General features: G+C 40.6%; 5 protein-coding genes, 1 non-coding gene and 1 pseudogene across 7 annotated transcripts in view; 5 read left to right on the forward strand and 2 right to left on the reverse strand.

The window, feature by feature from the left end:
• The window catches only part of LOC104587980 (putative aldo-keto reductase 2), a 3363-nt gene extending 2400 nt beyond the window's left edge, over nt 1-963 (reverse strand). The window contains exons 1-2 of the mRNA XM_010245766.3: nt 645-963; nt 363-563 (exon numbers count right to left, since the gene is read on the reverse strand). Of these exons, the coding sequence (XP_010244068.1) occupies nt 363-563; nt 645-857 (414 nt within the window). The 5' untranslated portion in view covers nt 858-963. The remainder of the gene's footprint in view (nt 1-362; nt 564-644) is intronic.
• A 31334-nt stretch (nt 964-32297) lies between these two features.
• LOC104587981 (embryonic stem cell-specific 5-hydroxymethylcytosine-binding protein) lies at nt 32298-81255 on the forward strand. Of its 2 annotated transcripts, none has more exons than XM_088896771.1 (8): nt 32298-32511; nt 32641-32803; nt 39334-39425; nt 63897-64009; nt 64286-64351; nt 77685-77791; nt 77972-78037; nt 80613-81255. In XM_088896771.1, the coding sequence occupies exons 1-8, from the start codon at nt 32417-32419 to the stop codon at nt 81018-81020; spliced, it is 1110 nt and encodes a 369-aa protein (XP_088752897.1). In that variant the 5' UTR covers nt 32298-32416; the 3' UTR covers nt 81021-81255. The 2 variants fall into 2 exon arrangements, with proteins under 2 accessions (XP_088752897.1, XP_010244070.1); XM_010245768.2 differs by having other exon boundaries at nt 32302-32511; nt 39340-39425.
• A 985-nt stretch (nt 81256-82240) lies between these two features.
• On the forward strand, nt 82241-83442 carry LOC104587982 (voltage-gated hydrogen channel-like protein). The gene is made up of 2 exons (XM_088896772.1): nt 82241-82422; nt 82552-83442. Exons 1-2 carry the CDS (start codon nt 82380-82382, stop codon nt 83307-83309), a joined length of 801 nt encoding a protein of 266 aa, XP_088752898.1. The 5' UTR covers nt 82241-82379; the 3' UTR covers nt 83310-83442.
• A 7137-nt stretch (nt 83443-90579) lies between these two features.
• LOC148803188 (U-box domain-containing protein 16-like) lies at nt 90580-92488 on the forward strand (annotated as a pseudogene).
• LOC148803189 (small nucleolar RNA snoR14) lies at nt 91179-91265 on the forward strand. Its single transcript, XR_016081790.1, has one exon. It is a non-coding gene; the product is annotated as a small nucleolar RNA snoR14 (small nucleolar RNA).
• A 14863-nt stretch (nt 92489-107351) lies between the features above and the next one.
• On the reverse strand, nt 107352-110396 carry LOC104587983 (disease resistance protein RPP8-like). The gene has a single exon (XM_088896642.1). It carries the CDS (start codon nt 110223-110225, stop codon nt 107448-107450), a length of 2778 nt encoding a protein of 925 aa, XP_088752768.1. The 5' UTR covers nt 110226-110396; the 3' UTR covers nt 107352-107447.
• A 24857-nt stretch (nt 110397-135253) lies between these two features.
• On the forward strand, nt 135254-138919 carry LOC104587985 (putative aldo-keto reductase 2). The gene is made up of 5 exons (XM_010245771.3): nt 135254-135558; nt 135702-135902; nt 137468-137640; nt 137762-137864; nt 138263-138919. The coding sequence occupies exons 1-5, from the start codon at nt 135346-135348 to the stop codon at nt 138596-138598; spliced, it is 1026 nt and encodes a 341-aa protein (XP_010244073.1). The 5' UTR covers nt 135254-135345; the 3' UTR covers nt 138599-138919.
• The last annotated feature ends 5260 nt before the right edge of the window (nt 138920-144179 follow it).

Consider the following 144179-nt stretch of genomic DNA (forward strand, 5'->3'; position numbering starts at 1 on the left):
GTGGGTGGGTATATCCATTTACTTTAGTTGAATGCCACGTGTAAATGTATGTGCAGGAAAGAAGAAATATTAAAAGATTTAAGAAGTAGAAAATAAGTACATGTTTGCAATCCAAACGGATTGGCCAAACCGTCTTTGAAGACGGTACCCTCCTCGAACACCGTCATCTTGTGTGTGCATCCTGTATTCGTGTGGATAGAAATCGTTTCTTTTCATTTTTCCATGGAGTTTGACCTATCTCTCTCCCTCTCTCTCTCTCTCTTCTCTGAAATCTCAATTCCCAAATCACGACTATGCGTGCTCTCTGTTAGCCATCAAAATTCTAGCTATTCGTGGCAGTAGGAATTAGAAAACTGACTCACCGTGACTTCAATGGGAACTTGGGCATCGATCCGGTGCTGATAATAGAGATCGATACAATCGACTTGAAGCCTCTTCAAGCTGTCCTCACAGGCTGCCCTCACATACGCCGGATCCCCTCGAATATCTACCTTCCAGTCGCCGATGAAGTTTATCCCGAACTTCGTTGCTAACTCAACCTTCTCTCTCATCCCTTTCAGAGCCTGTCCATATTCCAGAATAATCAACAACAACAACAACCAAAAAAAAAAAAAAATCAAAACAATTAGAAGCAGAAAGCATACCTTCCCAAGTAGAATTTCGTTGGTGAAGGGGCCGTAGACGTTGGCGGTGTCAAGGAAGGTGATGCCATTGTTGATGGCATGGTGGATGAGAGCGATCATGTCTGCTTCTGGCTTCGGAACGCCGTACGAGGCGGACATGCCCATGCAGCCCAATCCCTGGGCCGACACCTCTAGTCCTTGAGAACCCAACTTCATTCTTCCAACACTTCCCATTCCGACGACTCAATCCGACAACTTCCTCTAGCTGGGTGGGCACTGAGACTCTGCTCTGAGTCTGTGAGTCTGATCTCACTTATTTCCGTGGTTTTAATTTTCTATCCCAATATATATGCCGAACTCCTCTATTCCCATATTGTTCCATATAATTTGGGTATGGGCCTGATTCCAATCTGACGTTAAAAGAGAGTCCTTACTTGAATCATATCCCGTGGGCCATAGAAAATGACAAAAGATTAAGAGATAAAAGTTTAACGTAAGCGCCAACGTCTGCGCTTGGAAATTCATGTGTTCCAACTAAAATTTTGACCGTAAATTTAACATAGTGGAAAAGGATTTCAGGAAGTTTTATTTATAAATAAAATTGAAGATGTAGCTTTATCACATTTCCAATTAAGTGGTGTTCATTTAATTTCAACTCAAGTATTACGACTGCGCTTGGAATTTCATGTGTTCCAACTAAAATTTTGACCGTAAATTTAACATTTAAAATTGGAGATGGAGTTTTATGAAATTTCCAATTAAGTGGTGTTTATTTTAGTTAATTCAAGTATTCTTTTTTGGGATTATGTCTAGTTTATCCAATCACAATTTAAGTTGTATTTTAGTGAGATTGTCTAATTTTCTATTATCTAGATAAATTTGAAAAAGAACTTTTTTTTATTAATTTTTATTGGTTTATTACTATTTTTGTATTATTTTTAGGTAAAATTATAGAAAAGCATATGCTTAAAACAATTTTGTAAACCACCTTTGTGTTTTGACCCTAACAAAGGCCTCTTTTATAGTTTTGAGAAAAAAGTGCAAATACCTCCTTTCTCTTAGCTTTTCGATAACAAAGACATTGAAGTATTATCATTGCTAATACATTATCATACATAATTTAAAGTTTCTACCTTACTCTTACTAATTTATTTTTTCAACTAAATTTCAAAGAACAATTCTCCTTACTCTTCTTGGACAAAATAAGATAAAAAGGCTGAAGTGAAGTAGAATTAATGCATTACATCAACATTTTTTTATTTGGAATGCTAACGAAAGAAAGGCATTTGCATCTTTTCTCAAAACAATAGGGGAGGTTTTGTTAAGATCAAAACACCAGGGAGCTTTATACGATTGCTAGAAAACCCAAAGAGGTTTTTATACTTTTCTGTATTTTTAAATGAATTTAAATTGATTTTAAAATAATTAAACTATATTTAAAATTAATAATTTTTAAAATTAGTAAAAATTGAATTTATTTAAGTGTATTAAGTTTTTATTAAATTTAAATTCCTTATGAAATTCATATAAATTTTTATTTTCAGTGGAACTTAAGTTAATAAAATTTAATTATAAAACTAATAATTGTTTGATAATTTTGTATTTGTTTTATATTAATTTTAAATTGATATTAGTTTTTTATTTATGTTATTCATTTAATTAATTAAATTCTTTTTATTATATTTGTAGGTACATAGTGATTGCACAAACCATCAAAGTACAAAAGATACCAAATTGATACCACATGGACGCCTGCTATGAGTTCATAACTCAACAGTTACTTGTGATGAGCTTATAACTCATCGAACGTCAGCGATGAACATATGACATAGCGCACATTCGTGATAAACTTTTACCCAACACAACTCAAGATAAACCTTAGCTAATATAAACCCATGACGAAGTTCAGATGCACACGGTTTTGTAATAAACTTTGAATGTGTGCAGCTTTGTGATAAACCTCGAATACACACGGTTCTGTAAAGAACTTCAGATACGTGCGGTCTTGTGATGAACCCAAAATCATTACAGAACCACGGGTCACTATGAACCGAAGTTAAATATCGGCTACACATGCAACTTTTAAGTTACGCATGTGATAAGGCACCACGTAGGTTAAGTAAAAATGCGTCCGCTAAGCAATGATGTCACTAGCGCTATGTTGGTTAAGTAGGTCATGAAAGGAAGTAGCACACACGGGTTATGAAAAGCCTCAGACGAAAGGAAAGTTCATCCTTGAGAGATCTCATAAGACGTGTGGCAAAACCCTAGTAGTGCTCTTTAATGACCGACAACAAATCTAATATTCCTTTTCCTAATGGGAATACACTTTTGACTCCTTCCTTTCGAGTATTTGGGATCCCTTCTTATAAATGAGGGTCCTTCTCATAGCGGATTCATTCATTCAATCATAGGATCATCCACTCACTCTACTCGGCCGTCTCATCACTCCCATTTCCCCCAGCTTCCCAATTGACTCCTTGCGTCCAGTCTTCCTTTGCCTTTCAAGGTTACCACTCCCACGTAGCTTGACCCCCTTACTTACATTAGAATATTTGGTTTATCCTTGATCACGAAGGATGGCCACCCGTAGAATCAACCTTTCACCCATCCCTGAAGATCACAACAACATCCCGGAGAATACCATTCCAGAGGATGGAAATCAATATGAAACAGAGATGGTAGACCAGGTCGACATTGAGATCTTGTTAAACAATGTCTATGAGTTTGAAGCTCGATTCGACCGAATAGAGCAGATGTAGAATGAAACAAGGGCTTCCCTACAGATCCTCCTCCAACAATCGACCTAGATCGAACAATCCCCCTTCACCCGGACCGCCGCTCCTGCAACCGTCCCCACCAGCCATCACCCCTCCAACCCTAACCCCACCATACCGAAGCAGCCTACCAGGACTAACCCGGTACCCATGCAGGCCAGCCAACCCACCATAGGGCAGTCTAGAATCCCCCCTCAGGTGGACCCAATGGCAAAAGTCCCGCTTAGCTGGGATGAACTAAGAGAGTATGTTCAGGGACTGGTGGTGGAGAGCCGAAACCAAGCTCAAGCTTCAGTCATTTTGCAAAAACCCTACTCTGACCGGATCTTACATAAGCCTTGCCCTACTGGCTACACTCCTCCCCAATAGTGGTCGTAGTACGACAAACAGAAAGGGAGCCCGCAGGAACACGTGAATAAGTTCAAGAATGTCCGCCCTGGGATCCTTCGCTCTCGATGGGGATGTGAAGATCTGCAAGTTCTCCAAGTCTCTGATGGGGCCGGCGTACACTTGCTTTGTTAACCTTACTGCCGAAAGCATTGACTCATGGGCCGAATTGGCCAAGAGATTCCTATCAAAATGGTTCACCTTAGAGAGGAAGTTGACGATGGCCAACCTATGTAACACAGAGCAGTGCGCAATGGAAGAGCTCCTGACCTACGTCATGAGGTTTTAGAAGTTGACACATTCTGTCTTCGACGAGCACGCCACTAAGAAAAACTTCATCGAGCAATGCGTATAAGGGGTGCAGCCTGCCTACTGGATAGGCATTGAAAATGTAGAAGTCAACACACTCAGTCAGTTGTGGAGATGCGTGGAGAGAACGATGCGCATGGTTAGGAATACTTCATCCCAGTCTATGCCAGTTTTGGGACAATATGGAAGGAACGAGGCCTATGTAGTTGATCGGAAGCCTCGTAACAATGGAGGGCCCAGGCAGGGGTCCTATTACTGTAACAACCCCAGGGCAACAGGAGTAACTTGTTGATCCCTCCTCCTTTTCCCTACACCAAGGAGGAGGTAGCGAAGATCATGAACAAGTTGGTCGAGGACAGGGTGATCAACCTACCACCACCACCACCACCGGGACTTGACCCGAAGAAGGAGAGGCGCGGAGGAAGATGGTGCAACTTCCACCAGTCGCCACATCACAATTTAATGGATTGTTTTTCCCTAAGGAGACTATTCTTACAGAAGGTAAAATTAGATGACTTTATAAAAGGGAACCCAACGCAGGTAGAAACCAACTCCCTCCCAACTCACACTCAAGGGGGAAGTATTAATGTAGTTGGAGCACCGGGCCAGTATTAGCCTGATAAGCTGATAGAAAGATTCGAACAGAGTCCGAAGCTCGAACAGTTTTTCAACAGACAGGGAGCTAGTACCAAAACGAGGAGGTTGGCCATCAGAACATTGGCAGAAGCATTCAAAAGGTCACTAGAGCTGCACCGACCTTACCGAACTAGCATAGAGTTCACGGAAGATGACATGCTAGCTACTGACCCCCCACCACAATCGGCCTTTGTACGTCATAGCAAGGGTGGAGGTCTTCAAGATGAGAATGTCTATGATTGACCCTAGGAGCTCTATGAACCTGATTTCCGTTCAAACATTAAAACTGATGAACATATAGAAGGAGACTGTTAAATGTTTGCCCATGGAGGTCAAGGTAACGCGTCTATCACGGAGGGGTCCATCGAGATACAAGTTGCAATCGGGTCATTCTCCATCATGTAAGAGTTTCAAGTGATCTCAGGGAAGACCACCAATCATACCCTGCTGGGGTGACTATTGATACAAGGTCTGGCCCTGGTCTCGTTAATGTACCATCAATGCATAAAGGTCAAGCACAAAGGACGTGTAATAAGGATTCCGATGACCAAAGTCCCTTTTGACAGGTTAGAGACTCACTTGCAAGATGTGATCTACTGTACAGAGCTAGCCAACGAAGGTGAAACAAGAATAGCCATAGTGGAGGGACTGCAATTATCGAGCCTTACGCAGAGCAAACCTTCAGCGATGCTGGAAAAGAAGAAGAGGACTAGATGTGTGCAGATGACGGTGACGATGGAAAGAGCTATTGCACCATCGTTGCGAACTACGAGGATGAAGAATTGTCGGCGACCAAAAAGGCCATCCCTAAGGTATGATTTTATTATTAACTTCAAGGTATGATTCATCCTATGATATTCATGTTGTGTCTACTAGAATTTTTTGCGAGATGTAACTGTTAAGCGGCTTTGCCAAAAACTTATATATGTTCTAGCCATATGAGTATATCATCTGCAAAACATGAGCTCTGAGTGGAACAATCGTAACTTTATCTTAATCATGATTGCAAACAATGTTTCAACCATAACTATTTCATTGGACCTTTTTCACAAAAGAACATCATGGTGGTCACATCACAGAAAGACACATCGCAACTCAAACAAGAACCACATACATCAAAGGTATAATGCTAAAATATGTTACACACATAAATAATGATCAATTTGAAATATTAAAACCTACTCACGATAATAGGAACAGAAGGGAGAAACTATAGAGTTTTGCGATGAAATCTAAGCACCTCTTAAATGCAAGCGAGACTCCATCGATGCAATGAAAGAACCACTAGAAGAGATCAACATGGCCGTAGAGGGGACAGAGAAAAGGCCAATGTATATATTAACCAAACTAGGACTAGAAGATAGGGAAAAGCTAATCGCATTGCTGAAGGGTAAGGACTTCTCCTTATCGAAAAATATTAGGACCCGTTTAAAAGAAAATGGACTAATCTGTGTGCATTTTCACAGAAACCCAAGATATTTTCGCTATCCTATTTTATTCTCTATAGTGACAAATGAAATGGTCACTATAACCCTAACATTAGTAATGGATTTTATAGGCTATAGTGACGCCACTTGTAGTGACGGATGAAATTTCATCATTTGTTCATCACTATAGATCCTATATTTATGAATTTTAAGTCCATAGTGACAGATTTGGTCAATCACTAAAACCCTTTTTTTCTTGCATTGTATTGAATAAGGACTGTTAATGAATGTTCACATAAAGGACCAAGTCTTGGTCGAGGTATACGTGGATCAAGCCTAGACCTAACACATTGATATCCTCCCTACTTTCATGCAGGAAGAATGGCTCTTGGCAAAAGCCAAAATTTCACAGGAATCCATAATGATAAATTGGCTTTTGGCTAAAGACAAATTTTCATAGGGATCCTTATTGAAATACCAAATTTTCATAGTGTTGTTCACCATTTGAATCTTCTGTGGAGCAACATACAAATACCCAATTGTTGCTCAATCCCCTCTCTAACCCACTTATCAAACTCCAAATACCCGATCAGATCTCATCAATCTCTTTAGAATGTGCCAACACACTATGAAACCAAATTTCAACTCAAATACCCTTAAATCTTTGTTAAGTCTACAAGATTCACTTTCGATGGACCCAATTGCACTACATCACCACACCCGTTGCCCGATCAAACTCCATCACATGAGACAAAACCTATAAACAACCAATCACACCAAATTTCAGGCCGAAATTGTTTGATTTCACCATTTATCCATCAGAGGTTTCACTTCAATGCATTTGACACTACGACACTTCTCGACCCTAAAACCTACGATCCACATGTCCCCAGCATGATTAAACCCTCCCAACAGTCCCGTAATCCAAATCCATGTCACTCAACAAAGTCCAATTTAAAATTCCCTTATTTACCAATCCATTAAACCAAGATTCCATTTTAAGACCCCTCATTGGACAAAATACTCACAACCTAGATCCTCACAATTCCCATACCCCTAAAGCCATCAGACACTTCCATTAGACTGTAAGGACCCCATGATACCCATCCAACAAATTTTAGAACCAAAAAAATTCCAAATTTGTCCCTCATTTAGAAAGATTCCAAATCAACTACACCCATCACCAACTACTCTGAATTATAAATTTTCATCACGACACCACTCCCAATGCACCCAAACCTCACCAAAACTTTCATCAACCACCTGATTGAACCCGACAAATTTCAGGCCCAAAATATCAATCTTGCCCCTCATCCAAAAATATTCCAAATCAACCACTCTCGTTACCTGACACTCTCCAAATCATAGATGCCCATCATGACACCACTCCCAATACACCTAAACCTCACCATAACCTCCATCATTATCCCAATCAACCACCCGTCGAATTTCAAATCCAAAAAATACCCATTTAGTTCATCGTTTCAAAAGATTCCATATCAATCACTCTCATTGCTTACTACTCTCCAAATCCAAGATCTTCATCGAGATACATCATCCAAGACCCCCAAAACCAACCAAAACCTCCATAAAATTCCTGATCAACCACCTATCCAACTTTAGACCTCAAAATGTCCATTTTTCACTTCATCCAAAAAGAATTCAAGCAAATGATCCTCATTGGCCGACACTCTCCAAACCAAAGATCTTCATCGAGACACATCATCTAGGAACTTTAAAACCTACCAAAACCTCCATCAACATCCTGATCAACCATCCATCCAACTTCAAACCTTAAAATACCCATTTTGTCATTCATCCAAAAAGATTCCAAACCGATGATCTTCATTGGCTACCACTTTCTAAATCCAAGATCTTTATCAAGACACACCATCTGTCCAATTTCAGATCTCAAAATGACAATTTTACCCTCTATTTAAAAAGATACCAAATAAACCATCCTTATTGACTAAATTCAAGAACTACGTCGTAAATCACCAAACCAAATCAAAATCCCCATTAACCTCCCGATTGATGATCCATCACATTCTAGACCCTAAAATGACCATTTTACCATTTGTTTAAAAAGATTCCAAATAGATAATCATCGTTGCCCGATACGTCCGATCTTCAAGTTATTCGCCATCATACATCATTTAACACCTCCAAACCCCATAAAAACCTTCCAATTGATGATCCATCACATTCCAAAACCTAAAACGACCATTTTACCCTCTGTAAATAAAGATTCCAAATAGACAGTCCTCATCTCCTGCTATGTCCAATCTTTATGTTATCTACCATCCTGCATCATTCAAGACCTCCAAACCCCATCAACCTCCTGATCGATTATCCATCACATTTTGAACCCTAAAATGACCACTTTACCCTTTACTTTAAAGGATCCCAAATTGACCATCATTACCGCTCGATACTCTCCAAATTCAAGATATCCATCATCACACATCATCTAACACCTCTAAACCATATCAAAACCCCTCGATTGTCAATCCGTTCAACTTCAGACCTTAAAATAACCATTTTACCCTTCGTTTATAAAGATTCCAAATCAAGGGCTCTCATTAGCTACTACTTTCCTATTTCAAGATTTGTATTGCATTACACCCTCAGACACACCTAGGCCATGCCAGCACCTTCTTAAACACCCGGACAAACCCTCCTCAATTTTTTTAAACCCAAAATGACTATTTTAACCTTTCATCGAAAAAATCCCGATTTGACAACACACATTGCTCGATACACTACAAATCACGATTTCTCACTTTGACACACCCCTTGAGGCCATCAAACCCCATCATTACCCTTTTCGGACACCTTAGAACCCCCTTGGAATTTTTTATTACAAAATTCCCCATTTTACCCCTCCATCTACAAAGATTCTAATTCGTGCGATTTCGTTATTCGAGATAAACCGTAACATTTTGAGTTTTAATCTCAGCCCTTGAATCTTGCACATCACACCCCTTAGATTTTCCCTTTCATTACAAACCCCCATCTTTTTTTCACTTAAGTCCCTGCACATTTCTAAAAATCACCCAGAACCCCCATCTACCCTAGATGCAATCTTAGCTTATCTAAATCCCCTTGGCTTCTCCACCCTAGGATTGTCCTAATCATCATTTAGCACTCCCAAAACCCTATCCACTCCTCTTTCCAGTCCCTCTCAACGATTTCAATCAAGCAATTTTGATTTCAAATTTTGAATTTTAAATTTAAAATCCCCTCTTTTAAACATTAAAGGAAAGGAGCCAAGGGATTGGAAATCATGGGGAGCTGTCCCTAAGACCACAAATTCGGTCAAAGTTGGAGGCCTAATGAGGAAAAAGAAAAAAAAGGAAAAAATGATGAAACTCTAGGAAAGCCCCACCTGTTAGACTAGAACTAAAGCATCCCAACCTTCCATCCTTGTTAAGCCTTACACCTAAACCCTAAAAAACCCTAACCAAGACCAAACTAAACCCTAACCAAACTCCCCCCATTTGGTTCTAACCTAACCAAGTCATCCCAAACCAACCTAAATCGAACCAAACTAGCCTAACCCCATTCGGTTTAAACAAAAACACAACAAAAAAAGGGAAAAAGAACCTTGACTAAAACCCCAAAAGCCAAACTAACCCAAGGGGGACTCTCTCCCACACTCTCTTCTCTCCAAGACTAATTCCCCTCAAGCTCTCACCACCGAACCACCTTCCCCATCCATTTCCTTCCTCCTCTCTTCTTCCTCTCCCAAGGGCCAAGACCTCCATAGACGAACAAGCTCTCCGACTTGACTAACTTTTCATCCTCTCCCTCTTACTATTCTCCCATCTTCTCTTCTCTCCCAAGAACATAGCCATCGAATCCTAGCCTCTCTCCCATCTCCAACACCAACGAACTCCTGCTTCCTCCATTAATGAACCAGCTAAGGTCCACCTCCACTAGTCACCTCCCTCTCCATCACTCATTCCCATCCACTTTCTTCTCTCAACCAAGAAAAAGGAACTGAAGAAGGGATCCCCATTTGGATAAAGAAAGCAAGGAAAAAGAAAGAAGGAAGTGAAGGGATCAGCCCTTGGCCATTCATCCAAGATAACTCACCCTTCAGTTAGAAGAAAAGGGAGGAAGAAAGAAGAAGAAGAAGAATAAAGAAAAGAAAAAGAAGGGCATCGATGCCCAAGGAAGAAGAAGAAGAAACCCCATAAGGTTTCCTCCATTTCGGCCAAGGTACAAACCCCTCAACAGCTCCATCCCCTTCCTCCTCTCTTATCCTTCACATACTTGAACCAAAACTGGATAAACCTACTGAACCTCTCTATAGAACCAAACCTAGGACCCTCTCCTCTCCATTATTTTCTTCCTCTCTTCCTTTCATTCCCTCTTCACTCTCTTCCTTCTCGTCTAAAAACCGAACCAGCCATCACCCCTACCTCTATCTCTCCCCATCCATACATTAACATAACCAAACTCCTTTAATCTCCCTCCATCCATTCCCTCATTCCACTTTATTCAAAGAGAAAGAGGAAATCCAGCTCAATAACACTGGGGTCAAATTTGCCCAAGAAAGAAGAAGAAAGAAAATCAAGAAAAATGGATGAAAAAGTAAGAAGAACATAGGAGGAAATCGAGCCAATCTCCCCATCTACCCGATCCAAGTAAGACAAGAGGATTAGAAAAATTTCAGCAAAATCTTCTTCAATCTAGCTCATCCCCATGTATTTGACAAAAGGCCACAAAGAGGTGAGCTTCCTCACCACATTTTCCTTTTATTGTTGTTGTTTATTTTTTGTTTGAATATGTTAATCTTCAAGTTAGTTTCCTGTTTTTAGCATTGTTTATGTTGTTTATTCAATGATATTACACTTTGTTTGACAATTAATGTCATGGTAGTAAAATATAGGGAACATTAGTATGAATTATTTGAAGATTTGAATGGGCATTACATGTCTTTGTGAATGTATTTTTTTCAGCACAATGTAAATAACTTGATGTTGAAATCTCTGTCTTCTTAGTTTGCAGGTTAGGTTCTACTTGATATAGAGATAATGTGTATGCTTCTTACAATATGTTATAAGTAGTTGAATATCTATATTGTTTAATGTTTTTTTAATTCCTTAGTTTTTAGATTTAATTTCACATGATTTAGGATTGATATGCATGCTTTTTTATTTTATTTGGTTTGTCTACTTAAGTGAAATATTAGGTTGAGAATTGCCTTAGATGAGATTGCTTGTAGAGGATTAACTCCCTTGGGGTTTGGCTCATTCCATCTGCTTAGTAGGAATGAAAGGAGCCTTGGGTAAAGAGGGAGCATGACATGTAGTTGTCAACTCCTTTGCTCCTCTAAGGGTTTCTCTTACCCAAACGGGGAATGAGAAGTTTGAATCACTTGGAAAACTACCCCACAATGACCATCATCTTTGGTAGACAAATTCACTAGCACTCTTGTTGGCTTAATCCCTTCTATCTTTTTTTCACTAATTTAGGGGAGTGGTACTACATATTGAATATGGAAGAGGGGTGTCTAACACCTTTAATCTCTCTCCCTAAAAGTACCTAGAATAGCCTTACTTTGGGAAAATGAGTCACTACATGCACTCTTGAACATGGGAGACCCATCACTTCCATATTCTTTGCATTGATGGGTGGAGGCTCCTCTCATAGCCATGAAGTGGCACCCAATTTCAATGGAATGTTCACAATTAAAGAAAAAAATAATGTTTGTCAAAAAAAAACAAATGGTGTAGGTGGGTGAAGGGATGAGAGATCCATCATATGGTTAGCCGAACCCTGCAGGAAGGTAGGGCGAAATTTCAAAAATTTCTCTCTCCCATGTGGGAATCATATTCCCTGTTTTAGAAAAACTCCATTTTTCAATGATCAATCTTGATCCAAGAACCGAACTAGATCTGAACCAAAACATTAGGAGAGGAATATACCTGATACGAAGAAACAATATCTTCCAATGACACAGTGCATGATGGAGCAGAATCAACATTGTTCTTCCAAAGAACCAAATCCTTCACCAAGAATTCGTTGGAGGGTAGGTGAGCACGACTCCCAATCAGTTTTTCACCAAAAACTGATATCAAAATGCTTCTTGATCGCTCCTACAACAATGGTGGTCGAACTGGCTATGGCGACAACTGGAGGAGAACGCAGGGAGAAAATGGCGCATTCACACTGGAGCTGTCTTCTCTGTGTAAACTGAGACCTGATCTCTGGAATTTGGAATGGGATGAATGGTTCGCCCCCTCCTCCTTTTATAGCCTTAAAGATAGCTCCTAATCTCATTAGGAGTTTCCTAATCCAAATCTGTATTTGGATAAGGAGTTCTCTTTAAGAGATAAGAATAAAACATTATCTTATCTGCATATTAGATTAGCTCTCTACTAATCTCATTAGGAGGTTTCTAGATCCAAATTTGTATTCAGATCTAGACTCTCTGAGTGGATAGGGTAAGACCCTATCCTATCTGCTGATCCAATCACAGATCCTCCCCTCTCTTTAATTAGTCTAACTAAACCAGTTCGAAATGGGCTTTAGGCCCAATAGGTCTGTGTGCTCATTAACCTTCCAAATTGCTGCCTAGTTGGGCTTCCTTGTATGGCTTGGGACACAAACATTGATCTACACGTCAGTTACATGGGTTCAGCCTAGCCTCTGTTACAAGGCCTGGCCGAATTCACTGAAAAGACAGTGAACCCCCTGAAGCCCATGACATGGGCTCCAAATGGGCCCAACACATACACTAAGTGGTCCCTGGGCCAAGCCACCTTATAAAAACTCAAGGACTGTGGGCAAATGCAAGATTAGCCCATCAGGTATTACCCTCAATGGTCTTACACTTAACCTCTCAGTCCATAATGCTCAAACACAGCACGACAAGAGAGGACCAATCCCTCGGCTGCAAGGAACAGTGCTGCACTCTCTACTCACATGGATCCCGGGAATTAAAACATTTTGCAAACATATTGAAACCATAATATATATATATATATATATATATATATATATATATATATATATGTATATCCGTATATAAATATATTTTGCAAAACAAATTTCAACGATTGATATCGGATGCCGGCAGTCTTGGTTTCCATCAAAGAGTGCATCCCCAATCATTACCTTTATTCGACAAAGGGGTTGATCCTGTCACTATGATCACCCATTCAGATGAATTCTCAGACTGTCCCAACATATCCAGGTTTTGACCCTCACTAAGGATCTCACTGATTGGCATATCAAAGACAGCCCAATCCGACACCAAGTGCAGTTTCATAATCGAGTCTAGGGGTCAGGTGTAACTTTCCAGTTTTGCCCCCTAATCACCAAGGTCCAGGGCAATACTGAAAATCTGGTTTGGTTCAGGGTTTCAAGTAAACCTACACCGCATGTACCTCGGGTCTCACCCTGGAAACTGAGACAGCCCACCCCAACACTTGGTGGCACATCGGTGTCAGCCTTAGTAGGATAAATCTCCCCAGACTTATCCAACGGTTGTGAACATTCTAAATTAACACGAGTCTCATAAGTGTCCAGTTTAAGGGTATTACACAGAAACACACCACTATAACATGAATCAAATATGTACTTTATTCATTTACAATAAATGTCATAATGTACATCAATCTTATTGGAGTTAAGGGCATACACTGTCTAATAGTGGGATAGTAAGGCAACGAAAGTTGGTCTCCCTAAAAGACAAAGGATGATTAGGAGTGTGTGGGAAGAAGGACAGGCCCTGATGAGAAGGGAGGAAGTTGGCAAGGGAAGTTGGAAGGCAAGGATTCTCTTAGTGCTCTCTAGACAATCTCTCACGTGGAGGCCCTCAGTCGTCCTCCCTTTTTGATGGTGATAGGGCGAGACTATAAAGCGAGACAAGAAAATGATAGGAAAGAAACTTCCCTATTTTAGAGAGGCAGCCTTGATTCTTCAATTATTTATAGTGGGTAAGTGTTTTAGGGTTTCACCATGTGTCCCATGAGAATCTCTTGGGATTAGGATTTCCTGTTTCCAATGACTCTCATGTGGGCTTGCTTATGGCTACAGCCCTTTACTATCACTCATAATCACGTGTTGGGTACAAGGTCCTTTGGACAATCGCACGACTTGTAGGCTACAAAGTGTCATCGTGGCTGCCTATACAACGTATTCTACTATCAGGCTCATATGGAAAATAAATGAAATCAAGAGCATTATAAGTGGCATTGTAATTCTTGCATGTTCCTAGATCATTGTAGAGTCCTATGATTAAACTTTGTAATATCTATGGCAATGGATATAGTGTTCCTCGCAGATTATATTCTGGTCACTTTTGCATTGCTATGTAGCTTATCACAGTCCTTGTGACACTAGTATAAATCTACTTACACATGGGATTGAAAAACTCATTTTACCTAAAGCCATGGAGCTATTCTTGCACATGTGAATGAGAGAGAACATAGAGAGCCATTGGGAAAAGAGAAAGAAGAATGTAAAAGACCCTTTAAACCTTTTGGAGAAAGAAAGGCATGAATATGGAAGCGAAAAAAGAATGTTTGTAAGAAAAATCAGGGGATTGAAAAGCTCGTTTTACCTAAAACTTAAAGTTGTTCTTGTGCTTGTGAAACAAGAGAGAGCAAAGAGAGCAATTGGGGAAGGATAAAGAATTACAAAAATGATGATCTAGGGCTTTTCTTCAATTCCAAAATCTATTTTACTGTGAAATTAAGTAATTGCCCATGCTTACACATGTAAAATGGGCGTATGTGTTCATAATTTTAAGGCCACCATAGAAAGAATCATGATTCTCAAAAGTGAAAATTTTCACTTCTAAGAATCCTGCCTTCGGAGTGAAAAATTCCAACTAGAATTGGATGAAAAATATAGATCGATTGGCCCTAAACGGAATTCCCATTTGGAGAATTATCAGAATTTGCTAGAATCGATTCTCCAAATGGATGCCAAATGAGGCCTTTCTATATGTTATTTTTCCTTATATGTTTGTTATTTACAACAAAAAAAACACTTTTGTGATTCTCCAAATCGATGGCTATTCATAAAATTTTATGAGCTGACCAAACTGGGCCAACTCGACTCAAGATGGTTGGTTCTGAAAAGAGGTTAGTCGGTTTAAGGGCATGTTCACTTCCTCTTAGCTCTTATCTCTTAAGAGGAATCTTCCCTTGAATATAAGCATCTCTTCCCCCCCCCCCTCTCTCTCTCTCTCATACTTCCCTTCTTTATACTAATTACATTATGGAGTTCATCTTTAATCCTAAAAAAATGATCTTTACTATTTGCCATGCACAATATGTCAAGTAACGTTATTATCTAAAATTAAATTATTACATTTTAGCATAAATTAATTTTTAAGAGGCTTAAAAAACTTAAAGTAACATAATAATTTAGTTGGCTTTAAAAAAATAAAGTAACATAACTATCCCATAATTAACTTAAAGTAACTTAATTATTATCTAATGATGACTAGATAACTAAATTATCACAATTTTATATTATCATATCATATAATTAAATTATCAAAAACTAAATTTCATTTAACTAAATTAATTAATTAACCTTTACTAACCTAATAATATAGTTAACATTAATTTATTATTAACTTAATTCCTTTATTTAATAAATTATTAACCCATTTACTAACCAAATAAAGCACTAGGGGTGCAACTCGGGTGGGTTGGATTGTAAGTCAACCTAAGCCAACATAAGTTTAAGCCCAAATTTATCAACAGGCGCAACCCGAGCTTAACCCAACACAACTCAAATTAGGCTCAAGTTGAACTGGGTTAATTGGGCTTGGTTGGATTGGTTGAGTTTAAAAACATTAGGCTTATGTTTTTATATACTCATCTTTTATTATCTTTTTTTGAGCTTTATGACTCAAATTAAGAGTAAAAATCATTGAGAATATGTATAAATTCTCCTTTAGAAATATACATATACATTGAAAAGATATTTTTTACATAAACATAATAGACATATTTATGTATTTGTTTAGACAAGCTTGGATTGGATCAAGCCTAAAAACTATCGAAGTCCTCAACCCAAACCCATCCGAAATTTAGGTTGGACCCGATTTTTTTACCCAACCCCAAATCATATTTAATAAAATCGAACCAAATTCAACCAAATGTGAATAACCCTAGTTGAATCTAATCATTTGATGCAATTCGACACCATCACACTTCCTTGGCACCAATATCGTATCGTTAGATGGATGGATTGATGGACCCCAGTTGGATAGGGCTGTCAATGGGTCAGGTCAACCTAATAGAACCGAACAGACTGAACTAATTATGTCAATTCTAGTTCAGAATTATATCCCATTCGGTCAGTTTCTAGTTCTTTTGTGTGTCCCGATTATTATCAGTTCACGACCGGTTTTGGCTGTCCTAAACGTACTCAAACCCGAATTGATTAAGTATTCAATAATAAGACAAGTACCTTCTACTATCTTCATAGTTTTTATGGTGATATAGGAATGTTTGGCAGGCTCACCAGATGCAAACGCATAGCACCACCCAAGGGTAATTCCACCACTTCACTCTAGTTTAAAGGCAATAGTCTTCCCACAAGTCATTACTGTGGAGCATTTAATATAGGCACCATGTTCTTAGCATAACTACTCCTAGCACACTTATGGGGGTAGTTATCGGCTGACGTCTCTCTAGCTACCATCTTCGTGACCGCAATTCATAGGACAATTACTAACTGCTCATGACTCCACTCCCGGGCAACTCCAATTATCAAAAGGGACACCACAACTTAAATGTAGAGTTACACATACTTGATCTAATATTCACTTTTTTGTTGTAACTTTTGCTTTCCTTAATCCCTCGACTAACTTGACCGTTGGGGCCCTGGCCCCTGGGAACACTCCCAAGGCCTCTAATCTCTTTTCACTCTTAGCAGGTGGAGCCCTCGGCCTTTGGACCTCAGAAGTTAGAAAGATGCCCTTAGCTCCAGATTTGGTAGCATCAATTGGCGTCGTTTGTGGGAATGATTGGCTAATATCTTCCCTATAGCATCTTAGCTCCTTATTTGTCTTACTTTCAACAATGATTGATCGTCAGGACAATGTCCCAACTACTCAAGACCTGGGCTTAATTTACATGATAGCCTCTGAATTAATATGGGCCACCATGGGCTCAAGGCCCAAGTCTACATAAATATGTCTTGGTGGCCTAAAGATCCAAGTGTATTAAGTCTGATCTGACCCATCTCCTATTGTAATAGGGTGGCCCTATTGGCAAGACCACTAGCTCCTACATAATGGTGCATATATAGGACTTAATGCTAACTCAACACCCCACTCACATGGGATTGGCTAACTAAGTGGGCTGAGGTGGCAATCCTAATCCTTGGCTATAAATAGCCTTGCCTATGAAGAAAAGAGCCTTCCTTTTAGAGAATCACATTGCAAGAAGCTCACACACCAACACTTGAGGATTGCAAAGAACCACAAGCTCCTGCAACTATAAGATCAAGAGGGAAGAAAGAAGTGAAAATGTTCTTCATTCTCAACAACACACTTGGATTCAAGCTCTCTCAAGAATATCAAGCCACCGAAAAAAGGCCCTTCTTAGATAAGAATCCTTCACAGTTGATCAAGTGCAAAGCCTGGAGTGAAGAAATCTACATCAAATCTCCCAAAGCACCAAAATCAAGGAAATCTACATTAACACTTCAAAAAGTACAAGAAACACAACAACGACCCTTGTCTACACCGAATTCAACCATTTATCAGAGGTTGCGCATGTCACCGAGCATAAATCAAAGAGAGTTCATTCCCTTGTTTATTTTTCTTTATTACAAATTTATTTTTGTAATTTGTCTCATTATTTTGTGTTAATTGAAATACACGAAATTTGTGTCGATAAATTTGTGGCACACCCGGTGCGACACTCTCTTCCTCTCATCTTTCAAGTCGACAACTACAACAGTCATCCAATGGTTACCAAGAAGGTTGCAACTTCCTTCCATAAGTCGTTTGGCGCTTTTGGTTCTTCCAACAACCGTCCTATCACATGTGCCATGGCAAAATCTAACAAAGCACAGCTACCGTCTCTAGTGGAGCTTTTAACACAGAAAATCACTAAGGCAGCTACTTTGTAGAAGTAAAGCCTCTTCAACTCTTCGCACTTTGATTTGAAGGGAAAAAAGCATTTTCTCTCAAATGACCAATCCAACACTACTTCGAGGACAAAGTCATACTCCTCTTCATCATACAACTCTTACTCTGCTTCTAGTGGCGTTGTACCGATGATGATGACAAAAGTCACGACAATGGAATAACGACTCCAGAAGATGGTTGAAGCTATTGACAACCTCAAGAGATCCAACGTTGAGAAGGATCTCTAGATTGCCTTCATGATGAACAAACTGGAGATACAAAACAACCAAGTAGAGTCCAGTCAAGGACCTTCTCACCCTCCAGGATTCACTCCTCTAATGACTCTAACCTCTTAGAGCAGTAGAAGCAGCAACAAGAAGAGCATGATCGTGTCACCGTGCAAAATATGATGCAAGACAACACCCAAGTCTCTATTGCTTCTTTGACGGTGCAACAACTCCAATAAATGATCACTGACACCATAAGGGCTCAATATGGAGAAATTCCACAGACCTCTCTAGTGTATGCCAAACCATACACTCGCCGCATTGATGAAATTCTCATGCAAGTCGGCTACCAACCTCCTAAGTTCCAACAGTTAGACAGGAAGGGAAATCCAAAGCAGCACATAGCCCATTTCATCGAGACATGCAACAATGCGGGAACTTATGGTGATCAGATGGTGAAGCAGTTTGTTCACCCCCTCAAGTCTACAACATTTGATTGGTACACCGACCTCCAGCCAGGCTCCATTGATAGTTGGGACCAGATTTAGAGGGAATTCCTCACTTGCTTCAGTGTAAGGGAGGAATTCCTCACAGCGAACTATTGGACTTCTAGAACTATCTACCACAAGGCAATGAAAGGATGTGTCCATCACTGACTACATTGAGCGGTAGAGAAAACTCGCCCTTCAGTGCAATGAACAAATTAGTCAATCTTCTGCTATAGACACATGCATCCAAGGGATGCATTGGGGACTACTCTACAGCCTCAAAGGGAATCCCCAACTAAGTGATCCTCATGAAAAGAAGGAAGGTAAGAAGGAAGTCAATATGGACATTAAGACCTCCTCCTCCTCTAAAGGAAAGGAAGTCATGAATACTACCACTGCACTAGTTAAGACCTCTGGCAAGTAGAAGAATATGGAGATCAAAGTGAAATCCTTGGCAAATAAAGGCCAAGAAAAGTCTAAGCCTACTTTCAAGGAACTAGAAGAAAGGGAGTATCCATTCCCTAACTCTGACGTTCCAGAAATGCTCAACCAGCTACTCCAATCGAAGTTGATTGAGCTTCCACCGCCCAAGCGACCTGAAGAACAAGGACGTGTGGTAGACCCTTAGTATTTCCAGTGCCATCGGATGATAAGTCATCTAAAAGAAAAGTGTTTTGTCTTGAAGGACAAAATACTCCTTTTTGCAGAACAAGGAAAGATCGATCTAGATCTTAGTGATAATTTCGCTGCAACTAACGTCACTATGGTGACTTTTAGGTCTTTTGACCCAGTACCACTACAACCCTCTACGGGTTCTTCCTCCTCTACTCAAGCTACAGTGAATGTCCAGGCCTTAAGGATATGCACCCGCAAAAAGGAAGTCAACACCACAACACAATTCAGTGGATTCTCGTCATATTATGGAGACTGGGGGCAAGGTAGTTAGATGCCCAACAATGGCGTTTCCTACAGCATCCCTCCTAGAGGGGGCAATTCCGGTCCAATTTATTGGTGATTAAGAGGTGATCACGGTTTATGCCTATCTTGCCATGCCAAGGTTCGGGAATCCCAACATCCCAACTCTCTATGAGCTGATGACTGATGACTTGGACTACTGGGAAGAGTCGTCTGTTTCGAAAGATGACATAGAAGATGGGTGGTCCACCTTCCCCAACAAGAAACCCAATGAGAAGGTACAACACCAACAAGAAGGAATCATTTCGAATGGGGGCAAAACTATCTCCATCTACTCTAGTGACTTAGAAACATCTCATCAAGATGAGTTCAGATGGACCATTGTCTCTCGGTATGGACCATCATCTCTCGATATAAGAACAAGGCTCCTCGTCTCGTCGTCCCGGCGTCAACCAGACCAAAGTGGACTAGAAGATGGTTAGTACACAATGCCTCCAAGAAGAAGAAAGTGCCAAAGAAGAAAGCACCTCAAGTACCACCAGCTAGTGAGGAGGAAGTGCTTCAACAGCCTCATCCGACTCCAGTAACCCTTTGGCAGTTCATGCCAAGAGAACTTTTTCCAGAGAAGTGTGTAGCAACATACATGGTGACAGTTTACGAAGAGGAAACATCATCATCAATAGAAGAAGATTCATCCGACGAGGACGAAGACATAACAAGGCTTCTTCAAGAGTACAACATGTGTGATGAAGAAGTAATAAAGCAATTGAGGGAAGTGCCATCCCACTTAAGCCTTACCCAAGCACTACAACTAAAGGTTCGCTTTGCAATGGCGAAGACCCTGATTCTCCTTAACAAGTTCCAAAGCAAAGTACCAAAAGGAGATGCATGCACGGATTGCATGGCAACAATTACCTTCACAGATGAGGATTTACAACTTAGGTCATGTCCAGACAACATACCCATGTATGTTACTGGATATGTTCGTGAACAGAAGATGTCATGCATCCTCATTAATTGTGGATCTGCCGTCAACTTCATGCCAGTCTCTACTATGAAACAACTTGGGATTGACAATGATGAATTTCTAAAGAGTAAATTAACAATCCAAGGCTTCAATCAAAAGGAACAACATGTTGTGGTCATGGTGTGTATCGATATAGAAATAGGGGACTTGACATCTTTGATCCTTCTACATGTAATCGATATCAAGACATCCTACCAACTACTTTTGGGACGTCCTTGATTGCATGAGACAGGGGTGGTTCTTTCAACATGGCACCAATGCTTTAAATACTACCGTAATGGAACATAGAGGAAAATAGTCATTGAGCCAGAGCCTTTCAACAAAACCAAAACACATTCTATTGATGCAAAGTGCTATATTGATAAGGTCATCTCAGAAGCTCTTCCTGTCTCTGTGCTGAAACCTTCCACAATGAAGGTCTGGAAGGAAAAGGAAAACACAACGCATGAAGAAGAAAATGCATCTTCAAGTGGTGACAAAAAGCCTCTGCAAACCAACATGCATTTGCTACCTTGCCAACAACTCCACCAGTGACTTTTCTTCTTGTAACCAATCATCCACCGTGCTTCGTTACACCCCAAAGTCGAGGAGAAGGGAAGGGCAACTACCTTTTGAGGTAATGGTTGCACCAAGCAGTACACCAATATCAAAGAGTGACATTGATGCTCTAGAGAAGGATCTTGTGCTTCTAATCTCCACAACATCGAAATCACTAGTTTCTGTACCTTCACTAAAGGGATTTGTTAGAGCTTCATAAACTACTAAAGTAGTGCAACATCAAGAAGGGTGGTTTGACCCCAACGTTGAGAAACTACTAAAAAATGTAGGCTATAAAGAAGGTGAAAATCATCGGTTAGGGGACGTTGAGCTAGTCCTTACAAGTGGACAAGCCTTTGGCCTAACAAAGACGCAATGAACTTTACAATATGGAGGCTCCCACAACCCTCAACAAAATGTTGGCTTAGGATACCATTGAAATCTACCAACTCAAATTTCATGGAGGAAGGTGTCATCTAACCGCATCATTGTAGAAGTGGTGGACAAGAAGGAAAAGAAGCATACACAATGAAGTTCAGTCTTTGACCGGCTAGGAGAACCGAGAGAAAGACAAGCAATGTTCAACAGGCTCGGAGGACAAGATGCTACTCCAACTAGGGGTGGGCAAAAAGAACCAAACCGATCGAAACCGAACTGAAAAATCTATTAACCGAACCGACCGATATAAATATAGTAATATATATTTATATAATATTGTATATATTATATTATATTTTTTAATATTTTTTAAAACCGAATAAACAATTTCAGTAGTCTTAGAGACCTTCAAACTTTCTCTTTGAAAGTTTCATTTTGAAAATTGAAAGTTCGGCAGTCTACCTCTGCTAGAGTGCTAGATTGGACACTGTTAGTCTTGAAAATAAAAAGTTTTAAAGTTTTTCTTCTCTTTTGTCTCTTCAAAAATTTTTAAGCATTTATTTTCTTTTGTCTCTTTTTCAATTTAGACTAGATTTTTACCTTTAGTTAGAAGCATTGAACGATCTCTTGCAATGAAGAATAACGCTACCTTTAGAAGAATTGAATGATCTCTTGCAATGAAGAATAACACTACCTTTAAAAGCATTGAATGATCTCTTGCAATGAAGAATAGCGCTCTGGATCCCGTCCTGCTGTTGTAACAGTGAATCATCACGTCTCCTTGACAGAAACGCCATTGGCTTTATGGCGGTGACTGCTGAAGACGCTGACTGGCTTTTTCTAGGTGCTTATGAATCACTCGCAAGCTTGCCGGTATATTCCCCTATTTATGAAGTAGGGGCTTGGCATTATTACTCGTGGGTGTCTCGGTCTCCTCTACTTCTCCCTCCGTGGTTGTTGCTTGTGGTTCGGGGAGACGACACCGATCTTTCCAGCTTCGTTTCTGTCGCAGTTGCCGACGTTGCTGCCTTTCCCAAGCCCAAGCTTAGATGTCCAAAAAATCTAATCTTCTCTCTGTACCTCCTCAATCTCCCTCTTTTATTTCTCTCACTCTTAGTCTCAATTCTGTTCATGTTCACTCTCTCTAGACCATCGGTAGGGAAGGTTTTTCCCTTTTTTTTAATATGGAGGGCAAAAAAAACCAAAAACCGAACCACAGTTAACCGGTCCATCGGTTAACCGGTTACCTAGGTTCGATTTTGGTTTGGTTAAATTGAAAAACTAAACAGCTTGGTTTGGTCCAAAAAATTACCCCACACCGAACCGTCGGCACCCCTAACTCCAACGGCATCTGCTCAACCACAAAGGACTTCAGTACTCTCTTGCATAGGGCCCAAGGGTCAAAGCCTATAGTGCGCCATTGCTACAAAGGAGAAGTTGGAGACTCAAAGTGTTGTTCCTTCACGTATGAAGATGGTGGTGAACTTGGAAGTTTCCTCTAATGGGACCTTGACAGTTAGACAATAGGCTATTGTCATTACATCTCAATCAAAGTTCAACTTTCAACCGAGACAAGGCATGAATAAACAGAGTGAAGAGATAACTAAGGATGAAGACATTGTCTCAATTAATCACATCACCATTGAGGACAAGGATGAAAATCCGTCAAACACTTATTCAAAAGAAGAACTTGAAACTGCCCTACCTACCTTTGAAGAAGGAGGCCAAGCAACAGTGGATGACCCGAAGGAATTGAACCTTGGTACTGAAGAGGAACCTAGACCAATCTACATCAGTGCACTCCTCAGCCTATAAGAAGAAGCCAAATACTTCAAACTACTTCATGAGCACAAGGATTTCTTTTCTTGGACATACAAGGAAATGCCCAGGTTAGACCAAAGGTTGTTGTCCACCACCTCTCTATTAGGCATGGGGTACAACCAATCAAGGAAGCACAACATTGATACTGCCCCGAGTTGATCCCGCAAACTGAAGCAGAAATCAATAAGCTCATTGAAACTGGTTTCATTCGGAAGGTGAAGTATTCAACTTGGATTGAAAACATTGTTCTTGTGAGAATGAAGAATGGCCAAATTCGGGTCTATGTTAACTTTTGATACCTAAATCAAACTTGCCCAAAAGATAACTTTTCTTTGCTTGTCTTTAAACTCATGGTAGATGCAACTACAAGCTACGAGGCATTATCCTTCATGAATGGTTCATCTGGATACAATCAAATTTGCATGGCGCCTAAGGATGAAGAACTCACGGCCTTTCGAACACCAAAGGGGATCTATTGTTACAAGGTGATGCCTTTTGGGCTTAAGAATGCCGGTGCTACGTACCAACATGTGATACAGTGGATCTTCGATGATATTATGCACAAGAAGGTTGAGTGTTGTGTCAATGACTTGGTTGTCAAGTCTAAGAAGAGAGAAGACCATCTCAATGACTTGCATAGCATCTTCAATAGGCTAAGAAGATATCAACTAAAGATGAACCCTCTCAAGTGTGTATTTGGAGTCACCTCAGGCAAGTTCATCGGGTTCATTATTTGCCATCAAGGGATTGAAATTGATCTGTTAAAGATCGATATCATCCAAAACATGCCAGAGCCACGGATCCTACAAGAGTTGAAGAGTCTCCAAGGATGACTAGCTTACATTCGACAGTTCATCTCCGACCTAGCAGGACATTGTCAACCATTCCACAAGCTGATGAAAAAGGATATATTGTTTCAATGGGATGAGGCCTGCAAAAATGCTTTGGAGAGCATAAAGCATTACCTCCTCAAACCCCTAATACTTGTTGCACCAATTCCGGAGAAGTCGTTCATCCTATACACCGCAGCACAAGATCAGTCATTGGGAGCTTTGTTGGCACAAGTCAATGAGGAAGGGAAAGAGAATGCACTCTACTACCTCAGTCAGACACTAATAGGAGCCGAGTTGAACTATTCACCCATAGAGTAGACTTGTCTTGCTCTCATCTTTGCCATGAAGAAGTTACGACATTATATGTTGACACATATTGTCCACCTTATCTCAAGACCAGACCCCCTCAAGTACATCATGACACGACCTGTACTTTCAAGGAGACCGGTTAAATGGGCTATCCTTTTGTCTGAATTTGACATCACCTATGTCCCACAGAAGGTCATGAAAGGACAAGCATTGACAAACTCCCTTGCAAATCACCCTATTCTAGCAGATTGGGAACTCTCCAAAGACCCTCCTAACAAAGAGGTTTCTACATAGACATCTTACCAGCATGGATGATGTTTTTCGATGGAGCAACACACAAAGATGGTGCAGGTGCCGGTGTTGTATTTGTTTTGCCACAAAGTGAAGTCCTCACCTACTCATTTGTCTTAACTAAGTTTTATTCCAACAACATGGTAGAGTACCAAGCTTTAATCATTGGCTTGAATATGGCCATTGACTTGGAAATTCACCACCTCCTAGTATATGGGGACTCGAATTAGTAATCAACCAATTGAAGATAGAGTATGAGGTGCGCAAGGATGACCTAGTTCCCTACCACCATTATGCAATCCAATTACTGAAAGAGTTCGAGCATACTATCATTGAGCATGTACCCAAAAGCGAAAACAAGCAAGAAGATGCCCTTGCTAATCTAGCGGAAAGCTTAACACTCATGAGTGATGAAGCAACAATAGTACCCAATTGAGCAAAATGGGTTCTTCCCCCTAAGCCACCTCAAGAAGAGAGAGAACAAAAAATAATGTGGTTTTTGTATTTACTATAGAGGTTGAGGACCGGAGGCGACCCTTCATTGACTACTTGCAGCTCGGGAAGTTGCTTGAAGATCCCAAGCGTAGAGCTGAGATACGGTGTCGAGCATTCCGTTTCCTATACTACAATAACTGCCTTTACAAATGCTCCTTCAATGATGTCAACATGAGGTGTATCCACGGAGACGAATTCCAAAGCGCACTCAACCAAGCACACTCTGGAGTTTGTGGTGTTCATCAATCAGGACCTAAGCTCCATGATGCCTTAAGTAGATGGGCTTTTGTTGGCCAACAATGGTACAAGACTCAATTGAATATGCCAGAAGATGTCAAGCATGTCAATTTCATGGGGATTTTATTTGCCGACCACTAGAACCTCTACATCCTACAGTTGCATCATGGACATTTGATGCATGGGAACTTGATGTGGTTGGTCATCTACCTAAATCTTCTCACCAATACCTCTTCATCCTAACAGTAATAGATTACTTTTTCAAATGGGCTGAAGCAATTTCTCTTTGAGAAGTAAAGAAAGAAGATGTTGTTAATTTCGTCTGGACTCACATTGTCTACCGCTATGGTGTTCCACATTTCAAAATCACAGATATGGGAAGCCATTCACAGCAGCATTGGTGGACACAGTTTTGTGACAAGTTTGGCATTACGCAAAAGTTTTCAACCATGTACAATGCAAAAACCAATGGACTTGCAAAGGCCTTTAACAAAACTCTGTAAATTACTTGAGAAGATTGTGTCCAAGTCCAAGAGAGATTGGCATGAACGCTTGGATGAGGCCTTATGGGCTTATCGGACTTCTTTCGACACCGCTACAAATGCAACTCCTTTTGCTTTTGCTTTAGTATATGGTGTAGAAGTTGTATTTTCCCTAGAGAGACAAATGAACTCCCTAAGGACGACTATCTAAGAGGGAATTATAGAATATGAGAATGCAAAGCTACGACTAGTTGAGCTCGAAGCGCTAGACGAGAAGAGGTTAGAAGCTCAACAAAGAATAGAGTGCTACCAAGCTCATTTGGCTCGTGCATTCAATAAGAATGTTCATCTTCACACCTTTCAGAAAGGAGATCTTGTCCTTGTTGTTCGACGACCTATTGTTCTCTCACACCGTTCAGGAAGGAAATTTGACCCTAAATGGGATGGGCCTCACGTGGTTGAGGAAGTCTACACTAATGGTGCTTATTTCCTTGTCATACTAAAGGGCCTACGTCTTGGGCCCATTAATGGAAAATACTTTAAGAAATGCTACCCCAAGTCTTTTGCATTGTAATGTTCCTAGCTCGCATGAGCCTAAACTGTGAACGACAAAAACAAAAAAGGTCTTTCACATTGAAATGCTCCTGGCCCGCATGAACCTAAGCTGTGAACGACAAAAAAGGTCTTTTGCATTGTAACACTCCTGGTTCGCATGAGCCTAAACCATAAACGGCAAAAAAAAAAGTCTTTTGCATTGTAACGCTCCTAGCCCACATGAGCATAAATTGTGAACAATAAAACAAATGCCAAATATGAGAATTTCTTTCTTATAAGAAAAAAAAAGGAAATATCAAGTCCATTTCCAACATCATTTGACTACAATGTAGAAGTTGTTTCATTTACAAGAGAAATACCACTTTTTGGAGTTTTATGTAATTAAATACACTCTTACAAAGAGCAATGGATGCTCCTACAAATTGTGTTGTCACTTAACATTGACTTGCATCTCCTGCTTGTTGGCTGCCTTCAATTGTTTCAACTCATCATGCTAAGCTTTTCTGCTACAAGTGCGTCACTATCTTCTTATTGCTTCTTGCTAGAGTATTGTCTTTAAAGGTTAAGGAAAAGTGTTGTTCCACCTACTTTTATTATTGCTCATCTTTTCCTTGCTATTCCTCCTCAAGGGTACAAGACATTACATCATTGTGGGGTTCCTTGTTATTATTAGAAGACATGTCAGCTGATCTTCACCCATTCGTTCGTGTGGGTAAAGATCTTCACATAAAACTTCCTTAGAAAGGGTACGAAGAATCTTCTCCCTCCCATGTTAAAGGAATGCGCTCATCCCATATGATCTCATAGAAGTCAAACAAACTCTCTAGAAGCAACATAGGACTCTAGCACTATGTGAACCATGACAACTCCTCTATGTTGGAGAGGTAGAGATGAATCTAGAGAAATTAAAAAGTCGATACTATGAGATTAGCAGACGATTGTTCCTCAGCATGAAACATGCCCAAGTATCACATCATCAAGGAGAAAAATCATCATCGTTGTCTTTCAACACATCTCTTTTGCTTTCATCAGGTTCAAAGAGCTATTCTTACTCAACTTTGTGTTGACAACAAGCACTTGTCAAAAGTTCATCAATAACAACCATAAGTGTGTTCTGCAAGGAAAGTAGAGATATCGCCCTTCATAGTTAGGTCTTTAGGCTTTTCTAATCTTCTTTCTTGAGGCAATTTCTTCTTTGGTGGAGGTTGTATCAAAGATGGCGATGAAGCTTCAAAACCAAATGAACCAGAAGAAGACATCACCTGCATATGCAAAAGAGAAGTGTTAATATAATAACAATAAATAAAAGTACATTACCTCGAAGAAGAGAAGACTTCGTGCATCAAGTCCTTTGGTGAAGAAGCTCTTTGCAAGATACTCCCTAGATCCAAGAGACCCCAGACTCAAAAATCTACGAAGCTCTGCACCTAGGGACTGTGGACATTGACAGCTTGCGAGTGCCTGTTGTCGATGAAGTTCTACATGTTGTGACTCTCTAGTGAAGAAGGAAGTTGTGTGCATCATGCTTTCCAATGAAGAAGTGCCATGCAAGTTAATCCCTAAATCCAAGAGACCTCAGACCCAAAAGTCTATGAAGCTCTAGACCTAGGGACCCCGGACCATTGAATGTTTGCAAGAGCCTGCTGCTGATGAACCTCTGTATGTTGTGGCTCTTTAGTGAAGAAGCTCTATGCAAGCTAATCCTTAAATCCAAGAGACCTCCAACCTGAAAGTCTACGAAGCTCTGGGCCTAGGGACCCCAGACCATTGAAGGTCTGCGAGGTCCTACTGCTAAAGAAGTCATACAAGTGTGCCAACTGAGTTGATGTTCCAAACCTATAGTCTTGCATGAACAAAATTATAGTCATGAGATTCCCTCTTGCTAAGAGAAGAAAAATAACAAGTGTAAATAATGCAAATATCATCAATGCAAGTCCCTAACTAATTTTAAATGAAGGGAATGAATGAGAAATTCCAAAATCTTCATACAACAAGAAGTCATTCACGACACGACTCTTGTTTGGGTTCAAAATCAGCTTCAATACAAATTTTCTACCGCTAAGAAGTCCATAAACAAAAAGAGGGAATTGACACCTTGCATCAAGTGACAACAAGATGAAGTGGATGAAATCTTGATGAAGCATATCCCAGGAGAAGGAAATGCATGTCATTTGAGCACAAGAACACCATGTGTGACGAAAGCAGCCGGTCTCTTTATTTTCATTGACACAAAGTGATTACCTCGAAGGTTAACTCCCGTATTACATTCGGTTTCAATGGCTGAAAGGGAGCACCATGCCGAGAGAGTCCAGGCTTTGTCTATACTAACGATAGTATCAAGTGGGAGCTTTAGTATGGTGATACAATGACTATCTACCATTTTGTTGGATAAAACACCTAAGATGTCCATAGGAGCTTCATGTTTAGTGTTATTCCAAAGCTCTAATTTCAAAAAAAAAGAGAAAAAAATCATAGAAACAAACATAATTTGGTAAAATACAAGAAGAGTCATGCCTCATTCAAACATCGTTGAGTCTCAGTTCGTTGGATGTGCAAGGTCAACTGGTTGATCTAGAAGGAATCAAGGGTAGAGATAACTACATCACTTCTCAAGTTACTCTTGCTTATTGTCTCAAACACCATATAGGTCATTCTCATTATCTCAACGGCATTAGCAGCTCGATTTCTTGCGGTATAATGGGAGAGCATCTGTAAGGCCGCCGGTTACTAATCCAAACCATGTATTTGAGAAGAGTACTTATTTATTGGATGGTTGTCGTATGATTTTGTGATCGTATTGCACTTATTTTAATTAATTAATTTGGTAATATCATAATCACATTATTCATTCTTTTGGCTATAGAAGAAGGAAACAAAAATAACCAAGACAATATAAAGAAAAGGAAGAGGACAAGGAGTGCATGTAAACCACGTGGTTAATTAGCTATATGTTTGAATGGAGATCAAAATCAAAAATGGGGGAAGAAAGTCAAATACCTGATTTCGATGGTGGGCTGCCAGATTTGCAACGGGAGCGCCCACTATGAGTACTACCCAATGGCCCAAACCTTATTTCAATAGGAAGCAATAGTTGAAGGCACTAGTGTAAGATTCAATGGTTTTGATGAACTTGCAACCTTCACAGCATGAGACGATTATCCAGGAAGACTTTTGCGGATCAAAATGAAAAAGTTTGCTTCAAGACTTGTAACCAAAAGAAAAGAAACAAAGAATTACCCTAACGATGTCAAAATCCTGCATCCATGGAAGATTGGGTATTTATTTATAAAGGAGGAGATTCGTGTTGTACTAAGAGTCTAGCAACCTATGGGACACCTTCAAGAACAACTCCCATGAGACTCCGATGTGGATAGTAGTGAATTTGAACTAATGGATTGATTGGTTGAGCTACTAAAGATATTTGTGATAACCACTTCTTCAAGCAAAGTTTTGGAGGTGGATTAGTTGCATGTCATGCAAGCCATACATCTCCTCAAAGAGCACCAGTTTAAACAAGATCTCTACAAATACCCAAGTCATTTACCATCCAACATGGAAATCAAATTCATCGAGGACATCGACATCGTACAGAGTTCTGTCACCTCATCCTGAATGGGGCATTTGTAGACATGTGAATTTTTAAGCCAAATAAATGAACTTAATTTACATGACATCCTCTAAATTAATATGGGCCTCCATGGGCTCAAGGCCCAAGTCTACATAAATATGTCTTAGTGGCCTAAAGATTCAAATGTATTAAGTCCAATCTGGCCCATCTCCTATTGTAATAGGGTGGCCCTATTGGCAAGACCACTAACTCCTACATAATGGTGCATGTATATGACTTAATGCTAACTCAACACTCCACTCACATGGGATTGGCTAACTAAGTGGGCTGAGTTGGCAGTCCTAATCCTTGGCTATAAACAGCCTTGCCTAGGAAGAAAAGAGCCTTCCTTTTAGAGAATCACATTGCTAGAAGCTCTTACACACCAACACTTGAGGATTGTAAGCAACCACAAGCTCCTACAACTGTAAGATCAAGAGGGAAGAAAGAAGGGAAAAACTTATTCATTCTCAACAACACACTTGGATTCAAGCTCTCTCAAGAAGATCAAGCCACCACAAAAAGGCCCTTCTTAGATAAGCATCCTTCACAGTCGATCAAGCGTAAAGCCTGGAGTGAAGAAATCTACATCAAACCTCCCAAAGCACCAAAATCAAGAAAATCTACATTAACACTTCAAAAAGTACGAGAAACACGCCAACGACCCTCGTCCTCACCGAATTTGACCGTTAATAAGAGGTTGCTCATGTCATCAAGTAGAAATCAAAGTGAGTTCATTCCCTTGTTTATTTTTCTTTATTACAAATTTATTTTTGTAATTTGTCTCCATATTTTGTGTTAATTGAAATACACGAAATTTGTGTCGACATTTGGCCGGTTCACTAGATGCTGATGCATGGCACCACCCAATGGTAATTCCCCCACTTCACCCTCGTCCAAGGGCAACAATGTAACTCCCACAAGTCGTTATCGTGGGGCATTTAATATAGGCACCACATTCTCGGCATAAATACTCCCAATACACTTATGAGGGGTAGTAATGAGTCGATGTCTCTCTAGCTGCCCTCTTTGTGACGACAATTCACCGAACAGTTATTCATTACACATCACTCCACTCCTAGGCAACTTCGACTATAAAAGGGACACCACAACTTAAAGGTAAAGCTATGCATACTTGAGCTAATCTTCACTCTCTTGTTGTAATATTAGCTTTTGTCCAGCCCTTGGCTAACTTGATCGTCGGAGTCTTAGCCACTAGGAACACTCTCTCGGCCTCTAACATCTTTTTACTCTTAGTAGGCAGGACTCTTGGCCTTTGGACCTCGAAAGTTACAAAGCTTCCCTCGACTCCAGATTTGGCAGCAGCACATGTCATTCTTGAAATTTGTATTATAGTGATGTCTATAATAGTAACAATTTTTACAAAAAAATTATAGATTTTAACAAAATTTTAAATGTTCTTTATTTACATTCTTTGTTTACAAAAAACTACAGATTTTAACCGTTTTTAAATTTAATTAGTTCTTACCGGGTCAGATCCAATTATTCAATAACCGATGGGATTGATAGTAATTCTAATTTTAGGGTTTGGTTCAGTTCTGAATCTATTAATTTGACAATCGGTTTGGAATGATTCTATTTGTCCCGAACCCAACCCAGACCGTTGACAACGTATTTGCGTTTCTTTTTAACTTGTTTTTATTCAAAAGTGGGAATCAGGATCTATTGAAAAATTAACTGACCGTCGGATCTGAAGGCTTCGTTGGTCCTCAGCCTTTCAACATCTTGCCAGTGGGACCGGAATATTAGTTACCAAATGTTATTTATGCTTGCCACGTGTTTAGGGAAACTTGTCAACTTCAAATCTGTAGGAACTTCGTATGTTAGAACTGAATCACCGTTTCGTTTCCCGCGCTCACTCTCATCGAAGAAGAGTGTAAGAGCGAAGAGGGGAGACGGAAAGAACTGTGAGAGAGAGGATGTGCGGAAGAACTCGGTGCACTTTAAGAGCAGAGGATATCCCTCGGGCTTGCTGTGTCGATGGTGCTTCTGTGAGAACCGTGGATGTGAACAGGTTAGCAAACCTCTATATTCTTTATTACTTAGGGGATGAATGGTATACTGTGTGAAATCGATGGAGTGTTGGTTTTCGGTCTTTATCTCTGTACATGGAAAAGAGTTTAGTTGGTTTTGTCTTATTCAGGTATCGTCCGTCTTTTAATGTTTCGCCTGGGTCCGATCTGCCGGTTGTTAGGAGAGATGAAGCATGTGGTGGAGAAAGCGAAGGTGCTGTTCTTCACTGCATGAAGTGGGGGCTTGTTCCTAGTTTTACCAAGAAAACTGAGAAGCCCGATCACTACAGGATGGTACGGATTATGTCATTTCTTTCCTCTCTCTCTGTTTTTTCCCCTCTCGTTTTTTTGTACTTTATCCATTGACTTTTACAAAGATTAAATGTGAATCTGTTTGTGTTCAAAAGCATAAATATTGTAAATGTTAGACAGTTTATTCCCTTAGTTCAAATTAAAATGATCTATATTATAACATTTATTGTAAATGAATAAAGTACATATTGTTATTGTGGTGTATTTCTGTATAATACCCTTAAACTGAACACATATGATATTCGTGTTAGTTTAGAATGTTCATAGCCGTTGGATAAATCTAACTATCCTGCCAAGGCTGACATTGATGTGCCGCTAAGTTGGTTGGGGTGACTTGTCTCAGTTGTCAGGGTGAGACTTGAGGTACATGCATTGTGGGTTTTCTTGAAACCTTGAAGCAGACCAGAATTCCAGTATTGCCCAGGACCTTGGAGATTGATGGACAAAACTGAAATGTTACACCTGACCCCTAGACTCGATTATGATACTACACTATGTGTCGGATTGGGCTGTCTTTGATATGCCAATCAGTGAGATCCTTAGAGGGGGTCAAAACCTAGGTATGTTGGGACAGTTCGAGAATTCATCTGAGTGGGTGATCATAGTGACAGAATCAGCCCCTTTGTTGGACAAAGGTAATGATCGGGGATGCATTATCTCTGATGGAAATCAAAGCTTTCTACAGCCGATTTTAACTATTGAAATTTGTTTTGCAAAAATATATATATATATATATATATATATATATATATATTTTGTTTGCAAAATGTTTTAATTCCCGGGATTCATGTGAGTAGAGAGTGCAACATTGTTCATTGCAGCCGAGGGAGAGATCCTCTCTTGTCGGGCAGTGTTTGATCATTATGGGCTGAGAGGTTAAGTGTAAGACCATTGAGGGTAATACCTGATAGGCTAATTTTGCATCTGCTCATAGTCCTTGGGTTTTTATAAGGTGGCTTGACCCAAGGACCACTTAGTGTAAGTGTTGGGCCCATTAAGATCCCATGGTGATGGGATCAGGGGTTCACTGCCTCTTATAGTGAATTCGGCCAGGCCTTGTAACAGAGGCTAGGCTGAACCCATGTGGTTGATGTGTAGATCAATGTTTGGATTCCATGCCATACAATGAAGTCCAACTGGGCATGGTGATGGGCTCAGGGGTTCACTGCCCCTTACAGCGAATTCGGCTAGGCTGAACCCATGTGGTTGATGTGTAGATCAATGTTTGGATTTCACGACATACAATGAAGTCCAACTGGGCAGCAGTTTGGAGGCCGAATGAGCACATGGACTTAATGAGCTTAAAGCCCAATTCGAACTGGTTTAATTTGATTAACTAAAGAGGGGCGGTTCTGAGATTTAGATCTGCAGATAGGATATGGAGTTATCCCTATCCACTTAGAGAGTCCAGATCCAAATAGAGATTTGGATCAGGAAACTCTTAATGAGGTTAGGAGGGTTGATCTTGATCTGCAGATAAGATAAGGGATTATCCTTATATTTTAAAGAGAGTCTAGATTCAAATAAAGATTTGGATTAGGAAACTCCTAATAAGATTATGAACTCTCTTTAAGGCTATAAAAGGAGGAGGAGGGCGAACCCCAACTCACTCAATCTGATATCAGATACAAGAGAGAAGACAGCTCCAGTAAGACTGACGCCATCTTCTGTTCTTGCCTCCTATTGCTTCCGCCATTGTCAGTTCGTTCTCCACCTGTAGGAGAGATCAAGAAAGGTTCTTGATATCAGTTTTTGGTGAAAAACTGATCTGAAGTCGTGTTCACATACCCTCCATCGAATTCTTGCTGAATGATTCGATTCTTGTGAATAACCACCTGCTGATTCTGCTCCACCCTACGCTGTGTTATCTTCAGCAGGAGCAGTCTTTGGAGTTTTCCTTGGGCGTGAACACCTTCGTTGGGAGTTACTGCTACTCCGTATAAGGTATATCCCTCTCTTACCTTTTGGTTTCAGATTTGGTCTGGTTTAGGTTTAAGATTGATCATTGAAAATGCAAATTTTCTAAAACAGGGAATGTGATTCCCACATGGGAGAGAAATTTTTGAAATTTCACCCTACCTATTTGCAGGATTCGGCTATCCATATGATGGATATCTCATCCCTTCAGTAAACGGAGAAGAAAGGAAAAATCTATGCCCTTGAATGTGAATCTATGTGAATGCACTAGATGTTTTTATATGCCCTCTACGTGGAATGGAATGAGTGAAAGGAAAAATCTTTGTGACATATTGATGGTAATATTTGTTAGATAGTGTATACTTTAACTCCAATTAAATTGATGTACATAAACATTTATCAGTAAATGAATAAAGAACATTATTGTTTTATGTCATTATTGGTGTGTTTATGTGAATTACTCCTTAAACCAGATATTTATTAGACTTGTGGTAGTTTATAATGTTTTCAGCTATTCGATAGATTGACGAGTTTATCCTATCATGGTTAATGCTAGTGTGCTACTACACTGGTGGAGCAACTTGTCTCGGTTGATAGGGTTAAACACTAAGCACAACTAGTGGGTGTTTAGAAGAAGCACTAAACGTGGATCAATTTTCAGTTTTGTCCTGGACTTTGAAAATAGAGGCAGAACTGGAAAGTTACACTTAATCCTAAACTTGGTTGTGATATTGCATTACGTTTTGGATTGAGTTGTCTTTGATATGCCAAATAGTGAGATCCATTAAGGGTCAAATACCTAGGCATGTTGGGGTAGTTTGGGAGATTACCTTTGTGGGTCCCATACCATACAATATTTAGGCCCAAAGTGGCCATGCAACACCTTGGTACGTGAACCATTAAAGAAAGAGATCACATGACAGTTTTGGCTATCATGTGATTTGAGTTTAAAATGGGCATGGATTTGGCTATGGAGCATTTATTTTCTTTAGAAAATAATGCTTATCAATTAAAGATAAAGTCCTGATTTGGGTAAGCTCCTAATTAGATTAGGAGAGTGCTCTATATAAGGGACAAAGAGGGAAGGGGCGAACACACCAATTCTCTCCACTTTCTTGCTCTCTTCTCTTCTCCTTTGCCTCCTAAAAATCCTAATTCGACCTAGCTGTGATAGGAACTAATTTTCCTCGGTTCTCTATTGTGTTTTTGTAAGAAAAACATATGGGGATATCAGGTTTACATACCCACATCGATCCAAGCAAGTTGGGAATTGGTGTTTGCTTAAACGGTGTTACTGAATTGGCTTCACGTACACACTGTGCCATGTTCAGTTGGAGGTCGATTTTGAGATTGATTTTGGGCGTGAACTATTACTTTGGGAGATGCACACTGTGGTCTCTGTATCAGGTATGATCAGCTTTAATCTGGGTTTCAAATCTAGCTTGGTTTAGTGCAAAATCGATCTTGAAATTTCATATTTCAAAATCACCAAGAAATTGGTTCCTGAATTGGGCTAGAAAATTTTTAAAATTCGGTTAGCCACCAAACTTGGTTCAGCCATGTCAAACCTGATTTCTAACCCTTCCAACAATACCGAGTTTTATTTACATGTGCTTTATGCTTGTAATAAGGAAAGATATTTAACATTTGTTTTAGAAATTATTGAATGTAATGATCTATTATTATCGTGAGATTCAATCAAGGAACACTATCTGTTGTTTCTACCATAAGACTTCTTATTTATTTATTTGTAATGACATGGAGATAACCATCTACACTGATTTAGACGAAATATAGTTGGTTTTCCCAAGTTCAACTATGAGGTGAAAACTTGAAAGATAAGTTTCTGTTTAGTATTTAGGGCATAGTAACTCCTTCCCAAAGGTTTATTGTATCATCCCTTTTGGATTTGATGTCCCTTCTAGCCTTTTAATAAGGCTCAATTGATTGATATAAAAGGTATTATATGTAATACTAAATGCTAAAAATAAAATGAAAAGTTAATAGTTTGGAACATGATGTTATGGCCATACTGGTCCTTGATTCTATTGTTGGTCCATGTCCAATACAAGAGATACCATCTTTAGGTGTGTAGCACCTTGGACTAAAGAGCTCTAGGGTGCTTGAGCTCCTCGATAACGTAGAATCACCTATTAGATCCATATCATTTGGGATAAGTCATCTAACATCTTGGACTTTAGGCTTGAGTTTCACTATTGATCCCCATAAAATTGCCTTTCCAAGTTTCTTTGTGAAAAATCTAGGCTCCGTTTGGTTCGTGGGATGGGGATAAGAAAAATGGAATATTCCAAAAATATTCCCTTTTCTCTTATTTGGTTTGAGGGAAATAGAGGGATGGGATGAGAAAAATGTGGGATGTCAGATCCCAAAATTGTGGATTTGGGGTTGCACCAAAACTATGTGACCCCGATGGAAAAAGTTGAGAAAGCACTATTACCATTGAACAGAGGAGAGAGAGAACTGAGAAAGAGAGGGAGAAAATCTGAGAGAGAGAGAGAGAGCGTATCGAGAGACTGAGATAGAAAGGGAGAAAGTCCAAAGAGAGAGCATAAGAGGGGGAGGGCTCTGGTGGTTTCCCTTTGAAAGGTTGTGCTGGGAGCAGAGAGAGACTCTTAGGTAGAGGCTAGGGTCTCTTAGTTCAGGTGAGAGAAGAGACAATTAGAGAGAGAAAGAGGGATTGTGCTAAAGGGAGGTTTTCATTGTCTTCAGCTTGGCAGCAAACACAGAGTTCGACGGAGGGTGGTGAGATCGAATTTCCCAGGTCGCACTTCAAGCCTCTCTCTCGCTGCTGTAGCTAGTTGTAGCGGCAAGGACGTTTGACAGAGGACTAACGAACTGCTGTAGCTAGTTCAAGCCTCTCTCTCTCGCTGTTTCACCAATGGCTTTGGTACTCTGGTGTACTTCTTCCCTCGCTGCCGACAGAGAAGTTCGATAGGGGACTAACGAACGGAGAAGAGGATGGAGGGAGATGATGAACAGTGCTACCTGTTAGTCTGAACTACTGTCTCTGGCAGCACTGTCCGAAGGTAGAAGAAGATGAACAATGCTTTTCCCATTGTTTTCCCATATATAAAACCAAACAATGGAAGTGTAAATTTTTACACTTTTCCATCCCATCCCATCCCATCTTTTCCCATCCCACCCAAATCTTCCTACAAACCAAATGGAGCCCTAGGGAAATTACATATAGGTACTTTGTACTTTTGGGGTGGAGATACTTAAGGGTCTGAACTTTCAATTGCGAAATTTCAGTACCTTGATCTTTTAGAAATATACACTGGCATTACAGTGGGGGTAAAAATTACGAAAATGTCTGTTCAGATTATCCTTTATTACTATTGATATTCTGCTACATTTGGATGCAATCGAGTGGCAACACAAAATAAATGGCAATTCTCAAAGCAGCTAAAGTCTGTATCTAAATAAAAACATTCAGAAACAAATGAGAACAAATTGAATTCTCTAGTGAATCCTCTGAATGATGCGGATGGATGAATACTGAATAATGCATACATGTTGGTTTCTGTTCCCTTACAAATGCACTGCCCACCAAAATTTTTTTGCTGCCACTGTTTGCATCCGAAGGTAGAAGTAGATGAAACAAAGAATCTGAACATGGGCATATTTGTAATTTTATTCTTATCTTAATGCCAGTTTTAATGGAATTGGACTTATGTGTATATTTCTTAAAGTTTAAGGTATTAAACTGTCACAGTTGAAAGTTTAGGCTCTCAAGTGTCACTACCCCCAAAGTAAAGGGTGCCTATCTATAATTTACCCAAAAATCTATCACCATAGGAATTTTGGAGTTTTTCTACAATTAATGGATTGCCCTTTTTATGTGATAAATGTTTAGCAATCATGTTTTACTTCTATGTTAAATACTAGGATTATGGTTGCATACAAAAGCCTCCTAGGTGTTGTAATCTGATCCTTGTGGTAAGTTGTCTTTAAATGGATCTTGGGTGCTATTGGTGGTCTGATTGACTTGACATTGTATTTTTTGTGTCCTACATTCTTCATCTTTAATTGAAGGATAATAAACAGTGAGAAAAGGAAAATGAAGGAATTGTCAACTGTCTATGGACCTTGCTTACATCTCTGGAACCACTAGAGCTAGGAACCTTGTGGGAACAAAGAAATTTTCTCCACATAGCAGCTAATATGTTATTGTTCTATGTGGCACTTTGAAATCTCTTCCATTGTATACAACAAATTCTGTGGGGAAACTGAAAGTATACTTTAAATTGGAAAAGTTGAACCGTCAAAATGAACAAATTTAAAATGTTGAAGAGGGACAAGAAATATCTCAATGTAAAACAAATAATGAACTTCTGTTGTTAGAAATTTTCAACCACTGAAGCAGTTCTGGCATGTGATTTATGATGGCTTATAGTTTGTTCTTCAATTTGATTTTACTAAGTTCTTATACTTTAATATGGCTATATCCATTTACATGGAAATTAATTAATGTTCATTTTGAATTTATGAATTTGACCTCTTTTACCTTTGGATGAAATATAAGCTTGCAATTTCTTTCATAAAAAAATTTATGATCTGAAGTTTGTGGCAAGCTACAGTTCAATGCTCGATCAGAATCAATATGTGAAAAAGCTTCTTTTCGCCGTCTAGTTCCTAATAATCGGTGCCTTGTGGTTGTTGAAGGGTATGAAAGTTCTAAATTTTTGTGCATTAAGTTATGAATTTATTTTCCTGTTTAGAAATTATCCACATGTTTTAATATTTTTTGAATATCTTTTGCATCTTCGCCCAAATTGTTTTTTTGATATGTTCTGTGATGGCATAAACTTTATTTGGTGTTGTTTGATTTCTATCACCATCGTAGTGTCAATACAATTTTTTTTTTTTTTGAAAAGGTAAGGTAAATTTATTAGATTAAAACTTTAAGAGTACAAAACATGAACCTGCCAACAACAAGGCAAGCCTGAGAACCCCCCATTACAAGCACCAAATTGACTGATTTCTCAGTAACTGAGCTACATTTACATGTTTGAATTCTGGGGTGACTGAAATCCAGGATATCAGTTTACAAACAGCCACCTGACATATTTCCTCTGGCCCTTTCACTCTTTGATTAAAAATTCTGTTGCTTCTCTTTGATCAAATAGCCCAGAGCACTGCTGCTGGGATGGAAGTCCAGACCAGCTTCCCTCTTTTCTTCATATTACTGATCTTCCAGCTACAGAACAATATCCTTAACAGATTTCGGCATGACCCAACATATCCCCACAGCCTTCAAGAAGTGGTACCACACTTGGGCAGCAAACGGGCAGTGAATGCAGAGATGATCCGTAGACTCAGGATGTGCATCACAAAGGGCACAAGACTTATCTAGGATCTGCAAGCCTCTTCTTTTCTAGATTAGTTCTGGACAGTCATTTATTTAAGGCCATTGACCGGACAAGGAAATTTACTTTTGATGGACTAATTGAATTCCAAACTTGCTTAGAAGGAAAGCCCCCCACTGCCACTCTACTACTGAGTCTACTAGCCATAGATTTTACGGAGAAATTACCCTCTTTGGACCAGGTCAAAGTCCACTGATCATCCTAATTAAAGTCAATGTTCTGAACCTGTAAAGTTTCTAGCAAACTCAGCTTCTTGAACTTCCCAATCGAAAAGACCTCTTCTGAACTGGGGAACCCATGTCACCTCATTGCCAGAGAATATGTATAAATCAGCCATCGAGGCATTCTGATAGATAAGAGGAAACTCTTCAGCCAAGGGATGATCCAAGCACCAATGATCTTTCCAGAATCTAACCCTGTCCCCTTTACCAACTTTGAGACTGATTCCCCCATCAAACAAGGGGAAGAGCTTTATGATGCTTTTTCATAAAGAGTAGCCCCAGTTAGGAGGAGGATCTCTTGTTCTCCAGTTTCCCCACTTAACCCCAAATTCAGAAGCTATCAGGCTTCTCCACCAGGCTTCCCTTTCAGTGGAAAATCTCCAGATCCATTTATAAAGCAGAGCCAAATTAGTCACCTTAAGCCTTCTTAAGCCTAGCCCCCCTTCCTCCCTAGGGAGACAAATTTGATTCCAATTCACAAGGTGGATCTTCTTTTCTTCCTCCCAACCCCTCCACAAGAAATTCTTTTGGAGAGTCTCTATTCTTTTTGCCACTTTTGATGGGATAGGGAAAAGGGAGAGAAAATAAGTAGGAAGGTTGGAGAGAGTACTTTTTAGAATGGTCATTCTACCTCCAAAGGAAAGGTATTTTGCCTTCCATGAAGACAGTTTCTTTTCCAATCTTTCAATTATTGGATCCCAAATGGCTGAAGAAGAGCATTTCGCCCCCAATGGAAGGCCTAGATATTTCACAGGAAGCTATTCCACTTGACAAGCCATAATATTGGCACACTCTCCCAGGTTAGGAACTTGACCCACTGGGATGATTTGGATTTTATTGAGGTTAACTTTCAATCCTGTCACTACTTCAAACCAGCTAAGAATCCCAAGAAGATTTTCCAGTTGTTCCTGAGAAGCATCAATGAAGCATAAGGTATCATTTGCAAACTGAAGGATATTAACTTTTCCTCCCTGGGGAGATTGCAAACCTTTTCCACAAGCCCGAGTCAGCTGCCTTCTGACTAAGGAGAGTTAGAATTTCAAGAATACAGATAAAGAGAAGGGGAGAGAGGGCGTCTCCCTATCTGAGCCCTCTAGAAGTCTCAAAGAAACCTGTTGATTGGCCATTTATCAGAATGGAAAATTTGGGAGAGGACACACAAACTTTCGTCCAGTTTCTCCACTTTTGCCCAAAATTCATTTTTTTTCCAAAACTCTATCTAAGCATCTCCAATTGACATGATCATAAGCTTTTTCTATATCTAGCTTATACACCAGACCGGGAATCCCCTCTCTCTTCCTAGAGTCTATCAACTCATTTACAATTAGAACCGAGTCAATCGTTTTCCTACCCGGTACAAAGGCACTTCGATTGTTTGAGATCACACAATCTAACACCCCCTTCATCCTCTCAGCTAAGACCTTGGCCAAAATCTTGTAGAAGCTGTTTAGAAGGCTTATTGGCCTAAAATCTTTTAAATGTACTGCTCCTTCAATCTTGGGAATGAGAGTGATAAATTGTTCAAGCTCCTTTGTAGAGAAGCACTTAAATGGAAGGTCTAAAAAGCATCTAGAATATCTTGCTTCACGAAATCCCAGCACTTAACATAGAACATGTTGGAGAATCCATCAGGCCGAGGGGATTTCTCATTGTCAAAGTTCATCTTAATCTCTTCCTTAGAAAAAGGTTTTTCAAGGAAACATCTTTGATCTTCACTCAATCTTTTAAAAGGAAGGTTTATGGGGAGAGGTCTGCATTTCCAATTTTCCTTATAAAGGTTTTTATAGAAAGAAGTTGCAATTGCTTTGATTTCTGCAACCGATTCATGCACCTTATCATCCCAAATATGCTTGCTAATTGTAAAAATTCTGTTTTTTGCATTTGCCAACTTATGGAAATAGTGAGTGTTCCTATCCCTTGCTTTCAACCATTCTAATTTGGCCCCCTGTATCCACTTTAATTCCTCCTTGACTGCCAATTTGTCAAAAACTGCCTTTGCTTGAATTCTTTTCAATTTTACCTCTCTTCTGAAACTGGGCCTGTTTTCTCTACTCTGTCAATTTCATCAATTAGGCTAAGAGAATCTCTCTTTTCTGTTTTTGAGTTCAAATTATTTTCCATTTTCTAGATTTTCAATTTTTCCTTAACTGCCCCCAACATTTTTGCTAAAACAAATGAACTAGACCCTTCCACCTGCACTTCACACCAAAATGATCTTAATAACGTCAGGAAGCCTACCGTGCATTCTCGAACTTAAAAGGAGCTTTGATTGTGTTCCTACTACCACAGATCAGCTGGATTGGAGTGTAGTCTGAGACAGGTCTTGGAAGTATCACTTGCTTGAAATTAGGGAAGAGCTCATCCCAGTTTTCAGAAACCAAAAATCTATCTAGTCTGACAAGAATTGGATTATCCTGATTATTTGTCCAAGTAAAACTTCATCCCACTAGAGGTAGGTTAATGAGCTCCAAATAGTTTACAAAATCAGCAACTAAACTCATCCCCCTTGATCTCCTACCTGTAACATTTTTTTCTTCAACTGATAGAGTGATATTGAATCCCCTCCAATTACCCACGGGTGAGAAATAAAGCTTCTCATCACTTCTAATTCTTCCAAAAAAGAGTGCCTAAGATTTGCTTCAGTAGGACCATACACATTAATCACTTGACAAAGGCTTCCATTAGCAAGTTTCATTATAAGAGAGATGGAAAAAGAACCCACCCTACATGAATTCTACACACAGTTGGGTCCCTAAGGATGGCCAAGCCCCCAGCACTGCCCCTTGCCGACCTAGCTCTCCATCTCACTTGACCCTCCCCCCAAATACTCCGGACAATTCCTGCATCCATAGATTCCAGCTTAGTCTCCTAAAGGATAAGAATCTGAATTTTGGCTTTTTTAACAACATTATTTTCAAATCCATTAACAACTTGAGAGAGGAAAACCAACCAACCACCTCCCTTTCTACTTCTTGCTTCCTCTCACCCCCCTTTGTAGCTCCCCGCCCTGTCGTTCAGACCCCAGTTTAATCTCATCATTTCCCTGTTCTTTTTTGAAGTAGTGCCCCCCTCTTTTTGCTGCTAATTTTCCCCTTTCCACAAGTACTATGCTTAACTCCCTCCAAAAATTTAGTTGTTTCTTCCTCCAGCCCTTCTAACGAAACTCCTAGAAATTTCCCTAACCCCAATGATTTTGAAGAAACCCAAGAGGAAGAAGAAGTTTTAGAGAACTTATCTTCCTGTGCCGCCAAAACTGCACCTTTTCTTTTGTTGACGATGGGTGGGGTATTTCCATTCACTTGCAAAGTTTTTTCATGGTTAAATACCAGATTAGCTGTCAACTTTTCCCTCTCTTGCGCAGCAGGTTGGTTCATCTTCTGGATTGATGATTCGACCACTGCTATTGGCTGCACCTCCATTGGTTCCTTTTCCACATGAATAACAAAGAGTTGATTTGGGGTTGACCTTGAATCCTTTGAGTCTTTTCACAGCAGTTGGTTAGGAGTATAGGCTAAACCAACGTCTTCATCTGTGTTCTCCAAAGTGAAGGAGAGAGGGCTGGACCTTTGCTCAATTGGAGAAGAGTGAAAGCCCGACCTTCTCTGGGGTTGGCTAAGCCACTAGGGCCCGAGATGAACCTGGTCGTTATTGACTTGCTCCCGCCGAGGTGGTCTGGGCTCACTTATAGCTTCCCAACTTGAATTTCTTCGTTAACCCGTTTTGGCTGAGCATTTGGACCGTTTTGATGTGGGTTTCAAGTTTGGGACTGCTCCAATGGAACCGAGTGAACTCGGAGGTTCTCTACCGACACCTGTCTCCTCTCTCCTGGTGCTGTCAGACTGTCCCCCACTACCTTCCCTCTTTGAATCTTCTCTATGCATTCCTTAATTAAATTTTTCAATTGGTCTACCGCCAATACTCCCCTCTCATGTGAAAAGTTTAAAAATTGAATCACCCCCTCGTTTGGACTTCTCTCGAAGCACCATCTCTACCGTCCATATGCTTACAGATCTGACGGTTTGTACTCCCCACCTCTTCGTCTTCTTCCTCCTCCCTTTCATTGGTCTCCGACAGCCGAGACCTCAGCCTCTTCCTCTATTGTGGTGTGGGAAGGTTGGTCACCGCTTCTCTTTCATTTTCTTTTGAAGACAAGCTCTCCTCCACGTCTTCCATAATAAGTGTTTTCAAATCCTCTCTTTCCCTCCCTGATTTCAGAGTGCTCCATCTTCTAGCCAATGGGAGGATCTTAGGCTAGATTCTGACCGTGAAGAGAACCTCACCTGCAACAACTTCAACTTTGTCTGGGATATTTTCACGTCCTTGCACCTTCATCCTGACCCACTCACATGTATCTAGCTCCGTTGGAGAGTCATCTGTTTCCAGAAATCCCCTGCATCTATCTCCAATAGCCTTGATCACACTCGGGCACCAGAGGACTAGGGGAAGGCCAAAGATCCTTACCCAAATTGGATTGTTATGGACGGAGTTGGAATCCGATTCCGGGTAGAAACATCCGACACTTGCCCCCCACTAGTCAAGAAGAAGCTGATTTCTTCTCATCTGCCATGGGCCGTTTCTAAGAATCCAGCCTGCTTCGTCCTTCGACAGAAAAATAAAGAGGAAGAGGTCGTCCGCCATTTTCTTTACCTTTACACCTCCCACCTCCCTCCATATTCTCTTCGCCCAGACCCCTACTCCCCACCGGAATCTTCCCACAAGGCAGCCTCTTAGAAACTCTCTTCTTGCCTCTACCCCCCCCGTTGATCTGTGAGCACGACCAGGCTGTTGTCACACTGTTTCAGTTCTGCTGTGCCATACTCCGGCCAAGCTCCTGCTGCTGCTTTGCTATAGGTAAAGTTTTTTCTCGTTCTTGCATTAGACCCTCCCCGACTATACCAGTTCTCTGACTCCCATCTCCTTCTCCCTGCAGGAGTTTTCTTTGGAATTTCTCTTCGAAACATTTGGGTTCTCCTCCTTTGCAGCCTCCACTTTCTCCGGCCTCAAACCACTGTCTTCGTTCTCCAATCACCTTCCCTCACCGTCTCCGGCCTTCCCTCACTTGCAACATCCCTCCAATCACCTAATTGTTCCTTCCTTTTCAATTTTGTTTTTGACTTATTGCACTAGTTTATCCTCCCGGTCAAGCATCCTTCCTTTTCTTACATCATTTTCTTTTAAGACCTCATTCGGGGATGACAGTCTATACCTTGATCAAATTTCGGCCTATGTTAGCTTCTGGTGACGATAATCAGGATGTACACCAGATTTGAGTGCATGTGATGATGCATCAATTGCCCACAAGAAAAACAGAAAGAACAGGTGAAGAAGTAGCAGATGCAAGATTAAGTGTTCATATGTTCCATGCATATTCTTGTTCTATGCAACCCCTGTTTTGTCCCTAGGTTTGACATTTATGGTCTCAAGGGTACAGATGGTTATTATGTCAACATGAACCTTTTAGTGAATGTTAGTTAGGCTTGTGTATGGTCCCATTTCCAATTTGGGGGTGTTTGGGATGGTATGGCAGTACCCACCCACTTTCTCTTAGTATATTGATCCATAAGAGGACTTGAATCACATGGATACTTTGGGGTACATGATATCATCAACAAAGAGTGGGGCCAAGATTGGAGGTCGTATGTGCTATAGGGCCCACTTTTCGTACTTGAGCAAAAATTGGAGGTCATCAGCTGCAATTTGCTTGCTTTGTTCGCTCGTAGAAGCTCTGAAAACCCCATATTTGCTAATGTTGTTTATTCATTCATCCTATAAAAGAAATTTTTAAAAGACACTTAAAAGTTATAAAACCATTTTTATAGGGATTAAGAATTTAAGACCTTGATATGGACTTAAGGTTAAAGACATGGTGGGAGGAATCCAATTCTCTGGGGAGAAAGAAAATTAGGAGATTTTGCAGGAAGTTAAAGAACTTAAAGGAGAAAATAAAGGTTTGGAACAATATGCATTTTGGAAGGGTCGAAGAAATCAAAGAAAAAATCTCTTCAAGGGTTAACGAGTTAGATAAGAAAGAGGCTCTTACCATTTTATTGGAGGAGGGGGAGGAGAGATGGAAACAGAAAGTGGAATTAGAGGAGATCTTAAGGAGAGGAGATATGTTGGAGACAAAAATCAAGATGCAAATGGATTGTAGGAGATGGTGACACCAAGTATTTCACTCGCAAATGGCAGAAGAAAGAAGAACACCATTCATAGTGTGGAAGTGAAAGGCTAGGAGGTAAGAGAGAATCGAGAGATTATAAAGGTATTTGTGAATCATTTCAAAAATCTTTTCTCAGCTCCAATCGGGGATAGATCAGGTCTATCATAATTGGAGTGGAATAAAATATTAAAGGCACGGTCCTAGGTGTTGGAAAGAAGATTCTCTTTAGAAGAGATTAACAAAATAGTTTTTTCAATGGATAGGTTTAAAGCTTTGGGATTGGATGGTTTTTCTATGGTTTTTTACCAGGAGCATTGGGATCTTTTAAAATTAGAGCTTCTAGAAGTCTTTGATGAATTTTTTCTAAAAGGGGAAATTCCCTTTGGAGTTAATGCTACCTTCATCTCGCTAGTGCCTAAAAAGGAGGCTAGGTCCCCAAAGGACTTTAGACTTATAAGTTTGATCTGGAGACTTTATAAGATCATCTCAAAGGTTCTATTTGAGAGGCTTAAACAAGTTTTACCTTAAATAATTTCACCTTTCCATGGGGCTTTTGTGGAAGGTAGGCTGATTGTGGACCAAATCCTAGTGGCTAATGAATGCGTTTTCGAGAAGAGAAAGAATAGAGAGAAGGGTTTGGTGTGTAATTGGTCTAGAAAAGGCCTATGATCTAGTGGATTAGGGATGCCTGAGAGAAATTCTAGAGAAGCTTGGTTTTGGAGCTAGGTGGAACTTGTGGATCAAAAGTTGTGCCAGCTTAGTTCACTACTCAATTCTTATTAATGGGCTAGCAAAAGATTTCTTCCCAACTAAGTGACCCTTTATCCCCCTTTTTGTTCACCTTAGTTGCAAAGGTATTAAGTAGAATGATTATGATTGTTGATGTACAAGCATTGCGAGGATGTAGGCAGTGATTTAAAAGGCGTGCCTAGGCGCACAGGCGAGGCGCATTTTGGGGTATGCACCTTGCCCAGGTCCTAGGCGCACCCTTTCAAAAGGCGCATGACTTTTTAAAATTTTATGCTTTTTGCTTTTTTTTTTGAGTCTAACGGCTGGGCTAGGGGCTCCGCCCTCAGACCCCCAACCACGCCCCTTGAGGCATGCCCGAATTTATCTATGTTAGGGTCTTAAATTCTTATTTCTCACATAAAAAATAATGATTTTATAACTTTCATTGCCTTTTAAGAAGACATTTTATTGCAATTAATGAATGCACAACATTAGCAAATAGGGTGTTTCGGGCTTGCCTCGAGGGGCGTGGTACAAAGGCGACTCATAGAATGAAGAATGCAATATGTTTTACATCACATTAGCTACTTGAAGCAATGCATTTAAGGAAAAAAAGAGATTGTGGGTTTTACATGTTTGAAAATGCTTTATATGTATGCTTTTATTTTTAAATTTTCATTTGAATACGCTTTACATGTTATGTTTATGTATTTTAATTTTAGATAATAGTTTTTTAAAGCATTTATTTTAAAATTTAAGTTTATATTTTTTTATTAATAGTATGTTTAATATTTTTTGATTTTTTTAATTTTTGGCATTTTTTTGAATTTTCTGATTTTTTTTTGATTTTTTAGCTTTTTTTTTTGTAATTTTGCGCCTTGCTTAAAAAGGCATGTGCCTCGCATTGCGCCTTGCGCTTTTAAAACACTGGATGTAGATTTAGAAATGGTAAGAAATCTGATGTTGATGATTGATAGCCTTGTGGGCATCTCAAATTTGAGGATCAATTGGACTAACAGTGGAATTATTGGAATTAACTTGGAAGATGGGGAACTTTTGAGTTTTGAGGAAGAGTTGGGGTGTGATATAAGGAATTGGCCTGCAACCAACCTTTGGCGGAACCCAAGATCTGATGGGTTTTGGAAGCTAGTGGTAGAAAGGTTTGCAAAGAAACTAGTCCTCTGGAAAAGGAATTATATTTTGTTAGGAGGTAGAATCACCTTGATTAGAGCCACTTTAGCAAACCTTCCTATTTACTTTCTCTTCACTTTCTGCATCTCGACTAGGATAGCATGACAATTAGAGAAATATATGAGGGACTTTATGTGGGAACTAGGAGAGGGAAAAAAGGACCACTTGGTTAAATGGGAACAATTGTGCAAACCAAAAGAGAAGGGGGGCTTAGGATTAGGAAACATTTCTCTTAGAAACACCACATTATTGGGAAAATGGCTATGAGATTTTTCTTTGAAAGAGACAGGCTGTGGCACAAGGTAATTGCAAGCATTCATGGTTGGGATGCTAAAGTTAATCCTCACTTGTCTTAAGCTTCACCTTGGAAAGCAATTCATGATGTATGTCCATCTTTCCTTAATTGGATCCAGCTTGATGTGGGAAGGGGTGATAAAATCTAGTTACGGGAAGACCTTTGGATAGGAGAGACACCGATAAAAGATCAGGTTCTTGAACTTTTTGCCCTATCTAACCTAAAGGGTGAACTTGTGTCTTAGTTTGGGAACACCCTCTCCTTCAGGCTTCAATTGGAACCTTGGTTTCAAAAGAGGCCTAAGGTAAATCGAGCATTTGTCTTCAATTGACCTACTTGACATTTTGGAGACAACATAACATTCTAAGAGCCAAAAATTCAAGTCTTTTTCTTGGAAATTTTCCTTGGAAAGGTAAATGCTTGTGATATGCTGTAGAAAAGAAGACCCTCCCCATGCCTTCTCCTCATATGTGTTTCTTATGTAGGGGTAGTGGAGAGACCCTTTCCCATTTACTGATCTTCTGTTCCTTTGTACAACGTATTTGGGAGTTTTTTCTCATAGCTTTCAAGGCACGAAGGCGAGGCTAGGCGACAGGGGGTACCTTGTTGCCTAGTCGCCTAGGTGATGACATTTTTTAAGTAAAAAACATATATCCTAAGGTAGTTCCCTAGGTTCGATAACCATATTTACTTAATTATTCATAATTTTCATAAGAAAAGTAGAAAGTTCATCTTAAAGTATAGAAAATCAACATATTCATGAGAAGAAAAAGAAGGAAGAAAAGAAAATTCAAAAAATATAAGGGCTGAAACCCTATTTTTGTTATAAGAAAAGAAGAAAAGAAAAGGTGGAAGAAGAAATGTGTTGATTGGACGAGACTTTAAGTTCTTCCTTACTTATTGGTTCAGGTTTTGAAGTCTTTTAGGGTTCAATACAGCATTTAGCAAGGTTTGTGTTGATTAAACCCTAACAAATAAGAAAACAAAAAAAATGAAATTAGTATATAAAAACACAAAATGAATATTTTAGTTTAATAATGTCTATTTTATAATTATAATCTTAAAAAAGTAAGAACATAAAAGTAATTTATAATACAATATACAAAGCTGCGTGGCAATTAGGCGAGATGAGTTTCCAAGGGCACCTTGTCGCCTAGGCATCGCCTTGACAACTATGTTTTTTCTGTTCTCTTTTTTGGCTGCAGGTTGGATCCCCCTCAAGAGGTGGTGGACATCTTCAAACCAAGCTTCCTGAGGCAATCAAAGAAAAGAGGGAGAATAATGTCGAGAGCTACTAAGGCGGCAATTCCATGGGTGGTGTGGGAAGAGTGGAATAACAGCCTAACTGAATATTCATTGGAAAGAGTAAGACTTGGGGGATTATGGGTTAAGACATTGGATTGCTTTCAGAATTACTCAGTTGCTGGCATTCTAAGAGCATGGAAGGAGGTAGCACAACCTACTAGAGAAAAAGAAAAAATACGAGTGGAATGGAAATCCCTAGAAGAACAAAGTGAACCTAAGCTTTGATGGAAGCTCCTTGGGTAACCCAGGCATGGCAGGAATAGGTGGAACAATTAGAGATTCAGAGAGCAAGATTTTGGCATTATATTTAGGGCCAATTGGGGTTGCAAATTCTTTGAAGGCTGAAATGTTGGCATTGCTGCAGGGTCTTTGGCTGGCAAAGCAATTGGGCTATAGACAGGTGGAGGTGGAAGAGGATTCCAAAGTTACTATATCATGGATGAGGTGTAGCAGACATATACCTTGGATTCTTAAGCATGCCTTGAAAGAAATTGAAAGGATTGTATTGGATTTAAATGCGGAATTCAAATGGATAAGGAGTGCAAATGGTTAGCTGATTCTCTACCTAAGCTAGGGGTTATGAGGCAACAACTATACTAGGCTTCTTTGTAATCAAGCTATTGTTAATTGGGATGACATTCTTGTCATCAAAGTGTACTGATTTCATATATCTAAATTAATAAAACATCTCTTTCGCTGATCCAAAAAAGTACTTTCATATTTTGGCAAATGGAAGGAAAAAGAATTTTGTGGCCAAATTAGAGGTCAATGGGGGAAGAACTTACCACTCAAGATGCATAGCCAGGGCCTTTGTGGATCATTTTAAATCAATATTTAGAGGGCCTCTTAATAATAGATAAGGGCCTGCTTGTTTGCTTTGATGTCTGATGTCTGAAAGTGCAATAATTACATTAAGAGGTATATTGGTATTGATGAACTTTTCTTTCCTTTGAACTTTGAATGCAGAGAATGTTGTTATGATTTCTGAATTTTGAATTCTAAAAATTGTGAAATATCCATTTCCCATATATGAGAATTTTTGCTTGTGTTTTGGGGGTATCATTGGAAAACAAAAAGTTGTAAGATTCCTCTTTAAGAGATAAGAGATAAGAGGAAAAGAACACCCATTTTCCTCTTAAAATTGTGAGATTCCTCTTAAGAGATAGGAGTTAAGAGGAAACGAACAGGCCCTAAGTATGAAAGGATTGGTATGGCCAAATCTGAATAAGGAAAGTGTTGGTTAGAGAGGAATTTTGAGGAGATAAGACAAGAGGTGTTCTCAATGAATAGATCAAAGGCCTTGGGTTTAGATAGGTTTATTGTGGCTTTTTATCAGGATTGCTGGGATGAGGTAAAAGAAGATGTGCTTGAGGGTTTTGGAGAGTTTGCAAAACAGAACAAAGTTAGCCTAGAAGTAAATACCACTTTTTTAGCTTTACTTTCTGATGGTGTGCGATCTGGAAGCTCCTAGCTAGAAGATAATTTGGACGCTGATCGCTTCACGAGCTGGTTTGAGCTGCAAGAGGATGGATCGGAGAACCCGGGGTGGCTAACCCGGTGAGGTCGCTCCGATGCTTAAGTTAATATCGTACTATGGTAGTGAGCTGAAAGCTTGAATGCAATAGCTAGTGAGCAAGTAATCGCGCGTACCTTGTGCTATGGGGGCCAATGCCCTTATACAGTTGGGCTGCCGTGAGCCTCACAAAGCCTCTCCGAGATCCTCGGGCCGAGCAATAGGAGTCCGTTCCGCTCCAGAAGGTGGATAATGTTCTAGCCGATAAACCTCAACGTGTCCACCCGAATCGGATGGGATGTGGATAAGACCTACGGATGCGCGGCGTGATCTTGAAAGGCTTCTAGAACCTGCCACGTGTCACCTCGGCAAATACGGGCATCCGGGACACCCTGTCCTCAGGGCGATCTGAAGTGACCGGGACACCCAAGGTGACCGATCTACCGAGGTGGTCGGAAGCGCTGAGTCATCACCTAGCTGGCAAATTTTGTCCACATGATCTTTGTTCATCAGGTCGGGCCAAATCACTTCTCATCACTTTCTAAGAAGCTAGTGGCTAGACATCCCAAGGATATTAGACCTATTAGCTTGGTGACTATTATCTATAAGATCTTGGCTAAGGTTTTATTTTTGAGGATTGATGCTGTCCTTCCCTCGATTATTAATCAAGCTCAAGGGGCCTTTGTATAAGGAAGACAAATAAATGACCAAATTTTAATAGCTAATGACCAAGAGGATTTGGTCCCCCCATCCAAACGGCTCCTCTTGTGCCTCCTTTTTGGAGGCCCAGTGGTCTTCCTCCCCTCAGTTGGTATTTCTAGTTATGGATCTTTGGGCTAAGCTTGTTCCCCCTAAAATTATTTTGTTTTGCTGGGAAGTGTTTTATGGGTAAATCAATACTCTAGATTGCCTATAGAAGAAGTAGCCTTTTATGTGCTTGTCCTCTAATTGGTGTATTCTTTGTTCTTTGCAAAGCTAATGGTGAGGACTGCTCCCACTTACTAATTTCCTGCTCCTTTGTTGTTTTTATTTGGGATTGGATTTTTGCCTTATTTGGATGCAGGTGGACATTACCCACTAATGTAAGTTTGCTTTTCGGCCGGTCGGTCTTTGTATGGCCCACAAAAAGAGGGAGGGTCATGTGGAAATGTATCAGAGCAACTGCACTTTGGACAATTTGGGAGGAAAGTAATGCAAGAGCTTTTCAAGGAATGAAATTTCTCGGGTATCAAAGAGTGCATCTTAACAAGGGAAATTCATTGGATGAGGAGGAATTGTCTAGAGGTGGCATAATAGCTCCTTCAAGAAGGAAAGGACTTCTAAAGTATGGACTCCACCGTTGGAAGGTTGTGTAAAACTGAATTTTTGATGGAAGCAGTCAAGGCAATCCTGGCCCCTTAGGTAGGTGGGGTTTTGAGATATAAGGATTGTAATATCTTAGCCTTGTACTCGGGCCTAGTGTGAATAGGAGACTCAAATAGGGCTGAGTTGTTGGCAGCTTTACAACGTATTTAGGTTGCTAATAGTAGAAGTTCAGGACTGTTATCAGTCTTGAACCCTAATGGATTTCAGGATCGAAGATAAGAAGAAAGGTAAGAGGAAAGAAGAGGAAGAGGGAGGAGAAGCAGTAGAACACAAGGGTTGAAAGGAGGAGTAGAAGCTTAATGTTCTGCCGCCGCCACTTTAATTAATATTTATAGGTTATGCTCATTACATGGAAAGGACAGATAGTCTTTACATAACAAATAGAGCAAAAAATAAGACTGAAATAAATAACAACTGAAACAACTAAATGACCAATAGCTAACCCTAGGCAGACTAGAACATCTTCTACCCTACGAACACAGTGGGACCGTAGCTGTGAGGCCCACATCAGTGTTCTCTACACTCCCCCTCAAGTTGGGAATAAATGTTTATCATTCCCAACTTGGATAGATCTGCCTCTAGCTTCTTCCGTGGTACAGCTTTGGTGAGGATATCTACCAGCTGCATATTGGAGGTGATGTATTGGAGACACACTTCTTGTGATGAGACCCTCTCTCGTACAAAGTGTCGATCAACTTCAATATGTTTAGTCCTGTCATGCTGCACTGGGTCGTGTGCTATATTAATAGCCGCTTGATTATCACAATACAACATCAGGGGCTTCTCATACTCAATACCCAACTCCTCAAGTAGTGATCTCTGCCAAAGAATTTCAGCCACTTCATTAGCCATTGACCTATACTCAGCTTCAGCACTGGATTGGGAGACAACACTCTGTTTCTTACTCCTCCAAGAAACCAGGTTACCTCTCACAAGAGCACAATATCCAGAGGTAGACCTTCTGTCATCAACACTCCCAGCTCAATCGACATCCGTATAGACTTCCACCTTCATGTGGTCATTGTTCTTGAACAGTATACCTCTACTCGGGCATCTCTTCAAGTATGCTAGTATTCTTTCTGCTGTTAGAAGGCGCGTGGTTCTAGGAGAATGCATGTACTGACTGACAACACTAACGGCATAACTGATATCTGGCTGGGTGAGGCATAGATATAGGAGCTTTCCCACTAACCGTTGGAACATAACTTTATCTTCAAGCAGCTCCCCACTCTCTACACTAATCCTGTGGTTCTGTTCAATGGGTGAATTTGCAGGTTTGACACCCAACTTTCCAGTTTCAGCCAAGAGATCTAAAACATATTTCCTCTGAGAGACAAAGATCCCCTGCTTAGATCTAGCAACCTCAATACCCAAAAAATACCGTAGTGTACCCAGATCTTTCACCTCAAACTCTTGATGAAGGTGCTGTTTGAGGGACTCAATCTCATGGTTGTCATTTCCTGTCACCACAATATCGTCAACATATACTGCAAGTAGTGTCAGTGACGACTCCACCCTCTTGATGAACAGTGTATGATCTGACTGGGCCTATACATAACCAAACTTCCCAAGGGCTAGTCTGAATCTGTCGAACCAAGCTCTAGGTGACTGCTTCAAACCATACAATGCCTTATTGAGCCGGCAGACCTTCTTACCTGCCTCTGTATCATAGAATCCAGGAGGCAACTGCATGTAAACCTCTTCCTGCAAGTCCCCATTCAGGAAGGCATTCTTAACATCCATTTGGTACAAAGGCCAAGTGTAGCTTGCTGCAAGAGATAATAGAAACCGAATGGTGGTCATCTTGGCTACCGGGGCAAATGTCTCCAAGTAATCTATACCATAAGTCTGAGTGAACCCTTTTGCAACTAGCCGAGCTTTGTACCTCTCAATGGAACCATCCGCATTGTGCTTAACAGTAAATACCCACCTGCATCCAACTGGTTTCTTTCCTTTGGGCAAGTCAACTAGCTCCCAGGTATTATTTTTCAACAGGGCATCCATTTCAACTTGCATTGCACCTCTCCACTCCGGGACTGATAGGGCTTCTTGCACTGTTCTCGGAATAGGGACATCAGCAACGGAGGTGAGATAGGACCTGTAGGAGGGAGATAGGCGATCATAGAACAAAAACTGGGAGATGCAGTGGGCTGTAGATGTGGTGCAATGCCGTTTTCCTTTACGGAGGGCAATGGGAAGGTCAAGGTCATCTACAGAGGGTGAGGTAGCAACAATGGAAGGAGTCTCTGTGGGCCCTGGGACTGTAATATCTGGACTTGGAGCCACAGAAGAGGTTGGGGCTGGCCGGGACTGCTGATGATCGGGATCAACCTGCCTGCATCGCCTGTGATAGACTCTCAACTCCCGATCCCTCTGACCACCCTCGCTACTGTAGCCCTCATCACCAACTGGAATAGGTAAGGGAACAGCCCCAAAAGTATTAACCCTGTCCTCACTGCACTCCCCCTGAAGAAAAGGACCCAAATCTTCACGCTCACTACTCTCCCCCTAAGGAGAGACCCGAGAATAGTAGGGTGTCTCTTCAAAGAAAGTGACATCCATGGATACAAACTTCTTCCCTGAGACAGGATCATAACAACAATAACCCTTTTGAGTTTGTGCATAACCAAGAAAGATGCATTTGGAGGCCTTGGGTTCAAACTTGGAATGATGGGGACTGAGAAGCTGAACAAAACAGGTACAACCAAATGTCTTGAGGGGAATAGTGAACAACTCCTCATTGGGGTATAGAAGGGAAAAAGGATGTTTCATATCAAGAACCCGGGAAGGAATCCGATTAATAAGATATACCGCCGCAAGGATAGCATCACCCCAGAAGCGAATAGGGACATTGGAGGTAAACATAATACTTCTAGCCACCTCCAAGATGTGCCTATTCTTCCTCTCTGCAACCCCATTCTGCTGAGGTGTATGAGGGCAAGTGCTCTGGTGGATAACCCCATGATTAAGGAGGTACGATGCCAATGGCTTAGCAAAGTATTCCTTTGCATTATTAGATCTAAGCACTTTGATCCTGACATCAAACTGGGTTAGGATCATTTGGTGGAAGTTTTGGGTCAGGGCAGGTACCTAATCTCGTGATCGCATAAGATAAACCCAAGAAAACCGGGTGTGGTCATCAACAAATAACAAAAAATACCTGTACCCACCCATAGAAGGAATGTGATATGGCCCCCAAACATTAGTATGCACAATATCAAAAGAACTATTACTCCTTTCATTACTCAATGAATAAGAGTTTCTACAATGTTTAGCAAACTCACAACTTTCACACTTCAACTGAGATGACTCAACAGACTCAAACAAAGTAGGAAACAGACTCTTCAAGGACCGAAAAGATAAATGACCCAATCGGTTATGCCAAAGCATAACCGGACTTACAACTTGAGAAACAAGTAACTTTTTATCCACTAACTCTTCCCGACGAGAACTCTCCCTGAGCAGATAGATCCCATTCGTCTCACGGCCAGTCCCAATCACCTTCTTTGTCTCCAGGTCCTGAAAAACACATCGGTCAGGAAAGAAAGTTACTGAGCAGTTCAAATGTTTGGTAATACTACTAACGGAAAGGAGGTTAGTATCCAGTTTAGGAACATGCAAGACAGAGGACAAGGATATAGTATCCGACAGTTTGATGTCACCCTTGCTAGAAATAGGGACAAGAGAGCCATCATCTATAGATACTTTATCCCTACCAGAAGATAAGTAATAAGTAGCAAACAAAGAGGGCAAGCTAGTCATATGGTCGGATGCACCTGAATCTATTACCCAACAAGGTTTAGTAGTACCTGGAGCGGAGGCATGGTAGACTGAGGCTCGAGTACCTGAGTGTGCAAAGGCCGATGTGGCCCGGGGCTGACGATGACTGCGGTAACTGAGCTGAACTGCCAACTTCCTTCTCCAATTGTATTAGAGCAGCCCGAACTGCAACTAAGGTCTCTAATGGTGTGCCTCTTGTGCCAGATGAGGATGCTGAATCAGTAGTCATAGCCACATGAACATTACCCTTTTTATTTCTCAACTTTGCCGGGACCAAATGTGGATGCAGCTTCCAACATGTTTCTTTTGTGTGTTTAGGTTTCTTGCAATGCTCACACACCACATCCCTTTTATCTTCCTTCTTTCTGTCCCTCTCTGAATCACCCTCTGTTTTGGGTTTGACAGCTACCAAGGCAGGTGTAAACGACTAAGGTTGCATCATGACTTTCCTCCTGGTCTCTTCACTGTGCACTAAGGAGTATGCCTGAGAGAGGGTCACACTATCTCTGGTCAAAATCTGCTGCCTCACAATATCATATTCTGAATTCAGTCCTGCCAGGAACTCAAACACTCTGTTTGTCTCGATGTGCTTTCTATGTTTCTGAGCATCTTTGGGACTCTCTCACTCAAGAGTCTCTAAGTGATCAATCTCATGCCACAGGGACTTCAAGGTAGAGAAGTAGACCGACACCGGTTTCTCTCATTGTTTAAGGGAATTCACCTCACATTTCAACTCATATGCTCTGGCAACATTAAGGGGTTGGGAGTAAGTCTCTTTCATCACATTCCATATCTCCTTGGCTGTCTTTGCCCATAAGTAATTTCGACTGATATGGGGCTGCATAGAATTACAGAGCCATGTCATAACCAAGTAGTTTTCTTGGACCCACTTGGTATACATAGGGTCTCCCTTGGAAGGTTCTGCCACATCTCCCAAGAGATACCCTACTTTGCCCCTTCCCCCAATAGCCATCATGGCTGATTGGGTCCATTCCAAATAGTTTGATCCATCAAACTTTACGGTTGTAATCTGAAAAATTGTCTCAGAACCACCACCATAACTGCTGTTCCCAAAACTGCCTTGTGCCTGATTCTTAAACTCCATTTCGGTCAAGAACCAGAAGTCTCAAAATTAGGGTTACTATAGTCAAAACCAGCACTAGGACTACCAACCACAATCACAAAATCAGTATAGAACCAATCTGTACTCACAGTAGATGTGCATGAAACATGTATAAAACTGATCTGAAATCAACAACCACACACAACAGCAACGGTCCGAACTGTTTTCACCCCTTTAGAAGTGTTCGAAACCCCCAAAGAAAACTGAAAAACAGTTTGAAGAACAATCTGATATGCTGAAGCCAATTTGAGGTTTTAATCAGTCCTAAAAGCCGTACACTCCAGACAGTACCGTACGGATAAGGTTTGTATTAGGGTTAATATGAAACCCTAAAACTAATCAATCTGATATGCTGAAACCCTAAAACTGAACTATTAGGATTTGCCGCAGGGATAAGATCACAATGTTCAGTCCAATACTAGGGTTTGCCGCAGGGATAAGGCAAAACCCTAGAGAATAGAGAGATAAAACCCTAGAGTGGTTCGGCCACCCTTGCTGGATAGGTCCAACCTATCTTCTCTGATGTTACTTCTCTCGGAAAATAAAAGACTTACAATAGGATGCAGTTCGCTGCCTACCAAGGTTACCCGAACCCTAGCCTTCTCTGATTCTTCCTGATCACCAACTCGCTGCAACTGTGGCACTTCTTCAAACAGCTGCTAATCCTCTGGAGATCTCCAAGAACCAGTCAACGAACTCTGCTTTCTCAGCTTCCAGCCTTAGATGGTTCTCATGTGGTCGGCTGGACTAGACTCACATGAGAAACCCTAGCTCTGATACCAAGTAGAAGTTCAGGACTGTTATCAGTCTTGAACCCTAATGGATTTCAGGATCGAAGATAAGAAGAAGGGTAAGAGGAAAGAAGAGGAAGAGGGAGGAGAAGCAGTAGAACACAAGGGTTGAAAGGAGGAGCAAAAGCTTAATGTTCTGCCGCCGCCACTTTAATTAATATAGGTTATGCTCATTACATGGAAAGGACAGATCTGCCCTTAGTCTTTACATAACAAATAGAGCAAAAAATAAGACTGAAATAAATAACAACTGAAACAACTAAATGACCAATAGCTAACCCTAGGCAGACTAGAACATCTTCTACCCTATGAACACAGTGGGACTGTAGCTGTGGGGCCCACATCAGTGTTCTCTACACTAATCAACTTGGTGTTGAGAACCTTCAAATTGAAGGAGACTCCAACATTGTTGTGGGTTGGTTAACAGATTCGAACTCGGTCATTGTGTGCTACAAGAATCTCTCGAAGAAGGTCAATTGGTTATCAAGAAATATGAATCTAAGCGTACATTGGGTTGGCAGGTTTGCAAATGCTATGGAAGATTGTCGTGCTAAAGGGGTTTTGAGGGAACATTTGTACTGGGCTACCTTGTAATCTTTATCTATAGTGCTATGTGGTTTTCACATTTTTAAGGGAGATCGCACCTTGCACCTCTCAGTGGGATGCTTGTAACAGTTCTCATATTTTCTTAGTAAAGTTCCTCTTCAATTATCAAAAAAAGGGAGAGTGTGTGGAGAATATGAGGAGATCTAGTTGAAATGGTTTTGTGCGTAAACTAGATTTAGAAAAGGCTTATGATTTAGTGGATTGACATTTTCTTTTAGAAGTGCTCAGGAGTTGTGGTTTTGGAGAAAGATGGTGTAACTAGGTGATTGGTTGTATAAGTTTGTGTCGTTACTTAGTGCTAGTTAATGGGGTGGTAAAGTATTTTTTCCTAGTTTGCAAAGGTTGGAGACAAAGTGACCCTATTTCACCTTTCCTCTTCACCCTTGTAGCTGATGTGTTTAGCAAATTGATCTCAAAAGCTGATAGGTATGTGGCAATTAGTGGTTGGAGAATAGGTATGAATAAAGCTATAGTCTCTCATCTCCAATTTGTTGATGATATTATAATCTTTTGTGAAGTGACTTAGGGAAGGTGAGGAATCTCAAAATTCTATTGGAATATGTTGAAAGTATTTACAACCTGAAATTCAATATGCATAAGAGGTGTGTGGTTGGCATTAGCTTGTACGACCAGACCATTGGTTCTATTGTAGAATGATTAGATTGTCCCATCCTATCTCTTCTTGACCTATGTCCTACCTAGGCCTCCTCTTAGGTGCAAATCCCAAGGAGAGTTGCTATTGGACACCGATTTTGGAGAAGTTTGAAAAATGATTATCAATTTGGAAAAAGAATTACTTATCCTTGGGAGGTAGGGTTACCTTGATTAGAGCCACACCAACAAATTTATTGGTTTATTTCCTCTCTATCTTTAGGATCCTTGCTAGAGAGGCTAAGAAATTAGAGAAGCTAATGGAAGACTTGACTTAGGAGGTAGGGGAAGAGAAGAAAATCCATTTAGTTAGGTGGGGCATTATTTGTTGGATTAAAGAGGAGGGTGAGTTGGGCTTAGGAAATCTTCAGAATTTGGCTTTGTTGGGTAAGTGGTTGTGGAGGTGGCCGCTGGAGAGAGGTAGATTATGGCATGAGGTGATGGTCATAGTTTTCAAGGCTCCAAGGCGAGGCTAGGCGACCACAGGGCACCCAGGTGCCTAGGCGTTGGAATTTTAAAATGTTAATTTTCTTGAGTTTTTACTTCATCTATGATTTTCTAAGCTATTTTATTGGTTTTGTGTGCTAACTAGCAAGCATGTACACTAACTATTAACTCTATAAATCATTCAAATGAGTATAAATTTCATATAACTAGCAAGCATGTACACTAACTATACACTAACTAGCAAGCATGTACACGAACTATTAACTGAAAAAAAAAGTGCAGGATCTAGGAAGGGATGAGAGGAATATAGGGGCGGAAGAAGAAGAAGTATAGGGGATTAGGGGCAAGGAGGAGTATAGGCCCCTGTTTTTTCCAAAAAAATAAAAAAGGGACTGAGACTATCGACTGAGAACAGTCAGGGGCGGAGCCCCTGTTTTTTTTTTTTTTAAAAAAGGGACTGAGATTAGGACTAGCGACTGAGAACAATCAGGGGTGGAAGAAGAAGAAGAAGAAGAAGAATGAGTGGAGCTGTGGAGGAAGGCAGGAGTATAGGGGTGGAGCCCCTGTTTTTTTGAAAAAGAGAAAAAAATGACAGAACTTACCTGCTGAAGCTGAGGTGCAATGGAGTTGGGCTGGGGCATGAAGTCTTTGGTTCTCCTCCCTTTCCAATCGAACTGAAAAAACCCTTATGTTATGCATAAACAAAAGAAAAAGGCTTTGTGTTGTTGTCTTGATAATAAAATGATAGCATGTAACTGGTTTTATTTTAAAAGAATAAAACATCTAATAAAATAACAAAACAATAAATTAAAAAAAAAAATTATTAGATGTAGTATGTAGGTGCCCGCCTAGTCGCCTAGGTGCCTGCTTAAGTCTATGGGCGGGCACCTAGTATACAAAATCCAGGGCGTTTGGGTGAGGCGACCATGGAAAATCGCCTAGTCGCCTAGGCGATGCCTAGGCATCGCCTTGACAACTATGGTGATGGTTAGTATTCATGGGTGTGAGGAAATGGCTGGGATGCTGGTGTATCTTGTCGACCTACGTTGGCAACTCCTTAGAAAGCAACCTGTGGTACTTCCTCAATTCCTGGCCTGTATCAGGTATGACGTTTGTTTGGGACTTTTAGTACAGTTTTAGGAAGATATTTGTGTGGGCAATTCAACCCTCAAAGATTTGTTTCCCTCTCTCTACTCCACTCCTTGTATAAGAAAGAAGTTATTTCAAAATTTCTTCCCTTTCCTGTCCTCCCTTTGGCTTTAAATTGGGATTTTGGTTTTAGAGGAGGTTTTAGGGAGGACAAGCTTGCTTGTGTTTTGGAATTGTTACTTTTGTTTGACAATGTCTGTTTGTATCCCCTTAAGCTAGATAGAAGGATTTGGTCCCCCTTATCTATAGGTTCTTTTTTCGGTTCCTTCCTTAATTCCCTTTGTTCCTCAGCTCCTCATGGAATTCTAGAATCTTTCAAGGAAAGGAAAGGAGTCTCTTAGAAGTTAAGGATTGAACCATGACAAGGGCAATAAATTGGTTGAAAACACTTGATACTTTTCATTCTTTCTCCTTTAACGTTTTCTGGAGGAGTTGGTTGGCTGTTGCTTCCAGCCATTCTACCAAGGAAAGGGTCACTATATCTTGGTTTCTTCCCCCTGAAGGGGTTGTAAAGCTGAATTTTGATGGAAGCAATTAGAGTAACCTAGGATCTTTTGGCATAGGAGGGGTTTTGAGAGATGAGGACAGCAATGAGGTAACTCCTAGGGTCCAGTGGGTTTTGGAGACTCTGTTAGGGCTGAACTCCTAGCTGCTTTGCAAGGGGTTCAGATTGCGAGTCAACTTGGTGTGGAGAGTTTATTAATTGAAGGAGATTCTAAGTGGTTGTGGGGTGGTTGATGAGCCTGGATTCGGTCATTTGGAGTTACAGGGACATACTAAAAAAATTTAAATTGCAAACAGAAACATGAATATTATTATTCAATGGGTGGGTAGGTCAGCAAATGGTTTTGCTGATTGTCTTGCTAAAGAAGGGGCAAACAGGGAACTTCTCTATTGGGCTGCTCCGTAATCTCTCTTTTCTGTTTCTTACTTAGTTTCTTGATGTTGTATCAACTTTAAGGGTGGGTCTGCACCTAGTGCCTCTCTCTGGGCTACTTGATAAAAAAAACTATAAATCAATAAGCAAGTAATAATTAAGGCTGTAAAATAAACTCTCAATAGTCTTTGTACCCAATTTGCTTAGATTAATTTCCAGTTTAGTGCTTAGACTTTACTATTCCTTTAGTGAAAACATCTGCCAGCTGCATATTGGAAATAACATAAGGTAAACGAATTTCTCCAGAAGTCACCCTTTCTCTGATAAAGTGTTAGTCAACTTCAATATGCAAATGCTTGGTTATGTCATGCTGGAAATGGTTATGGCTATGTTAGTTGCAGTTTGATTGTCATAATATAACAATAATAGTTGCTCTAACCCAATTTCGAGCTTTTCAAGTAGGGATCTAACCCATAATGCCTCTGATACACAATGTGTCATAGTTTTTTTATTCAATTTTGGGACTAGAACAAACAACTGATCGCTTCTTACTCTTCCAATAGACAATGTTTCCACCAACTAGAGTACAAAAGCTTGATGTGGAATGCCCGTTATTAATTGTGCTAGCCTAGTTTGCATCTATAAAAGCTTCCAGCCTTCCAGTATCATGTCACCATGATTAGCAAATAATATATTGCTATTGGTATGTTTCTTAAGATAAGTCACAATCCTTTCCACTGTTGCCAAATGACAACTCCTGGGTGAAGAGTATATTGACCAACAATGGTTACTACATATGAAACATCAAATTTGATCATTCATGGGTGCGACTTGCCAGCTATCGTTTGATATCCTCCAGCATCTTTAAGTGCCTTCCCATAAGTGACATTTATTCTATGATTCTATTAATTGGGGTATCTGTCGGCTTAATCCAAAACTTCATTGTTTCTTTAATAGGTCATTAACATATTTGCATTTGGACACAATATCCCATGTTTTGACCTAGCAACTGTAATCCCTAGTAAGTAGTGGATTTTATTGTTGATATATCAGGGGTGTTTTTTGTCCTTTTGCCTCTCTGAATTTCATAATATAATATAAAATTCTTTAGTTTCACTGTTTTTAATTATGAAATTCTTAGAGAACAGAACAGAAATATCCCTGGTTTTAAGATCCATATTGTTTAACATTTATGAAACAAAGCCACCTGGAAAAAAGTTTATTCTATCATTATAAAACCATTGATACTCATTGATTCGTGGCAAAAGAATACCCATTCTCTACTAATCAAATTCCTCCCATTCAAGTTATTATTAATTTCCTTTTTTTCTGAAATCAACCCAAATTAGTTGGTATCTGTATTTGCTCTACTAAAGTCTGTTTCTTTTGTACAAAGACTTTTGCCCTGTGGAGATTTCTTGGGACAGTTTCTTGCTATAGAATTCCATTTTAGATTTCTTGTCCAAAATTTGTGTTCTGCATTCCTCTTTTAACCTTCTCTTTTTTTGCTTTCTCTTCATGGTGGATGGTACTTTCCATATTAAGGTTTAAGTCTATTTATACAGATTCTATGAATGGAAGAAGGATGGGCCAAAGAAGCAGCCATACTATATTCATTTTAAGAATGACCAGCCTCTTGTAATTGCTGCACTTTATGATTCTTGGAGGAACTCAGAAGGTGATTGGACATTCATAATAAGTCCTAGAGCTAACATGATTTTATTGTAAGAAGTTTTTCTGGTATTCAAGTTACTTTGACAGTTCCGCTTCATTTCTTTTTTCTTTGCTTTTATGTTTTTTATCTTTCTTATTTTTTGGACCCCATATAGTCGGGACAAGATTTAGATAGTGATGATAGTGGTGGTGATGCTTTTTCTTTTGGGATGTCTTTTTATTTGGAAGGCTAATTTAGTTGCTTCCAATGGTAATTCATAACAGTTATGATTCCCTGCAGGAGAGATGCTCTATACATTTACTATTCTGACAACTTGTTCCTCCTCTAATTTGCAGTGGCTTCATGGTCAGTACATTTTGTTTTGTTTACTCTCATATAAGTTATTACTTGTCACATTATGAATGGTTTAATGGATAATATGATCCGTTCTACTTGGGGTCTTCATCCTATTATAGAATAACTTGACTTACAAACTCTAAAGTCTTAACACAGATGTTGGTTCGGCTGTTTTAATTTGTATGTTTATCCTTATTGGGTCTTAAGTCATTAGTTATTGGGCCTTAGTTACTGGGCCTAATCTTATTTAGTGTTTATTTGACTAGGTGCCCATCTCTAATTAAGGGCAATCTGGTCTATTTATGTAACATTATGTAGTGTTCTTATATATAATAGATTAGGGCTGGCTGAGAAAATTTTTTTGCCGCCCATCTCATATCTTCTTCTTCTTCTTCTTCTCCTCTCATTCGACAGCTCTATTTCAGCAAACATGGTATCAGAGCACTAATCATTCGACTGGTTACAGCAGCCGCCTCTTCTTCTACTCGCAGTTAACTCTCTCACTTCTTTTTCTGGTTGCTGCAAAGAAACCCTAGGGTTGGTCGTAGAACACAGCTGGACCTATATCTAGGGTTTCCCTTGGTTGTAGGGCCCAAGGGGAGTTAGACCTAGAGGCTGATGCCCTAATAGACGCAGTACAACAGACTGTAGCCATTCGGCTAAGATAGATCTGTGTAGAACAAATCTAGGCGGAAGGACTAATCTCAGCAGTCCTAGAACTGTTCGTGGGTGAGGTTATAACCTACGATAGCAGTGCTTAGCACAGTAGAAGCCAACACAGCAAGTTGCAGGCTGCGGCAGCAGTGATTAGAACACAGCAGAAGGTAGCACAACAGATTATAATCTGTGACAGCAGTAATTAGGGCACAGTGTGCAGTGTAGTACTCGGTGTTTCAGCTCTGTGTCGGGTTCTCAGGACTGAGTTTATAGTGCAGCAAGTTCCGTAAGTGTGAAACTGTTCACTATATATATTGTGTTTACAGTCTTGACATTTACGAGTAAGAGAAGATGTCTTCCATATCCGGGGAAGTGTCTTCTAGAGATGTTAGGGCTTGTGGGAGGTCTCCTAATTTGGAGAATCCAAATCTGCATAGCCTACAGATCACAAGTGTGTTGTTGGATGAGTACAACTTCAGAGAATGGTCTGTCTCAGCCATGCTTTTCATCACATCCCGGGAACTCACTGGTTACTTGGACGGGCAGAAGAAGGAACCCAAAGTGGGGAGTGCTGAATATGCAGCTTGGCGCAAGGAGAATGCTACAGTTATGTCCTGGCTACTTGCCTCAATGACTCCAAGAGTAGCTAGGACTGTTCAACATTTCTCTACGGTTGCCAAGATATGGGAAAAAGTTTCTAAAACCTATGGGTAGAAAAAGAATAATGCCAGAATTTACAGACTGAATCAAGACATTGCTGCCTTGAGGCAAGGAGATATGAGTGTTGCAACATATTTTGCTACACTAGAAGGACTATGGGAAGAGTTAGATCACCACCTTATTATTGATTGGGAGAATGCCGGAGACAAAGAAAAACATGACAAACAAGTTGAAGAGGGTAGAGCATTTAAATTTCTGGCTGGCCTAGATCCTATATATGAGAGCATAAGGTCCCAAATTTTGGGAAGGGATGAAATGCCAGACTTACATCATGTTTACTACCTTGTGAGGAATGAAGAGGTGAGAAGAAAAGAGATGCAGGTTGATACTCAAACTAAACTAGCTGAACAGTCTGTGGAACATTCGGCCCTAATCTCTACAAATCAAAGGGGAAACAGGCACTCTGACAAGAGACATCTGAAGTGCACCCACTGTGGAGGGGAAAGGCATGTGAAAGAGACCTGTTGGGTCCTCCATCCGCATCTGAAGCCAGCTGCATTGAGGAAAGATAAGAAGCATCAGAAAGGTCAATCTGCAAGTGTGAATCTGGCTACGGGTCAAAGTGATGATGGTTCAAAACACTCATCCACAGTTACTTCCTCTTCCATGGGACAGACTACTAATTCCCCTGGAATCGGGTCCTTGGGTTTTACTACCGATGAGGTAGAGGTACTTAGCCGGGCCCTAGCCCGTCTAAGGACCAATTCTCTTCCATCCTCCTCCCTTGCCAGATCAGGTATTGTCTCTGCCTTTAGTGCAACTAGTACTATTGATTCTGCCTCTTGAATTATTGATTTTGGTGCAACCGACCACATGACACACATGTCTTCTCTATTTTCTTCCTATCATTTAATGTCTGGCCAAGATAAAATGAGGGTTGCTGATGGTTCTCTCTCTACCATCTATGGGAAAGGAGTGATTGACCTAAGCAAGGACCTCTCACTCAAATCTGTCTTGCATGTTCCCAATCTTTCTTCAAATCTCTTATCTGTTTCAAAGCTTACCAAAAATTTGAATTGTAGCATAACCTTTTTTCCTACTCATTGTGTCTTTCAGGACAGATTGACGAAGAGAACGATTGGGAGCGGTCATGAGTGTGGAGGTCTCTACTACCTTGATGCAAACATCAATTCGGCCTTACAAACATCTGCTACTAGTAGTCAGTCCAATGTGGAGTCAATAGCTAAGTTACATCTGTGGCATGCTAGGCTAGGTCATTTACCGTTTTCATCATTGGAAGTGTTGTTTCTAGAATTATTCAAAGGTGTTTCAAGTCAAGAGTTAGTTTGTGAAGTCTGTCAACTATCAAAGCAATGTAGAACTGTTTATTCAACTTTGAGTAATGAAATTCAAGCTTCTTTTGATTTAGTCCACTCTGATGTTTGGGGCCCCTCTCCCATTATTTCTGTTGATGGCTTTTGATAATTTATCAGTTTTATTGATCACTATTCTCGATGCACATGGATCTACTTATTAAAAGCACGAGAAGAAGTGCCGCGGGTAACCATGACATTTTGCAAAATGATTGAAACACAACTTGGCACGAAGATCAAACAATTCAGGTCAGATAATGCTGCATAATACTTTGAAAGGTCCTTGAATCTGTTTATGGAGGATGCTGGAATGATTCATCAGTCATCTTGTGCTAGTACCCCCCAACAGAATGGGGTTGCTGAGCGCAAGAATAGGCACCTATTGGAGACTGCTCGAGCCCTACTATTTCAGCACAAAGTTCCAAAAAACTATTGGTCTCAAGCAATCCTTACTGCATCATATCTGATAAATCGAATGCCATCCAAGGTATTGGGGATGAAAACTCCTTTCTCTGTTCTTTGCCCTCATCTTCCTGATTTTTCTCTTCCACCGAGAGTCTTTGGTTGTGTATGCTTTATACATGTCAAGGATCCGAAGAAGACCAAATTGGATCCTAGGGCTACAAAGGGAATCTTTTTGGGGTACTCCCCTACTCAAAAGGGATACAAGTGTTATGATCCAGTCACCAAGAAAAAATGTCACAAAGGATGTGGTATTCTTTGAGTCTCAATCCTATTTTCATTCTTCCCAGAATCCTCTTCAGGGGGAGACTAGTGGGATGGAAGAGGATTCTTCTGTTCCCCCATTCTTTGTGCCTCTCTCTACCTCAGGCCTTCCTTCTTCTCCTCCTGATCCACCTAGTTGTGGTATCCCGGGTGAATCTAGTGAGGCTCCCATTGTACCAGCTACTACTAGTGATGTTGCAAATATTACTGAAGACTCCAACAGGCTGCAAAGAGATATCAGAATCACCTACAACAGAAGGAAGAAGGGCCCTCTAACTCATGACAGCAACCAATTGGACTCGGATCAACCTATCTCAAAAACTCAAGGTAATCCTATCAGTTCCTCTGACTTGGATCTTCCTATTGCCCTTCGTAAGTCTACTCGTTCTTGTACTATCAGACACCCCATTGCTGATTTTGTGTCTTACTCACATTTGTCTCCTCGTTATTGTTCTTTTGTGTCTGCTCTCTCTTTTGTGCATGTTCCTACCAGGTATTCTGAGGCAGTATTTGACCCAAAATGGAAAGGGGCTATGGATGAAGAAATGAAGGCCTTAATGAAAGCAGGGACTTGGGAATTAGTGGATCTACCAGAAGGGAAAGGCACTGTTGGATGCAAGTGGGTGTTCACTGTGAAGCATAGGGAGGACGGGTCCATTGAAAGGTACAAGGCTAGACTGGTAGCAAAAGGGTTTACTCAAAAAGAAGGGATTGACTACAAAGAAACCTTTGCTCCGGTGGCAAAACTCAACACAATCCGAGTTCTATTATCATTAGCTGCAAATTTCTCATGGGAGCTACATCAGTTGGACGTGAAGAATACTTTCTTGAATGGCGACCTGCATGAAGAGGTGTTCATGGATCCTCCACCAGGTTATGGGTTTGGCAAGAAGGTATGTAGACTGAAAAAAGCCCTATACGGCCTTAAGCAGTCCCCTCGAGCTTGGTTTGAGAAGCTATGTGGGGCCATGAAGAAAGGCGGTTACACTCAAAGTGGGGCAGATCATACCCTATTCATAAGGAAGAGAAATGGCAAACTTACAGCACTTATTGTCTATGTGGATGATATGGTAATTACAGGGGATGATCAGGAAGAGATTAAAAGACTAAAGGAGGTCTTGACTGCTGAATTTGAGATCAAAGACCTGGGCCAACTGAGATACTTTCTTGGGATTGAAGTTGCAAGATCCAAAGAGGGCATCTATATATGTCAGCGGAAATACATCCTTGATCTTCTTCAAGAGACAGGCATGATGGGGTGTAGGCCAGCAGATACTCCAATAGAACAGAATCATGGTCTACAGGAGTCAGTAGGAGAGGACTACCTTGATAAGGAAAGATACCAAAAGCTGGTGGGGAAGTTGATTTACCTGTCCCTCACTCGCCCTAACATTGCTTATGCTGTACATGTTGTCAGTCAGTTCATGCACACTCCTAAAATCCCTCACATGAAAGCTGTGGAAAGGATCCTCAAATATTTGAAGTCTTGTCCGGGGAAAGGGATTCTGTTCAGAAAAAACAGTAAAATTGAAGTTGAAGGATATACTGATGCAGATCGGGCTGGCTCTGTTGGGGACAGGAAGTCTACTTCTGGGTACTGCACCTTTGTTGGAGGAAATTTAGTTACATGGAGGAGAAAAAAACAGAATGTGGTTGCTAGATCTAGTGTAGAGGCCAAATATCGAGCTATGGCTCATGGTGTTGCTGAACTTTTATGGCTTAAGATCCTGCTTGGTGAACTTGGAATAAAGATTGAGTGTCCTCTCAGGTTGTACTATGACAACAAGGCTGCCATCAACATTGCAAATAACCCAGTGCAACATGATAGAACGAAACATATTGAGATAGACCTTCACTTTGTCAGAGAAAGAATTGTCTCAGGAGAATCCCTTATACTCCCTCCGAGATGCAGATTGCAGATGTTCTGACTAAAGGGCTAGCTACAGTGAAATTCGTGGACTTACTTGGCAAGCTAAACATGATTGACATCCATGCTTAGCTTGAGGGGGAGTGTTGGTTCGGCTGTTTTAATTTGTATGTTTATCCTTATTGGGTCTCAAGTCATTAGTTATTGGGCCTTAGTTACTGGGCCTAATCTTATTTAGTGTTTATTTGACTTGGTGTCCCATCCTAATTAAGGGCAATCTGGTCTATTTATGTAACATTATGTAGTGTTCTTATATATAATAGATTAGGGCTGGCTGAGAAAAATTTTTTTCCGCCCATCTCATATCTTCTTCTTCTTCTTCTTCTCCTCTCATTCGACAGCTCTGTTTCAGCAAACAACAGATTTCTTTTTCATTGATTATATTGTACCATTATACTACACTAAATTTATGCCTTATTGCTTTCTCTTAATGATTGGTCCATGCTTAAAAGTACATTATCAACTGATTTTGATAATTGCAGGTGTATAATTTGTTAATTGTCATTTTTTTGCAATTACAAATATATTGTTAAAACTATTTTGATAGTTGCTTGTAAATCATTTTGTTTAGTATTCTTAATTGTCATCAAAGTTGGTTATTATTGAAATATTATTAAATGAGATTTGAATTTTCAAGATGCAACTTTTGGCTAAAAAATATATTTGTTCAATACAATCTTTCTAATGAATGTATGCTATATACTGTTATGTATTTATATTTATGTCATTTGCTTTTATCTAATCTTGTATTTGAGGTGGATCTAGTCTAATTGTAAATGGATCAATTGAGATCCATATTTGGCTCAATCAAATTAAATTTGGATAGGATCTGGGTTATTATCTGATCCATTGACAACCTTGATCTAGGGCTGATGTAGGACAGCAAGGAGAAAAGTCCTACTAAGGTGAATGAGGTGGGTAAAGAAAGGAAAAGAGTTCCTGGGATTTACAATACTGTATTTTGAAACAAGTTGTTTCAATTTTAGTATGAAGAGTTGTAAGAGGTTGAAATTCTTGACCATTAATTTCTAAATTCTCTAATGTTTCTTTTAATTCTATTGGGCTGTAATGCTGTGACACACCCGAAGATTTGTGTATGGGACCGTTTCTTGGTGAAATTGTAAAATCTCAGGCTGACAAGCTTGATAGGACAGTTTCATGTCTGAGAGTAGCTAGTCTATGTAAAAATACCAAAGGTTAGGTACTCAAATGCTAGGGCTGTCAATGAACTCTGAAAATCAGATACCCGATCCAACATCTGATCTGATTACTGGGTTTGGATGTTAAAACCTGATCTCTCTCTCTCTCTCTCTCTCTCTCTCTCTCTCTCTATATATATATATATATATATGTATTCATTTTTGTGTAAAATATAAAAACCTCCCCTGTAGTTTTGAAAAATCCTGCAGTTACCTCCCTTCCATCGTATTGTCCCAGCCAGAAATCGTTGTCCTAATGCATTAATTTTTTGAAAATATGCATTTTACCCTTATGTCTATCAATTCAGATGGGGATTTACTAAAGTACTCCAAAAAGAAACTTTTAATTTTTAGCTAAAAAAATACCCTAGGTGGTCAAATTAAAGAGTAAAGTAATTTAACTTTGTATACTCTATTATGGAGACAATAATATTTTTTCTTTTTTGATAGATACAATAATAAAAAAACAATAACATTTTTTTCTTGATCATGAACTGAGACAATGATGGAAGGGAGGTAACTGCAGGATTTTTTTCAAACTACAGGAGAGGTTTTTGTTAAAATGAAACTTGAAGGGAGGTTTTTATATTTTACCCTTTGATTTTATATTTGTACAAGTTAAAAATAATTACTTTTTATTTTTTCTTTATTTTTAATGATAATAGAGTAGAACCAGATTATCTGAATCTGGTCCAAGTCTGATATTTTGGAATTCAGACTGGATTTGGATGTAACTGAATCTGATCCGAATCCGACCCGTTTACAGCCCTATTGAATACACCTCTCCCAAAACCCTGGGTAGTCTGGACCAACATTGGATAATGTCACTTATGTTATGTATTTGAGAAATTCTTTGGAGAGACAGTTTCTTTATATTAACAAAGGTAGTTTTTCATAGTCTGGTGGGAGTTTTATGTGATTTCTTTGCTCCTTTTCAAGGATTATTTTGTTCAGTCCCAAGATCTGAATATCTAAACTCCTCGGTTCATATATGGTTTCTACTTTCCATCATTTATCTCTTTTCTTATTTTGAGTTTTTGATTGGGAGTTGAAGTTTCAAGGTCTTTACTTAGCTCTTTGTGTTTGGATAAGGCTGATCTAGGTGTCAATGTCAGATGATCAGAAACTCAGTTCAACGGAGAATATTTAGACTTTCCATACCCCCAACCTAGGTGCAGGCAGGATTCGATCCCAAGTCTCTGCTACGACCAGCAGGAGACCTTACCAACTCGCTGGTTGACACCTTGCATGTTAGAATGAATTTTTGATTTGCCAGTTTTGTTGCAATCACCACCATATTTAATTGCAGACTTTATTACAGTCAAGAGGAGATATTTTTTTCTCCATTTTGTTGCAATTGCCCCCATATTCAACAATCCTTGTTCTCAAGGATTAAAGGTAGGGAACTGAGATGTGATCAATGAGACATCCTCCCAAGTAGTCTCGTCCAGGGTGAGATTGGAGTTGGACCAATGAATGAGACACTGAATTATTGCTTGATTATTTCTTTTAATCATCCTTCGAATAAACACTTTCACAGGTTCAACCTTGAATTGGCCATTAGAACCCACTAAGGGAAGGGTAGGAGCAGAAGTCACCCGACCCAATCTTCCTTTCTAGAAGAGACACATGAAACATTGGATGAATCTGAGACTCCAGTGGCAATTCTAGCTTGTAGGCCACCTGCCCCACTTGAAAGGGCCTCTCCACCCTGTGCTTGAGCATAAAATTTCATTCTCTGTTGAGCGTTAAGGAGCTGTTCTTTTAGGAGTTGCAATTTGTGTTGCCTTTCTTGTAGAAATGATTCCACTGAACCCACCATCGTAGTCCTGGGATCTACAACAACTAAAAATAGAGCTTGGAATGATGTCATGTCAATGGTGGTGTGAAAGGCTGTATTATACTGCCATTTAGCTAACGTCAGCCATTTACACCATAACTGAGGCTTGTGAAATGTCATACATCTCAGGTAATTTTTGAAGCATTGGTTCAGTCTTTCTGTTTGTCCATTTGTCTGGGGATGGTAGGTGGTGATCATGTGCAGCTTGGTCTCAAAAGTTTGAACAATTCCTTCCAAAATATGTAAGTGAAGACACTATCCCTCGCTCAGAATGTTAGAAGGAAGGCCATGTAGTTTATAAACAATGTCAAGGAAGGCCTTTGCTGCTTGCATGGCTGTATAGGGGTGTGAAAGGGGGATAAAATGAGCATACTTGGTGAGCCTATCAGTGATCACCAAAATGGTGTCCTTCCCTTCTGATTTGGGAAGACCTACTGCAAAATCCATGCTGATGTGTCTCCAAGAATGAGTGGGAACAGGTAAGGGCTGAAGCAATCCAGGATAAGGCACATTCACAGACTTGTTTCTCTGACATACATCACATTGTAAGACTAGTTCTTGGACTGCCCTTTTTAGTCCTTGCCAATGGAAGAGTTGCTTGGCTTGTTGGTAAGTAGCAAAAATACCGGAATGACCACTAATAGCTGAAGAGTGTACGGCCAAGAGTATCTTATGCCGAAGATCCTGTGAGTTGCCAATAAAAATTCTGCCTTTGCATATAAGGATTCCTTGCACATAGCTATAATCAGCGGTGCTAGAGGGATCTACAAGTAGAGCTGAAATTAACAGCTGTGCACGGTCATCCCAAAGTTCTTGGTAGAGGGATCTACCAAGAGTATCTTATGCCAAAGTTCATGGACTATCCCTGCAACTTTAGTCATCATAGTGGGAATGATAGTGGTTATAGGCTTATAGCAGCAGAAGAGCCGGTTGCCTCAGTTCTTCTAGAGAGTGCATCCACTACTGTGTTCTTTTTCCCTTTCTTGTACTGAATAGAATAGTCAAGGCCTAGTAGTTTGTTCATAGCCTTTTGTTGGATATGGGTGGTGATTTCCTGCTCAAGCATTTGAGACTTTCATGGTCAGTTTTGGTCACAAAATGCCCATGTTGCAAGTAATGTCTCCATTTTGGAGATGGCCATATAAGTGGACAACCCCATATTTTTCAGACCCAAGGCCTTATTTAAGAAGGCTATTGGTCTCCCTTCTTGCATTAGTACAGCTCCAATGCCTTTCTCACTAGCATATATCTCGACAACTAATGGTTTAGAGAAATTCAACAAGGCCAGTACTGGATCTTGTGTCATTACCATCTTTAGTTGTTGAAAGGATTGGGTAGCCTCCATGCTCCACTTAAAGCAATCTTTTTTTAACGTCTTTGGAAGTGGTTTAGCTATGCTACCATATTTGGCAATGAGTTTTCTGTGGTAGCTAGTTAGCCCCAAGAATCCTCTTGCACTTTCGATCATAGTTGTCAAGGCGATGCCTAATTTTGTTTTATTATTTTCTTATTCGTTAGGGTTTAATCATACAAATATTGCTAAAAGCTGTATTTTCTTCTTCTTTTCCTATAACAAAATAGAGGTTCAACCCCCATATTTTTTGAATTTTATTTTCTTTCATTTTCGTATGGATATGCTGATTTTTCTATACTTTAAAACATGAAATTTATACTTTTCTTATAAAAATTATGGATAATTATAAGGAAATATGGTTATAGAACCTAGGGATCTATGACCCTAGGATATATGTTTATTTCTTTAAAAATCCATTGCCTAGGCGGGCACCTAAGCGACAAGGTGCTCCCTTGTTGCCTAGCCTCGCCTTGGTACCTTGAAACTATGCTTTTGATAGAATCTGGTTGTGGTCAAGTCACCATTTCCTCAATCTTAGAGGGATCAATGGAGATTCCCTTATCATTGATTATATGACCTAAATACTCAATTTGAGTTTGGCCGAAAGCACATTTCGATTTTTTTGCATGCGATTGGTGCTTTCTTAGGACTGGGAAGGCTTTTTCAAGGTGTTTAATGTGGAGGTCCAGGGTAGGACTGTAAATAAGGATATCATCAAAGATGTCTAGAATAAACTTTTGAAGGAATGGAGTAAAAATGTAATTCTTTAATGATTGGAAGGTTGCTGGTACATTTGTCAATCCAAATGGCATCACTTTGAATTCAAAGTGGCCATGGTGAGTTCTAAATGCAGTCTTACAAATATCATCTTCTTTCATTTTGGTTTGGTGATAACCTGCCCTTAGTTTGATCTTAGAGAATATTTCAGCACCACGAAATTCATGAAGGATATAATCGATAATGGGAATTGAGAAGTTGTCCTTTATGGAGAGTTTAATGTCTATAATCAACACAAAATCTCCAACTACCATCTTTTTTCTTAACCAATAGAGTAGAGGTGGCAAAGGGGCTGTGACTGGGTTGGATGATGCTGAATTGTAACATTTCATATACCAGTTTCTCAATATCTGCCTTCTGAAAGTAAGGGCATCTATATGGTCTCAAATTGATAGGTTCTGTGTTGGGTTTAAGAGGAATCCGCTTCCTGTTATTACCATGGAATGAAGCTGTATCAGTAGCACCTTGGAGGTCAATGGTCTTGCCATCCTTCACAAATGATCAAACACAGTGGAGCTGTAAGATTTCATCCAATCTACTCCCAAGACCATGTCACACCCTCCCAAACTCAACATCCGCAAGTTAGTTTGAAATTGATGTCCCTGCATATTCCACACAAAGTTGATACACTTTGCCCTGCTCACCATTTTCTGCCCATTAGCTACTGTGATTGACAAGGGAGATTTCTCTTCCACCGTACAGTCAATTCCTTGTACTACCCTTGGGTCTAGGAAGCAATGGGTGCTTTCACTATCTATCAGGATCAGGATATCTTTCTTTCTTTGCACTTGACCCTTAATCTGAATAGTGTTATGTCTAATGCTGTCTAATGCTGCCTGCTAGAGCGTGTACCGAGATTTCCATGTTAGTCCTTCCACCTTTGTTTCTTCTTCAGTATCCCCACAATGTTCATTTGAGGTTTCTTCTTTCGCCATTAAGGAGTGCAGCTGCTTGTTTTTGCATTGAGGTTCATGGGTTGATTTGGGAAGGGCTTGGTGGTGTTTGTGGAAGGAAAGTTTGGGGGTTTCACAGGATTGATTGGGTTGTGTTTGAGGTTGTAATTGGGAGAGTTGGAATTGGGTTGGAAAGTGAGCCTAGAGGGAGGTTTACTCTTCTTGAGTAATGCTTCTATGGATAGTTCATGCAATTGGGTTTGTTCATAGGCTTGTAAGAGGGTAAAAGGTTTAGAAAACCTTGCCATTGGCCCTAATTCTTATTTTAGGCTACTGATGAAACTAGAGACAAAGTAAGGTTCAGTAAGAGTTGGATTCTTATCAAGCATGAGGGACCTCAATTCTCCAAACCTTTCTTGCTACTCTTTGATTGTAGTTGTTTGCTGCGGTTTATTGAATTCCTCTACCACACCCTCAAAATCCGTCTCCAAATCTCCTACATAATCCATCTGTGAAGTCTTCTCAATGCCACCATACTTCTATTCAATTGATAGCCCTGATACCAAGAATCAGCCTTGCCTTAAAGGTGCATGGCGGCAATTTCTAATTTCTGGGCATCAGATACCTGATAGATGTGGATGTACTTTGGCATTTGTGAATCCTGCTTCTTGGGTTTGTTCCGTTGAAGGATGGAAGTTCAATTTTAGGCAGATGAGGGTTAAATAAGGGACAATTGTACCTCCATTGCTAACTGTTCTTACCTGCTTCAATGCTTCTAGGTGTGGGAAGGAGCCCTTTGTGGTAAGTGGAGTGGCTATCGAATGGAACCCCTTTCTCTTCATCCTTCTTTTAGTTGGCTGTCAACGTCTTCAACATCTCCATTTCTTCCCTCTTCTTTTCATTAGCATCCCATTTCTCTTGATTTACTGTCATATACGTCTGGAACTGTGCCTCTAGCTGCCAAATTTGATCATCCATTGTCTTCAGCTGCGCGCTGTCCTCCGTTCTTTGCTTTGCTTCTTTCTCCAGTCTGCAAGGTTAGCTGGTTTTAAAGATTATATATTATTACCAGTAAGGGCCTAAAACCAGAATGATCTGATCTGAGAACTGATCTCAGACCAGAGCACAAAATGGATGTTTTAGAGCTATTAGCATCTCCTTGATATATTTTACTTCTAAAACTTGTGGTGCTTTTTGGGCTAATTTTCTCTTTTAGGATTTTGGTCCTCAGGGTTATGGAGGTTCTTTCAGAATATTCTGGTGATGTTTGTAACCATTATGGTCAGATTGGAATCTATTTTTTCTGACAATAAACTGTGGTATTCCTGGAAGTTCTATGAGTTGCTGGAATGGTTCTTTGTTACAATTGTCAGTTCTGATCTGATTGGTTTCATTATTGATTTTTTCCATTACCAAACTCAAAACTAACTGGTTCTTTCTTACAATTAAATCCATTTATAATCAGATGCTCTGATACCAGTTCATCTCTTCTGTCAGCAGTGTCCAGCTCTAATAACAGCCTCTGGTTCACTATTTTGATAGTCACCTTAGTTACTTATGTGGTTAGTCACCTTAGTTACTTAATACAAATTGTTTGAGCTCTTTACCTTCATATGAGATGGTATCACTTGTGTAATTCATCGTTATATTTTGCAAAAGCTTTGTTTTTTTGGGTACTGTAGTATATTGGTCTTTAATGAAAGTATTGCAACGGAGAAGAAGAGTTTTAATAGGTCCAAACTTCCTCAGGTCAAGAATCTAACTTCCAAGTTACCTGAATAGGCTCAGATTAATCCTAAATGTAGACTTGGTCCTCTTCTTTTACCATACAGTATTTTTATGCTTGGAATGTATTTGACACAGTTTACATGATGTGCAGCTAACTTTTAATTGATGCATGTATGAACTTGGAGATAATCTACATGTTCTTTTACAGATAGGATGCCTGTTATTTTGGGTAATAAGGAGTCAATTGATGCATGGCTAAAGGGTTCAACGTCCAAATCTGAGTCAGTGCTTAAACCATATGAAGACCCTGATTTGGTATGAATTTTGTTGGAATTATGAATGCCATCTTGATTTCAGTTGTGTTTTTGTAGCCACTGCAATGACAAATGTGTTGTATATTATAATAATTTTCAGCACTTGTATAACTACCTTTTCTTGGTAACAACTTGTACAACTAATTGTTGCTTTATAAATTTTTCGACTTAATTTTCTTAGGTATGGTATCCTGTAACTCCTGCAATGGGTAAACCTTCTTTTGATGGACCTGAGTGTATCAAAGAGGTAAGAATAGCTGCCTTTTAATGTATTATAATATAATTACATGGTGATCATATTAGTTTCATAGATTTGGATAAAGTCCCAACATTTGCATTTTACCAAGGCATGATAATGAGTAGAGGTGTAAAGTGGGCCGTGCCGTGCCAGCACGGCATAGCCTGTGGGCGGCCCGCACAAATGGCCCGTGGGCCATCACGGGCCGTGCCGCCCTCCCTGGTGAAAAATTTGGGGGTCGGCCCGACACGGCCCACAGCCTGGGCCCGTGCGGGCCTGTGTCGTTCCGCAGGCCGAGCCTTGGGCCAGGTTGGGCCGTGCGTCAGGCCAAAGCTATTTATTTAAAAAAATTGACAAAAAACTTAAAATTTTAATTTTATATGAATTTTGTGTATAAAATTGCTTATATATGCAATAATTAAATAAATTAGTATAATAAAATAAAAAATATTTATTTTATTAATATATTTTATACTATATATTATTATATAATTATAATTTATATAATATTACATAACTATATATAAAATAAATATAAATATATATAAAAATATAAAAATATATAAATATATATAAAATATATATATGGACTGTGCTGGGCCGCCCGTGGCCATGGTCGTGCCGTGCCGGCTCGTGGACCAAAAATCCCAGGCCTAGTACGGCCTGCATGGTCGTGCCAGGCCTGTCACGGCCCGCGGACCGTTGTGCTGGGCCGGTCCAAGTTCGTGTCGGGCCACGGGTGCCACGGCCCGATTTACACCTAATAATGAGTCACTTTAGTTACGTTATTGATAAAAAATGGGCAAATTTCTTAAAGTACCCCTAAGTTTTAGGAAATTGACTTACTCATCCCTACTGTTTTGAAATTTCCTTAAAAGTACCCCCAAGTTTTCTGACAATTGACTAAATACTCTCCTACTGTTAATGTCTGTCACAATTCATTCAAATGTGACACACACCACATGATGTATAGAATTTTTTTGAAACCCAATACCACCACTTTGTGATCAAGTTTGTCCTCCATTATTATTTAAATATTAAAGATAAAAATTAACATCCACATTGCAGACAAAAACACAACCTTCAACCTTTACTCGAAGGCCAAAGGCATGTTTCTGCGACTGAAACAGAAGACCGCGTTCATTTGTCCTTACCCAAAAAGAGTCACTTAATGGAGAACAGAAACCCCTACAGTGACACAAAGATTGGTCCTTGGTTCCTGAATGTAGCAATGGCCTCCTTCAAATCTCTTTATCTCCCACTATTGAAAATTGAGTTGGGGTTCTGTTGAATCCCAATACGCAGGTGCTCATGTTGAATCAGAATTAGGTATCACCCTATAGTCAGTCTAGAGTCTGCACCCATAGTAGCAATTTTCCAACCCCTTTGGCTACGTTCACTGCCACTGGGTAGCTATCAAACGAACACCATGGGCCATAGCTTGTGTCGTCAAGTTGTTCAAAAGGTAAATGCTCAAATCAAATCATAGTATTCTCATGGAAATAAGGTTGACAGTAATGCGGCCATCAGTTATCTAATGATTGTGTTTGGTACACAACGGCTTCTACAGATTGCCAACAAATGATGAAAGACTTGCATCCTCCATTCCTCCTACGAAAACTCGTGGCGCTCCCCGATTATTGCAGTAGCCATTGATGATCCACATCCACCACCATTAGCCATGACATTCTTGGTTCTCCTATTACAGCAGAAGGTTCGGTTTCAGATACAGAAGCAAAAATGTTGTGTATCCCCCTTGTGTCATGTTTAGGCTTTCATTCAGGTATAGTTCAGATAGATAAAATTGAGATATGGAAGTCACTTCTCTTCCCCAGTATACTGTGAGTTAAAGACATTGTCATAATCATAACCTAAAGCCGTACAGTGCACCCCAACTCAATTCTCAATATTGGAATATGCAGATAGAGTCCATTCAGGAACCCCCAACACAATATTGACATAATAACCAGTTTCTGATCGTTCAAGTGTATGATGTTGTGTCTTTGGAAGAATTTCACAAAGGCCTTGAGAACCATGTTGCTAAAGCCATCTTTCTCACAGGTTTCTTTTTTTTTTTTTTTCAGCAAATGAGTACTGTAGTGGGAGATTGCAAACATGTTTCATTTTGAAAATTTAAAGAAGAATGAGGGATAAAATAGTCTTTTCCATCTTTCCGTTTAGGACATTAACGATAGAGGAAATAGTCAATTGTCATAAAACTTGAGGTACTTTAAGGCAATTTCAAAATAGTAGGGTGAAAAAGTCAATTTCCTAAAACTTAGGGGTAATCACTTTAATAGACAAGAGATGCCTGGACCAAAATCATGGAAAACATGCAGGCTTCAGAATCCACTATTTAATTGGGGCCTCGCTGTCTTTTGCCAGAATTTATGTATGGAATTGCCTGGAAATATATAGGATGTGATTTCATACTAGATGTCTATAATCATCCAGTCAAAATTTTGATCTAGGGGATTTGTGGGAGGGATGAAATGCATTACTCCTTGGTTTATGGGTTCCTCCTTGGGGCCTTGAGTCAGCCTGAAATTTTGTTGAAAGCTAATATTTCAGGATTCTTCTACAGATACAACTAAAGTCTGAAGAGAAGTCCTCAATCTCAAAGTTCTTCTCAAAGAAGAAAGGTGATGATGAACAAAAGTTGGACTCACAAGTCAAAGTTTCATCCGAAGAGTCTGCCCAGACAAGGCCACTTGAAGAATTTGAAGTAAAACCTCCATTTGAGGAAAAAACTGAACTTCCTTCTGACTCCAACATGGATACTGGTCCCAAATCTAATGTTTCTTCCCTACCTAAAGGAGAAGCTGAGAAATGTGGAATAAAACGATATTATCAAGAGTTTGCAGGCAATTCAATGCCAGCTATTGGCAATATTGACAAGCTACAGACAAGTCCCATCAGGAAAAAGAAGGAAATTCTTAATAATACAGGTGATAAACAAGCAACACTTTTTTCTTACTTTGGAAAAAGCTAGTTGGGTGAAATGACAAGCTACAGACAAGTCCCATCAGGAAAGCTAGTTGGGTGAAATGAGATGCAGGTTCCATGTATGCTGCACATGTATAAACTTTCTACTACCGTTGGAGTTCCTACTAGAGAAGCTTTCTATGTACAAATGTAAACTTAGAAAAGGATTCTTCAACAAGCTTTCTTTTGTTCAAGTCTGAACTCAAAAAGGTCTCTTTACTCTGTAAGGAAGGTTTGTTTTGTGAGACTTGGTTTCCATCACCCTTTTTGTAACTACTTGCAGCTGATTTTGTATCTGACGTTATGGGCCACCTGCCTTTTAATTTATCTGTAACAGCTGTTGAAAGGGTGCTTTAACTCACTCTGCAGTGCTGCAACAGATTCAAAATGGCAGTCGGCAAGTACCAATTTTATGCATATGTTGCATAAACAGTATCTTGAAGACTACATCTACAATTGGGTGGACTAATCTTATAGAGTAGGAGCAGAATAGCCACCTCTCAGGTGCCATGGATTCCATCCTTAATTGGATGGTTTCAGCAAGGGAAGGTCCTTTGATCGCTTGTATTTATTGGAAGAGCATAGCTACCCTCTCGAACACCACGTTCAACTCTATTCTATGCTTTGGAAGATTTATTATTATTCCTGGTGGTGTTGGGTGGGAAGCCAGTCTTGTTTGGGATGCGTCAGGCTCAGCTGCCTGGAAGCCATATCCTTTTTTAGCGGTTGTATTTTTTACTTTTATTAATTTGTTCGCCTTCAACCTGTAATGTATTTCGGAGTTGTGTTTGTTCTCTGCTATTATGTTTTCCTGGTAGCAGGCGTCTATTTCTGCTATATATATATATATATATATATATATATATATATATATATATAATACGTGGGATGTGTTGGGCCATGTCGGGCCGTGCTGGCATGCAGGCCGTGGGTGGCATGGCCTGCTCGATCGTGCCGTCCTGGTCCAAAGTCAGTTCAGGCCGTGGGCAGCACGGCCCGATTTATACCTCTAATAAGAAAAGATCAGAGGCTGTCCATGGGATATCTTCTATACGTGAGTCATGTGACCCACCTTCAATAGTACTGGTGATAAACCGATAATAAGTGCAGAAAAATCCAAGCAGAAAAGATCTTCAAACTAAAAATTTCTGAGATTTTATATAGGTGTTTAGCTGGTATATGACAAAACTGTGGGACAAACTAATAATTCAACAATCATGTAGGTTTCTAGTTGCTGAAATGTTGAATGCCTCGTTTTCATCTCAGCCTTTGCTTTCTCATCTTCTATTTGAGCAGTTACATGTCCAACGCCACTTAAGTCAACGTGACGCCTAAGCAAAACCCAACTCAACAAAAGGGTGGATAAATGGTGCTAAGCCTAAATCTAACGTCACGCCCAAGTATGAAAGGTTGGACCATGTGTACTTGCATTTCACTTGTCTTTGCTTCACCGTTACAAATTGATATATAGTCGTTTCCGTATGATAGATATTAAGCCAAGTCATATCTACTCATCTTATTCTCGAATTCTTCTCAAGATCCAAAACTCTACTCCCTTGCTTTCAAATCTTCAATGGATTCCGCCCCTCAGGTCCTGCAAGAACAATCCAGGAATGCAGTCTCCATTGACACCATTGAATCTTCAATTCAGTCTCTCCAGAAAAGCTGGCTTAGAAGGAAAAGATGGAAGCAGAAGGATCAACAAGAAAATGCCAGGACAAGAGCTGCATGGAGAACCCACTTGTTCAAATTTCTGGAATCAATGCCAATTCGTGTTCTTGCTATCTCGCTTCTTCTGTTTGATCTCGTCATTTCTATAATTGACCTCTCTTCTTCTCTCGTCTCCTGCACCTCCAAAGAGACCAAGGCAGAAAATGAACTGTATCACTGGGGAGGAATTGCCATCTTGAGCGTTTTATTGGCCAAGACATTGGCTCTGGTGCTGGCACTAGGTAGATCGTTCTTCCGGCACCCGGGTCACGTCGTCGATGGCTTTGTTGTAATAGGAGCCTTGCTTTTGGAAGCATTTCTGAAAGGCAAAGGAGCAGGGTTGATTGTGGTGGTGAGCCTGTGGCGCGTGGTCAAGGTGGTGGAGAGTGCCTTAGAGCTCAGCGATGAGGCCATTGAGGCACAGATTGAGGAGATAGTGAGTCAATTCCAGGTGCTCCGTGATGAAAACCGACGTCTCCAGGAAACCATTTCTGGCAAGGACAAAAGGATAGAAGAGTTGGAAGAGGCCCTCGAACGGTGCAGGGATCAATGTAGGTTAGACAGGCTTACACCAACTAAAGTGTAAAAGTACACTTGGATATGGTTCGAAGTAGTTGTGTAAGATTTTATGTAAATGAATGTCCAAAACATTTATTTATTTATTTATTTGCCATTGACGAGCTCACCTTCTCTATATTATACTACCCCCCCCCCCCCCCCCCCCCCCCCAAAAAAAAAAAAAAATAAAATAACGTTTGATCCAATTATGTATATATAACTGAATCTGTGCTTTTGTCCCAATTAATAATTGGGTTGGATCGTTTTTGCTGTTTCAACCCGTCGATTCAGACCTAAATAGATTATATAGTTAATATACATAAAGGTCTCTTGTCTTCTTTTGTTATATTTTATATTTAAAAGAGTGAATTTCATTAATGTATCAATATATCAACAGTTTAATATTTTAGTTTCAGTTTTATTATAGCTATATTATTATCAAAATGAAGTTTTAAATTGTAGTTTGATTCTCAGTTAGGAGTGCGGATCTTCATGCGATTCCCATAGAGGAAGTGGATCGAATCACAGAGTCCCATTTGAAATACTAGAATCACAACTCCCAAACAATGAATCACAAAACCAAAATCCTAGGAATCAAGTTTGTTAGGCTCAAAATTGTCAAAAAAGCAAGGATAAATGAATAAAACCCGAGAAAAAACATAGAGATTTATGTGGCTTGGCTTATAGGTGAATGTTTTAGACTTGTAAAAGTAAGTTCACTTTTGCATCTGAAGCATTAGAGACATAGAACAATAAAGAGCAAAGTAAAACCTAGAACCACAAGATTTTGTTTTCTCTTTGATTATTTTCCACCCCATTGCTCCAACCAACTTTTGGTATTAGAGCGAAAAGGATCCAACTAACTATTCCGATCTAAAACTAAAATCCTTCATGAAATCAAGTTTCAGCAAACTCTATTTTAGATTCTTTCCAAAAATTTATACTTTTTAACTTTGATGGAGAAAACTATGATTATTGGAGGATACAAATGATTCTTTTTATTTTTTATTTTTTTATCTCCAAAGATATTTGGGAGTTAGTAGAAGAAGGGTACAAAGAACTACAAAACCGTGAGAAATTTGCAACATGATTGTAAACAGAGTACAAAGAAAATGGGAAGGGTGATGCTAGAGCCCTGTACCATATTCAATAAGCAGTAAACAAAACAATATTTCCAAAAATCATGGTTGTCAAAAGTTCAAAGGAAGCATGGGATATTCTCAAGAAGGAATTTCGGGGCACTAAAAAGGTATCCATAAAACTTCAAACTCTCTGGAGAGATTTTGATAATCTTACGATGAAGAAAAATGAATTTGTTTAAAGTTCTTTTTTTCTAGAGTTGTTGGTATTGTAAATCAAATTAGAACATATAGAGATGTTATCTCATATAAAAGTTGTAAAAAAGACTTTGAGGAGTTTACTGGTTAAATTTAATCATGTGGTGGATGCCATTGAAGAATCTAAAGATTTGACTAAACTATCAATGGAGTAAGATTTTCAGTCCAAACTCATTATTACAAGAAATAAAAAGAATAATGGTGAAAAAGAAACTTCAAAAGAAGGGTCATATTGTGGTAGAGGAAGAAGATACCAAAATAATGGAAGAGGTGAAAAGCAAAATAATATAATGATTGTTTTATTTGCAAGAAGGACAACCATTTTCCTTAAGATTGTTAATTTAGATGTAAAAAAATGCAAAAATCATGTTCATGCCCTAAAAGATTGCAGGTTTAAGGAAAAAGAACATGTCCAACTATATAGAAAAGGATGATCTAAAAAATAATTTATTTTACTCTTGTATGTAGGGCTGTTCATAAGAAGGCCCAACCCGACCAAACCGACCAACCCGGACCGACCCAACCCGAGTCGGCCGGGTTTTCATCAGCACGGGTCGGTTTTGGGTTGTGCAAATTCCTAAACTGATGATTCGGATCGGTTTCGGTTTTCATACAAGAAAATCAAAACCGACCCGAACCAAACCGACTTAGTTCCTAGTTCAAACATGAAGCTCCAAAGCCCATTAGGCCACCTAGTTTTTGAATGGTTGCAAGAAACTTTGGATTATTGAATAGTGATTAATGAACAACTTTTTTGATTAACTTTTCATTTAAATTTTATCATTGGAGATGGCTGAAATGATGTTCAATTTATGACTGTTTTTAAAATTAGCAAGATTTTATCATAAGGGATAAACTTAGAACCAAAACTGACCCAAACCGACCCAACCCGACTCAAACCAACCAAGTCGGTTTTGCTTAACACTGGGTCGATTTCGGTTTCTATGTCAGGTAACCCGACCAAGTCGGGTCGGTTGGAAAAACCGTAGTAAACCGACCCAACCTGACCCGTGAACAGCTCTACTTGTATGAATTCTCAACAAGAGTCAAAAGAAGTTTGTTATTTGGATAGTGGTTGTAGTAACCACATGACAAGAAATAAAGAATGTTATCTAGAGTTGAATGGACATGTTAATTTTCAAGTGAATCTTAGAGATGGTAAGCTCCAAAATATTGAAGGAAAGGGTGTTGTTGTAGTCTATACTAAGCAAGGTAATTTTAAACTCATTTATGATGTTTTGAATGTTCCTTGTTTGACTCATATTTGTTTAGTGTTGGACAACTTATAGAAAAAGGTTATTAGGTACAATTTGGTAATGGTAAATGTATAATAACTAATAAGTAGAAAGGTCAAATCATTGTTAGAGTAAAAACGGAAACAAAGTATTTTCATTAATCATGTCCTATGATATGAACCATGGGATGAAAAGTAAGAAGATGGATAAATCCATGTTATGGCACCTGAGATATAAACACTTGAATTTTAGAAGTCTTTCAATGTTAAATAACAAGAATACAATGATTGAAATTTCTCAAATTGATAGAAAACATAAAATATGTGAAGGTTGTGTCTATTAGAAGCATCATAAGCTATCATTTTTAGAGCAATCATGGAATATAAAGGCACCATTAGAGTTGGTTTATGTTGATACTTTTGGTCCTATGAGGACACTTTCCTCCAACAACAAGAGGAACTTCTTTTTCCTTGATGATTATACTGGAATGATGTAAGTGTATTTTTTAGATGCAAAATCATAAGCATGTGACCTACTTTTATTCAATTTAAAGCATTTTTTAAGAAGAAAAATGACCAAAATTTAAAAATTTTAAGCACCGAAAAAGGAAAAGAGTTCACATAGAGAGAATTTGGGAAGTCTTATGAAGAACAAGCAGTGTAAAACAAAACACTTTTTGAAGCAACACATAAAAAAGCCTATTGTTAGCTCATTCAAAGTGTTTGGATGTATTGCTTCTGATTACATTTCTTCACAAAATAGAGAAAAATTTGATGGAAAAGGTGAGAAATGTATTTTATTTGACTAAAGTTATGAATCCAAAGGCTACTATAGTTATTGAATCCAAATACAAATGAGTTGGTAAATTCAAGAGATGTGATATTTAATGAAGATGAAACTTTGAAGGAAATTCCTCATAAACAAAGAAATATTTTATAGAAAATGAAAAAGAAGTGATGTCTAATGATCGTGGGCATGACACAACTACATCAAATGTAAGGCCAACAAATACAAGAAGATAAGGCTCAATAAGTTTCAATCTAATATTCCCAAGTGATGTAGATTTAGATACTCCACCAAGAAAGATAAATTCACTCCAAAAAATCATTGATTCATGTAATGTTGCATTTCATGCACTTGAACTACAAAATTTTGAAGAAGCTTCAAAAGAAGAAGTTTGGGTGTAAAAAATGGATAAAGAAATTGAAATTATTAAGAATAACAAGATATGGGAGTTGGTTTTTAAACCTAAAGAAAAAGAAGTAATTGGACTGAAATGGAATTACAAAACAAAATCTAATGAAGATGGTTCAATCTAATAGCACAAAGCAAAGTTCAATAATGAAGATTCGATAGTCATAAAACTTGTAAAATAGGAAACACAAAGATGTATCAAAGGTTTATAATGAAAGAATCAACTAAAATGTTAATTTCTTAGCATGTATATGACCCAAGCATTTATGCCATAAGTCCCAAACATTATTTTTGTGACTTAAAAAGGAATTAAAGTGGAGAAACTAAAATAAGCTGGGGATGTTGATGTTTGAGACTTCTCAAACTCCAACACAAATAGATGGCTCAACTTGCATCCCTTTCCTTTCACCTTCCTAGTGTTTTGGCCTTAGATCAAACATCCATCATGATATAAAGGTGAGAATATTACCTTCATCAACTAAGGCCCTGTTTGACAACATTCCGTGAGAACATTTTGTGCATTCCCAGTATTCTCACGAAGCATAAATGCGTTTGGTACAAGAAAAAAAAAGGTATTTTCGTGTGAGAACAACACCTAAAGAATGCGTTCTTTGGGAGTAAAAAATCGACGCTCCCAAAGAACACGTTCCCAGGGAATGTGAAGTTCCCACAACGTTAACCCCTATTAACGAACACGTGTTAACGACTCCCATGTGAGAGAAGGGGTATTATGGATATTTCACACTAATTGATAGAAAGAAGCCCTACCAAACATTTTCGTCGACAGTGAACTCCTCTAACTTTCCACTACAAATCTCAGAAGGAGGAATTCCCTTGGCTCCAACTGGATGGCAAGCGAATGGTAGAACGCATCGACGACATTTTTGGCTAGAAACGTGTCAATAGGTATGTTGTCTCATAACCGTACCTGGTTTTGTATTGTGTGGTCTATTTTAAACTCACCTTTTCTCTGGCCAGATTCACTTGAAATCATTCTTTCTCCCATTGCAAAGATGAGTTATAAACAATCTCTAATCGATGCGATTTGAAATTGTTTTTTCTTATATTATTTTGTTTGCATTTGTTATATGTTATGATGAATGGGTGTGGTTTCTTTTCTAATCCCATCGATGGTCATATTTATGCCGAACGGGTGGGGTTTCTTCTCTAATCCCATCATTGTGTTTTGTTATGTCTTTTGTTATATGTTGAATATCATGAAGATTGCCGTTTGTTATATGTTGAATATCATGAATATCATGGCATGTTGGGCTTTTGTTTTGTTGCTTGTATGCTTTGATTTGATCCTTAAGTGATTGAGGATTAGGTGGTGACAACATGAAGATATCACTATGATAATGACACGTGTTTTTTATGGTTAATTTTAGGCTTAATGTGGGTGGATTTGCAAAATTGATGTTAAGAAATAGTTTCATTATCTAAACGCTATTTTTGTTCCTGTAGAACAAAAATTCATTCTCGAAGAACAATTTGTCAAACGTATCTATTACTCTTGAAGAGTAAGAAATAAAATTCTTGTTATGGAACATGAATTTCTAAAAGAACAGGAACAAGGGGTAACAATGCAAAATAGTGCTTAATTGGCCAACAAAAATTAGATTTGTAGCGAGATTAGGAACAAGAATGGTCTTTGTAAGGGGGAATGATGCAGTTAGTGAAAACTTAAGAGACAAATCGCTGCTACTAATGATGTTTAACTTTTCACTAAGTTTTAGTAAGGTTACTTGGTTGGTTAGAGTAGGCTCTTGTCATATAGTTGGTAACTCCAGACTCAATGATCCAAACATGAGATGGAGAAGAACAATAACCGGAGAACTCACCAAATAAGCCAATAGTAGAAAGAGGAAGAAAAAATAGTAGATATTACTAGTTATCGAATGATTTCCTCAACCATAGGTGCCATAGAATCACCTTTAACAAAAGAATCACCACCAGTAGAAGATTTCATACTCCCATGTGCTACAACAACAATGTCAATCCCATAGGTTGATCCATCATGTTTCATGGGAATAATATCAACTCTATCAAAGGCCATTTCAGTAAAGAAACAACAGTCTAAACACAAGAATATTAGATAAAACCAAATTCAGCAACAATCCACTTTTGTTTAAGGGGATAGAGAAGTATTCCAACACTAGAGAAAGTTAAAGGACTCCAAATCTCTAGTGCATTACTTTTCTACTTTGTGGTCCAATGAGTTTTCCCCATAGGGATGTATTTGGAGCACAAGATAGCAACCCAACGTTTGTCCCTTTCCTTTTCTAGTCTCTAACCCAGCTTCATAATGGGAGCTATTTTTTTTTGTATGTGAACCCATCTCACTTTGTTCATTTGGTTCACACTAATAGATGGGGACCTATGCAATGCACAAGATTTGTCAAGGGAAAATGAAATGATAGAAATTGATAACTATTATAAGGAAGGAATGCAATGTTGTTTAAAGTAATTAATATTTATTTTAGTGATTTGTTATAAAAATAATTTAGAAAATGGTAAATTGGATTAATTATATTAATATATTTTTTTAAAAATAATAAATTATTACTAGTTACTTAATAATATTATAATTATTTTTCCATATTATCTATTAGTGTTCTATTTTATTTATTTTAATTTATTAATATTAAATGTTACATTTTTCTAAATATTACTTAGATATTTAAAATATTTAAATATTAGTAAATATATAAAAAAGGTTATAGTCATAATTAAATTAATCTAAGCCCAAGCTTGAGGTTTAGGACTTTAGGTTGGGCCTTGGTTGATCCTCAACTTGATCCAACTCTCTAAGTTACACTCCTAAGATCAATATTACATTCATAATTAGATTGAACGAAACTAATACAACCCATGCATCATTATTTTTAGATTTTTAACTATTTTTAGTTCAAAATTATTAATATTGAAGTCAAAGGAGCTATGGGGGATGGGCTACCTCCATTGTGTACCCTAATCAACAAAAATAAATAAATAAAAGGTCTCAATCCAAATTCTGGTAGTGTATTAATAAATTTTAAAGTTACTTGGCCTAGCCTAACCTACACCCCAAGTGTAATAATATTTATTTGGGATGGATAGGGACATGCTTGCCTGTGTTAATTATCAAATCCTTGATTTTAATCCATTATGAAAATATATAAAGATTTTTATCTATTATAAAAAATCCCATTCAAGGTAGCCTCAGGTCAAGCTTAGTGGTTACTTAGCTTAGGCTGTACTAGCTGGGGATATCGATGGACTCCTAAAATTTAATACCTAATTCGAATCTTAATTTGATTATATTGGATTTGGATGTTAGAACTTGCATTTGATTAATAATCAAATTAGATGTGGATTTAACCCTATCGAACTAAAATCCAAGTCCAATTAAAAATTAGGGCAAATTACAAAGACCCCACTATACTATGGGGTTTGTGACAAAGACCCCCCTGTACTATGACCGTGAGACAAAGACCCCCTTCCGTTATCCTTCCGTCAAAATCTGCCATTGCAATATTTTTTAATCCCCATACTACCCTTGGAAGAAAAACACTGTTCATCTTCCCTGACCTCACGATCACGAACAACAGTGATGACAGACTTCCGAAGTCCTCCCTCTCTCTCCCACTCTCTCCCCGATCTCTCTTCTTCCCCTTCCTGTTTTTCTTTGGTACAGAGGCTGAGTTCCGTTTCAGAACAAACCGAGGCGATCTGCGAGCTTTGTTTCATTTCCAAGCATGACCCGGATAGCCGTTCCTTCATAGCAGAAGCTGGCGCCATTCAGGAGACAGGTACTCTTCTTAATATACATAGCATAAGTTGGCATCATCGTAACCGGAGAGAGTGGAGAACCTTCATTGCAGAAGCTGGCGCCATTTGGCAATTGCTTCAGTCAATTGCAGAAGTTGACTGAAGGTTAGAGTGAGGGAGAACGTTTTGCTAGAAGTTTCCAAAAACCATTCGGCAGGAAAACATGGTGGCTACTCTAACCTTCATAATAAACTTTGGCAATTGCTTCAGTCAAATAAGCGTTCTCCCTCACTCTAACCTTCATCTGATTGTTCTCCACTCTCTTTAGTTTCCTTATTTCAAAACACTGGTTAATGGTGTGTTGATGGATGTTGGGGGAAGACGAGGTGATGATGAAATTCATGGTCTGTCAATCCACTGAAATTATTAGTGTGATGTTAATCATGAATCCCGATAGGTTCTGGTTGTTTTCTCCACAACAACCAACACCTTAAATTCATTTCCAACACGCCATTGGAGGTTTTGTTTCTTTTTCTTTTAATTTATTTATTTGGGGTTTGATTTTCTTTGATTTGCAGCTTTCCGTTTTTTTCGTATTTTGGATTTATTGTTTTCTGTATCATTTTAGGAGTATTGCAAGATTTTTGGTGTCGTTCTTGGTTCTACAAAACTGCTTCAAGAGTGTATTTATATGAACGTCCAACTGCATTCACAGTTTGTCATGTTCAGCTTCAAGAGTGTCTAGTTATAGGCACATGCATATTTATATGAACAAACTTTGGTTATATCGGCCTCGCATCAATCAACCCAGGAGAGCTAGGGAGGCTCAGAGGCACAACCACAACCATAGAAGCTGGCTCCACCGTCGCCCAGGAAAATGCGGTGGCTACTCTTCTTAACATCTCCATCTCCAACCGCGATGTGCTCATGTCCACTCGCGGCCTTCTTGATGTGCTTTCCCACTTCGACCCCTGCCACTGTTCAAACTGCCGCCACGACCCTTTATAGCCTTCTCGTCATTGATGAGTATCGACTCATTATTGGAGCCAAGCGGGATATCATCTTCGCTCTTGTCGACATCATTTGGAACTCCAATTCACCTGCGAGGTCGATGAAGGATGCCCTTAAAGCCCTCTTTGGTATCTTGCTTTACCCACTCAACCGTGTCACCATGGTTGAATTGGGTGCAGTTCCTGCCCTTTTCTCGCTTGTGGTGAAGGACGGCCGGATTGGGGTTATCGAGGATGCTACAACGATTCAGTTGAGAGGACCAGATCCAATGACGAATTTTGCTACTCTGCCAAAAGCTAAGCAGGAGATACAAGTACTAATCAGTTCTGAATACGATTCCTTCTATTGCTACCTCTGCTACTGTGACATCGAAAAATAGAGGAAATCGAGAAAAAAAAAGGGGTGGAGAGAAAGGGGATGGGGAAGAGAGAAATCGGGAGAGAGAGAGGACTTTGGAAGTCCGCCGCCGCTGTTTGTGTATCGTGAGATCGGGGAAGATGAATAGTGTTTTTCTTCTAAGGGTAATATGGGGATTAAAAATATTGCAATGACAGATTTTGATGGAAGGCTAACGGAAGGGGGTCTTTGTCTCATGATCATAGTACAGGGGGGTCTTTGTCGCAAAACAAAGTATAGGGGGTCTTTGTCACAGACCCCATAGTACAGGGGAGGTCTTTGTAATTTACCCTAAAAATTATTGTTTTATGTATACATGTACTATTATTATGTATATTGATGTAGACGCTTATAGCTTGGGCCAATGGCACGCATGCACACACGTGGCGGAAGGCAGCGCACAGAGCGGGTCCAATGAGAGTGTACGCAGAGCAAACGCCAATGTGCGACGCAAGGCTAATAGTGCGGTCGCATGCGGCAACCTCAGATGGCTGCGCCCTCAAGGGCAAACACATCTTGGTTATCCGTGTCCACCTACCTCTAGGTGGTCTCAAGTATAAATAGGGGGTGACCCCCACCCAAAGTGAGCACCTAGACTCTCTATGGCTAAGAACATCCTTGCCTCCCTTGTGGCCTCGTCTAAGCATCCCATCCTTAGGCCTTGTCCACCTCTTGTCTCACCCGAACTAACTTGACCATCGAAGTCTCTACCTCGGGTTAGCACCCAGGGCCTCTGACGTTCTCTCTTTCTTCACAATTCTGACCTACTAGCCCTCGGCTGCAGTGGACCTCAGATGCATCAACCAACCCTTGGCTTCGAAGCAGATTTACTTTGTTGCCCTTGGACCATCCTAGGTAGCAACAATTGGCACCCTCTGTGGGAAGCGTCGCCAAGACTACCCTCAATTGGACTTGCACCCTAAAAAACTTGTCTTAAAAAACTAACTCCTAAGCTTCAGTCGAGATGGCAAGAAACACCAGGAATGCTCAGAACTTGGTCACGATGGACCAATTCCAAGCAGTCCTCGACTGGCTTGACAACCTCGCATAGAGGTTGGGCGAGGTGGGGCGCCCAGTAGGAGGCTGCCCTTAGGGTGATTGCCCTACTGAAAGCCTAGGGCACCATGGCAGACGAGTGTCTCTAGACCTGTTGGCCATCAACCCAAATCGGATCCAATAGGTCCAACCCCTCAGAGTCCAACAACATGTGATGTGCCAGTCATTCGCCAAGGACCTCTCGACCTCCTAGCCGATGAGGGAATAAATCAACACAATCTCACGATCACCGCTGAGACCAAGGACACTACCACCGATGAGAATGCCCTCAGGACAAAGACGGGTGGTCGGGCCACCACAACCCGCCTTCAAGGGCTGAGGGCCGATGCCACACCTCTCCCTCTCATGTCTCGGACTTTTGAGACATCTTGAACGATTGGTAGGCCAGAAGGAACGGAAATGTACCCGCATCAAAGTACTCGGGGAACAGGGCAGACCCATTCCGTGTCCGAGAGAACCAGGACGAGGCCCAGGCCCCCATTGACTAGAAGATTGTCGACCTGCGGGCATAGCTCAATGCCATCAAAGACGAACTTCGCTAGGTTAAAGAGAGCTGATCCAACACCTCGGAAAGCCAGAACCCTCCGTCCAGAAAGATGGATGCCTTCACCCCCGATATCATCTTGCAACCCTTACCGTCACACTTCAAAGCGCCGATGCTTGAAATGTACGATAAAACATCCGACCCCAACTAGCACCTAGAAAGCTTCAAGGCGTTCATGCTCCTTTATGGATACTTCGATGCCTTGACATGTCGTGCTTTCTATGTGATCTTCAAGGGGGTGGCCCACTGATGGTTCTTCGGGCTCCCCCCTCGGTCCATTAGCTCGTGGGAATAGTTTGGCAGTCTTTTCCTCGCCCACTTCATCAGTAGCTGACGATGCCAAAAGAGCATTGTTTCGCTTATGACCATTCGATAGAAGCGTGGCGAGAGTCTACGGTCCTACATCGACCGCTTCAAGAAGAAGGAGCTCGAGGTCTGCGACCTTGACCCCATTGTCTCCATGTATGCAGCCATCAACGACCTCCTGTCATGCTCGACCCTCAAGTACTCTGTGGCCAAGACACTATGGAAGTCCAAGGCGGAATTTTTTAAGAAAGCTCAAAAGTACATCACCATTGAGGAGGCCTTGGCCGACAACCGTCAGGAAGGAGAGGCCAACCACCACCGTGGAGGCCTGGAGAAGAAGAGAAGAAATGGAGACGGCTATAATGACAACAACAACAACAACGATGACAAAGATAACAAGAAGCCACCGGCCTCAGCCGTGGCTTATAGCAAGTACACGCCACTCAACTCCACACGAACACAAATCCTAATGAAAGTAGGGAAGGAAGAGTATGTGAAGTGGCCTGAGAAGATGAAGAGGAACCCCAAGAGGGGTAATATGAAGAAGTACTACAAGTACCACTATGACACCGGCCACGACACCATGGACTACTACAAGCTTAAGAATGAGGTCAATTCCCTCATCTGCTACGGCCACTTGAAGCAGTACGTGGGTGGGGAGGCCGACGCCTCGTCCTCACAGTAGCAGTTAACAGGTGTCATCGACGTCATCATCAGGGGCACAACCTCAGGTGGTGCTTTGGCCTCAGCTCGAAAGGCCTATGCCTGGCAGCCGAACATCCATGGGTCGGCTCCCAAGATGTTGAAGCAAAGTGATGCCCTCACCTTTACGGATGAAGACTTGAAGGGGATCTCAATCCCCCATGACAACATGCTAGTGGTGTCGGTCGTCGTCGCAAATTTCATGGTGGAGATGATATTGGTTGATAGTGGGTCCTCAACCGACATCCTCTTCTAAGATGCCTTCGAGAAAATTAAGCTGGCGCCCGAGCACCTCTACCCCATTAATGTGCCACTCGTTGGCTTCTCCGGGAATGTTGTCAAACTGGAGGGAAGAATCACCTTACTAGTTATGGTAGGGACAAAACCTCGGTAGGTGATGAGGATGAATGAGTTCCTGGTCGTGAAGATCGGCTTCCCCTACAACGTTATCATCTGGCGACCAACCCTCCATGCACTTGAGGTAGCCATTTTCTCCTACCACCTCGCCCTCAAGTTCCCCACTGAACACATCATTAAAGTCGTTCAAGGGGATCAACAAATGGCCCGCTAGTGCTATGTGGTGGCACCAAAGGGAAGAACAAACAAGTACTACTGTTAGAGTGTCTTGACCTCAGGGAGGAACTAGCGATCAGAGGCTAACCAACCAAGGACCTTGGCCCTCGTCTCGTTACCCTTGGACGAGGCCGAGCCTGAGAAAATGATGCGTGTTGTGTCCAACCTTCCTCCAAACAGCCTTTCTGAACTAGCTGAGCATAGACCCAAGCTCTAGGCCAGTTCGACAGAAGAAGAGGAACTTTGCACCGGAATGATGAAAGGCCATAGGAGAGGAAGTTGACAACCTTCTTGACGCCGGATTCATCTGAGAGACCTCAACCGAGCCTGCGTTAAAGACAATTTTCCTTTGCCGATGATAGACCACTTTGTTGACACCACCACACGGTATGGGATAGTCAGCTTCATGGATGCTTTCTCCGGATACAAGCAGATCAAGATGCACCCCGAAGATGAGGAGAAGACCTCGTTCACCACTGAGTGTGGCACATAATGCTACAAAGTCATGCCCTTTAGCCTCAAGAACGCTGGGGCCACCTACTAGCACCTTGTGAACAAGGTCTTCGAGCACTAAATGGGAAGAAACATCGAAGCCTATGTAGACGACATGGTTGTGAAGAGCCTAATGGCCGACCAACACACCTCGGACTTGGCTGAGACCTTCGACACCTTATGGAAGTATAACATGAAGCTCAACCCTAGAAAGTGTTCCTTCGGCATCACCTCAGGCAAGTTCCTAGGCTTCGTTGTCATATAGCAGGGTATAGAGGCCAACCTAGAAAAGATCCAGGCTATACTTGACATGGCACCACCTCGGTCAATCAAAGAGACTCAGAGGCTTACCGACTGAGTGGCTACCCTTAGCCGTTTCATGTCCAAGTCGGTCGATCGTAGCTTGCCCTTTTTCCAAGCCATCAAGAAATTGAAAGACTTCTAGTGGACGGAAGAATGCCAACGTGCCTTTAAGGAACTAAGGACATACCTTGCCTCGCCTCCCCTACTAACTCGGCTTCTTCTAGGAGATGTGTTGTGCCTGTACCTTTCGGTTGGAGATGAGGCCATTAGTTTTGTTTTGATAAGAGAAGATGGAGTGCAGATGCCAATTTACTATATTAGTAAGGTCCTCTGCAATGCCTTTACCTTAGTGGTCTCGGCCAGAAAGCTCAGACCATATTTTTAGGCCCATATCACAGTCCTAACCAACCAGCCCCTCAAGGCTGTCCTCGCCAAGCCAGAGACTTCGAGATGATTGACCAAATGGGCCATTGAACTATCTGAGTTCGATCTATAGTACCAACCAAGGCCTACAATCAAAGCACATCCCTTAGCTGATTTTGTAGCAGAATGCACATTTAACCAAGACTAGGGCCAAGCCCCAAAAGAAGTGGAAAGGCCTTGGCCGGCCGAAGGACCTTGGCCTACCTGGAAGCTGTTTGTCGACAAATCCTCCAACACTAAAGGGAGTGGAGCCGGCTTCATACTCCTCACCTCGGATGACGCTGAAGTAGAGTACACGTTGAGGTTCGAGTTCTTGGCCTCCAACAATGAAGCCGAGTACAAAGCCCTTCTCGTAGGCTTGCAACTCGCCAAGGACTTCGACTCCTAGCACATTGAGGTCTTTAGTGATTCCCAGCTGGTGGTGAACCAAGTCAATGGTGAGTTTGAAGCTAGAGAACACATCATGACCAAGTACGTAGCAAAGGTGCAGGAGCTCATCTTCTACTTCCAACACTTCTCCTTCAGCAAGTCCTATGGTCCGAGAACATGAGAGTCGACACCCTATCAAAGTTAGCAAGTACCATAGGTGCAGCCCTCGATCGCACAGTTCATGTTGAGGAGTTAGCTCGCCCCAGCATCGAAGAAGTCTGGGCACTCCCTGTGCAAGCCGAGCCCTATAGGATGGACCCCATCATCGCCTTTTTGTTGACCGAGCAGCTGCTCGTCGATAGAAACCAATCTAGACGAGTTCGATGGCAGGCTGCCCACTACACCTTGCTTGAAGGAATGTTGTACAAAAGGTCTTTCACCTTGCCCTACCTCTGATGCCTTCGCCAGGAGGAGGGCGAGTATGTGCTCCGAGAGATTCACGAAGGCATCTACGGCAGTCATATTGGAGGTAGAGCCTTGGCCTAGAAAACGCTAAGGCAAGGGTATTTCTGGTCGATGGTTCAGAAGGACGCAACCGAATTGGTGCAAAAGTGCGACTGGTGCGACAAACACTCCAACATCTCCCATCGGCTAGCCACAATCCTTTCAACCCTCAGCAGTCCTTGGCCCTTCACTAAGTGGGGTATGGATCTTCTCGGCCCCTTCCCTTAAGACACCAAAAATAGAAAGTACCTCATCATCGCCATTGATTACTTCACCAGGTGGGTCAAAGCCAAGCCCTTGGCCACCATCACGACCAAAATGATACAAAACTTCTTTTGAAAAAATGTTATCTACTGCTTCGGACTCCCCCACATGCTAGTCACCGACAATGGGAAGCAGTTTGACAATGCGAGGTTTAGAGAATGGTGTGCCACCCTCAGCATTATGTAGCAGTACACCGTGGTAGGCTATCCACAAACCAATTGCCTAGCTGAGGTCACCAACAGGACAATCCTAGAAGGACTAAAGACTAGACTCGGTAGAGACAAGGGCCTTTGAACCGATGAATTAAACAACGTCCTATGGGCCTACTGGATGACACCTCGGTCTTCCACAGGAGAAACCCCGTTCAACCTAACTTATGGCACCAAGGCCGTCATCCCGACAGAGATCAGCCAGCCGATGCTTCGAACCGAGGCGTACAATGAAGCTGAAAATGATGAAAATCTCAGAAACAACCTTGATTTGGTGGAAGGAGTCTGTGAGTAGGCTCAGCTCAGGGTCGTAGCCTACCAGCAGAGAGTAGCCCACTATTATAACTCTCGAGTGAAGGAAAGACACTACAAGGAAGGGGACCTCATCCTCAAAAAAGTTATGGTGCTCGAGCCCGGTGTGGGCAAGCTCAGCCCCAATTGGGAAGGTTCCTACAGAATCAAGCAAGTCGTCAGCCTCGACTCGTTTTGGCTCAAATATTTGAATGGAAGACCAGTCCCTCAGACATGGAACTCAGAGAACCTCCAGATGTATTATCAATGTATGTACTCCTTAATGGACGAACTATGAATAAAGTGCAAAGTTCCTCCCCCTCGACTCCAACTTTTAGTGTATAAGTTCTTACTTTGCTAACTGCCAAGACCCCTCGGTCTCATGACCAACAAACACATACAACCTCCTCCGAGGTTACATGCTCGAACTGGACGACGGTGTAGGCACACTGTTCCTTTTGGACCATACGCCTACTAAGCCTTCACACTAAGGTAAAGAATAATGGGGACCTTGGCTCTAAGTGCCGGCCAAAGACCTCGGCCTATCACGAGCAAACACACTAAAAATAATCTAAGTACTTTGCTACAAAGGAAGCATATCGTTACTTCGGCTAGGCATGCCCCCATAGCCTCGGCCGTCCAGAGGCTCACACCCTAAACATCCCTAAGAAAGCCAAGCCAGGCATCAGCTAAGGCACACTCCTTGCCCCGACCCCTCGGCAGCATCAAGTAGCCTTGACTTAGCTTCCTTAGCAGGGATAAAAAAACAAATTGAAAGGAATCAAGCCTTGACACCTTGGTGGCTTGGTTCAGCCTTTTCCAACCATTTTCCAACCATTTTTTGATGGGGGTAGAGAACAAGCCAGGAGAGCTAAGGCATTCGTCTCCTTTCATCCTTGCTAAGGAAAGGGGCCCCGAACCCCTCGGCGGCATGGCTTGGCCTCAGCTGAACCCCTTTAAATTATCTTGCTAAGAGAATGACTAAGTAATGTGCCACTTTGGATAATGTTTTTTCTCATTGTAACCTCTAGTAAGTGAATTTCAACCCCTAAGTAAAAAAAATGAAAGTACAAAAACAGATAGCAAAGGCACAAATTACACAAAAGGTGTATTTCATTAAGTATCTTCTGTCAGCTTTACAAAAGCTGGTCTCGGATGGGGGAGGCTGAGCCCCTTACAAGAAATGACTTAAACAAAGAACACAAAAAGAAGACAAGGAGCAACTCAACCAGCATCTTCGGAAGAGGGGGGAACGTCAGCAGCAGGCACCTCAGTAGAAGGAAGGACCTCGATAGCGGGCACCTCGGTGGAAGGGACCTCATCTCCTGGGATCCCCCAGCTTGTCTACTGGGAAGTTAGGCGTCAACTTCAGCACTTGGACCTTAGTGTCCTCAATTTCCTCCATGTACGAGTCAGCCCCATAGTCGGTAAGGGCATGCTGGTACTCGGTTGTCTTCCAGATCTTGACTATGTCATTGGCCCTCTCCTCGACTTCCATCACCTACGCCCGAGCTGCCACCAGGGCCTCGTACAATTGAACACTCTTCATCTTGGATTGTTGCAACATCTCGTTCACCTTCTTCAGGGCCCCCTTCATCTCGGTCGTGAGGGCCTTCTCCACTTTGAGGTCCTCCTCAAAATTCTTCCTTATCTCATTCTCTTCGTTCACGGCCGAGACAACTGAGTCTCGGCCACTCTCGGCCTCGATGACCCGCACCTCGAGCCACTCCCTCTTCTCCTTAGAGTTCTTCAAATGTTGATGAAGAACCCCAACCTTGCCACCTAGGCTGATGAAGTATTGGCACGCTTTCAGCAAGAACACCTTCGTTAGTGACTTAGAGAAAAAAAGACAAAGATTCAACTTAGGAAGTAAGACGGGAAGGAGCACACCTCGGCCATGTGATCCAGGGCGCTGTCGCGGAGGTCCAACGGGCTTTGGTTCATCATGATCCCCTTGAGGGATCATCCCTCTGACCAGAGCCCTTCCGACCCCCCGGGTTTTGAGGGAGCCCCCTTCTTTGACGTTCCACTAAGGGTGGAACGTTCGCTACTCTACCCATCCCGTGCACGGCCTGACCTGGAGCCTGTCTCGGGCATGATTCTAACCTATTAGTGCAAGGACCCATAGCGCGCAAAGCTTGCACCCGGCGTGGAAACGTGTCCCTCATACGGTCCATAGCTTGTCAGCGGAAAGACCTGTCCTACGCTTGAAGGGATGAGAGGTCCATCCTATGGACGCCCAAAGATTGCGGAATAAAGGGCGAATTTCAAAAATTTATCTCTCCCTTCAACTGGGAATCGTATTCCCTATTTAGAAAATCATATTTTCAAGGATCAATCTTGAACCATAAACTGAACCAGATCTGAACCAAAAGGAGTGGGAGAGGATTATACCTGATACGGAGAAATACTATCTCCCAATGGAGGTTTTCACGCCCAAGGAAGGATCCAAAGACTGCTCCCACTGAAGATGGCGCAGTGCAGGATGAAGCAGAATCAGCAACGTTCTTCAAAAGAACTTGACCCTTCACAAGAATCAACTGGACGGCTTGTGAGTACAGCTCCAACCAATCTTTTCCCAAAAGATTGAAATCAAGATCCAATCTTGATTGCTCCCAAGAACTGGAGATCGAACTGAAGGAATGGCAATGGCAGGAAGGTGGCGGCAGAAGAGAATTCGCAGTATGCAGGAAATCTCTCAATCTCTTTTCTTTAAAGAGAAGAATGCTATTGATGTTGTTGTGTGTTTCAAGGCTGCCACCCCCTTTCTCCTTTTATAATCTTAAAGGGATCAACTCCTAATCTGATTAGGAGTTGCTAATCCAAATCATATTTGGGTTAGAAGTCCCTTAGTGATAAGGGATAATCCTTATCTTATCTGCAGATCAGATCAGCTGTCTCCTAATCTAATTATGAGGTTTCCAGATCTAAATCTTATTTAGATCTTGGACTCTCTGAGTGGATAGGGTCTAAGCCCAATCCTTTTAGCTGACCCACTTCAGAATTCGCCCCCTTTAGATGACTGATCAAATCAGCCCAGTTCGAAATGGGCTTAAGGCCCATTTAAGGTTATGTACTCAAAAAACTTCCAAATTGCTGCCCAGTTGGGCTTCCTTGTATGGCGTGGGACCCAAGCATTGATCTACACATCAGCCACATGGGTTCAGCCCAGCCTTTGTTACAAGGCCTGGCCGAATGAACTGCTGAAGACAGTGTACCCCCTGAAACCCATCAAATGGGCTCTATGGGCCCAACACTTACACTAAGTGGTCCCTGGGCCAAGCCACCTTGTAACACCCAGGGACTGTGGGCAGATGCAAGATTAGCCCATCAGGTGTTATCCTCAATGGTCTTACACTTAACCTCTCAGCCCATAATGATCATACACTGCCCGACAAGAGAGGACCTCTCCCTCGGCTGCAAGGAACAGTGTTGCACTCTCCACTTATATGGATCCCGGGAATTAAAACTTTCTTGCAAACATTTTAGAAACCATATATATACTTTTATATCTTATATAAAATATATTTTGCAAAACAAATCTCAACAGTTGAAATCAGCTGCCGGCAGTCTTGGTTTCCATCAGTGAGAGTGCATCCCTGATCATTACCTTTGTCCGACAAAGGGGCTGATCCTGTCACTATGATCACCCACTCAGATGAATTCTCGGACTGTCCCAACATACCCAGGTTTTGACCCCCGCTAAGGATCTCACTGATTGGTACATCAAAGATAGCCCAATCCAACACCTAGTGCAGTATCATAATCGAGTCTAGGGGTCGGGTGTAACTTTCCAGTTTTGCCCATCAATCTCCAAGGTCCAGGGCAATACTGGAATTCTGGTCCAGTTCAAAGATTCAATTAATCCTACACTGTATGTGCCTAGGGTCTCACCCTGACAGTTGAGACAGGCCACCCCAACCGACTTGGTGGCACTACAGTGTCAGCCTTGTCAGGATAGGTCTCCCCAGACCGACCCACTGGCTGTGAACATTCTAAACTAACACGAGTCTCATTAAGTGTCCAGTTTAAGGGTATTACACAGAAACATACCAATGGAACATGAATCAAATATGTATCTTTATTCATTTACAATAAACTCATAAAGTACATCATTCTGTTTGAAGCTAAGGGCATACAAAACTGTCTAACAACGCTTGGTTAATGCACGATTACCTGCCACCAAGTGTCACCCTCGGCGACCACCAGTCAAGGCCGATGCCTCGTACAATTTCACTACTACATCCGTAAAGTGCAGGACCTGGGGGCAAGCACCCCTCGTGATAGTATCTAGCACAGGCCCGAACTCACCAAAGCCAAGGCCGAGGCCTCCACATGACAGAATCACCACAACATTCCTCGGAGGGGGAATTGGAGCCCAAGTTGGTGTCACCGCTCAAAGACTAAGTGACTAAGTGTATCCTCGACAAGCCGAAGCCAAGGCCGAGGCCCTTGCCAAAGAAGGCCCATCAGCGCCTCCCAATAAAGATAATGCACTATCTTCAGCCAAAGCCAAGGTCCTCAGCTAAGACCTCGACCATAGCCTCGAGGGTGGGGGGAAAATGATGTTGGTGCTTATAGCTCGGGCCAATGGCATGCACGTGCGTGGAAGAAGGAGGTGCTCAGAGCGGATCCAATGAATGTGTGCGTAGAGCAGAGGCCGGCACATGACGCAGGGCGAATAACACGGTTTTACATGGCAACCTCGGATGGCTGCGCCCTGAAGGGCAGACCACGTCCTGGCCGTCCGTGTCCACCTACCTCCAGGCAGTCTCAAGTATAAATAGGGGGTGACACCCCCCCAAGGTAAGAACCTAGACTCTCTACGTCTACCTCCTTGGTGGCCTCGTCTGAGCATCCCATCCTCAGGCCTTGTCCACCTCTTGTCTCACCTACACTAACTTGACCGTTGGAGTCTCCGCCTCGGGTTAGCACCCGGGGCCTCTGACGTTCTCTCTTACTTCACAGGTTTGACCTACCAGCCCTTGGCCACAGTGAACCTCAGATGCATCAGCCAACCCTCGACTCCGAAGTAGATTTACCTTGTTGCCCTCAACCCATCCTAGGTAGCAACATATAATTATATAAAGTTTATAATTGAAAAAAATATTATTTTATATTTATATACATTTATTATACATATATACTTTAAAAGTAATTAGTTTTTTTTAATATTTTTATTTTTTCGTCATTTTAAACACAATAAGATGGTTGCAAGTTAAATCCAAATCTGGTCAAAATCTGACACAATAATTGGATGCAAATGTGGATCTAGAGATTTCATAATTGAATGCAGATGCAGATGCAATCCAATATAAATCTAATACTTTTACATCCTTATCCCCTGCATTATGTGTGGACTTGGTGCATGTCTAAGATAGACATAGCTTAGAAGAGAATGGTTACTTGAGCCTAGAAATTTGTTGGTCTATAGGGATGGCAATGGGGCAGGTTAAGTGTAGGGACCATACTCTTTGTCCCTAACCCTAACCTTGAAACAAATATCTATGACATCCTGACCTCAACCCCTATTAGGGATAAGAATGACCCTCCATCCTTGTCCCTGTCGACCCAAATCCTTGATTTTTTAATTTAAAAGTATTTTTAGAAGATAAATTTGCTTAAAATATTTATCCTATAAATGATATTATATATGTATATATTTAGTATATAATATATATTTAATATAAATAATTAGGGTTGGGGCAGGGCGGGGAATTCACTTCCATCCTCGTCCATGTCCTTGGTCACGCATCATTATCAATCCATATCCCTGCCCTATCCCTGCCAAGGCATCCTTGACCCCATTGAGTTGGGGAAGCTAGGTGTTTGATAGAGATGGGGAAAACTATCATCCATATAGGTCTAGCCCAGTTGGGATAAATTATAAATTGCATCCCTAGGTAGGAGTCTGATGACTTTTCTAATTGGCCCATTATTAGTTTTATGTTTTATTGTTTTAATTAATTTTTATATGGAATCAAATGATTTATTTTATTATTTTTAATATTTTTTTACATTTTAGTCATCTTTTTAATTATCATATTAATATTAATTATTTTTAAGTAGAATTTAAATGTATTTTAATTTTAAATTAGGAACTACTAATTGTCATTGATTTAATAATTTTTAATAGTTGCTAGATAAGAGCTTGCTAAAATTTAATATTCTTCTTAACTTTAGCAATTTTTTATTAATTTTAGTTATTAAGTTCAAATTTTACTTTTTTGTTGATAACTTACCAATTAAATAAACTTTAAATATTCAATAAATAAATGGAATAGAAGAGAGAAAAAGTTTCCCTTTGGAACACCATAGCTAATTATGGAAGATGCCTATGGAAATATGCTAAAATAGGTTAATGATGGAGGGGGTGGGACCTATGTCTAAGAATTCTCTCTCTCTCTCTCTCTCATTATTTTTAGGTGATTTAACTATTTATGATGTTTTTATTAACAAATTTTTAAACAATTTTTTGTTTACGGATTGGACCCATATTGGCCTTGAAATTTGTGGGCCTGAGCCCAAGTTGAATTGAAACGATCACCCCTAAGAAAATTGATTCTTGCTCATTAGATTAATGAGGAGAGGAGAGAGAATAAAATAACAGAAGAAAAATAAAAAAGGAAAAAGAGTAAATGATTTTTTAAGCAAGTTTTAGAGTAATTGAGAGGAGAGAGAATTAGTAGAGTGAGTTATTATAAGAGAAAGTTAATGAAATGATTAATGAGGAGAGATAATCAAAGGAGTTAATGAGAAAGAGTATATAAAGTTAATGGTGAGTTAATGGGGAGAGATGAAAGTCTTAAATACTTAAAGATGATTGGCTACTTGAGTAATTTTGTTTAGTATTAAAAATAAAAATTCAAAAAAAAAAAAACACAAATTAGATAAATAGTAAGGGAGAAATGATGGCCATGTTGATATGGCATGTCTTGTTTTATTATAGATAATAGACTTAATAAATAATATCCTTGATTTTATTATTAATTTATTCATATTCTATTATAATATAATTATTTTATTAAAATTTTAATAATATTTTATTATTTAATTACTAATGTTATATTATTATTATTATTTTATTATTACTTTAATTATATTGTATTGATATTTTATTATTATTATTATTATTATTATTATTATTATTAAATTTAATAATAAATATCTTTGCTTGCTTTTGTTAATTTATTAATATTTTTTATAGTGCTATTATTTTTTCTAATATTTTATTAATAATTTATGAATAATTTATTATATATCTTATTATTACTTTAATAATATTTTATTATTTTATTAATATTAGGATTTGGGGTGGGTTTTTTGTCATGAGTTCTTTATTCCCTCTTTCTCTCTCTCTCTCTCTCTCTCTCTCTCTCTTAAATATCTTTCTTAAATGTATAATAACATGCATTGAGATGAGAAACTTTGGAAAACCAAAAAGTCCCTCTTTCTCTCTCTCTAATAGTATAATATCATGATAATGGTGTACAATTTTATTGAGGACGTGATAAGTTTTTTTTTTTAATTAAAATTGACAATATTTTTTTTTTATATTTTTAAAGTAAAAGACAATCAGAAAAATATAAAAAAGAGAAAATAGATAATTACCTTTGTAGAAAGTAGAGACATGATGACATGGCATTATTGTTTTGTCAATATGTAAATACATATTGCATGTACGCAAATATTACTGTAAATATATAAATACATATTTATGCATGTATATATGAAAGGTATAATCGGACTGCGCTGAGTTTGGGATAAGGTCGGGCTAGGCCTAGGCCAAACCCAAAAAATAGAAAAGCTCGAAGTAGATCCGAGCCCAGCCTGAGGACCAAAATTCAACCCAATCCATGTAAACATTTGGGTTGGGTCTGTCTGGGCTTGGGTTGCACCTAAGGGTGTTAAAGTATTGGTTTTGAATTGCCCGTCCAGTCCAAAATCAATTTGGATGGATTGGATGGACCAATAAGACATATTTGAACAATCTGCTAAAGCTTCCATGTTGCTTCTATCTAGCCTTCACTGACTGTTGCAAATAGAACGCGAAAAACGACTTTGCTCTACTTAGTTAAACTCTTCCGGTCATTGGCCTACGGTAGAAATGACTGAACACGATCGCTCAAATTCCGTTACGGTTTGTTGTTCAAACAGAGTTTGTGTTGAAAATGTCCACTTAAGGGACTGAAAGTCAATTCTTTACCCAAAAGACAGATTTAGTTGTAATGGCAGAGAATTCTTCAGTTGTAGTGTTCTGAATAGTCACATACTCCAGTTGTAGTGCTCTGAATAGTCACTGGTGATCGGTGCTTTACTTGAGATGTGATGAGGGGTGATTTGGCCCGACCTATTCATGCTAGGACACGTGGAGGCGACTTTCTGACTGGACAGTGACTCAGCATTTCCTGTCACCTCAGCTGGTTAAGTTACCTCGGGCACCTTGGTCAGGACCGAGGTCCGAGTAGCTCGGGATGGCCCAACCTACTAAAGTAACACGTAGCCAATTTCTAGAAGCTAGCCAGTTGTCTCCGAACTTCACGGGATTACGCCCCATGTCCTTAAGTCTTATCCTCATCATGCCCAGATCGGACGGACTCGATAAGCCTTATCGGCTAGCATGAAGTTCACCTCTTGGTGCGAAATGGACTCCTAACAGCACGCCCAAGAGATCTCAGAGGTATTTCGTGAGGCACACGACATCTCACCTATATAAAGGGCATTGACCCCAAGGCTACAAGGTATACATGATTTATTGCATTCTAACTCTTTTGTTGTCAAGCCTTTAATTTGCACATAGAAAGCATTGGAGCGCCCACATCGGGTTAGCCAAGCTGGATCCTTTGAACTCTACTTCCTTACAGTTTGACCGGCCAGCTAAACAACTGACGTCTGAACTGCCCTCCATCTAGGAGCAACCAGGTCGCGCACCATGAAGATGCAACTTTTGATCCTGTTGATCTTTTCCAGAAAACTTGCTCTTGCCTGAGGCTACCATGAATGGGAGGATAGAGAAAAAAAAAACAGAAATTGGTTTTCAAAGGAAAGGAAAAGGGAAAATATGCGAGAAACCCCATTCGGCCAAAATAAAACAGGGGACATTAACAATGATTTTGAGGCATAAAACTACCACTGTAACTGGGTTTATTTGTCCAAAAGTGTGGAATACATAAACAGAAGCACATCACATTCTTCAACTACCATTAGTTAATCAAGAAAATAATCTGAAATAGTGATAGATGGCACATGCTGGACCTTATGCCAATCAATTCCATTTTCTGAATCAATCCTATATGTGAATTTGATCGTCATGCGTCGTACCTCCAATTCCCTAAGCCTGGTCAGGTGTTGCAACCCATCTGGAAGCATCTGGAGGCATTTACAATTAACGAGACTCAAATGCTTAAGCCCAGGCATTGATTCTTCCTCTACTCGCCATTCTTCTAATTCCTCAAGACCACTGATTTCCAAGTGTTGAAGCATAGGAAACCCACCTCTAGAGCAGGCCATATCCTTTCCTATGTATGCGTTGTAATATAATTTGAGAAACCTCAGGTGTGGTAGCTTCTCAAGTGTTGTTGCTGGGTCTTGCTCCAAAAGAGACCCTCCCAGATACAGGTGGGTGAGGTATGGTGGAAATTCATCTGGGTCGAGTAGCATTTCCAACCGCCCATACAATATCAACTTGTAAAGATGTTGGTGATTAGAAAGCATCAAATTTGGGATCACAGTATTGTCTTCCATAGTTGCCAAATTCAAGCTTCGAAGTTGATGTAGTTCAGCAATAGCGTTAGACAATGTCTCCCTTTGTGAATTATGTATTACACGTATCCCCAGCTTCCGAAGATTCTTCAACTTGGGCAAGTCATCCTCAATCCAACTACCTGCCTCTACCCATTGTAGAGTTTGGAGAGTTCTCAGTCCATCAATCTTTCCACTTATTGACCCCCTATAGATGGAAACATGCCTTAATTGAACCATCTTGTTAATATCTTTGGGTAAACAAAATCGATTTTCAGACAAGTTTTCCATCTGGAGGGTTTGTAGATTGAGGAGATTGGAAATGGTGGATGGAATCTTTATTGCTTTGGCAAATAACAACCCCAAATACCTTAAATGAATCATTTCACCAATTTTCATTTTGAAAGCTGCTTGGTTGTCGATCTGCACATTCAAAAGATCCAGTACCCTGAGCAATCTAAAGCTTGAGAAGTGAATCCTTTGATACTTGTCCCTGATTTTATACAAGTTAAATGGGGAAATATATAACAAAGAACGGAGGTGGTTTGGAGTGCTGGGTTGCACTTGAGAGAGAAACTTGATCAAAAGCCTCATGTCATTAATGGTTACTCGACGCATACTGGTTGATGAGGATACTTGAAAATTTACCTCATCAAGAACATCAAGAAACCTGTCTTCTTTGGCTTCAGAAATTGAGAGATCTCTTAGAAGATCGTGGATGCGACATGTTTTGGCCTCCCCATTATATCTTCGTTTTGATGCTTGAACCATGCTCCGATTAATCAACTCCTGCAGATAGTCTCTGGCAACATCCTCCAATGTTTGATCACCTCTCTGTTGTATGAACCCTTCTGCAACCCATAACCGAATCAATTTACCCACAGGGATCTCAGAATCTTCAGGGAAGACACCAAAGTAAAGAAAACATGACTTCAAGTAATAGGGTAAATCGTTGTAGCTTAATGACAATATTTTTGGAATTGGGCTTTCTTCATTTCCACTCAATTGCCAAGCCATGCGATTTGAAACTTTTTGCCATTCATCCCAGCTTCTATCTCTCGTTGACAAATAACCTCCTAGAACAACGATGGCAAGTGGTAATCCTTTGCATTTCCCCACCATATCTCTTCCTATCTTTTCTAGATCTGAAGGCACCACACAAGTTGTCTGACTTCTTAGCAATGTTTTCTTACAGAACAACTCCCAAGACTCATTTTCAGTTAAAGGCTGCAATTCATGAGGAATCCTCTCAACGTCAGCATGGCGAGCCACATCTTTCTTACGAGTAGTAAGCAATATCCTGCTTCCCATCATCTCCTTCGGAAAGATATGTTCCAACCTATCCCAAGCTTCTACGCTCCATATATCATCTACCACCACCAAATATCTCCTCTGCTTTAAGTACAATATGAGCTTCTTCTCCAACTCCTCGTCACTCAACTTTTTGTCTTCTTTGGAAAACTCGGTGATTTGATTTAAAATTATCTCAAGAATATCTCTCACCCTATACTCTTGAGATACATAAATCAAAGCACGACAATCGAAATGCTTAGTAACAAGGTTGTGATTGTAGACTTTCTTAGCAAGAGTAGTCTTACCTAAGCCACCCATTCCCACGATTGAGATGACTGAAAGCCATGGATCCCCTTCAATCAGCTCCCTGACTAGTGTTTGAGTTTCCTTGTCAAAGCCAACAACATCTGCTTCCTCAGCCACTTGAACCCTCCTTTGCTTCCACTGTGGATCTTGATTCGAGCTTCTTGATGATGACTCTCCCACTTGTGTCTGTATAGCTTCAATCCCATACTTCGATTTGTTTGCTGAAATTTCTTCAACTCTTCTCTTGATCTTCTCTATCTGATTTCCCAAATCATGGAGGGTCTTCAACTTGTTGGTGCGACTAAACCAGCTTGCTGCCAAGGACCTATACATATACACTCCACCAATACTTTTTTGGTGCTGCCGTTGAAGCACTAGTTTAAGCATGAATTCATCGATAACATCCTCAGCTTGGTGAGAAACGTCTCTTACTTGATTGACCCACACTTTCACTCTCTCATTTTCTTTGCGCTCTCTGTCTGCATCCTTTAAGAAGGAACGAATCCATTGGAGCTCGTCCCGAAGTGAACAAATCTGCTCATCCACTCCAGTTAGCAAATTTGCTTCTTGAGTGATAAACTCTGACAATTTTTGCAAGAAAAAAGTCACAACGCTCTCAGCCATTTTTTTGTTGGATCTGCTCATCCACTCCAGTTAGCAAATTTGCTTCTTGAGTGATAAACTCTGACAATTTTTGCAAGAAAAAAGTCACAACGCTTGCAGCGCGCAGAGCGGATCCAATGACTGTGCGCGTAGAGTAGACCACATCCTGGCCGTCCGCGTCCACCTACCTCCCAGGCGGGCCCCCCCCCCAAGGTGAGCACCTACATGCCTCCCTGGTGGCTTCGTAAGAGCATCCCATCCTCATGTCTTAGTTTACTTCTTGTCTCACCTACACAAACTTGATTGTTGGAGTCTCTGCCTCGGGTTAGCAGCCGGAGCCTATGACGTTCTCTCTTCCTTCACAAGTTTGACCTACCAGCCCTTGGCCACAGTGGACCTCAAATTCATCAGCCAGCCCTCGACTCCGAAGTAGATTTACCTTCTTGCCCTCAGCCCATCCTAGGCAACAACATATATAATTATATAAAGTGTATAATTGATAAATTTATTATTTTATATTTATATACATTTATTATACATATATACTTTAAAAGTAATTAGTTTTTTTAATATATTTTTTAACTTTTTCGTCATTTTAAACACAATAAGGTGGTTGCAAGTTAAATCCAAATCTGGTCTAAAATCTGACCTAATAATTGGATGCAAAAGTAGATCTAGAGATTTCATAATTGAATGCAGATGCGGATGCAATCCAATATAAATCTAATACTTTTACATCCTTATCCCCTGCATTATGTGTGGACTTGGTGCATGTCTAAGATAGACCTAGCTTAGAAGATAATGGTTACTTGAGCCTAGAAATTTGTTGGTCTATAGGGATGGCAATGGGGCAGGTTAAGTGTAGGGACCATACTCTTTGTCCCTAACCCTAACCTTGAATCAAATCTCTATGACATCCTGACCTCAACCCCTATTGGGGATAAGAATGACCCTCCATCCTTGTCCCTGTCGACCCAAATCCTTGAGTTTTTAATTTAAAAGTATTTTTAGAAGATAAATTTGCTTAAAATATTTATCCTATAAATGATATTATATATGTATATATTTAGTATATAATATATATTTAATATAAATAATTAGGGTTGGGGCAGGGTGGGGAATTTACTTCCATCCTCGTCCATGTCCTTGGTCGTACATCCTACATTTTTGCCCCCGTTTTATTTATGTTCATTTGTGAGCACTTCCCCTTGAGTGTGACTCCTTGGTGCTTATCCCCAATGTCTATTAGTATGGCAACAGTGTTGTTAGTCTGATCCTATTATGGTGCCTATTGGGTTCATAATGTCTGATCCTATCGTGGTTCAAGGAGTTCGCAGATGAGAGTAATTCGTTGTGTCCCACAATGTTGTCGATACGGTGTTGTTAGTTATTCAGAAGGGGTGGTTGCCTTATGTGCCTCCTTAAACATGGTGGAAAGTTTAATGAACTCTATTATATCATAGTCGGTGGAGTCATTATTATGGTCTTTGTTTGCTCGGTGGTTAGGATGGAATGTATCAAAGAGTGGGTGATTCGCATTTCTCATGTGTTATGGAAGACTGGTCATAAGGAGTCCAAACCGTTCTCTTCCAAGAGCCTGGATGAGCTCTGCAAGCAATTGAAAGCTTTGAGCGCCTGCATTTTGAAGATAGAGGAGAAGATAGCGGCTCTTCTTGATGAACCCGCTTGTCAACATAAGGTGTTATTGTAGTTGTGGAATTCGTGAACAGAGGGCAAGTTTAGAGAAGATCACCAAGATGCGCAATGAGTGGCTTAGTGAATAGATAATTTGTATCTGGTAGTTTGGTATTTGTATCACTGTTGCTATGCAAATGTTCAACTGTTAATACTACTTAATGATAGCAAACCTTTTCTCATGTGGACCGTTTTTGCTTCCTTGCTATTTTGTGTTGTATATATTTTGTTATTCCCATCGATTGGTTTGTTGTTTGTTTGGAACTTATCGTGATCTTGGAGTGATATTAATACGTGTGAGTGGTGTTTAATGAGTGAAAGAGTGAGTGAGGCTTATACCTAGTGTCATGTTGGTAGTGTAAGTCCTTTGCGGACTTGGTGTGTGAGCATCATGCTAGAGTGGTCTCAATCCTGGACTATGACTTAGCCCCCCCACTGGTCAAGCCATGGCTTATATGCCATTATCGTTTAAGTTTTAGTATTTGTTTATGATGGGTGATTCACGTAAGATGGGGATTTACTACTTAATGTGTTGTGCCCGTTGGCAGGGCCTTCCTGGGGTTGACAGGGTATGTAGAATTGCTCTTGGGGTTTCCAGGGCCTTCTTGGGGTTGCTAGGGTATGTAGAATTGCTCCTAGGGTTGCCAAGGCCTTCTTGGGGTTGCCATGGTATGTGAGATTGTTCTTGGGGTTGCCAGGGTATGTGAGATCGTGCTTAGGATTGCTAGGGAATATGAGATTGCACCTGAGGTTGCTAGGGCCTTCTTGGGGTTGGTAGGGAATATGAGATCGCACTTGGGGTTGTCAAGGACTTCCTGGGATTTCTAGGGTATGTGAGATTGTGCTTGGGGTTGCCAAGGGCTTCCAAGGGTTTCCAAGGAATGTGAGATTGTGCTTGGGGCTGCCAAGGCCTTCTTAGGCTTGAGATTGTTCTACTGGTTCAATCGCAAAAGATGGATAATAAATCTCAATAATCCATAGTGAAATCGCATGTATAGTAGACAAGAACTAAATAGTCACAAAAGGAAACGTAACTAACACATAGATTTGAAGCACAAGAAGAGATTTTATTAATATATACAAATCAAATACAAGTATCATTGTCATTCCTTGTACAATTTTATCTAATGTCCATTCATTGTTTTGTTTTGTTCATTTGTGTTCATATACCATAACACATAATAGCTAGTCGGGTGTGCTTCCTTAATAATGTATGGCCTGACCCAATTAGTAGCGAATTTGCCGGTCGATTTCCCTTGTCGTACATGTAGCACTGTCTTCAACACCTTGTCCCCTTCTTTGAATTTGCGAGGTTTTACTAGCTTATTAAAGTTAGAAGCCATAAGTTGTTTGTATTTTATCTGCCTTCATAGTGATTCCTCTCTTGCTTCTTCTATGTTTTCTAGTTTATCATTGAGTAACTGATCTATGTCTCTTGTCTAGAAATGCTTTCCCCTTGCATATGCTACCCTAGCGAATACTGTCTATATTTTTTCCGGTAAGACTCCTTGGCCATAGACTAATGAATATGGAGTCACTTGCATACTTTTCCTAACCAACGTGCAATAAGCCTAGAGTGTTTCAGATAACTTTTCGGCCTAGTCTCTTTGGTTATCGGCCACCAACTTGCTCAACATCCTCAAAAGAGTTTGTGAGTTGCCTCTGCTTGCCCATTCCCTTGTGGGCAGTAAGTTGAAAATGTCCCCAATCATGCTTCGTACTACCCTAATAAATCTTAGACTTCTTGATTCTTGATAGATAGTCCATTGTCCATAAGAATCTTCATTGGGTCCCCAAACTGGTGGACTATGTACTACCTCAAGAAATTTTCTATGTTTTCTACACAGATCCTCCTCAATGGTCTGGCTTATGCCCACTTCAGGAAATAATTTGTGGCCACTACAATGAAATAATATCCCTTAGAGGGTGGGTGTATTTTGCCTATCAGGTCTACCCTCTAGGTATGGGAAGGCCATAGTGTAACAACATGGCGGAGGTTGTTGGCTGCTTGGTTTTTTCGCTGACCATGTACGTGGCATGTGTGACACCTATGTACATGCATTTGAGTATCTTCTAACATGGTTGGCCAGTAAAAGCCTAAGTGAAAAATGTGGTTGTGTAAGACCATCTATCCCTAGTGTGAGGCGGGTTAGGAGCTATGGGTTGTGTCTAGTGCTTCTTTCAGTTCATCACTGGCTAGGTAGCACAAGGGTTTCCCCATGTAAGAGTTCTTATACAACACCCCGTTTTGCAAGTAAAATCTTTTAACTTTGGCTAATAGCTTCCTCCGTAACGCCGAGTCAATTGGTAAAATTCCATCTTTGACGTAATCTATATACATATCTCTCTATTCCATGTCCCCCACCACGAGACACTCATTTCTATTAGCCTCTGATACACATTTGTCATAACCATTCTAAACCTTATCCGAGTATGTCTTCATCTCCACAATAGGCCTCATAAGTTTCTCTTATCACTATTGCCACCTCTGTGGGTCCTAAACACCTCACCCTTACTCTGTTTGACATTCTATGATACAACACCCCATTCACTAGTTGAAATCGCAAAAGTACCTTGTCATCCTGCATCGTTGCTATCAGGTTCCTTAATTTTTCTATCATGGCGTACCTCCAACCACCCTCCTTAACATCATCCTTGATTTCGACCCAGTGCACTAATCTCTTTGTTGATGGTTCACACTACATCTGAATTGTTATAGTAATTGGTCCATTACTCGATTGTATCTTAGATTCCAGGGTGGCTAGAGCATCAGCATACATGTTCTTTGCCCTATTCTGATGTTCATAGGTTACTTCTAAATCTTTGGTCAGGTTTTAGGTCACTGTTCTATACGACAAGATTGTTAATTCTTTTACCATCATGCTACCTTCCATTTGTCCAATTACTAGTTTAGAATCTCCTACGACCTTTACCTTTTTGCCCTATAATCCCTGGCTACTATCAAACCTAGCACCAGTGCCTTGTACTCTATGATGTTATGTGAGCAGGGGATTGCAACTTATGAAGGAATGGGAGATCCATCATATGGATGACCGAACCCTGTAGGAAGGTTGGGCAAAATTTCAAAAATTTCTTTTCTCCCATCCGTGAATCGTATTCCCTAATTTAGAAAACTGCATTTTCAAGGTTCGTTCTTTAATCCAAAACCGGACCAGATCTGAAACCAAAAGGGAGGAGAGGGATATACTTGATACAAAGTAGCAGTAACTCCCAATGAAGGTGTTCATACCCAACGGGAAGACCAAAATCCACATCCACTGAAGATGACATAGTGTGTGATGAAGCAGGATCAACAGGATGACTCTTTAGCAAGAACCAGGATTCTTCAACAAGAATCGAACAGGGGCTGGTGAGCACGACTTCAGATTGTTTCTTCAACCAAAAAACAAAATCAAGAACCTTTCTTGAGCAAATTCACAAGAGGGGATCGAACTGGGTAGGGATGAAAAGAATAGGAGAGAATTCTGCAGATTGCTGTGTGTAAAACTGAGAAATTCGCCCCTATTTATAGTCTTCTTTGGATCAGCCTCCCAATCTAATTAGGAGAGAGTTTCTTGATCCAAATATGATATTTGGATCTGGACTCTTAAATGGATAAGACTTATCTTATTCTTCAGCTAATCCTAATCAGATTATAAATCAGATCTTGCCCCTTTTAATTAACTAACTTAAGCCCAGTTCAAATTGTGCCTTAGGCCCATTAAGTTTATGTGCTCACTTACCCCTTAACTTAAAGCCCAGTTGGCTATCTTTGTATGGCATGGGACCTTACATCGATCTACACATCAGCCATATGGGTTTAGCCTAGCTTTTGTTACAAGGCCTGGTCGAATTCACTGTAGGAGACATTGAACCCCTGAGTCCATTAACATGGGCTCTTAATGGGCCTAACATTTACACTAAATGGTCATTGGGTACAATCACCTTATGAAAACCCAAGGGCTATGGACAGATGCAAGATTAGCCCATCATATTTTAACCTCAATGGTCTTACACTTAACCTCTTAGCCCATAATGATCAAACACTGTCTGATAAGAGAGGACCTCTCCCTCGGCTGCAAGGTACGGTGCTGCATATATATGTATATATATATACATATATATATGTATATATATATCAAAGACTGTCCCAACATACCTAGGTTTTGACCCCCTCTAAGGATCTCACTGATTGGCATATCAAAGACAGCCCAATTCGACACCTAATGTAGTACCATAATCGAGTCTAGGGGTTAAGTGTAACATTCCAGTTTTTCCCATCTATCTCCAAGGTCCAGGGCAATACTGGAATTTGGTCCGGTTCAGGGTTTCATGAAAACCCACACGGCATGTACCTCAGGTTTCACCCTGGTAGCTGAGACAAGCCTGAAGGGATGAGAGATCCATCATATGGACGCCCAAAGAATGCGGAATAAGGGGGCGAATTTCAAAAATTTTTCTCTCCCTTCAACTGGGAATCGCATTCCCTATTTAGAAAAATCATATTTTCAAGGATCAATCTTGAACCATAAACTGAATCAGATCTGAACCAAAAGGAGTTGGAGAGGATTATACCTGATACGAAGAAGTAATATCTCTCAATGGAGGTGTTCACGCCCAAGGAAGGATCCAAAGACTGCTTCCACTGAAGATGGCGCAGTGCAGGATGGAGCAGAATCAACAGTGTTCTTCTCCAAGAACTCTGTCCTTCGCAAGGTCCAGGGCAATACTGGAATTTGGTCCGGTTCAGGGTTTCATGAAAACCCACACGGCATGTACCTCAGGTTTCACCCTGGTAGCTGAGACAAGCCTGAAGGGATGAGAGATCCATCATATGGACGCCCAAAGAATGCGGAATAAGGGGGCGAATTTCAAAAATTTTTCTCTCCCTTCAACTGGGAATCGCATTCCCTATTTAGAAAAATCATATTTTCAAGGATCAATCTTGAACCATAAACTGAATCAGATCTGAACCAAAAGGAGTTGGAGAGGATTATACCTGATACGAAGAAGTAATATCTCTCAATGGAGGTGTTCACGCCCAAGGAAGGATCCAAAGACTGCTTCCACTGAAGATGGCGCAGTGCAGGATGGAGCAGAATCAACAGTGTTCTTCTCCAAGAACTCTGTCCTTCGCAAGAATCAGCAGGATGGCATGTGAGCACAGCTTCCTATCAATTCTTTCTCAAAGAACTGATGTCAAGATTGAATCTTGACTTTTCCCACAACTGGAGATCGAACTGGCAAACAGGGTGATAAGAACAGGGAGGCGGCAAGAGAGTATTCGCAGGGTGCAGAATTCTCTCTTCTTGATTTTTAGCACTGAAGAGGATCTGATTGTCTGTCTTCTAAAGGCTGCCGCCCCCTCCTTCTTTTGTTAACCTAAAAGATCAGCTCCTAATCCAATTAGGTGCTGCTTATCCAAATCATATTTGGATAAGATCTCTCTTTAGGTGATAGGGATAAACCCTTATCTTATCTGTAGATTAGATTAGCTTTCTCCTAATCTGATTAGGAGGTTTCTAGATCTGAATCACATTCAGATCTGGACTCTTTGAGTGGATAGGGTCAAGACCCTATCCTATCTGCTAATCCATCTCAGAATTCGCCCCATAATTAACTAATTAAATAGCTTATTTCGAAATGGGCTTTAGGCCCATTAAGCTTATGTGCTCACTTAACCTTCCTAACTACAGCCCAGTTGGGCTTCCTTGTATGGCGTGGGACCCAAGCATTGATCTACATATTAGCCACATGGGTTCGGCCCAGCCTTTGTTACAAGGCCTGGCCGAATACACTGTTATGGACAGTGCACCCCCTGAAACCCATCAAATGGGCTATATGGGCCCAACACTTACCCTAAGTGGTCCCTGGGCCAAGCCACCTTGTAACACCCAGGGACTGTGGGCAGATGCAAGATTAGCTCATCAAGTATTATCCTCAATGGTCTTACACTCAACCTCTCAGCCCTTAATGATCATACACTGCCCGACAAGAGAGGACCTCTCCCTCGGCTGCATGGAACAGTGTTGCACTCTCTACTTATATGGATCCCGGGAATTAAAACCTTTTGCAAACATTTTAGAAATCATAATATATATACTTTTATATCTCATATAAAATATACTTTGCAAAACAAATCTCAACGATTGAAATCGGCTGCCGGCAGTCTTGGTTTCCATCAGTGAGAGTGCATCCCCGATCATTACCTTTGTCCGACAAAGGGGCTGATCCTGTCACTATGATCACCCACTCAGATGAATTCTCGGACTGTCCCAACATACCCAGGTTTTGACCCCCGCGAAGGATCTCACTGATTGGTACATCAAAGATAGCCCAATCCGACACCTAGTGCAGTATCATAATCGAGTCTAGGGGTCGGGTGTAACTTTTCAGTTTTGCCCATCAATCTCCAAGGTCCAGGGCAATACTGGAAATCTGGTCCAGTTCAAAGATTAATCTAATCCTACACTGTATGTAACTAGGGTCTCACCCTGGTAGCTGAGATAGGCCACCCCAACCGACTTGGTGGCACCACAGTGTCAGCCTTGTCAGGATAGGTCTCCCCAGACCGACCCACCGGCTGCGAACATTCTAAACTAACACGAGTCTCATTAAGTGTCCAGTTTAAGGGGATTACATAGAAACATACCAAGGGAACATGAATCAAATATGCACTTTTATTCATTTACAATAAACTCATAAAGTACATCTTTCTGATTGAAGCTAAGGGCATACCAAACTCATAAAGTACATCATTATCCCCACTGGTTTTCCTGTGAACAGAGGGTTCATTCGGATTTTGCTCAAAGTTAAATTGTTTGACAGTAGAGTCAAACCGGATGTTCCAACTCCTAGAAGCCTGCTTCAGTCCATATATGGATCGGTTAAGTTTGCTTGCCATGTGTTCCTGACCTGCAATAATGAATCCTTGTGGTTGCTGCATATAGATATCTTCAGTAAGGTCTCCATTCAGGAACGTGGTTTTGACATTCATTTGCCAAATCTCGTAGTTATAGTATGCTGCTACAGCTAGCAAGATCCTAATAGACTTCAGCATAGCCACCGGCGAAAAGGTCCCCTCATAGTCGATTCCCTCTTTCTGAGTGTATCCTTTCACCACAAGACGAGATTTATAGGTTTCAGTGTTACCATCTGGGCCCTTCTTCCTCTTGTAAATCCACTTGCAACCAATTGCTTTCACCCTAGAGGGTGGGTCTACAAGAGTCTAGACCTTGTTGGTCTCCATCAAGTTCATCTCGGCTTTCATGGCATCTACCCACTTTAGGGAATCTATCTCCAACATAGCTTCCACATAAGTCATGGGATCATCCTCACTCGTTGTGGCTTCCACCAAGTAACTTTTTTGGTCATAGTCGTAACGAATTGGAGGCCTCGATACCCGGGTAGACCTTCTAAGTTGAGTATCTGGAGCTTGTGGGACATATCCCACTACTCTTTGGCTTTCCTCATTAAGAACAACTTCTCGCTGAAGATTCTATAGGATGTAATCTTCTTCTAAGAAACAAGCATTTCGACTACAAAATAACTTTTGTTCTTTCGGATCACAGAATAGGTAACCTACAGAGCCTTTGGGGTAACCGACAAATAGGCAACGATTGGTCTTAGATTCCAATTTGTCAACACTAGTTCTTTTAACATCTGCCGGACAACCCTAAATTTTCTACTCTCACACTTGGTTTCTTCCTGGTCCAAAGCTCATAGGGAGTCTTCGGAACGGATTTGGTTGGAACCTAGTTCAGCACGTAAATCGCAGTCTCCAATTCATATCCCTAAAAGGATGTAGGTAATTCTAAGTGGATGAGAAGTGATCGGACCATATCCAATAGGGTCCAGTTCCTCCTCTCTAACACACCATTTAACTATGGTGTAGCAAGAAGGGCTAATTGTGATACTATCCCATTGTCCTTTAAGTAGCCATTGAATTCATCAGAGAGATACTCACCACCTCGATCTGATCGAAGGGCTTTTATTTCTATCCCTAACTGTTTTTCGACTTCTTATCTAAACTCCTTGAACTTTTCAAAGGATTTAGACTTATGTTTCATTAGGTACACGTAATCATACCGATAATAATCATCGGTAAAAATAAACGTGTTGATTACGTATCTTACCATTCAAGGGACCACATACATCAGTATGTATCAGGTCAAGTGTGCCTGTAGATCTTTCAGGCTTACTGGTAAATAGCCGTTTCGTCATCTTGCCCTGAAAGCAAGGTTCCCGGGTTGGAAGATTTTCTACAGTTAGAAAATCAAAATGACCATCCTTTACCAACCATGTGCTACAATTTATGTTAATGTGACCAAGTCGATAATGCCACAGGCACATGGGATTAACTGTATCACGGATTATTTTCTTGGGGATTATTTCTGACGTAGTTTTGGTAATGTTGGTTTCTAGAGAGGGATGGAAAACATAGAAACTATTCTCAAGTTCCCCATATGCTAGGAATTTGTTATTCCGTTTAATAGTAATCACATTACTAAATAAAATAGAATAACCATCCATGCACAATTTTGAGACAGAAATCAAATTTTTTCTTAAAGTAGGTATGAAAAGACAATCCTTTAGTACAATAATCCCTTCTCTGAAAACTAATTCTACAGTGCCTATGGTCGTACCTGCAACAGTTGTATAAGTCCCCAAGTAAAGTGTCACTTCTGTAGTGAGTTACACGCATGAGTCGAAGCCCTAGAGTCAATACACCAAGAAGCAGAAGTGACCAATAGATTGGTCTCTATGATGAAGGAATCGAACATACATTGTTTCTTAGTCTCCAGATATTGAGGACAATTCCTCTTCTAGTGGTCGGTTTTCTTGCAGAAGTGACAGGCATAGGATGCCTTATCTTTCTTCTGCTTTTTAGTTTTGCTACCCTTATTCTAAGCCTTCCTTTTAGCCTTCCACTTTTTCTTACCTAATTTTCCACCTTCAACAAGCATGGCTATCAGCTTATCCTTCTTAATCAGTTCTTCAACCATCTGCAACATATTGCTGACTTCCTGATGGTTAATGTTTAGCTTATTCATGTTGTAATTCATGATAAACTGATTGAAGGACAGAGGTAAGGAATTGAGAATAGCATCAATTTTGGTGTCATGATCTAGCCCTGACTCGAGAACCTCCAGTTCTTGGTCATCTGTGCGGTCACAGTCTTCAAACTATCCAATATATCTTTGGACACTTCGATCTTGTTGAATTGTCATTATATCAGATTGTCTAAAGAGGCTATAATATAACACTAGGCAAGAGAATTTTTCTCTTCCCATTCTTGATACTCTATCCTTTGGGCCTCAAAAGCCCCATCACCCGGACGATCCGGAGCAAGATTCTTAGCAATTTTGTCCAATTTCTCGGACGTCAGAACCAACATAAGGTTTTGGAACCAGTTAGCATAATTAGGTCCCTTGAGCTTGTTATCATCCAATAACTTGGTGAAATTTCCGTTTGCCATTTTTGATAAAGGCAATGCAGATTTATAAGTCCACAACCTAATTGATTCATGTCATGACATAGAAAGGACTTTTAATCTATGTTTCATTTCCATTTTGGGCATCTCCGAGATTCCCTCCAATCCTAGTGACAGATATAGTTGTCTCTGGAACTATGGGAAACCACAAGTGGTGCATGGAGCCACCAACTATTTCAGTTGCAAAACCCCACCACCTTCTGTGAAGGATCTTATCCACTCGTCTTATGGGCTTGCCCTTTGGCCTCTGTCAGATAATGTTCATAGCCATTTTAGGTTAAACCTTTCTGTCCAGTAAGTTCTCACCCATCATGTTTGTAAATGCCAAGGTACCATGAGAGAGTCTTCCATTTTAGGATAGGCCCCTCCCACATCGGTCTATGATGCCCCTATCATCTCATGAAGCAATCCAGCCAACTGCATTAGCAGATGGATAGTCCAGTTTTATGGTGCATCTCTATCGATCAATACTAGCAACCTTCATACTAATGATGGAAGGCCTTTAGTGAATTCATCATATGAAATTCCCTATCACATGCACTTATATTTAATGGAGGGAACGAAAATCCCCAAGATATGATTTAGGTCAAACCAAAGTGGCTTCCACTGACTTTCATAAAGCTAGATTCAAAGTGGGCTCAAAATGGTTAGGGTTTTGGGGTGTTCCTCTTGGGGAGAAAATGAAGTGGGCCCCACTGAGAAACGAAGATCATCCAATGATCTTAAGGGTACCATGGCAATGATGTGCATTCAACCATGGTGTTCAAAAGAGCCATTGTCGAATTAATATAGGCCAAGTACTTATGGCCCATGTACGTAGCACATCACATGCAAGAAATCCATAATTAATCCAATCAATTAAATAACTGTAAAACCCATAATTAAAATTTAAAAACCTTTTCTGCCCATTTAAAGCCCATAATATTATTGAATAATATTATCTAGGTATATGGCCTGAACTACAAAGATCAGTTCGGCCCATATAGCATTTATGCTGAATTGGGCTAAAGCAGTTTTAACAAATCAACATTGGGTTTTACAGATGTGGGCCAAATTGCATCTTGCAATTAACCATCAACCCCTTGGCCCATGAAGGAAATTTTAGGGCTCAGAATAGCCCCCATCGAACAACAAATTCATTCCAACCAGTTTGGTCCAATCTGGTTTGAATGGGTCTAGGGTTTGATGTTTAATTCAAGATCCAATTCAAGAAACATGATCTGAAATTAAAGAAACTGATACATGACAATCAAGAATCCGTAAACAATAGAAAGAGGGCTGTTCATAAGGCTGCAACCTTGCAGTTTCCAGAACTACAAATCGTAGATTGCCAAACCCAAATTTGCAAAATTTTCTCCTTCGTGCTTCCGGCTTCATATTCAATGAAATAAAATAGAAAACCTAATTTTTCTATTAATATTACATCAGAATCAAATTCCTATACATTCCGTCTAAAATTAAAAGAAAAGTAATTACAGACCAAGAATAAATAGAGAATGCAGATGCACAGATTTCTTGTATTATAAAAAGATTTTGATCTCCTCCATACGAACAACCCAAAATTCAAGAAATATAAATAGAAAAATTCTAAATATATAACAGAATAATAAAGATTTATTTTTAGATCATTCGCCTAAAACTGGGAACTGATTTTGCAGATCCAGATCTGATCTAATTCGGTTCAAGACTTGAACCTTGCTCTGATACCCTTGAAGGGATGGAAGATCCATCATATGGATGGCCGAACCCTGTAGGATGGTTGGGCGAATTATCAAAAATTTCTTTTCTCCCATTTGGGAATCACATTCCATAATTTAGAAAACTGCATTTTCAAGGTTTGTTCTTGAATCCAAAACCGGACCACATCTGAAACCAAAAGGGAGGAGAGGGATATATCTGATACGAAGTAACAATGACTCCCAATGAAGTTGTTCACGCCCAAGGAGAAGACCAAAACCCGCTTCCACTGAAGATGACATAGTGTGTGATGAATCAGGATCAGTAGGATGTCTCTTCAACAAGAACTGGGATTCTTTAGAAAGAATCAAACAGGGCTGGTGAGCATGACTTCAGATTGTTTCTTCAACCAGGAAACAATATCAAGAACCTTTCTTGATCAATTTCACAAGAGGAGATCGAATTGGGTAGGGATGGCATGAATATGAGAGAATTCTGCAGATTATTGTGTGTAAAATTGAGGAATTTACCCCCTATTTATAGTCTTCTTTGGATCAGCCTCCTAATCTAGTTAGGAGAGAGTTTGTTGATCCAAATATGATATTTAGGTCTGGACTCTTAAATAGATAAGACTTATTTTATCCTTCAGCTAATCCTAATCAAATTATAAATCAGATCTTGCCCCATTTAATTAACTAACTTAAGCCCAGTTCGAATTGGGCCTTAGGCCCATTAAATTTATGTGCTCACTTACCCCTTAACTTGCTACCCAGTTGGCTCTCTTTGTATGGCGTGGGACCCTTACATTGATCTACACATCAGCCACATGGGTTTAGCCCAGCCTTTGTTACAAGGCCTGGCCGAATTCGCTGTAGGAGACATTGAACCCCTGAGTCCATTACCATGAGCTCTTAATGAGCCCAACATTTACACTAAATGGTCCTTGGGTCTAACCACTTTATTAATACCCAAGGACTGTGGGCAGATGCAAGATTAGTCCATCAGGTATTACCCTCAATGGTCTTACACTTTACTTCTCAGCCCATAATGATCAAACATTGCCCGACAAGAGAAGACCTATCCCTCGGCTGCAAGGTACAGTGCTGCACTCTCTACTCACATGGATCTCGGGAATTAAAACCTTTTGCAAACGTTTTGAAACCATATATATATATATATATATATATATATATATATATATATATATATGTGTGTGTGTGTGTGTGTGTGTGTGTGTGTATCTATATAAATATGTATTGCAAAAACAAATTTCAATATTTGAAATCAACTGCCAGCTGTTTAGGTTTCCATCAAAGAGAGTGTATTTCCCCTATCATTCACTTTGTCTGACAAAGGGGCTGATTCTGTCACTATGATCACTCACTCAAATGAATTCTTGGACTGATTCAACATACCTATGTTTTGACCCCCTCTAAGGATTTCACTGATTGGCATATCAAAGATAGCCCAATCGGACACATAGTGTAGTACCATAAGCGAATCTAGGGGTCAGGTGTAACATTTCAGTTTTGCCCATCTATCTCCAAGGTCAATGGCAATACTGGAATTTGGTCCGGTTCAGGGTTTCAAGAAAACCCACACTGCATGTACTTTAGGTCTCACCCTGGTAGCTAAGGCAAGCCAGCGCAGCCAACTTGGTGGCACATCAGTGTTATCCTTGGCAAGATAAATTTCCCTAGATCTATCCAACAACCATGAAGATTCTAAACTAACACGAGTCTCATAAGTGTCCAGTTTATGGGTATTACATATAAACACACCACAATGACATGAATCAATTATATACTTTATTCATTTACTCATGTCAAAAGATACATCAATCTGATTGGAGCTAAGGGCATAACTGTTTAACTTAAAGGAGTAGGCTGAAGTCTATCCGGTAGGCGAGGTCAATGCAACTCCAGCTCCTATGGAGGAATTAGTGCTACTACCATCTATGGTTAAGATCCATTTTTCTTCCTCTACTGTCTGGTAGGCTGAAGTCGTCACTAGTGCGGAAGGCAGCTGAGATCTACAACCTCTTGACATTTAATTTCCCTGGGTTAGGTGTATTCAATACTATACTCACTCAGTTGCATCATCCATTTGACCAATCTTCCAGAGAGTGGGGGCCTATTGATGAAGTACTTGATCAGGTCTTTCCTTGCTATCAGTACCACCTTCTAGCCTAGGATGTAATGTTTGAATTTTTGTGTGGTGAAGATCAATGCTAAACGATGTTGTTCCATATGCGAGTAGTTTTTCTCTACCGGCTTCAAAGTTCTATTGGCATAATAGATGGGACACTCGACTTTTTTGTCATTCTCTTGGGCTAATAAACAACCTATAGCTTCTGAGTTGGATGCTATGTATAACTTAAATTCTCAACTGCTATAGCTTTTCAATTGGTCGAAAGCATGTCGATTCTATGCCGACCACTGGTACTCCACGGATTTTGTAGTGAGCTTAAGGAGAGGCAATGTTGTATGTGTTAGACTAGGGATGAACCTTCTGAGCTAGAAGACCTTTCCTAAGAACGTTTTCAACTGTGACTTGGTGCTTAGGGGTGGTAAGTTGAGGACTGCCTTTACTTTATTCTCATATGGGTGAATTCTAGTGTGATCGACTCGATAACCTATGAATTTTCCCAATTGCACTCTGAATGCACATTTAAGTGGATTAAGGCTAAGGTTGAAGGCTCGACATCATGTAGACACTTTCCTCAATACTTTAGAATGATCCTCTTTCTTCTTGGCCTTTACTATGATGTTGTCCACAGAACACTCTAACTCCTTGTGCATCATATCATGGAAGACACTCGTCATTTCTCTTTGGTATGTGGCCCCAGAATTCTTCAAACCGAAGGGCATCATTTTATAGTAAAAGTTCCCTATTGGCAACCAAAGCGCTTTCTGGGGGTGCATCTATTGGGTCCATATAGATCTGATTTTAGCCATTGTATGCATCCAGGAAAGGGAATAGATGGTTCCTAACCGTAGCATCAATAAGGATTTCCATATTTGACAATGGGAACTCATCCTTAGGGCAGGCTTTGTTCAGGTCCCTGAAATCTATGCAACACTTAGGGTAAGAGAGAAAGGAAGTTAGTGTGCTAGACCTTTACTAATGACTATAGGCTAGTGTGTTGGAATCTGGATACTAACCTTAACTGGCCGTTCTTCTTCTTGATTGGGACGACATTTGCTAACTATTGCGGGTGAGTGATTGGCTTTATAAAGCCCGCCTTCAAGAGTCGTTCGACTTCTTCTTTGATCTTCAAGGTGATTTCCTATTTGAAAACACACTGTGGTTGCCTTACAGGCCTAAACTTGGGATTAATGCAGAGTGAATGGTTGGCCAGAACCAAGTCCAGCCCAGGAAACTAGTCGTACGACCAGGCGGAAACATTCTGGAATTTTGCTAATGGGAGAGTAAGTCATTTAGTTATGTTTGATAGGGCTTCTAGTCTTGTGATTAGGGTGAACATTTAGTACCTTCTAGGAGGTTTGACACTTTTGTCTTTTCTTCAGGGTCCAACTTGGCCAAAACATACAATGACCTCTTTTCCATTCCTTCGGTAGCCATGTCAATTTCTTCTAGGGGATCTTCCATGACGCCATTTGAGTCTTGCATGTGCTTAGGAGGCATGTGGACTTCGTCATAGTATTCCATTGTTTGTCTAGGATGGTCCTGTTATTAGCATCGTCTCATTATTTCTCCTATTAGTAATTGAAGTTTGAGAATGTTGATTTGTGTACCTTTAGTATTGTTGTATTTTGTCGTGATTGTTCAGATTCTATTTGCGATGGGAGCATTGCGATGTTATTGCATGGCAATTTCATGATTGTGCCTTTAACGTGGTTGCCCTGACTGTGAAACTAGATTGATTACAATGATCAATAAAATCTTTTTGAAAATAAATCAAAAGGAAGTGAAACAAATCATACCTCCAGAATGACCTTTTTCTACCTGGTGCGTCAACTTCCTCATACTCTTCTATAATGGTATAATAGTTCCTTTTGTTTTTGTCTGTCACCTGTATACACCTAGATCATTTCTTCTTCTCTGAAGTTATTGGTGGCTTATTCATTAGGTCTGGTAATCACACAATCTCTATCTTTATCACCTGAGTTTCCCCTTCTTCAACAAGCTCTGTATAGTATATGGCATCTTGCAGGTGGGCTTCTGATTTGTCAAATGGGATGCGCATTGCTGCGATCCTGATGGTGCGACCCTTGTGCTTGGCTTTTATGCACTAGTGGTAAGTGGACAGAACTAATGTCTAGCTGTGTATCAGCGAGCGCTCCAATAGGGCATGGTATGCCGTTTTATTAGAAATTACCTGAAATTCCTGGTTAATAGAGAAAGGTCCAATGACTACTAGCAACTCAAGCCACCCTTTCATAACATACGCATTCCTGTTGAAATCTGTGGCCTCCATAGGCAGTCCTCTAACAGTCTCCTATATATTCATGAGCTTTAGGGTGTGGAGAGAGATTAGGTTCATGGAACTTCCTTGATTGATTAGTGAATGCCGCATTTTGGCCCTGCCATTTTGGGGCCAGTTGTGATGAGGATCCCTTGTTGGCATATCATCCATAGTGAACTCTACGTTGGACCTGTCTATTCGATGAGGTTCAAGTGGTATCCTGAAAGCCTTTGCTAATGCCTTGATAGCTAGTCACCGCACCGTGGCATTGGTCCCCTATTTGTTGAGAAACTGCTGCAGGTCTGTGTTTTATTCAAAATGCTATATTAGCATGTCCACGTGGTCATTGCTTGACGCCCCAACCATGTTTGTACTGCCTCCTTGTGAGTACACAGGGAGGGGATCGGTTTCCACCTGCGTTGGTTTTCTTTTAACAAAATCATCTAACTTTACCTTCTACACAAAGAACCACTGAAGGGTGAAGCAGTCCATCAGGTCATGGTTTGGCGGCTGGTGATTGTTACACCACCTCCCCCCATGCATTTCTTTCTAAGGGTCAATTCAAGTCGGTGGTGGCAGTAAATTGATCACACGGTCTTCCACGAGTTTGTTCATGATCATCATTACTTTGTTATTGTTGTAGGGGAAAGCAGGAGGGGGTGGTAGTAGTGGGCCATTTCGCTAGCTTTGATTGTCGTTGTGGTAGTATGACCCTTGGTTGGGCCCTTTGGTGTTTTGGGGTTTGCGATCGATGGCATGTACTTCATTCCTAGAGTACAGTGATCCTGGTGTAATTGGTTGTGATGTCAGGGCAGCAACGGTTCGTGTTGTCTTCTCAGCGCACTTCTAGAGTTGGCTGAAGGTTTCGACCTTGACATTCTCGATCCGAATTTTGTATGCTGGATGCATCCCCTGGATGCATTGCTCCACAAAGCCCTTTTCTGTCACATACTCTTTGAAGACTAAGTGCGTTAACTTCTGAAATCACATGATGTATGTTAAAAGGTCATCTCCAACACACTGTTTGGTATTGCGGAGGTCCGCCATCATTAGTATCTATTCGAGTGTGAACCACATAGATAAGAACTTCTTTACAAGCTCTTCCCATGAATCGATGCTCCCTGCCACCAAGTTGAGAACCACGAATACAATGGTCTAGTTAGAGATTTAGAAAACTCCTGAACCTTCAAGTCCCCGTCCAAGGAAAACGCTCCTAGCGGATCTTCAAATTTGTTGACATGTTCTTCTGGGCTCCCTTTCTACCCGTTGTAGGAGGTGTAAGGCTTGGGCGTAGGTGGTCTATTTGAAAGACAGAGAAAGGTCTTGTGAGTAGGGGAGTGAGGGTCTCTAGGTTAAGGATGCAGAGTTAGAGAGTTAGGGCATGCTCAGGAGTACTAGGTGGCTGATGCTTAGGATTCGATGAATTCTAATATGAGGGGATCTCTATTTGTGGAGGAGATCCCGAGATCCTAAAAGGTAGGAGATGAGGATATTCGCTTCATATCGGGGAAGTGAATATTTAATTCGCTAACAATTATTGGATGCACTACTGGGGTATTGCCACGTATCTCATGAGAATCTTCTCAAGGATTGGCTTTCCTTATCTTCGAGATCCCTCATTACTCATGTGCGCTACTACCTTTTTGTACGCTATAACTAATCCTATGTGGCATTGGTGATGTCATCGTTCGGCGGTTGGTGCTTTGCCGATTCCACGTGGAGGCTCGCAAGGTCCTTTGCTGTCGTGGGTCTATGTGCCTCTAGACATATGCAAGCCTTGCCATGGGCTCGACCTGCATCCCTTCTGACCCGTTGTCACGAGCAAGCTCATGGGTTGTGAGTTCATCACACGCCTTAGCGGGCGTAGCTTCACCGCACACTCAAGTGGACTTGGGACCTACGGTTGTGGTTTCTTTAGGTTTGGGTGCTGACTGAACTCGGTGAACCACGAGTTTATCATGATTTTGTGATATGTATTTCAAGTTCATCGCAGAGGTGATGGTGTGCTACGGGTTCATCGCAGTGTGGGGGTTGATTGCGAGCTGCTCGCATGTGCTTCTGTGGTGTTAATCCTGATGTTTGGGTGTTCTCTAAGGGCCTGAGTGAGCGGTACATACCTACACCCATCATACTATGGTTGCTACAAGGGAACGTAGCCAGAGGGATATGGTTTGTATAAGATATGACTGGAGTAAGGTTTTTGGAGCACAAGCGTAGGTTGGGTTTTGTTTAGGCTCTTCTCCACTAGGCCTTGGACATATTCTTTTATTTCTATTCGGCTAATGGGTGCCTCCGCCATCGTATTATCTCATGGAACTATGCGGGGTTGTTTGACGACGAAGAGGCGGGTCCTGTGTACTGTATTTGGTGTTGGTGAAAAGTTGGCTTCAGAGGGGTGTTTAGTCACTCTAGGATTTAGGCCTCTAGGGTGGTTAGTAGGGACAGGTGCAGAAGGGACAGAAGGGGTGAATGGGGAGTATTTAGTTGTTGTTGTTTTTTGTAGGAGTAGTTGTAGGGTATTCCTCATCTCAGTTTGCATGTGGTCAGGCAGTCGAAACGGATCTCGAACTCATATATTTTGTTGGCCAAGATCTTAATATCAGCATGGTCAGTGGTTTCTTGACCACCTTGGTCCTCAACTTCTAAGTTAGCATTCTCGAAGTTGTTGGGATATTCTTCTGGGACAGGGGAAACATTGATTCTGTGAGTGGCCATCCTCCTTGACCAAGGTTTCAACTAGAGATTTTGATTTAAGTGGTATGGTAAGGTTGAGAGCGGTGGTCTCCTAGAAGGATGAAGAAAGGGGTAGGGGATCTCGGGTAATAGAGGTAGGAAAGGATCTTCTATTGATAGAATCATGTGTTTGTTTTGTTCTATGCCCTTTTTTATAAGGGGATATCCTGAGGCCCTGAAGGGAAGGAACCAAAATGGATTTGACTCTTATTTGGAAAGGGGATATTCGATTTAGTGTTGGTTATCAAGAGGGCATTGTTGGAGGTTTGCCACGTGTCACGCAAGATGAAGTTTCCTTTCATCCAAGGATTTCCATAGTGCACGTGTGCTACTTCCCTTCACGAGTCCCCTATGTTGATATTATGTGGGTGACATCAAAGCTAATTTGCCATGTTGGCCCACTTACTCCGTCATCGACTAGTTGTTTCATCACGAGTAGTTTTGGCTTGTTGTAGACGTACAACGATTCTTAAGTGCATCACAGGCCCGAGATGTCCTTAAGCTCATCGCATGTCCATGTTGGCCTACGTGTCGCCATGGGTGTTTTTGTGGTTCTGATTTGATACCTTCATTGCAATCATAGTCGTGGTGAACGACATGTACTTACACTATGTTGTGCACTTGACCTGACATTGCCCAAGTTGTTAATCTTGTGAGTAGATATCAATCCAACCCAAGACAAGAGTGCTGGATAGCTGTCAAGAACATACTAAAACACCTATGAAGAACTAAAACTACTATCTTGCCTATGGTAGTTCACTGCAGATGGACAATTATACAAATTCCAAATTCCAGTCAGACCCAAATGATAAAAAGTCAACATCTGGATACATCTTTATGTTGGAATCCTATGCAACCAGTTGGAGAAGTAGCAAACAAGGGTTCATAGTAGAGTACATTGTCGTAAGTGAGGCTGCAAAGAAAGCAATATAGATGAAGAAATTCATCTAAGAATTTGTAGTAGTACCATCTAGCACATTACCCATTCCACTGTTGCGTGACAATGTTAAATCCATTGCTTAGGCTAAGGAGCCGAGAGCCCACTTGTAGACAAAGCACATTGAGAGGAATTATCACATTCTATAGGAAATTCTTCATAGAGGAGACATCCAAATTCATAAGGTAGCGTCAGTAGAAAATGTGGCAGACCCATTAACTAAGCCACTGACATAGAAAGTGTTTTAAGGACACATGGATAGTATGAGACTGAGGCTAATACCTGATTTGGTCTAAGTGCAAGTGGGAGTTGTTAGATAGTGTATGCTTTCAGCTCCAATTAGATTGATGTACATAAACATTTATTAGTAAATGAATAAAGTACATTATTGTTTCATGTTCTTATTGGTGTGTTTTTGTGGATTACTCCTTAAACTAGATGCTTTTGAAACTCGTGTTAGTTTAGAATGTTCTCAACCATCGGATAGATTTGTAGAGTTGATCTTAACAAGGTTGACACTAGTGCGTTGCCAAACTATTGGAGTAGCTCGTCTAAGCTCCTAGGGTTAGACCCCAAGCACAACCAATGGGTGTTTATAAGAAATAATGAACCCACACCAATTTCCAGTTATGCCTTACACCTTGGAGATAGATGGGCAAAATTGGAAGGTTGCACTTAACCCCAAACTTGATTATGATACTGCACTATGTTTTGGACTAACCTGTCTTTGATATGCCAACTGGTAAGATCCATCAAGGGTAAAATATCTAGGTTTGTAGGGGTAGTTTAAGAAATTACTTGAGTGGGTAATCAAAATGATAGGATCAACCCCTTTGTAAGACAAAGTGAATATCAAGGTTTACACTCTCTAATGGAAACATAAATTGTCAACAATAGATTTCAACTGTATTTGAAATTTGATTTTCAAAATGTATTTACATGCTATATTACTATTTTATGAAAAAGGTTTGCAAAAGGTTTTATTCCCAGGATCCATCCAAACAGAGAGTGTGACACTGCGTTGTGCAATCAAGGAAGATGTCCTTCCCTTCTGGCAGTGTTTTGATGATTATGGGCCAAGAAGTTAAGTGTAAATGCCATTAAAGGGATAATTACTTGATGGGCTTTATCTTACATAAGTCCATTATCCTTGGGTATTCATATAGTGGTTGAATCCAGGGATCATTTATGTGGAAATGTTGGGCCCAAACTAAGCCCAAGCTGATTAGGTCAAGGGTTCACTACCCCATTAGTGAATTCGGCCTAACCTCTTCTAGAGGTAGGGCTGAACCCTTATGGACTTGTGTGAAGCCTTTGTAGGGCCCACACCATACAATATTTAAGCCCAAAGTGGCTATACAACACCTTGGGACCTAAACCATTAAAGAAATTGACATAAGGCCTATTACTAATATGATTTGTTAAGAGATTACATGACAGTTTAATTTGTCATGTGATTTGGGTTGAAAATGGGAATGGATTTGGGTATGGAGCACCCATTCTCTTAAGAAGTTAATGCTTATCAATTAAAGATAAAATCCTAATTCAAACTGGATTTGGGTCAGCTCCTAATTAGATTAGGAGAGTGCTTTATAAGAGACTAAGAGGGGAGGGGTAGATTCACTTGTTCTCTCTAATCTATTGCTCTCTTCTCTTCTCCATTGACTCCTAGAAACCCTAATTCAATATAGCTGTAATAGGTACTGATTTTCATTAATTCTCTACTATGTTTTTGCAAGAAAAACATTAGAGGATATCAGGTTTACATGCCCACATCAATCTAAGCAAGTTGAGAATCAGTTTCGTTGAAACGGTGTTATCAAATCGTCTTCATGTACACACTACATCGTCTTTAGTTGGAGGCCAATTTTGTGACTGATATTGCATGTGAACTACCACTCTGGGAGCTGCACATTGTGGTCTTCGTATCAGGTATGATCAGTTTTAATTTGGGTTTCAAATCTGGTCCAATTTAGTGCAAGATCAATCCCGTAATTTCAAACTTCAAAATCGCCAAGAAATCAATTCCTAGGTTTGATTAGAAAAAATTTAAAAATTCGGCCAGCCACCAAACCTGGTTCGGCCATGTGAAATCGATTTCTAACCCTTCCAACAACATGGTGTTTTTCCTTATCACTACCGTTTGTTGAACCCATATGTTTTTCATTTTCATTTGCTAAATCAGTTTCTCATTAGATCTGCCAAACCCCTGTATAATAAGTCTATAATTTTCGATGAAGTGCAAACAATTGCCCATAGAATTAAGTCATTGGAAAATGGAGTTGAGAAGAATATCTCTCACTTGAAGAATGATAAAGTATTTGAGGATGTATACAAATTCGGGGAAGGCGATAGATTTTATATCTCAATCAGAGAATAGGTCAATAACATTTTATGCCCTCAAGCTAGAATTGAGGAAAACATGGTTGAATATGAAACTTGCCTCTAAATACTAGCTTGGACTTGGAATTCCTATTAGACAGTGATAGATATATGGACTAGTTGGATATCGATTGCATCGTTTTGTATTTATCTTTTTGGGATGCATTGGATATTTGTTTTAAGATATGGCATAAACAAATACACAATGAGATATTATTTATGGGTTATATATGCATTGGTAGAAATTATTTGCAATTTGATGGTTAAGATATTTGCATGTTCAGTTATATATATATATATATATATATATATATGCATTGGAATTAATCATGCATTGCACAATGTGATTGTTTTAGTTTTCTTTTTTCTTTCATGGTGGTGTTGGATTTGAATATGAATATATGATCTTGCTCACATATTCATTAGACAAATGTTTGGTGAAACCATTGAACATTCCCAAAAACCTTACAATTTAATGGTTGAGATATTTGCAAGTTTATATATATATATATAATCCACCAACTGTTTGGTTGGTGCATTTAATCCACCAACCAAACAATTGTAATCAGAATAGCCCATTTCAATTCCGTTTCCGGATCCCTATTCCTGTAAACCAAACGGAGCCTAAGAATGTCGTAGTTCTAATGTTTTGAAGTCTGAAAATAAAACTATTAAAAGAACAACGTGAAACATAAAAAATTTAAATATTAAGATATGACAGGTTGAAAACAGACCAAAAGAAAAATGCCTCAATCATTTTAACCCTTTCCGGTCATGTGGACCCTTACTCTAGCCACCAAAGTTGACTGTTTGACTAGTAAGTGGCGTTCTTCATCTCTTGTGGATTGTGATGGAATTGATAGGACAACGCGTAGGCCATGCTTTACATCATTTAGCTTCGATTTTGATTTTCTTGTTTGAAAATCAAGAAAATCGAAGCTAACTCTATTGGTTTCCCCAACGCTATGTCGTGTTTGAAATAAATTAAAATAAGAGAGAAATTAATTGAGAGTTGAGGGAAAGATCTTAACAGGTTTTGTGAATTTGATTCAAACATATGGTAAAACATGCATTCAAATCTGATTCAATTTGAAGCTCATCAAATCTACATAAAACTAGTACAAATTGATAAAAAATATATCATAGCTAGGTAGGAAAAAGTAAGGGCCCGTTTGGTGCATCTTTTGGCTGTTTATAAGCCGGGCAGACCGATTTTCGGTCTATCTCCGTTTGATTCGTGGAAGATCTAGCGACCAAAAGCCGGAGCACTGAAAAGATGCAAAATGCCAATTTTAGGCTGATTTCAGGAATCTCTAAATGAAGCTTTTTGCATTTTGTTCTCGCATGGAAAGACACAAAAAGACGTATATCTTCCAAATGTGTTTCAGGCTGCTCAGATATTCATGCAAAAGCTCAATACGTCTTTTGACTGTCAGAATTACTGGAAGATCTTCCTAAAAGGACACACCAAATGGGCCCTAAATTTATTTAAGTATCAAATCCAAATTGATTTTGAGAAACATTTTTTGTTAAACTATCTGGAAAGTTAACTTGTAAACTAAATAGATATTCAAATTTAAGATAAAGGATTTAATGGCATTCAAATTCAAATTCACTTTCCGACTTTGTTTATCATCTCATCTACCTACTTTTTTGATTTACTGTACTTTTTTTTATAGCCGCCACGACAAAGATGTTCCCTATAAATGCATCAGAGGTTAAAGAAAGCAGGAAGTCACACACAGTTTATGAATTTGGTGGGTGTGGATGTGGGTCTGAGTGTGAGTGTGTGACTAAACAGGAAAAGATATCAGAGATGGATAGAGTGGGGAGAATCAAGTTGGGCTCTCAAGGGCTGGAAGTGTCCGCCCAAGGATTGGGCTGCATGGGGATGTCAGCCTTCTATGGACCTCCAAAGCCAGAGAAAGACATGATCGCTCTCATCCACCATGCCATCAACTGTGGCATCACCCACCTTGATACCTCCGACATCTATGGCCCCTTCACTAATGAAATCCTACTGGGAAAGGTTCCATCTCTTCTTATTTGTATACTTGTTTAACATCAATCAGGCTAGCTTGAATTATTTGAAGTTCATTAATTAATTTTATACTTAGAATTGAAGAGTTCAATTACTACTTGTTTCCATTTGTCACTCACTGCCATATTTAGGCTTTGAAGGGAGTAAGAGAGAAAGTGGAGTTGGCTACCAAGTTTGGGATCAGAGGTATTGTCGATGGAAGGATGGATGTATGTGGGGATCCAGCTTATGTGAGGGCATCGTGCGAGGCCAGTCTAAAGAGACTTGACGTTGATTGTATCGATCTCTATTACCAGCATCGCATTGATACCAAAATTCCTATTGAAGTTACTGTAAGTCTTGTTAATCTCCCCATTTCATTCGTTTCTATGGATAACATGATGAGGAGAAATTTGCTTATCTCACAGCTAGGGGTGTCAATTGGACTAGATTTGGTCCAATCCAATCTGATGATGAATCTTTGGACCAATTTGGACTAGTCCCTTTCAATGTTTGGACTGTTCAATCTGTTCAAATTGATTTTAATTTAGATTGGTTCCAATTCAAACATGCACTTCATCAACACACCTGTATTCATAACTTCTCTCAATAAACTGGATATTGGTTCAATCTGACCCAATCCAATATAGATGGACTATGTCCAATCCAATCCAATAAATACTTTGGACCATTAAATCTGGACTGGTCCAATTCAATATGTCTTTTTAATCCGTTCAATCCATCTAAATTGATTTTGATATGGTCCAACCAAAAGCTAGTCCATTAACACCTCTTCTTACAAATCCAATAAAATAACCTTATTTTTGTTGCTGTTTATCTTTAGTCGAGCTTTAGGCTCTGTTTCTAATGCAAATCTTAACTTGGGTTCATTTTAATTTGCATCCAGTTTAGTTTTGTTTGTAATTATGATTTGTACTTCCATCTGATGGAAATGTTGTAGATGTTTTTTACTGGACATCACAGGACGATCGGGCGCTGCCATGCAAACTCAATGTAACCAAAAGGGATTTCCTACTCACTTTTCCTACCCACCCCCTACCCGCTATGAATTGCAGCCACACATCTCTATTATGAATTGAGAGATGTGTAGCTGCAATTCAAGGTGGGTAGGAAAAGTGAGTAGGAAATTTGGGTTATAATGGGCATTAGTCATAATTGTTTACCAACTTATTTCAATCACTTTTTTCCTTAGGCTGTGTTTGGAACCAATGCAAATGGAGTGTAAATCCTGGTTCGGGGTAAATTTGCATCGGTTCACTTTTGCCTGTGCTTGGCAATATTTCATTTATGCATTGACAAATGATAAAAAACACATTTTCCAATGTATATTTACATCCAAAATGAGATGTAAAAGTATATCAGTAGAAAAAGAAGTAAATTTGCATTCAAATGGGATTTTATAAAAAAAAAAGGCATATGCTCTATTGGAATTCGTGTTTGCATCCATGACAACTAAAAGTCTGCTTGATAAGAAGGTAAACTTGTCGGTGCAAAACTAACCCAACTTTGCAATTTATATATACCTTTTTACACTCTACAAGTCTATAAATTTGCATTCACACTTATTTGCAACGATTCCAAACGTAGCCTTATGGAAATAGAGATGGTTCTCAACATTGATTTTCCTCACTTGAAATTTGTTAATTTAATTGAGTTGAATCAATTATTAAATTTTCAAACTTGATTTTCCAATTATTAAATTTTCAAACTTTAGATTGAACTTCTATCATTATATATAATAGAACTATGTAACTTCAGATTGAACTCCAACCATGTAATTTGACCCTCTCTCTCTCTCTCTAAAGCTATCATGATAACTCCATCCTTTTCTGATTTGTTTTGATGAAAGGTTAAGAGCTTTTAATAATCTCCTAAATATTTTTTTCTGCATTAATAGATGGGAGAACTTAAAAAACTAGTAGAAGAAGGAAAGATAAAATACATTGGATTATCTGAGGCCTCTGCTTCGACAATCAGGAGAGCCCATGCTGTCCATCCAATAACAGCACTGCAGTTGGAATGGTCCTTGTGGGCAAGAGAAGTGGAGAAAGACATAATTCCTACCTGCAGGTAATTAAGCTATCTTCTGCAACATTAATAGTTTATTCATTTATTTACAAAAAAAAAAAAAAAGAATAGAAGAATTAGTATGCTAGAAACTAACTAATTTCAACATTCTTAAATTATTCAGAGAGCTTGGTATAGGGATTGTCGCATACAGCCCTCTTGGAAGGGGATTCTTTTCATCAGGGCCCAAAGTTGTCGAGAATTTCACTGAGAATGACTTCCGAAGGGTTTGATTATTTGCATTACTTGATCTTATTCTTGAATTTAAAGGATAAATAAAACTTTCAAAAATCACTAAATAAGGTTGTGTTTGGATAAGCTTCAGAGTTTATGTTTTCAAAGTCGAAAAGCTTATATCTCTAATTAATTTTAGGCTATGGCTTTGGGCTTAAAAATGTTTTATAGAAAAAAAAAAAAAAAAAAAAACCTCTTACCAAAAATACTCAAAACATATTTTGGCCAATTTTTATTTCCTACAGCCCAAAGCTCAAAAGCAAAAACTTGCCCATTTTTATTTCAGACTTTGGTATTCAGTATTCTATAAAAATCTGTCCATTAACTGTAAGCACTACTTTGCTTCCATTAGATCTGAAGTTACTGAAACATGTATATCTATTTGCTGTAGAATCTACCAAGGTTCCAACCTGAGAATCTTGAACATAACAAATCCGTATTTGATCGTGTAAATGAAATTGCTACAAGAAAAGGATGCACCCCATCACAGCTTGCATTAGCATGGGTTCACCACCAGGGAAGCGATGTATGTCCAATACCAGGCACCACCAAGATTGAAAATCTGAACCAGAATATTGGAGCCTTATCTGTCAAACTAACACCAGAAGAAATGGCTGAACTTGAATCCCTTGCTTCATCAGATGCTATAAGGGGGGAAGGTTATATAACCACAGAATTGACATGGAGGGTATCTGAAACTCCCGATCTATCTACATGGAATGCTTGATTTGTCTGAAGATTTTCATTCTCATAAATCATGGGCCGATCTTATCTATATTTGATCTTAAAATATGCATCTTAATGTCTATAGAGTGTGTATCATTGAGATTTAAAGGACTAGCTAAACTATGGTCCCTAATCTCAGGTTAAAACAATAATGGCTAGCACTTTTGTTTATTTGGTCTTCTGGAGTATGTTAAATCAATAAGTTTTATTTCTTAGAATTAAATTCGGACATATACATTCATATCTATATCTTCTATGTATTAAAATGGAATGTAATAAGCTGGCACTTTCTTGCTTTCAGGTTTCTTCTTAAAGATACTTATCTTTTTCTGGTTTTTTTTTATTTTTTTAATTTTAAAATTGGACAAAATAACTCAAGTGCCTTAAGTTTTCATGTGCTCTCGGTGAAATCTGGGTTTGAAAATGGGTATGGGGCACTCATCCTCTTAAGAGAATAAGGCTTATCTCTTAATAGAGTTCAGATGCAAATTAGGTTTGGATAATCTCCTAATTTGATTAGGAGAGTGCTCCATAAGGAGATAAGAAGAAGAGGGTGAAACAGACTAGAAGACCACTCTCTCTTCTTCTCTTTTGTCTTCCAAGAAACCCTATCACGATCTAGGCTTTCAAGGACTGATAGAGATCAGTTTTCTTCTTATTTTTGCAAGAAAAATTAGAGGAATTTCAGGCTCACCTTCCTCAGTTCGATCCAAGCAGTTGGGTTACAGTTTTTGTTGAAAACTATGTTGCTGAATCAGCTTCACCTATACACTACGTCATCTTTAGTGGAGGCTGGTTTTAGGATTGATTTGGGCATGAACTTCCACCTTGAGATCTACGTTTGTGGTATCCTTATCAGGTATAAATATCCTTATTTGTTTAGTTTAAAATATGGTCCAATTCAATGCAAAATCGATCCTGAAAAATGTAGTTTTTCAAAACATAGGGAATTTGATTCATAGAAGGATTAAGAAATTTTTGAAAATTTTCCCAGCCATCTAGCATGGTTCATCCATCCATATGATGGATCCTAACCCTTCCAACAGTGTGGAGTTCTAGAGTTGAAGTGTCTACATAATTGTTAGTCAAAAAGGAGGGAATGATCATATTCTATGGTCGTCTAGCTATTGATTGGAGGACTCTAAAGAAGGCTAGCTATATAGGTAATTAGATAAGATGGCCTCCTTAGAGTGGGTCAAGGGAACCTAGCAAGGATGTGTAGGTATCTATGGGCAACTAGACTTTATTTGACAATCCTAACAATAGAACTTGATGGTTTAACAATTTTATTTCACTTCATTTTATGAGCTTTCCCTTTATTATGTTTTTGTTGATTTGATAGATTCCTATATTGGATGATTCTGGAAATAGATTTTTATTATGAATTAGGTATTGGGATTTAATTCTATTTGGTACTGATGGAGGATGATTTAACCCGACCTATGAAATGATGACACGTGGACCTGACTCAGCACGGGCAACAACTCAGCATCATAGCCTGGTCACGACTAAGTAACGAGCCTATAGAACAACTTGCTATATCATATTTCGCTGTAGGAGGAGCTCGCTACAACACGTGCTCCGGGTCCCCCGAGCTACCCCGAAGGGAATATTCCAAGACTACTTCAACTCGCGAGCTAGGGAAACCAGCTTGCTCCAGCCCCAAAGCAAATAAGTCACCCCAGAGACCAACCTTAGTAAGGGTAACCCCAAAGTATTCCTAAGCTCGCGAATGAGCAACGCGAACGTTTCTCAAGAAGCTTCTATTTGACAATCCGTACCGATCAGACTGTGCCACGTCCCTTGACTGACGGCACAGTCCCTATCCTTTCGACAGTCTGCACCCACATCTCTCAGCAGGCGAAGGCGTGCCTGCCCCTTTAAGACGTGTCACCCATCCGAGCAAGAGGAACGTTGCAACAGTCACCTACGCAGCCCTGGCAGGTAATGGCTGCGGCAGGGGCCCAGTGATGGTTACGCTCGATTTGACAAGAACACCCCTATAAAAGCCCTTGAGGTAGAGGAGAAAAGGGATCTTCAGACTTCTGAATACTTCCGCACTCTCATATTCTCAACCAGAGTCTATATTTGCTCGCGAGCTAATCTCTCGAGCACAGTGATAAAGCGCGACCTACACTCTTAGCTTTCATACTCTTTTTCTCCTTCCCCAGCGTTATGAGTTAAGCTTTGGAGTATTCCCACCGGGTAAATCCCCGAGAATCCTTCTTTTCTATCTTCTCAGGTGTTGTCCGTTGCCAACAAGGAGCCAGTCAGCAGCCAGCTTGGAGTGCCCGGATCGTGCCGGATCATTTGGCGCCGTCTATGGGAAACGCTTCTAAAAGCCTTCCTCTGAGCTTTCACAAGTTCCTTCTTCCAAAAAAAAACTTAGCATTCTTCATGGCTTCTTCCAGTAATGTCGGACGTGGCGCCAGCCAGAGCGCTACCGGGGAACAGCCCCGGCTTCCTACTGTTTGCATCGGACAGTTTACCATCCCCCTCTTAGCGGACGGAGTTCCTAGTTTGAACGTGCCTCTTACAAGGGCACCCATCGTTGCTCCACTTCCTACTATAGCCGGAGCAACCTTCGCCGAACCCTCGGTTGCGCCCCTAGCGGCCAACCCGAACCAACTGGAGGACTTGGTGCAATGCATGCGGGCCATGCAGGCTCAAATGCAATAGTTCCAACAGTTTCAGCTTTACCAGCAGCAAGTGCTGCACTAGGTCTCCCAGTACCAATATCAGCAGCAATTTCCTTCGCTACCTCAGGCCCAGCTGCCGCTTCCTCCCCGGCACCCAGCCGCAAAGCAAGCCAAGCCGTCCCACCAAGGTGAGCGACCTCGCCGTGGAGAGGCGTCCCAAGTCCAGGATCCTGCCAGGACCCAAGCCTCTTCTCGCAGCAAGACGGAGAGCCCGACAACCCCCGCCTCCCAACCTATGGGCAGGACGGGGGCCTCCCAGCCAACTAAGCCCGCGTTGCCACAACCCTCACAGTTCGAGCTCCGGCTCACAGAGAACCCGTTGGAGGTCTTGACCACGGACTTCAGACAGGGCCCTTCAGTTCAAAGTCGTCACTAGCAGTCTGAGCCTATCGAGCTCGGTGACACTGAAGCGTCAAGCGCCAACGCCGAACCGACAAAGCAGTAGCGAAGACGCCGGAGAGCCTGCCGTACCGCATCCAGAGCCTCTCCCGAGCTCAGAGGGAAAGAGGAGGTATACTCCGGTGAAGTAAAAGCTACCCCCCTCCTCTCAGTTTCTTCCCTGCTATCTCCCGAACTCCTTGCTGTCCCCATGTCAAGGGACTTCAAGCTCCCTCCTCTGGATAAGTATGATGGGTCTTTTGATCCAAACGATCATGTGGACGCCTTCCAGTCACAGATGCACCTGGCAAGAGCCAGTGAGTCCTGTATGTGCGTGGCCTTCTCCACCACCTTCAAGGCAGTCGCCCGCACCTGGTACCGAAACCTCGCACCCGGCTCGGTAAGAAGTTGGGCACAGTTCATGCAAATTTTCACTTCTCACTTCGTCACCCGCAAGAGGTGCCCGCGAACCCAAGAGAGCCTCCTTAGCATAGTGCAGAAAAAAGGGGAGTCCATCCGGAGCTACATCAAGCGGTTCAATGACGCTTGTTTGCAGATACCCGACCTAGATCCTGCAGTTCGCCTCACAGCAGCCAAGCGAGGTATCACTCATAAGGAGTTCAAGTGGCACGTGGTTGTCAACCAACCCAAAACCGTGACCGAGTTCCTTAAGCTCGCGGATTGGTTCATTGGGACGGAAGAAGAAATCAACCAGAGGGGCAAGTAGGCCCCAGAAAAAAGAAAGAGGGAGTCGGAGCCCCCATCTCAAAGCGACAGCAGGAAGAAGAAGGATATAGCTCGGAGGGCAAGGCCAGTCCAGCCCTCCCGGGCCCCAGCAGCAGAAAGGGACTACACACCCCTCAACACAAAGTGGGCCGAGATCCTCATGGCGATCAAGGACGTCCCATACGTTAAGTGGCCGCCTCGGTTGAAGGCCGACCCCAACACCCGAAATAAAAATTTGTACTATAGCTTTCACAAAGACCACGGTCATAGTACCGAAAGTTGTAAAAACCTCCACGATGAGATAGAAGAGCTTATCCATCGCAGATATTTAAGGAATTTTGTAAAAAATAGTAGTAATAATAAAGCAGGTCGACAGGGGGAGCAAGGTAGAGACGCCCCCGAATCCAGCCGGCAAGCGGAGCAACCGCAGAAGCAGCCCCCCGAAGAGGAACCAGTTCGGGGGATCATCCACGTCATAGTCGGAGGATCGATTGTGGCAGGTTACACTTCAGCAGCATCTCGCACATCAGCTCGTGAATCTGACAGGGAAGAGCAGAACCCTCCAAAACGGGCAAAGACAGAAGACCCCATCTTCTTCACCGAGGACGATGCACGCGGGGTCCACTACCCTCATGACGACGCGCTCATCATAAAGATGAGGGTCAACGACTTCGAAGTCAAGCGAGTCCTCGTTGATTTAGGCAGTTTGGCGGATATCCTCTTCAAAGCGGCCTTCGACAAACTCCAGCTTCCAGAGAGCGACCTAAAGCCCGCAAACACTCCCTTGGTTGGCTTCAGCGGAGAGGAGGTTCGGCCCCTAGGAAGAGTAACAGTACATGTGGAAGTCGGCACCTGGCCTAGCATTGTAAGGCTCAACCACGACTTCTTGATGATCACGACCCCCTCCCCATACAACGCCATAGTAGGCCGGCCGATTACCCATGCTTTACAGACTGTGGTGTCCACCTACTACTTGGCCATGAAGTTCCCCACGGACTTCGGTATCAGGGTAGCGCGGGGTGACCAGCTTAAGTCCCGCATGTGCTATGTTGCCGCCCTCAAAGGAAAAGCTAAGGTGGCCGACGACCTCGAGCTGGAGTGACCTATGGAGTAGAACGAGGAGCGAGTTGCGCTCACGGAGGAGACTGTCTCCATTTCGACCTCGGTAGAGGACCCTAACCGAACGCTTCAGATCGGCACTTCCGTCGAGGAGCCCCAGCGGTCCGAACTGGTACGCTTTTTACTTGAGAACTTAGATGTTTTTTCTTGGTCCACGGCAGAAATGCCCGGCATAGACCCCGACATTATAACTCATAAGCTTAATACTGATCCTGTAGTTAGGCCCATTAAGCAAAAGAAACACAACATAGCCCCAGAGCGGTGGAGGGTAGTTGACGAGGAGGTTGGGAAGCTCCTTGCAGCCGATTTTATCTGGGAAGTCCATTACCCGAGCTGGGTGGCCAACCCCGTTCTGGTGAAAAAGACTAACGGTAAATGGTGTTAGATAGTTGTATGCCCTTAGCTTCAATCAGAAATATGTACATTATGAATTTATTGTAAATGAATAAAGTACACATTTGATTCATGTTCCTGTGGTGTGTTTTTGTGTAATACCCTTAAACTGGACACTTAATGAGACTTGTGTTAGTTTAGAATGTTCACAGCCATTGGGTAAGTCTGGGGAGATTTATCCTGCCAAGGCTGACACTGGTGTGCTGCCAACTGTTGGGGTGGCTTGTCTCAACTACCAGGGTGAGACCCGAAGCACAAGCAGTGTAG

The sequence above is a fragment of the Nelumbo nucifera genome, chromosome 1 (genome assembly GCF_055504915.1).
Source record: "Nelumbo nucifera cultivar China Antique chromosome 1, China Antique-T2T, whole genome shotgun sequence".
Classification (NCBI taxonomy): Eukaryota; Viridiplantae; Streptophyta; class Magnoliopsida; order Proteales; family Nelumbonaceae; genus Nelumbo; species Nelumbo nucifera.

Coding starts and splice junctions, on each gene's coding strand:
- LOC104587985 (XM_010245771.3), top strand. CDS start 135,346: ATGGATAGAGTGGGGAGAATCAAGTTGGGCTCTCAAGGGCTGGAAGTG. Junction 135,559..135,701: donor ATGAAATCCTACTGGGAAAG/GTTCCATCTCTT, acceptor TGCCATATTTAG/GCTTTGAAGGGAGTAAGAGA. Junction 137,641..137,761: donor GACATAATTCCTACCTGCAG/GTAATTAAGCTA, acceptor TAAATTATTCAG/AGAGCTTGGTATAGGGATTG.
- LOC104587982 (XM_088896772.1), top strand. CDS start 82,380: ATGGTGCTAAGCCTAAATCTAACGTCACGCCCAAGTATGAAAG. Junction 82,423..82,551: donor GTCACGCCCAAGTATGAAAG/GTTGGACCATGT, acceptor ATTCTTCTCAAG/ATCCAAAACTCTACTCCCTT.
- LOC104587983 (XM_088896642.1), bottom strand. CDS start 110,225: ATGAGCAGATCCAACAAAAAAATGGCTGAGAGCGTTGTGACTTTTTTC.
- LOC104587981 (XM_088896771.1), top strand. CDS start 32,417: ATGTGCGGAAGAACTCGGTGCACTTTAAGAGCAGAGGATATCCCTCGG. Junction 32,804..39,333: donor AGCCCGATCACTACAGGATG/GTACGGATTATG, acceptor GTTTGTGGCAAG/CTACAGTTCAATGCTCGATC. Junction 78,038..80,612: donor GACCTGAGTGTATCAAAGAG/GTAAGAATAGCT, acceptor ATTCTTCTACAG/ATACAACTAAAGTCTGAAGA.